At 43.0% G+C, this 117,920-nt stretch overlaps 7 protein-coding genes across 10 annotated transcripts; 4 read left to right on the top strand and 3 right to left on the bottom strand.

Moving 5' to 3' along the window:
• Nucleotides 1-4,823: 4,823 nt before the first annotated feature.
• On the top strand, nucleotides 4,824-10,784 carry C7H6orf62 (chromosome 7 C6orf62 homolog). Its single transcript, XM_033154711.1, has 5 exons — nucleotides 4,824-5,903; nucleotides 6,423-6,599; nucleotides 8,225-8,350; nucleotides 8,785-8,919; nucleotides 9,548-10,784. The coding sequence occupies exons 1-5, from the start codon at nucleotides 5,775-5,777 to the stop codon at nucleotides 9,671-9,673; spliced, it is 693 nt and encodes a 230-aa protein (XP_033010602.1). The 5' UTR covers nucleotides 4,824-5,774; the 3' UTR covers nucleotides 9,674-10,784.
• A 5,475-nt stretch (nucleotides 10,785-16,259) lies between these two features.
• On the bottom strand, nucleotides 16,260-20,012 carry ACOT13 (acyl-CoA thioesterase 13). The gene is made up of 3 exons (XM_033154710.1): nucleotides 19,796-20,012; nucleotides 17,691-17,875; nucleotides 16,260-17,433 (listed from the first exon to the last, which is right to left on the bottom strand). Exons 1-3 carry the CDS (start codon nucleotides 19,877-19,879, stop codon nucleotides 17,280-17,282), a joined length of 423 nt encoding a protein of 140 aa, XP_033010601.1. The 5' UTR covers nucleotides 19,880-20,012; the 3' UTR covers nucleotides 16,260-17,279.
• A 257-nt stretch (nucleotides 20,013-20,269) lies between these two features.
• TDP2 (tyrosyl-DNA phosphodiesterase 2) lies at nucleotides 20,270-28,073 on the top strand. The gene is made up of 7 exons (XM_033154709.1): nucleotides 20,270-20,599; nucleotides 20,719-20,804; nucleotides 22,265-22,438; nucleotides 23,103-23,194; nucleotides 24,606-24,724; nucleotides 26,339-26,509; nucleotides 27,455-28,073. Exons 1-7 carry the CDS (start codon nucleotides 20,393-20,395, stop codon nucleotides 27,734-27,736), a joined length of 1,131 nt encoding a protein of 376 aa, XP_033010600.1. The 5' UTR covers nucleotides 20,270-20,392; the 3' UTR covers nucleotides 27,737-28,073.
• Nucleotides 28,074-34,865: 6,792 nt separating this feature from the next.
• KIAA0319 (KIAA0319 ortholog) lies at nucleotides 34,866-60,016 on the top strand. The gene is made up of 19 exons (XM_033154708.1): nucleotides 34,866-34,967; nucleotides 39,781-40,520; nucleotides 41,411-41,603; nucleotides 43,667-43,764; nucleotides 45,397-45,484; nucleotides 46,656-46,748; nucleotides 46,853-46,985; nucleotides 48,463-48,691; nucleotides 49,973-50,096; nucleotides 50,888-51,020; nucleotides 51,860-52,008; nucleotides 52,622-52,773; nucleotides 53,259-53,397; nucleotides 54,544-54,703; nucleotides 56,657-56,799; nucleotides 56,918-57,040; nucleotides 57,170-57,260; nucleotides 58,417-58,508; nucleotides 59,433-60,016. The coding sequence occupies exons 1-19, from the start codon at nucleotides 34,913-34,915 to the stop codon at nucleotides 59,609-59,611; spliced, it is 3,114 nt and encodes a 1,037-aa protein (XP_033010599.1). The 5' UTR covers nucleotides 34,866-34,912; the 3' UTR covers nucleotides 59,612-60,016.
• Nucleotides 60,017-61,772: 1,756 nt separating this feature from the next.
• Nucleotides 61,773-76,507, bottom strand: ALDH5A1 (aldehyde dehydrogenase 5 family member A1). 2 transcript variants are annotated; one of them, XM_033154706.1, is made up of 10 exons: nucleotides 76,119-76,504; nucleotides 73,972-74,055; nucleotides 73,098-73,268; nucleotides 71,119-71,235; nucleotides 70,611-70,754; nucleotides 68,583-68,726; nucleotides 66,667-66,825; nucleotides 65,984-66,153; nucleotides 64,090-64,148; nucleotides 61,773-63,922 (listed from the first exon to the last, which is right to left on the bottom strand). In XM_033154706.1, the coding sequence occupies exons 1-10, from the start codon at nucleotides 76,449-76,451 to the stop codon at nucleotides 63,717-63,719; spliced, it is 1,587 nt and encodes a 528-aa protein (XP_033010597.1). In that variant the 5' UTR covers nucleotides 76,452-76,504; the 3' UTR covers nucleotides 61,773-63,716. The 2 variants fall into 2 exon arrangements, with proteins under 2 accessions (XP_033010597.1, XP_033010598.1); XM_033154707.1 differs by lacking the exon at nucleotides 71,119-71,235 and having other exon boundaries at nucleotides 63,717-63,922; nucleotides 76,119-76,507.
• Nucleotides 76,508-78,142: 1,635 nt separating this feature from the next.
• Nucleotides 78,143-100,194, top strand: GPLD1 (glycosylphosphatidylinositol specific phospholipase D1). Of its 3 annotated transcripts, none has more exons than XM_033154704.1 (25): nucleotides 78,143-78,520; nucleotides 79,530-79,585; nucleotides 80,010-80,088; nucleotides 81,921-82,018; nucleotides 82,499-82,609; nucleotides 83,167-83,215; nucleotides 83,834-83,888; nucleotides 84,706-84,813; nucleotides 85,657-85,684; nucleotides 85,773-85,912; nucleotides 86,641-86,706; nucleotides 87,190-87,313; nucleotides 89,075-89,214; nucleotides 89,578-89,764; nucleotides 90,075-90,185; nucleotides 90,690-90,764; nucleotides 92,137-92,293; nucleotides 93,271-93,412; nucleotides 94,876-94,978; nucleotides 95,076-95,169; nucleotides 96,663-96,839; nucleotides 98,117-98,277; nucleotides 98,550-98,576; nucleotides 99,493-99,543; nucleotides 99,905-100,194. In XM_033154704.1, exons 1-25 carry the CDS (start codon nucleotides 78,427-78,429, stop codon nucleotides 99,980-99,982), a joined length of 2,511 nt encoding a protein of 836 aa, XP_033010595.1. In that variant the 5' UTR covers nucleotides 78,143-78,426; the 3' UTR covers nucleotides 99,983-100,194. The 3 variants fall into 3 exon arrangements, with proteins under 3 accessions (XP_033010595.1, XP_033010594.1, XP_033010593.1); XM_033154703.1 differs by having other exon boundaries at nucleotides 78,145-78,520; nucleotides 87,193-87,313; nucleotides 94,873-94,978; XM_033154702.1 differs by having other exon boundaries at nucleotides 78,145-78,520; nucleotides 94,873-94,978.
• Nucleotides 100,195-103,842: 3,648 nt separating this feature from the next.
• MRS2 (magnesium transporter MRS2) lies at nucleotides 103,843-115,486 on the bottom strand. Its single transcript, XM_033154701.1, has 11 exons — nucleotides 115,058-115,486; nucleotides 113,842-113,915; nucleotides 112,644-112,680; nucleotides 111,693-111,805; nucleotides 110,020-110,193; nucleotides 108,379-108,509; nucleotides 107,170-107,286; nucleotides 106,476-106,628; nucleotides 106,086-106,203; nucleotides 104,915-105,028; nucleotides 103,843-104,347 (listed from the first exon to the last, which is right to left on the bottom strand). The coding sequence occupies exons 1-11, from the start codon at nucleotides 115,260-115,262 to the stop codon at nucleotides 104,237-104,239; spliced, it is 1,347 nt and encodes a 448-aa protein (XP_033010592.1). The 5' UTR covers nucleotides 115,263-115,486; the 3' UTR covers nucleotides 103,843-104,236.
• Nucleotides 115,487-117,920: the final 2,434 nt, after the last annotated feature.

The following is a 117,920-nucleotide window of genomic DNA, read 5'->3' as shown; positions in this document are numbered from 1 at the left end:
AGATATTCTGGTGCAATTGCCCAAATACTCTGGAAGAGCTCCTTATCGTGAATTCATTGGCTCCCTCTGTGTCTTTGTGTCATGTGGGCATTGTCACCAGCATAGTCCCTGACTGGTGGGTTGTGGCGGTATGTCCAAAGACGCTGAGGGTATATATGTTGTATTCCTGTCATTTTACATTTTCTAACTGCTTTTATCCCCTCCTGGGCTGTGTCTGCATTAGATAATATTAGTTCCCTATATTTGTTTTAAATGTTTTTCTGATTTCATTTATGTTGCAATGATAATTATGTTGGAGTTTTGTTTTGACGCATTGTCTATTATAAAGGTAAAGGTAAAGGGACCCCTGACCATTAGGTCCAGTCGTGTCCGACTCTGGGGTTGCGGCGCTCATCTCGCTCTATAGGCCAAGGGAGCCGGCGTTTGTCCACAGACAGCTTCCGGGTCATGTGGCCAGCATGACAAAGCTGCTTTCTGGCGAACCAGAGCAGCACACAGAAACGCCGTTTACCTTCCCGCCGGAGCGGTCCCTATTTATCTACTTACACTTTGACATGCTTTTGAACTGCTAGGTGGGCAGGAGCTGGGACCGAACAACGGGAGCTCACCCCATTGCAAGAATTCGAACCGCCGACCTTCTGATCAGCAAGCCCTAGACTCTGTGGTTTAACCCACAGCGCCACCTGAGTCCACCTGAGTCTATTATAGATGGGCTTTATTTAGTTTTATTCTCCACACTGTTTAAAGAACATTTAGAATACTGTAGATTGTTAATAGATTTTATGGCATAAGCCTTCATGGATGTCAAGAATGAAGATGCTAAAGCAGGCACCCCCAAACTTGGCCCTCCAGATGTTTTGGGACTACAATTCCCATCATCCCTGACCACTGGCCCTGTTAGCTAGGGGTGATGGGAGTTGTAGTTCCAAAACATCTGGAGGGCAGAGTTTGGGGATGCCTGAATCACATAATTATTTGGGATCAAAGGGATGTGTTGGGGAAAGTGCTGTAACTAGTGGCAGAAGGACCAAAATTCAATCCTTGGCATCTTCACGTAAGGCTGGGAGAGACTCCTGCCTGAAACCCTGGAAAGCAGCTCCCAGTCAGTGCAGACAATACTGAACCCTATGGCCCAACTCAGCAGAAAGCAGTTTCCCATGCTACACTGCCTAAGGCCACTTCAAAACTGTTGTTGCCGGGTTCAGTTGCATATTGGCAAATTAAAATTGTGCCATTTAGGTGCAGCCAACCCGCTTTGGGAGGAAAATCAGAAAGTGAGGGGGAAATGCCTGGGAAAGCATGAGAGAAATCGGAATACTAAAAACAAAAGTGAACTTCATATGCAACCTCCCATGAAATTTCGTGCAAACGTGTTAGTACAGGAAAAGTGCTCAATAAACAGGTCTCCTGGATCACGGGGAGCGTAGCCAGGATTTATTGCGGGGGGGGGGGGGCAGCAGAACTGAGCTATATGTCAGGAGATTGGTCAGTTAGTTAATTATTATTATTTATTTTGATTTGGGGATGGGAGTAGCTGCCCCCCTGCCTACGCCCATGTCCCGGAAGCAACCTAAGGGTGCCTCTGCGTGGGCTTTCGACGCGGGATCGGTGCCACGCATGCAAGCTCTTATTTTGCTGCGTCCATACACTGTCGTCAGCATTAAAACGCCAGGTCCCAGTCCCATCAGGATTTACCCTTTACGTGGAAAATCGGATGAGTTAAAAGCACCCCGTTGGCGACACAATGGCCCCCGTCTGGAAGCCCCTCTAGCGCTGTTACACAACAGAGCGCAAGCCCCGCGTCCTCTGTTGTTGTGATCATCATACACACACGACACGCTTTACCCGCGTGCTTCGCCCCCGGGAGGTGGCGTGGTGACGTCTCTGAGACTGGCGAGGGAGCAGTTCCCTTCACTAGAGGGAGAAGGCGGGGCGAAGGAACTTGGAGCCTGTCTCTGGGCAGAAACTAGTTCTCGCATTAAGTTTTTAAAAAAGGTGCCACGGTAAGGTGCGGATGCGCGCCCCACTTCATTCGAATCAATAGCGGAGCGCGAGCGCCCTTTAAAACAGGTTCTGCAATGGTGGGTTCTTTATGTGTGGACAGACCAAGACCGCGGAGAGGGAGAACGGAAAATAGCCGCGGAGATGGTGACGGCGGAGCATCCCCTGGAGACTAGATGCGCGTTGTGCGTCATGGAAAGCGCAGCAGTTCTCTTGGATGGGGGAGGGGGGAGGCAGGGGGGCGAGTACTCTAGCTTTTGGTGGTCTCTGGAGTCTGGACTGTTAAAAGCTGCTTTTCTAAGTGGCTCAGCTTAACATGCCGCCGCTTGCATGATGGCCGTCGAGGGAGAAAGCGCACTGCCGTCTAAGTCCACTGATCAGGCACCCTTTGTGTATCTAACCAGCTGCGCTGCAGCTGCTGCAGGCATCCAACAGGTGCAGCGGTGTGTCGCCGTGCAGCTTACAGAGGAAGAGCAAGTGAATGGGCTGCGGTCCAATCATAACGGCAGACATAAATTGTTCAGGCTTTAAAGTGCCGCAAGACTCTTTGTTATTGTTGTCAGGAAAAGGGGAGGCGAAAAACAAGGGGTGGCATTCGAGCTACAATACAGGTTGGGGGCAACGAACGGTCGGGAACCTTTTCAGTTGCATAGCATCGTTTAAGATGCAGTCCCAAATCCACTTACAAAATAGAATAGTAAGACCCAGCGAATTCAGTGGGACTTCTTTGGAACGTAGCCTTCCGTAAGGGCAGGTGCCCGTTTTGTAATCTCCGATGGGGCTTTTTATTAATTCGGAAGCCCGGCCACCATGCTAATGGGTGTAGGACCGGAGTCTGACAGGGCTCGGGGTTCGGCTGAAGAGCGGGATCTTGCTCTGCATTTCATCATCACAATTTAAGAGGCATACCATACGATTGGAAGAAGAAACACTCTCCTGGTGAGCAAGCTGTGCGGCATAGACATGCTGCAACACAGAGATGATTTCAAAGCCTCCAAAAGCAAAACTGTAAGGGAGGGCACACTAATACCTCCAACTACATATTAAAACAACAAATAGTCCGCAATCGGAAGCACGTAAAAATTACCCCAACAACCGCCTTTTAATCTTGATCTTGCTTGTGCGGTGACTTTGCTCATAAGAGCCTATTACAGTACTAGTTAATGCACCGTGTGCGCTCTTTGTTACTCGGAAGTAAATCCAGTAAAATGAATCGGACTTCCATTTTCGAGTACCTGCTTGCGGGTGACACTGACACAGGCTAACAGCCCCCACGCGGCCATCATCAGCCCGACCCTCTGCAGAGCCAGGCCGACCTAAGCCCCTTTATTTTTACACCACGCAGTTTGGTGCACGTTTCTTTACTCGGGGACGAGTCCCATTCATAGCTGTCAACTTTTCCCTTTTCTTGCGAGGAATCCTATTCGGAATAAGGGAAATTGCCTTAAAAAAGGGAAAATTTGGCAGCTATGGCCATTGTGCCCACTACCACTTTAACTTATGTCAAGTGGCTGGGACACGTCGGAACTCTGCAGAGGACGGGGCATAGACACACTTCGCCACCACTGGAGACAGCAGGTAGCACTCAACACGCAGGCTGCATTGAGTACCAGCTCCCCACCCCACCCTACTTGCCCCCTCCCACCCCTCTCCCGAGACGGAGATGGTACAGTCCACCCCATGGCGCCTGCGCAGCGGGTCGCGGGGCGGAGCTTTCTCGTGTGTGTGAATCAGGCGAGGAGGAGACGCGGCGGTTGCCATTTTGAGGGCTTCTCCGCTCGGGCTGCTGCTGCTGCTGCTGCTACTTCGCCGCCTTCCGCGCCGCCCGGACCGAGAGACTCGCCCGCGCCATCCTTCGCCTCAGAGGGGACAGGAGCGGGGGCTTCTCTCGCTCTCTTGCCTCTTTCCCGCCGTAGGAGCCTGTAGCGCAGGGACTTTTCCCGGCCCGGTCTCGCTCCTCCTCCGCCGCCTCTTCCTCCTCCTCCTCCTCCTCTCGTCCTTCCTTCCTCCCTCCCGCCGCCGCCGCCTCCGCCGCCACCATTTGCCACCCCCCGGCGGCTCCGGGGCGCCGAGCTTAGGCTATGGGGACCAGGCTGCTGGGACTGAGCAGCGGCAGAGCGGGCGGCCCGGTCACCGTGAACAGCGCAGCGGGGATGGCGGAGCTGGGCGGCTTCTTGGTGGCCTTCTCTTGACATGGCTCCTGCCCGTGCTGCTAGCAGCGCCGCCGCCGCCTCCACTGCTCCTCCCGCGCCCGCCGGCTGCGGGTAGCGAGCGAGCCAGGCCACGCTACAGTCTCCGGTCCGGTTGGGTGTCTCTTGCCGCCTGAGCCTCCCTCCACGGGGGCTTCCAAGGAGAGGGGGAAACCGCTTAATTTTTTGTTTTATTTTTACGAAGAGGGTGTGCTTTTTTGTTTTTAAAAAGCACAACAACTAAACAGCTAATAAAAAAGGGGGAAGGACGGGTTAATAATCCTTTTTTTTCCTTTAAATTTTTTTTTATTCGTTTCCGGGAAAACGCGTTTTTTCCCCCTTCCAAATTTATTCAAGTTCGCTGCGACAAAAGCCTCTTTACGAACTCATTTTTTTCCAATTGAATTTTTTTTTGGCGTGATATTTCCCTTCCTCCCCCTTTTTCCCCGTCCCCCTTTTTCTCCCCCTCCCCCAAAACCCGAGTTGTTGGTTGTTGACCGTGAATGCAAGAGTGAATTCCGGGCTGTAGACTTAAGTGGCCCCCGCTGCGCTGAGCACAGGCCCGCCTCTTCCTCTTGAGCAAGGAAGAGAACAACCCCTGTAAGGAGCCATGCCCAGCCCCAATTAAAGCGGTGGAGGGGAGGAGGATTTTTTTTTTTTGTCCTGCCCGGGGCTTAGACTTAGGGAAGGAAGGCTAGTGGGGTGGGTTGTAGGCCTCTCCCTCCTAGGGGAGTGCTAGATCGAGAGATCGACTTGGGATTCAAAAGGCCAGATAATCTCCCAAATCTTCCCTCCACCTTTTTATCAATGGCCACCATGATCCCTCTTCTCTCCCACAGCCGCAGCCTCAGGGCGACTATGTGCCTGATGATGAGCAGGATGAAGTTAGAAATGACTCTGCTGTTTTCCAAACTCCTTGCTCCTCTGCAAACCAGCACTGTGTTGTCTGTGGTTGATTATTTTGTTGTTGGTAGGGAAACGTCTTACCTCCCAGGACATCCACTCCTGTTCTGCACTCCCTCCTTTGCTTTCTACCAAGTCGAATAATTCTTGAAAAAAGAAAAAGCAAGGCAGCATAGCAATAGCAGAGATCTTGAAAATAATCAGCAGTCATGAATCTGGGCGGGATAGAACACTGTCTTTAATTTCAGTTTTTTTGGGGGGTGGCAGCGTGGGGCAAGAAAACCCGCCCAAATGGATTGGGTCCAGGCCCGTTATTGCTTTTTATTCTACACACAAATTGTGATAAGATTTTTTTCCCATTCTTGCCCACTTATTCCTGTGGTTTAAACTGTGTATATCAGTGTATTTTCTTCAAATTTCTTTGGGCTTTTGATAATACTGCGCAAACTTTTTGTCCAATGATGGTTGGACTAATAGTTACTTTGTTTTATGACCCCTCTAATAAGACAGTCTTGTAAAACATTTGCCTAAGGTGCATTTTTGGGTTACGCCTGTGTTCTATTGATTCAGTGGTATTAGCAGGAATAAAATGACTTGTTTCTGTTGTACTCGAGTCTTATGAAAAAGGGCCCATAGTTTAGGGAAGGTTTCAAAAGGCTTTAGTACCATCTGTATTACAAAATGGGGGACCCAAACTCCCGGAAGAAACAAGCTCTGAACAGACTTCGTGCTCAGCTTAAAAAGAAAAAAGAATCTCTAGCTGACCAGTTTGATTTCAAGATGTATATTGCCTTTGTATTCAAAGACAAGGTACTTTCCTTTTTGGTTGTTTGACTTTTGTATTGAGTGACTCCATACCTTTGTTAGCACTCTCAAAATTACAATCCGAGAATGAATGTGGAGAGCATTGTAAAAATCTGTTGACACTGTTTTCATCATGCCTAGGCTGTAGCTTTGATGTTTCATTTTGAATCATGATGTTCATTCCTTATGCACTGGGTATCTTAACAAAACCTTGCACAACTTTCAAAATGTGCCATGTGAGAGTTCATACTGCATTATGGGATATGGTTGCACACAAATCTGGGGAATACATAAAACTGAATTTTAGAGACTAAGCACTTTGGATTTTAATGGGAGATGCATTTTTGCTTAAGCATGTGCTTCAACATCCATTTATCTCTAAATTTAGGTTTGCAGTAAATTTTGGGTGTTACCTAGTTCTTAGGTTTGCAGTAAGTTTATTTTTCTTAAGTTTTAAAAGCATTGTAATGACAGACTGCTTAGAAATGAATGAAATGCAACATGTTCTTTGTTTTCCCTGATTAGAGGAAAAAGTCAGCGCTCTTTGAAGTGTCTGAAGTGATACCAGTCATGACCAATAATTATGAAGAAAATATCCTGAAAGGCGTGCGGGATTCCAGCTATTCCTTGGAAAGTTCCATAGAGCTTCTACAAAAGGACGTGGTTCAGCTGCATGCACCCCGCTATCAGTCTATGCGCAGGGTAAAATATTTAATGTTCTGTCATTTTGTTTCAGAGGTCAACATTTTAAAAGGCTATTAATGCTGCTAGTTCTATTTCTATATCAAAGATCTAGATATAATCAGCAGGATTAAAAGGACTACTTTAGATGTACCCAATGACTTACATGTCTTAGTGGGACCCCCCCCCCTTTGAACAAACTATGCCCCAAACTGCTGGTGGAACTTTGCAGCATAGAGGGGGTTGAAGTGTGGGTATGTATGTGGTTTGAAGTTCAGTGTTTCACTGCATAAGGGTTTTTTGGATGCTGCCTATCGGGTGGTATATCTGTGTAGTGGACCCTCGAGTTACGTACCGCTTGGGATACGTAACCTTCGGGTTGCGAACGTGGCAAACCTGGAAATGTATACTTCTGGGTTTCGCCGCACGTGCATGCACAGAAGCAGCGCCTCCAGTTACGGACTTTTCGGGTTAAGTATGGACCCCCAGAACGAATTTAATTCATATCCAGTGGGTCCACTGTATTTGAATATTTAGTATGCTTTGTCTAGAAGACACACTGATTTACTTGGGCCTTTGACTGTCATTTAAGTTATTGTTGTAATTTTAATTGTAACCCACCCTCGGACACGTGAGTAATATTAATACAGTACTACTGTTAAATAATAATAGTTTTGTTGCTGTTTTGCTCTATTCCTCTTGTATTGTATATCATCACTTAGAAACTTTGTTATTAAGTGGAATATGAGTTTTCATTATCCTGGCCCTCAATATTTTAACAAATTTTCTCTTGGTAAAAGTAGATGTGAGAAAGAGGCAAGGAGAAAAAATTAGAATTGTGGAACTGGAATACAGTATTGGAAGAGACATCTGAGATGAATGATTGCTTTATATATATCTTGCAGAAATTCAACATAGTAGCTTAAGTTCTATTCTGAGAGAGGAGGGGCTGCTTCTGTTCACAATCCAGCAGAGGCCTTTTCTGGTGGAAGGGGAAGCAACTTCTGCAAAGCCCCTTCCCCCACTGTTCTATAGGGTTTCCTATCCCTCAAACGTTTTTTGCAGGGTGGGGACAAGAATTGCGCAGGGAAGTGAGAATTGTAGAAAGCTTCCTCCCATTCCATTTCTGGCAGGAGTGTCCCATGAGTGGGAAGGGAACTCCGGATTCAGTTCATACCAGTTGAACTGAATCAAAATATGGAATAAACTCTTAAGCTAAAAATACAATTATTATAAGCTGTGTTTTTTATTTTATTCTTGATGAAGACAGCAAGACAACATAAAAATGTAAATGTGATAAAAGTGGGTTTATTTGCTGATGGGCATCTAAAAAACTATCCTGTGGACATCATTTTAGTTTGGGCAGTTTTTCAAATCCAGAAAGTTTGTTCCCATAAGAATTATATTACTAGGACTGGGTTCTGATTTCCACATTACAAATGTTAATGTAAAGTTAGCAGATAGCAGGCTGTGTTGTAGTGCTTAAAAATAATCCTATTGTTACAGATGTATGAAAGGTATACAAACCATTTGAATTATAATTATATTTGCTTCTCAAATGTGTATGTGTGTGTGTGTGTGTGTGTGTGTGTGTTCTCCCACTAGATTGTTGGGACACTTATTAATTTTGTTCATGTCCTTAACAGGATGTGATTGGCTGTACACAAGAGATGGACTTCATACTTTGGCCTCGGAATGATATTGAGAAGATAGTCTGTCTTCTGTTTTCTAGGTGGAAGGGATCGGAAGATGAGCCCTTTAGGCCTGTTCAGGTATGATATAGGTTCCAGGTAGAGTGCTACTAAAACCCAAATAAACCATTAGGATTTTTAATGAATACCACTTTTTCTTTATGGTGGTTATAGTGAATTGTGATAAATTTTTGTAATCATTAAGGTGTTTGTATGATTACAAAGGCAGAATGTAAGCAGATGTTTTAAATCTGGTAAGCATTTAGGGTCAGAGGTTACTTAAGTTTATTTTGTCTCTGGATTGGTAAACTTGCCAGAAGCTTTTACCAATACAGTATGGAGTACTGCATCTGCGATATATATCTCCATTAGCTATAATTTCAAGTTGTTCCTGCGATTTCTCTTATTCTGCATTTGGATGCATTGCATAAGTGAACCTTGACTTTAGATTGGTGTTCCTTGAACATCTTTTATTTTTTAAAAAAATTGTTACATATTTCTCCCCCTCCCCCCAGGCCAGGTTTGAATTTCATCATGGTGACTATGAAAAACAGTTTCTGCATGTACTGAGCCGAAAGGACAAGACTGGAATTGTTATCAACAACCCTAACCAGTCAGTGTTTCTCTTCATTGACCGACAGCACTTGCAGGTAGCCATCTCCCAGTGCATACCTGTTTTTCCTTATGCTCTTGTTTGCCTCTTTTCTATTATTTAACAGCTGTCTGCTTGGCTTCACTACAGTCAAGAGGTACAGATACAACCAGTTGCTATGACAGAATGCTAAACAGTCAGCATTCCTTTTCTATGGCACAATGTGCAATATGTTCCAAACAGTCAGTTTGTGGGATATATTTCATAAGTATTGAGTTGCTCTGCTTTTGAGTGCAGTGAAGCCATCTGATTGGGGGGATTTCTATTAGATTTAGGAACCGAGGTGGTGGGGATTTGCAAGTGTGCATCAGTATCATTTGTCATTCATTGAGACTGTTTCTCCTTGTCCGCTTGTGAAACACAATAAGGATTTGCGTATGTACTTAAGCTAGAAAAGATGGTACAGGTCCCCTGCTGAAGGCAGATTTTAGAAATCTGGTGATCAATTTATATATTCAGCAAGCACCATAAATTCTTTGTTATGCTTTTATGTTGCACCACCATTAGTTTAATTTTCTGTTGCTTCTGAAAGGATGAGTTGAGGCAATATGTGAAGTTTGTTTTTCCACACAGTGCTGTTTATAAAATATACTCTGTCCTGAAATAATTTATGTATCTCTTTCCAGACTCCAAAAAACAAAGCTACAATCTTCAAGTTATGCAGCATCTGCCTATATCTGCCACAAGAGCAGCTCACCCACTGGGCGGTTGGTACCATAGAGGATCACCTCCGTCCTTACATGCCAGAATAGGGTACTGGCCAGCAAAATGGGGAAGATCACAGAATGCAGGAGTGCAGTTTTCACTTTTCTCACCATTTATTCTTTCGGAATAGAAGAAAATGGACACATGTTCAGAACACTATCCATCGTGGAACTTGATCATCCTGGATTATTTTCTTTTATCATTTGTATCTCAGAACTTTTAAATTTTTTTTAGATGTTTTCTGCATGGACCTTGTGAAAGAGAATGCTCTGCATAGTATGAGCATCCTACCAAAATGTGAAACGAAGGGACTGTTATACACTGAAAGAAATGTATCTGAGAGCACAAAGTGATCATATATGGTGGTGTTCCCATTTGTGCTGGTCATGTCCCCTAATATCAGTATCCATAGGGTGAGAAATGAATGTAATGGTGTGAAAGCCATAAGCTTTGCTGTTAACACGATTGTATCAGATTCATGAATAGGTCTATGGCTTGTTACAGTAGCTGGCTAAATGTGGGAAAGAAATCTTTTAAGGGAAAAAAAGCATCTCATTTGGTGTAGGCATTATTAATTGCCTCTTTTATTTTGCTTGGCCTTGTTTGAGTTTCCTGGCATTCTCACTTTTGGATCTCTTTCCCCAGTTTGCTGTGTAACTAAATGTAGAGTGTTCTGTTGAGTTCAATACATTTTTACAGACCTGGAGTCTGAAGTAGCCTAAAGCAGCTAAATTTAAGATAGCAGCTGCAGAAACCACGTTGGCAGAGGATTATTTTTTTTCCTGACAGTTGACTTGTGAACTGCAGGAAATACTGGTTTCCAAAACATTTCTTACGGAAAACCCTCTGAGGTTCTTTTTTGGGGGGAGGGGAGGGGACGAATAAAGCAGTTGTGGATTTAATTGTAAAATATTGTTTGGAGTGTCAAAGTTGGTTTTGACAAAACATATTTTGTTTAAGATTGTGCAATGAACATAAGGAAGACTACTGTATAGCTTTGGCAAAGAAAGCTTTGCTTAAAGGGTTGAGTAATTTGACTGAAGTAAATCTGTATAAGCCTACTCCCTTTGGGTAAAACTAGTGCTTATCTGTTTAAAAAAATCTGTATTTAGCTTTTGTTTGGAATTGGAAAAAATTAAAAATAAACAAATTAGGTGAGCAAAGACTTCTACGTTCATTTATTTTAAAAACGTAGACTCTAGCTTATGACATGTCATAGCTAACTTTAGGTAGACATAGTCTTTGTGTATGACAACAGTTGGCTACATCAAAGCATATTGTATGCAAAATAAGCTGGAGATACTAATTCAAAATCTATTGGCAGTGTTCACATGTAACAATAAATTAAATTTCCTGGTTTATTATGGATGAGTGGCAGTACACAATCATACACCAGGAAGCTGCGGCTTTCTGTTACATTAGAACCAAGGATTACCTGCTCTTTAACAAGTGATTATCAGGAAGAAAACAACAAAAGGTTGGCTAGGGGTACAGTAGTTGCTTGTTAGAGACAAGCAAGCTCTGCACTCTGGTTTGGACAGAACAGGAAGCAAAGCTTCCTGGTTTGTTTCCTCTAGCACAATAGCACAAGTGGAATATTGAGCAAGGTCTACACTATGCTCACAGAAAGCCTGGCCTATAACATGGGCGTTGTATAAATGTAGATTTTCATAAGGTTTCTATAATCAATACATTAAAATTATATATAAAACATGGCAAATCACTTTTGAAACCCAGTTAAAGGGAGAAGTCTTCATAATAAGTTTATAATAATGAATGAAGGACTACAATTTGGAGGGAGAATGTCACATTTCACCAGGCCAGAGGTGTGCACCTAAAATAGCTATTGGGAGCATAGCTGTCAACTTTTCCCTTTTTTTAAGGAAAATTCCCTTATTCCCAATAGGATTCCTCACAATAAAAGGGAAAAGTTGACAACTATGACAACTATGATTGGGAGCCAGGCTGATGTTACGAAGTACCAAAGGGATTCTCCCCCCCCCCCCATTTCCAACCCATTTTAAAGGGGAAAATGTTCTTCTGAGAATTAGCAGAGTATATTTCCTTACCCACCATGTAACTGCACAGCACAAGCTTGAGTTCTAACACTGCACCCTCAGAAATTAACATTATGGGTGGGGAACCTTTGCCTCTCCAAATGTTGTTGAACTACAACTCTCATAAGCCTTGACTATTGATCATGCTGGCTGGGACTGATGGGAAACACAGTTCAGCAATAAGGAGGGCCGATAGTTCCCCAACGCCCCTCTAAACAGTCAATAGCGAAGGACCACATTAAGCAGGATCGGTCCACGAAATCTCCAGGAAGGACTAGGTAGGACTCCAGTTTGGAAAGCTGAAGAGTCACAGCTAGTCATGTGTTAACAACGCTGAGCTAGATGGTCTGACTTGGTATATATCTCCCTAATGAATCCTGCAAGAGGTATTGCAACACCAAGATCAGTATGCAGCAATATAGGTTCTGCCATCAAGAGAGTGATCAAAACAGCTAAATTTTGTGAGCCTAGGCAAAAAAGACAATCACGGGAACAACCAAATAACAAAAAAGAATCCACACCGTGAAAGTTCCCTGTACGAGATGAGCGTATATTTATATGATAATAATCAAACAAACAATATATTTAATGATTTAAGAGCAGAGTTGCTCAAGAAAAATAAACTCCAAAACGTAGTAAACTAATCAAAAGGAAACGAAACAATTCAACAAACTTTCCAAATAATTCCAAATGCCAAAAATAACTTCCAAACAACCTTAACAAGTTGCTGGCTAAAAATCTCGTTTCACTGTTATGATCTATCAGTTTCCTCAGAAGGAGAAAAAGGAAATTGTGTTTGTATAACTCGAGATAGCTTGGTTGCTATTAAGTCTAGGGGGAGGATAAGAAACTTCAGACACAAAGAACACTCCCAAATAGTGAGTGGTAATTATCCCAACTCAAAATTCTAATTTTGCTTCATCCCAAAGGTTAAAAACCTAAACTCAAGTTCGAAAACAAGCTCCATAGCTTGTAAAACACGTAGACAAGGGGCTATGTAAGCTCCCACGATCTTATTATTACGAAGGTATAGCAAAGACTGTTGGAAAGTGTTCCTAGTCACTGACTTATTTATCAACTGGTACTTAACTCTTACATATTATAGGGCGTGTCCAAACTTTTTGTGAGCCAGCAATGAGCTGCTCCTGTCTATTAATACAAATGTCAGCCACGTAACCACACTTCTGAAAGTAGCAGGCATTTTCTATCTGTACTATCACCACCCATTCATTACATCCACAGCCATTCCCCGTTGCTAACTATTTGATTGGCTTCCCTACAGTTTTGCTCTCCCTGCCCCTCCCCACTTTTATTCCCTTGCTCAGTTACAGGTAGGTAGCCGTGTTGGTCTGCCATAGTCAAAACAAAATAAAAAATAAAAAATTCATTCCAGTAGCACCTTAGAGACCAACTAAGTTTGTTCTTGGTAGGAGCTTTTGTGTGCATGCACACTTCTTCAGATAACTTGCTCAGATGAGGGATCTTTGAAAGCAGGGAAGGATGAGATAAGTGCCAAGCTCAAAGCTGCAAGGAATTGAAATACAATTTCATTCAGACAGTCCAAATTCTAGAAAGCTTTTAAGAGGAATGAGAACTCTCCGGTGAGAAGGAGCTATTTCACCCCCTGGCCTGCCACTGCTATCACAGGACATTAGAAGCACTTTACAGAATCTGGGCCAGATTGTTCCAAAGCAAGACTAGCAGGCATGCTGCTAGAATAATTCAAACTCTGCCGCTGTCATCTTCACCACCCCGACCTTCCAGTTTTGCATCAGTTCTCTTAATGTCGTTGCTGGTGTTAGGAAGCAAATAGGACCTGCAAGGGATCAGTGCTCTATAGGTGCACAGTTATGTAATAGACTGCAGCCACTTGGTTGCAAGTCTGTGGTGCAAATCTACCAAACCCACAGCAATGAAGGCAGCCTGGGAATGCAGCTTCTTGAGGGCATGAGGCCTTTCCCAACCTTGGACCCCCCAAATATTGTTGGACTACAAATCCCATCACCCCTAACCAGTAGGATCAGTGGTGAGGGATGATAGTAAAGTTACCTAATGATGGAGAACCTTATGAATCTTTGTGCCACCAGGAAAGGTGACCATTAGACCCTTGGGGGTTTCAAATTACTGTTTTCCCACCAAGCTAACAATCTGCTCCTGACCCAGTTTTAACAACAAAAGCAAAGGTGTTTTGTAGCACCTTAAAGACTACCAGATTAGTTATTACATAAGCTTTTTTTGGACTCCAGCCCACTTCAAGCAGATGCATGTACTACTGTATACACAGTTGGCAGGTATAATATGGGCATAGTCAAGATGGAGGAAGTTAACCTGAATCATTACTTGTGGGGGGCACTTAAATTCACACAAATTTGTGCATGTAGCACTAAATCACAATTTAAAGTTAGCAGGCCAATAAATGTGCAGTGAATGACCATTTACAATAGCGGCATTTGGTGTTAACATGATTGTTCTGGTTCTGCTGTGTTAATTCAATAGAGAACTTCCCAACTTCCTTGCTTGTCATTCAGTGTGAACCAGGAGGGTTTTGTTTATGTTTTTGTTGTTTTTAAACTAGTCAACTGCAAAACAAGGCAATGCCAAACCACCAGTAATAAAGCTAGCTTGTTTAAACCAGAGTTTGTCGTTAAGAATTCATTGTTCACACTTAAATATAAGCAAAATGGAACCATGGGTTATTCCTTATTCCAGACCCACAGAAGGATGGATGGAGGGGGCAAACAGAAGCCCGAGCCTTTGCTCACAGAGGCTCAAGCAAGAATACCAACTCATTGTTTAGTGTTTTTTTCCAAGCTGGCCCGTTGTGAATAAATTTGAACCTTGTATAGAAATGTCACATAGTAGATCCAATATAAGTTTTGGACGGCACGTGAGTGGGTGCATTATACCCTCAAACCAAATTTCTCTCCTATGGTCTATCCTGACTGTAATTATTAGTAAACACTCTCCATTTACATTTTTGTTGTTTAGTCATTTAGTCGTGTCCGACTCTTCATGACCCCATGGACCAGAAGCACGCCAGGCACTCCTGTCTTCCACTGCCTCCCACAGTTTGGTCATCAGACTCATGTTAGTAGCTTCGAGAACACTGTCCAACCATCTCGTCCTCTGTCGTCCCCTTCTCCTTGTGCCCTCCATCTTTCCCAACATCAGGGTCTTTTCCAGGGAGTCTTCTCTTCTCATGAGGTGGCCAAAGTATTGGAGCCTCAGCTTCAGGATCTGTCCTTGCAGTGAGCACTCAGGGCTGATTTCCTTCAGAATGGATAGGTTTGATCTTGCAGTCCATGGGACTCTCAAGAGTCTCTTCCAGCACCATAATTCAAAAGCATCAATTCTCCGGTGATCAGCCTTCTTTGTGGTCCAGCTCTCACTTCCATACATTACTAATGGAAAAACCATAGCTTTAACTATATGGACCTTTGTGGGCAAGGTGATGTCTCTGCTTTTTAAGATGCTGTCTAGGTTTGTCATTGCTTTTCTCCCAAGAAGCAGGCGTCTTCTAATTTCGTGATTGCTGTCACCATCTGCAGTGATCATGGAACCCAAGAAAGTAAAATCTCTCACTGTCTCCATTTCTTCCCCTTCTATTTTCCTGGAGGTGATGGGACCAGTGGCCATGATCTTATTTTTTGATGTTGAACTTCATTTACATAGTTGTCCCAAAAACACAATAAGAAGAACTACTCCATAAAAAAGATTAAACATTAATAAAACACCACAAAATCCAAATTAGCTAAACCTCATTGGACAAGGTGAACATTGGCTCTCATTATAAACATCTGTAATGATACAATCAGTCTGGCTTCCCTTTGTCTAGTTCCATAATGAAGGTACCATGCTTGATCAATGTCTGCATACTTCCACTTCCACCTCAGATGGTCTCCAGAGCAATCCTAATAGACATAAGGGCCCATAAATTACCGCTTCGACATACATAAAAATAAGAATATAAAAGCATTCTGTGATATGCCTCGAAAGTAAGTTTTCAGAGCCAGAAAGCACCCACAACTTTTTTAGTTGTGAGAGCCCCTTTGTAGGCCAATAGTGCAACCCTACATATATCTATTTAAAAGTAAGTTCCACTATGTTCAATGGGGCCAAATCTTAGGTAAATGAGTATAGGACTGTAAAGGAAAGGTAAAAAGGTAAAGGACCCCTGGATGGTTAAGTCCAGTCAAAGGCAACTATGGGGTGGCAGCGCTCATCTCGCTTTCAGGCCAAGGGAGCCGACGTTTGTCCACAGAGTTTTCCGGGTCATGTGACTAGCATGACTAAACTGCTACTGGCGCAACAGAACAATGTGACAGAAACCAGAGTGCACAAAATGCCGTTTACCTTCTTCCCACAGTGGTACCTATTTATCTAGTTGCACTGGCATGCTTTCAAACTGCTAGGTTGGCAGGAGCTGGGACAGAGCAACAGGTGCTCACTCCATTGTGGGGATTTGAACCGCTGACCTTCTGATCAGCAAGCCCAAGAGGCTCAGTGGTTTAGACCACAGCGCCACCCACATCACTGTATCCTAAATCAACTTGGGGGGGGGGAATACACACAAGCAAAGTTTACAAAACCAAGTTTATTGAAAACTGTTGAGTTGTCACCATACTGAACTTCCTTTTAACACAGTGTTCATGCTTTAGATTCATTATTTTGGAAGGAAAAGTACCCTTTTAAGATCAATTCACTTTATACATGGTTCAATAATATCTACAAATTAACAGAGGAGGAAGAAGTAGTTTATGCTTAGTTTGTCAGTCATTCACCACTGGATTCAAAGTACACTGGTCAGTCCAAACACTTGGGCTGACATGGAAGTCATCTGCAAACATTCTTAGCTGGACCTATAGCCACCCATCTGCAAAGAGGAGGACTCCTCCAATTTGCAGAAGGGACTGAGATTTCACAGAGACTTCTTGCTGGAGTAACCATGTGTGTACACATGCACATGAGAGGCAATTTTCACCAATTCCTCCTTCCCTCCTGCAGCCCTTGGCACCACCTCTCATGCTGTTCTGGAGGCTTCCTCAGCCATTGAAAGCAGAATCCCCCCCCACCCCAATCACCGCTCCTTCTTTCAGTGAAAACATCCTGGATGCAGAGGCCCACCCCTGGGGACTCTGAACCCACCCAAACCCAAAAGCACCAGCATCAGAACCTCTTCCACAAATGGTTCCCAGGTTTCAGATGCTGGAACACTTCAGTTCAGACAGTTTTATCCATCTTTTCTTTGTAGCTTTCTCTTCAGGAATCAAACCAGCATTAGTCACAGCAACACATTATTCTGGCAACGACAAATTGTTGCTAATTACATTTGTATCCTGCTTCCTGGCACATGCACACACAGCATCCCTTCCAGCCCCCAAGAGATGGCTTACAATAAAATGCACATGGAATAATAAACATGAACTTGAACCATCACCTTAAGTTTACATGAACATTAAGGAGGATTTGTTACATTAATCCATTCTCATCTATTGTTTTTACTGTATTGCTTTGTTTGACTTACTTCAATAAAAATGCTACCCCGTTCTTTTTCTTCTAGGCCCAAAGCTTATGAAGTGACTACTTCCTTCTGTGATTATCCCAGGTATTTGGTATGCCTCCCCTGGGCTATCAATTTCCCTGTCGCCTTGTTTATTAAGTCCACGTTGGCAAAGGCCAATTTTCTTCCTTGCTTCAGAATCTCCGCAGTGATCTGGATTTCGTCTCCGATCTTAGCTGCAGACATGTAGCTTGAATTTGGAAAAGGGGAGAGAGAGAGAAAAAACAATCCTTACATTTATAGTTAATCTCTCCTTCAAGGAGCTCAAGCCTGCATATAGGGTTTGCTTCCCTCATTTTATCCTCACAACCACCCTGTGAGGTCCAAAACTTTCCCAAAAACCCACACCACTACTTTAAACTAATACAAGTCACATAAGTTGCGGAGTCAAGGCGCAATTAAACGAAAGCCGGCACTGAAATAAATCTCGGATTTTGTCATACATACGTAATATTCATATCCACACTGACTCCAGGTGCTGCTCTTTCAGTGTACAGCAAAGCAAAGGTTGACACATCATCTATCAGAGTTGCTGTCAATCCTCCATGAAGGGTCCCGCCTCGGTTTGTGTGCTCCTCTTCCACTTTCATTTCACAGACAATTTTTCCAGGAGTGGCAGAAATAACTGACATCTGGGAGCAGAGTGGGTGAGAGAAGAAAAGTCCTGTTCCATTAAGCTTCAGTAGGTTTTCTAGAGGCTACTAAACTGAAATTAAATGCTTGCTTTTTAAAATCTAAAACATGCATATGTTGCCTTTTGGTCCCCAAAACAGCTAACAGTAGGAAAAAACAAGTGAAACCAGCAACAAAATAAGGTTGAGTTCTTTCCCTCTGGGTACCAACCATTTAGTGGTGCCCCTTTCAAGCATACTGTACTCCATTCTATTGTCCAGGGGCGTAGCAAGGGGGGCGGGGGGCTGCCCCAGGTTCCATAATGGAGGGGGTGACAAATTATCAAGCAACTATTATTTTTTTTAAATGCCTGCTCCGAAGGTCTTATCTTACTATACTAGGGATTATATAGCTATATATGAAATTTCATGCATATTATATAGCTATATATGAAATTTCATGCATATCGGTTAACATCTTGACCCTCCTCCACCAAAATAACTGTTCACTTGGCTGTTTTCCTATGTCATGAAGGCTGAAATTTCAGTTCAGTGGAGCACTTACTGTTCCCAACCCTAACCCTGTGGAAAGCCATCTAATTAGACTTTAATTTGATTTTGAGATGCTTTTAGGAGGTAATTTAATTATTGTTTGATTTTATACCAATGTTATGTATCTGATGTTAGCCACCCTGAGCCCGACTTTGGCCGAGGAGGGTGGGATATAAATAAAAGTTTTTTTTAAAAAAATTATTACTTGTAATTATTCCTTTGTAAGAAAATATGAAATAACGTAAAACCATATTTGCGTGGGGGGGGAATCAAGGGGGGGTTGACAAGAAATTTTCTGCACCAGGTACCACCTGACCTTCCCATGCCTGGGGGGGGGGGTTACAAATATTTTTTTGCCCCCGGGTACCAATTTACCTTGCTACGCCCCTGCTATTGGCCTCCCCAATGTTTTTCTGCTGTCAGCCAGACTAAAGGTCAGCGAACATTATGGGCCCATTGAACTTGCTCAATCTTCAGCTGTCTACATACCAGAAACCTAAAGCACATAACCTGCCCCAAAGAATCATGGGAACTGCTGTTTACCCCTATGCTTCCCAGCTCCCTTAAACTACAGTGCCTAGGATTCTGTGGGAAGGTCGTGTGCATTAAATGTGCATTCAAACCTCTTCTAATTATTTATTCCCTTTTTCAAAAAGGAAGCTTCGAGTTTCAGTAAGCATATGTTACAAATAGTGTTTATTTTTAATTTCTGCAATAAGTAGTTTGATTGGCTGAAACCAGCTGGGGCAAATAGGCCTTTAAACCAGGGCAATTTCTATGTAAATAATCTGGTTAGGACACACCCAATAGTCCCAAGGCTGTTTTGAACAGAGTGAAGTAAGATCATTGGGAAGCCGCCACCCGCACCCACCCCCGGAGTATTGTTATGTACTGAGTTGAATAGGATCCAAAATGCAGCAGCAAGTATATAAGTGAATGGTAGAGAAAGTAGTTTGCAATCTAAAGCAGTACTGAGGACCTCTCTCAGGAACACTGTAAACCTACAGTTACAGGTGGGTAGCCGTGTTGGTCTGCCATAGTCGAAACAAAATAGAAAATTCTTTTCAGTAGCACCTTAGAGACCAACTGTGTTTGTTCTTGGTATGAGCTTTCGTGTGCATGCACACTTCTTCAGATAGTGTGCATGCACAAGAAGTGTGCATGCACACGAAAGCTCATACCAAGAACAAACACAGTTGGTCTCTAAGGTGCTACTGAAAAGAATTTTCTATTTTGTTTCGACTGTAAACCTACGTTTTTCAAGCGCCAATAGGCCCAGAGTGTTCACTCCCTGCACAACTTTGCTGCCCTATTCAAGGTGACATTGGAAAGTCAATACACAGACAGGGTAGGGAACCTCAGCAAATCCCCCCCCCCCCGTGCTATTACCTTATTCAGCACCCGATCAAATCTGGGAGACTCCAGAATAATTTTCATCATCTCGCGGAGAGACTGGATCGTAAGGTGACTCATGATTCAAGGTTCCGAACTTCCGACCTTCTCTCGAGCAAGGCGCTATAGCCAGGCTTCTCGCTAATGCAGTCAAGTTAGCTGGGAGATCTCCTCGGAGTTGCGGAAAGCACGAGGCAATTGCAAAGCTGCAGGATCCGCGAGCATCAAATTGACGCTTCGGAGCTCAGCGCCGGCTCTGGAGAACTGGAGAAGCGTCTCTTGACAAGAGCCCCGCCTCCCTCGCTCGCTCCCAGCGTTCTAAAACTTGCTACTCCGCGTTCCATTCGCCGAACGTTCGCAGCCTTCGTCGAATCCCCGCCCACGGCGCCTACCCTTTCACCTCCCAGCTAGGCGGGCGAGCGCAGAAGCGTCAAGTGTCTTGCCCGTGCTGCGCCTGCGCGACATTTGAGCTTCGAGGGGCGTGCATTTGCTGAAGCTGAAAAACCGGTGGTGGTCCTGAAAGAAAACAGGGAGCGCGAGCTTTAAAAAAAAAAACAGCAGCAGCAACAACAACAACAACTCACAAACAGGCACATGGATGTGGGCAGCGTTGCTCATGGGGTGGAGCAGGCGACCCCGGAGGAGAGGACGCAGGAGCAGCAGCTGCAGCCTTCCAAGGAGGAGGAAGAAAAGGAAGAAGAGAAGCACAGGAAGCTCCTATGTTTGGAATTTGCCTCCATCAGCGGCAGCGATGTAGCCATTGCTCAGTGCTACCTGGCAGAGAATGACTGGGATATGCAGGTATGCCCTCGCTTCTCGTTTTAGCACGTGCTTTATAGATCCCGTCGCATGATCCTTGCACACAATCACACTCGTGCCTTTTGGGCCTTTGTTGTTTCTTTGTTTGTTTGTTTTTGCAGAGAGCGCTGAATTCTTATTTTGAGCCGCCTCTTGAGGAGCAACCTATGGACGCGATGCCAGAGCCTCTCCCGGTGCAGGGAACCCTGTAAGTCTCCCGCGCCTGTAACTCATCCCTCTCAAGAAGACCTCGGGATTAAAAAATCGATTCCCGCTTGTGTACAGATGCATGGGGGCCATATTGGTGCAATTGGACGGTCGTGCTGTCAGGGCAGTTGAGTCAGAGGGGTTAACATCCCCTCCCAGCCACGAGTTCACTGGGGTGACCATGGGCTAATCCCTGTTCTCTTAGCCTAGCCCACCTCATTCTCTTTGGAAGAGCATAACCTGTCTGCTGCCTTTACTCTACAATAGTACATGCCTCTGTAAGTGGTATAATTGTTAATATCTCTTGCACTTGGCTCCAGCAATTCTCCAGTTTTAAGGCCTCCACAATGCCCATGAAGTAGCATTGTTCCAGGTCATTGTGGAAAACTTACATGTTGGTTCCTTCTGCGATCTGCCATTTAAATTCCCTCCCATGCCCCAGAGTTCTGCCATACCAAGGGTGCCCTGGGGCACATTAGTGCTGTGTTTACATGGCTGCTGAGCACTTGGAAAAAATGAAACTTAGTGGGAGAAAGGGGCAGGCTGCAGGAGTGGCCTCTGCTGCTAAGGACCTAATCCAGATGGCAATAACCTGTATTTTACCTACCTGGTATCGATTTGTACCTTCATAAACCGGCTCCACTATGTTGAGCTGAAAGTAAAGCCATTTTCACAGCTGGCCAGCATCTCAGATACATTTCTTGAAAATATGAATGAGGAAACAATCCCAAGTATGGGAAGCCAGAGTACTTTACATAATTAAGTGAAGCCAGCATAGAGTATGCCAGATCCAAAGTCCGCTCAGGACTTTGAGCAAGCCTAAAACGGGCAGAAGGGAAATAAGTCTTTAATATAGAGTCTGATTTATGCCACTCTGGCATTCCCTTGGGTTGCCAAGTTGCTTGACTGAGCTGAACAAAGTGAGGATCCAGCGTATGTACCCCCTGCCAGGTCCTGCCACCCCCCACCCCCCGCCCTAGAATGCCTATTTTTCAGGGCTGCTGTAAGTTCTGCTGGTTTTGGATTGTCAGCTGAGCTGGGATAAGACAGGTACACCAGCTTATCTCTGACTGAGCTGGGGTTGGTGACATGCCAGTTTAGCCTAACTGAGCTGGGAATCTACTGACTGAACTGGAGACCTGCCATACCCCAACTCTCTCATTCTGGTGGATCTAGGGTTAGGATTACACCCTTTGCCATTCTTCACCTTTGGCCCAATAACTCATTGCTGTTATTTCTATTGCATGCATTCTCTTGCTGCTGTGCGGTGGTTAAGAGTTATGCATGATATCTCAGTTTTGACCTGGGTGTTTGTTTTATTATTACTGGTTTCATTAGGGCTTGGGTAACCCAGTTGTATTATACAGTGTTTTATTATTTTATGATGGAAGCCAGCTTCAGAGTTTTACTTTTAAATGTGGCTTATCAATATAATAAGTAACTTGTGTCTGTGTTTTCTAGCATTGACCTAACTGATGATTCGACCACCGGTAACGTCTCTGCTGCTGTTAAAGAGGCGGGTCTTAGCCCCAAAGAGGATGACAGCACATTTTCTTTAATTACCTGGAATATAGATGGCCTGGATTTAAATAACCTGCAAGAAAGGGCACGAGGAGTTTGCTCCTATCTTGCTTTGTAAGTATCTATCACAGTGGTCCTATGGTACCTTATTAGAGTGTCAGCCTAATTAAAATCATTGGGATTTATTTCAAAGTAAACAAGATTGGGATGCACTTAAAAAAAACAACCCAGGATATTTCTACTATGCCATTTTTTTTCTTTTACACTTTTCTAAAATGTAGAGCTGCCAAGAATATATAAGCCAGCCTTACCCAGTCTTTTGCCTCTAGATATTTTGTACTACATATCCCATCAGATGCAGCCAGCATGATGGGATATGTAGACCAAAGCATCTAGGGGCACCAGGTTGGAGGAGGCTGATTTAAGCATGCCAGCCTAGAAAAACATAATTGATTTTAACCCCAGTAGGATCTGAATCTACACAGCTACTCATTTTGGATACAAACAGTTAAATCTCAAGAGACAAATCTCAGGTTCATTACACTTCCCTGTGTTGCTTGTGCATTTGATTCCATAACTATATTTTTGCACAACCATGTGTGTGTTTGCAATGCATTGCAGCCATAATGTTATGAAGTAAGGCTAGTTGTTGTTGCTTTTTACAGTAATTAAATAAGTTATTAAATAAGTTAAGAAGACCAGTGTAGGATCATTGTATAGTAAACAGCTTACAGTATGTTGCTTTATGTTCCATTACACATTCCGCTTTCTCATTTAGGTACAGTCCAGATGTGGTATTTCTTCAGGAGGTTATTGTTCCAGTTTTATACTATCTACAGAAGAGGGCCATCAGTTACACAATTATTCCAGGTGAAATGAAGTTACAGTAATTGCTATACATATTTAGTGGGGTAGCTGTATTAGTCTGCTGCAGCAAGAACAATTAAAGTCTCATCTATCTATTATGGTATAAGCCTTCATGGACCAAATTTCTTAGTCTTTAAGCCTTCTCTCAACAGAGGACAAGCTATGAGTTGACTGTATCAGCTTCTTCAAAGGAGTAAGTGGCCTCATTTGTATGTAATGCCAAATTATGGTTTGGTATTATGTAAATTAACCTCAGAGAGACTCTGACGCATGCCATCCCCATCGTCCTTCTAGTGCAACTCTAAAGACATTAGCTATGTCCGAACCCAGACAAACTGTGGTTGGTTTTAACTATAACAAGCCAGCTTGGTTTATGAAGCTGACTTGTTTGAATAAATTGTAACATTTTAGCACGATTGAGGGTTTCGTCCAGAGGTTGGCAACCTAAGGCCCATGGCGGAAAGTGGCCCATGAGGGTCACTTAACCGGCCCATGAGCCACCCCCGTAACCAGCCACCCACTTGCTGAGTCCCCGCGCGCTGCCCTAAACGGGCACAGTGCAGCGCGGGGACTCTCTTCCACAGCTCCAGAAACTGCTTCTGCACATGCCCAGACGCCAAAAATCACTTCTGTGCAGGCGCAATTTTGGGTGTCTGGGCATGCGCAGAAGCGATTTCCGGCGTCACGCTGCGCCGGTCCAGCCCACGGAGGATCTCCACAGGAGTGATCCGGCCCATGCCCGGTAAGCCTTGCCGACCCCTGGTTTGGACGCAGTGCTAACCTGTGGTTAATTTAAAAAATGGAAATAAAAGTGTCTGATCTCCACCTTGCAGCCACGTTGGAGGGGAGGAGGGAAGTGCACAGATCTGTGGCTACCCCAGATTCCTTTACTTTTTCATTTCGAAAGAAATTATACACCACTTGATTGCAAAAACAGTAAAAAAAACCTCAGTGGTTTACGTAGAGTTGCCATATTTCAAACAGTGAAAATCTGGACAGACCCAAAGATGTTGAGCTTTTCTGGCCAAAAAGTAGTAGTTTTTGAGCTATTTTTAAGGCCGACATGGGTTGCCATGCGTCCAGATTTTCCCGGACATTTTTTGCTATTACCCCCCACCCCACCCAGACACCGCTTCCGACTGCAGTCCCATCATTGCCAGGATGTCTGCCTGTGCAAGATAACTTCCTCTCTTCCCCCCTCTGAAGGGTTGGGGGAACCCCCAGAATAAATATGGTGGGCAGGGAGAGGGTGTCCAATTGCACAGGTGATAATCCTTGCACTAGGAGGGTGACTTTGTTGGATACAACCCATTCCTTAGTAGTCCGAACAAGGCCACTGTCTTTTATTATATGGAATTTCTGAAGGAGACATCATTGTCGTTGACCTTTTCTTTTTCTGTGTTTCTCTCTTCAGGTAATACAGACGGTTATTTCACAGCCATAATGTTAAAAAAATCAAGAGTCAGAGTTTTAAAAGAAGAAATAACACCTTTCCCTACCACCTCCATGATGAGAAATTTATTGACAGTACATGTAAGTGAGTCCTTGCACACCTAGTTCATGGGCAATCTTTTTGTTGTTGTTTGTTTGTTCTAAAGTTAACAGTGTTGATGTGTCTAATAATTTGAAACAGTGGGTATTTTTTGCACACTACTGTGTGTTAAAAAATAGACCTAAAAGCAAGTGGGAAAAGAACTGAAATTCTTACTACAACCTTTGAAATAGTTTTGTCAATAGATAAAAACAGTCTTAGTTCAGCCACTTTTAAAAACTGGTTAGTCAATTTCCTTTTGATATTATCTGAACACCAATATAGTTGTTTCTGGGGATATTGGATTAAGTGTGGGAATTTATTTTTTTTGGCAAAACCTCCTGTTCATTGTTAGTCTCTCCTAATTTTAACGTTGTCTGGAGTCCCTAAGACGATTGGATGCCATATTGTAAGCCTCCTTCCAGCCATTCCTGCAGCCAAGCTGGTGCCATACATATTGCTCTGCTTTCCTTTGGACCACATCAGTGAAGCTTGGGGTGGGGGGGTGGTCTTGTTGTCTGGGCAGCTCAGGACCTCCATACATACTGCCCAGGTTTGTGCCCAGGAGAGGTCACTTTGGTGCTGCTAATGCAGCAAAAACAACATGGGAAGGCAACAGTTACGAGTTACCAGCCTCTGCAGCCACAGCAGGCTCTGCGATTCTCCAGTGGTTTGACTTCATTCCTGGAAGTGCAGTCCATTGTCTCTCAAGACAGACGGATGCCAACAACAACTGTATAATTGCACCAGAATCAAAGTAAAGGTAAAGGTAAAGGGACCACTGACCATTAGGTCCAGTCGCGGACGACTCTGGGGTTGCAGAGCACATCTCGCTTTATTGGCCAAGGGAGCCGGCGTACAGCTTCCAGGTCATGTGGCCAGCATGACTAAGCCGCTTCTGGCGAAACCAGAGCAGCGCACGGAAACGCCATTTACCTTCCCGCTGGAGCGGTGCCTGTTATCTACTTGTACTTTGATGTGCTATCGAACTACTAGGTTGGCAGGAGCAGGGACCGAGCAATGGGAGCTCACCCCGTAACGGGGATTCAAACCACCAAACTTCAGATCGGCAAGCCCTAGGCTCTGTGGTTTAACCCACAGCGCCACCCACATCCCTAGAATCAAAGTAACCTAAAGTAAATAAAGAAGTGCACTCTTCCCTCAGCCCACCATCTTAAAATGTCTCTTATTGTGGATTAAAATTTGGCCCCAACAAAGCTATTAACTAAAATGTTACCTGATTAAGTTTCTGTTGATTAGATCAGTTATAGCCGCAGCCCTATCTGTTTGTTATCATATTAGTCACAACTGTGACCTAGGCTAGGCACTGTACAGAAGAAACCAGAACTGGCAAGATCTTTACCACAGGTGCTTGTCATCTAGGAAAAGCTCCACCTTTGTGTTGTCCAAATATGGAGAACAACATACGGGAGAATTAACTGCTATTGTAAAGAAAGGCCTATTACTTAGCCCCATGCAGAAAATGTAGTTTTATGCCATGCATCTTGTTCTTTCACGAGAAATTTCTGTAAAGAGTGGTGAAATCCTACTGCTTTAGCAGACCGTCGCATGCAGAAAATGTCGCTTTATGCTTTATCTCTTGCTCTTCTTCATAGGCAACCATATCTGGCAATGACCTCTGCCTTATGACTTCGCATCTGGAGAGCACTAAGGGTCATAGTGAAGAACGCTTGAATCAGTTGAAACGGGTGCTTGCCAAAATGACGGAGGCCCCAGAGTCCACTACTGTGATTTTTGGAGGAGATACAAATCTCAGAGACAAAGAGGTGAACTGGAGAAAAACTCCTTAGTTGTGTTGTTTTTATTTGTAACTCCTTTCCCCCTCTCCTAAAAATAACAGTTGCTTTTCCCACATATCACTTACAAAGGCTTTCCCCACCGCTGGTGATTATTCACAATTCCCTTTTGCCTATATATATATATTTAAACACAGGTTTTATTAAGGATTTTCAAGAACATGCATACAGAAAAGAAGAAAAATAATCATTCAGCAATAATCAGCAGTTGTCTTGCAAAATACTGACAACAAAGTAGACCTGACTAGCATTAAGGAGAAATAAATGAACAAAGCATAAAACTACACAAGATATCACAGTTCCCTTGTAAAGGTAAAGGTACCCCTGACCGTTAGCTCCAGTCGGGACGACTCTGGGGTTGCGGCACTCATCTCGCTCTATAGGCCGAGGGAGCTGGCGTTTGTCCGCAGCTTCCAGGTCATGTGGCCAGCATGACTAAGCTGCTTCTGGTGAACCAGAGCAGTGCACGGAAACGCTGTTTACCTTCCCACCAGATTGATACCTATTTATCTACTTGCAGTTGACGTGCTTTCGAACTGCTAGGTTGGCAGCAGCAGGGACCAAGCAATGGGAGCTCACCCCGTTGTGGGGATTCGAACCGCCGACCCTCTGATCGGCAAGCCCTAGGCTCTGTGGTTTAGACCACAGCGCCACCCATGTCCCATAGTTCCCTTGTACCAAGTGATTAAACAAAGCCAGGGTAGCTATTTATTTCAGATAACAGGTTTCCGAATTAGAACAGTGTTGCTAAGGAGCAGTGATGGTGCTTCACAACAAAATTGGTGGCTCTCCCAACGAACTATATAAGAAGTGACAAAATCAATCCATGGCTCATTTTTGAAAGCTGATTATTGGTAGCACAGTATATTTATAGCACTGTACACGATTAACGCTTTCTACTTTTCTCCCCATCAGGTTGCTAAGTTTGGTGGTTTGCCTGACAACATTCTGGATGTTTGGGAATTCTTGGGCAAGCCAGAACATTGCCGCTACACGTGGGATACAAGCCAAAACACTAACTTGGATGCACGTTACAAGTGCAAATTGCGATTTGATCGTCTCTTCCTCCGAGCGGCTTCTGCTGTCGGACAAATTGTTCCTAAGAGTTTGGATTTAATTGGGCTGGAAAAACTGGACTGTGGCAGATTTCCTAGCGATCACTGGGGTCTGCTTTGCAATTTTGATGTGGTACTATAAGGGGGTCGGAAATGATTTCCACGCTGTGTATGAAAAACACCGTTATAACCTTTCCTGTCCCCCCCCCCATCCTGCTATATTTTAAACCAATTGTGGGATTGGTTCAAATTTATACATTCCAGTGGTAATACACTAATCCATGCGTTACTGGAACCCTTGCCCAGTGAAAGGGCGGGGAGAAGACTTTTAAATGTATACTCTCAAATTCCTTCCAGTTTATAGGTACTCCAGGATATATTTCCCTCCCAAGTTTCAATTCCTGTGCAAAATAGATAAATGAAAATGCTAGCCATATAATACTATTTCAGTCTTAAGTTGAATAAAGAATTCAACACACCTTTCTATAATCTTATATTGAACTCAATAAAGATAGGCTTGAAGGATTTTTTATTTATTTAAACCACTGTTTTCAGGTAGCCGAGTTGGAAAAATAGCCAATTGTTTTAAGGGGGGGTGGGGAGCAACCAACTTAAAACATGGGCTGGTAATCCTAGGACAATTGTTATATTGCTGAAGTGTCATATCATTTCCTGTCTGTGAAGAAGGGGGATGCTTTTCCAGGATGAGCAAGGCTTGAGTTACAAGATCAGTGTTATGGGTACTTGATGATTCCCATGCACCAGTAGCCCAAAGAGAGAGACCACTGCATCAGCAGTGGTGAAAAGGACAAGGTGGAGTCCAATGGAAACACACCGGCAAAAAAGCTAGGACCGGCACTGATGGTAATGACTCTGAAAATTCAGCAATCCTAAAATAGATCCGATCATGTAATCAAACCAGGTAACAAAGGAATTGCCTCCTTACCAATGTATTTTCTCCTGGAGCTCTGCAGCCCACACAACAGAAGGTAGTGATCATTGGTTATTTTGAAGCCCCAACAGCAAGGTACGATTGCCCATGGGTAGGTAATTTGCAGTATTCCCTCTACGTGCTTGCAGTTTCCTAAGTCACTGTGTGCTTGCAGGGAATTCTGAATTCCTCCCACTTTTCCATGTCCAAAATAGTGCTGCTACAGGATCTGTAGGCAGGATGTGATGTCTGCAGAGTTGCTTATCTCAGCATGAAAGAGATGAGTCTCTCCGCAGGGCTGTCATGCAGAAGACTCTTGTCTGTTTGTCCAGGAGGCAGAAGGAGGACCTGGTAAGGAAGCAGATTTCATAGGAACATCGGAAGCTACCTTATACTAAATCAGACCATTGTTCAGTCTAGCTTGATACTATCTACACCAGGTGTGGAGAACCTTTGGGCCTTCAGATATTGCTGAACTACAACTCCCATAATTCCTGGCCATTAGCCTTGCTTGCTGGAGCTGATGGGAGTTGTAAGTTACGACTGCCGCTTAGGATTTGCATGCAAAGCAGATGCTCTGCTATTGAACTAGGAGAAACTTCCTAATTATGAGAGCTGTTTGATAGTGGAGCTGGCCATCTCAGGAGGTTGTGGTGGAGCCTCCTTTGATGGAGGTATTTAAACAGAAGCTGGCCAGCCCTCCATTGAGGATGATGTACTAGTAGTTGCAGATTCCTGCACCGAGCAAACCACTGAACCTCCAAAGTTCAAACACACCTTTCTAGGATTATATTTATCTGACAGCTAAGCCAGTGGTGTGAACTGCCCAGAGGACTTTGGGCATCAGCTAATGTTCTAAATAAATACAGTCTTTATTTTTACTCTTAGCTGTGAGTTCACTGCAGCCAAGGTTGCTTCCACAATATCTCTGTTCTTTACAGACACCATAATTCATTCACTTGGTTATTACATTCAGGCAGTGTTGCTGCCAAGATGTTGCATTTCATGTACACGTTTTCGGCTTGAAACGCAGTGAGGTTGTTCCCACACTCCGCTGTGGCATTTGAGCACTAATGTACCTGCCAGGGATGTCTTTACCTGATGTGCGCTGTTTGGTTCCCCCACGCCTGCAATCCTTCCCAAACTATTCCTGAAGCTGTCATATGTGCAAGCATGAAGGCTGTCTCAAATGATGATAATAATAATAATAATAATAATAATAATAATAATAATAATAATAATAATAATTGCCTGCTGGATCAGGCCAATGGCCCATCTAGTCCAGCATCCTGTTCTCACAGTGGCCACGCAGTGGATTGTGTCAAACCAACAGGCAGGACCCCCAAGCACATGAGCACTTTCTCCTCCTTTGGTATCAAGGGAATTACTGCCTCTGACCATGAAGGCAGAGCACAGCCATGGTGGCAAGTGGCCATTGAATTTGCTCCGTGAATTTCTTCAATCCTCTTTCAAAGCCATCCAAGTTGGTAGCCATTGCTGCCCCCCCCCGCCCCGCCCTGTGGGAGCGACTTCCATAGTTCAGGCGCTGTCTAACACACTTCAGCTTAATCACTGCTTATATCAAATTGAACATAAGCTTGCTTGAGGGAAAATGCACAAAACAGGAACATTTCTCAATAAACTACAGGATAGATAGGACTTGTAGCTAACATCAGGAGTACAGGACTTCAAACACCAGCAGTGGGAGAGCTCTGCTTCAGTGCTCCCTGCTTGACCTTGCATGGTTTGTGGTGATTTTCCTGACTTAAAACGAAATTTCAGAGTTGTGTCAGACTTTTCAGTGTTTTCTCTAAAGTATGCTTTTTAAAAACAACAACACCATGCTCTTCTGCAGACGGCCGGGTGTCAAGGAATTAAACAACTACCTGACTTTTAAAAAACATCTGAAGACAGCCCTGTTTAGGGAAGTTTTGAATGTTTGATGGCGTTTTTAATATTCTATTGGAAGCTGCCCAGAGTGGCTGGAGAAACCCAGCCATATGGGCGGAATATATATTAATATATATTATTAATAATAATTTTATTCCAGCCCCTTCTAAGGATGCATGAGAGGCGAGTTGGGTGGAGCTCAAGCATCGCTCCCTGGTGGCGGGGTTGCGATCCAGCCCCAGACCATGGATGGCGAATGCGCTTTAGTGGCTGGGAAGGAGGAAGGGAGACCGAGCGTTCGCTGTGTCTGTTTTTTTTTTTGTTTTGCTTTGGACAGCAGCATGAAAAAGACTTACAGTCATCGATCGCCTATGCTTTGCTAGCTTGGCCTAATAGTACGCACACCCACTTCCTTTTTTTTGCCCTTGGTTACAAAATAATAATAATAATAATAATAATAATAAATCCCTCAACAGCTCCTGCTCCGTCTTGCAAATCTTCGAGAAGACAACGAGGAGGAGCAGATGGGGCACTGAAGGATGCAGCCGTACCCTGCCGAAGCATCAGCTGCTGTCCCTGGCGCCGCCCGATCTCTCTCTCTCTTTCCTAGCCCCATCCCCTCCTCGCCTCGTCTCTAACCGCCAGATAAGAAAATCTGAGCTCCCCGCCCGCTTCCATCGTAGGTCGGTGCTGGCGGCGACTTCGTGTCGCATGCAAAGGGAAGCCCTCGCAAGCCGTTTCTGCTTTCAGTAAGTGGGGTATGGTGGAAAAGGGGTGCGGGGTAGTAGGTCCAGCAGTCGCAGGAGGATGCATTTGTTTCGATTTCTCGATTTTGCTCTGGCCCTGGGTTTTTTTCTTGCACAGCCAGCACTCTTCGCCCAGCAAGGTGAGATCCGGGTAAGGACCTAGCATTAATCCTGGGATGGCTTCGCAAATGCAAAGGGGAAAGTCAAATATGTTTCATCTCTCTCTCTCTCTCTCTCTCTCTCTCTCTCTCTCTCTCTCCGCTCCTGCCCCCCTTCCCCCGCTGCAACAAAAACAAAAAACCGTGGTCGTCTCCAGGGGAAATGCATTTCTTCCTTTGAGTGCCTAGCAATTTTGCAAAGAGGCTTTAACTGCAGCTTCCTTGCCGTGACAGAGCGCTTGTGCATCCGTCACTTGGGGGCGGGGGGGGGGGGAACTGACGGTAGATATTGTCTGCCTTTTGCATTCATCTTTGCAACAAGGAGTCAGATGTATTTCTGCCGGGCTATGTTTTCACACCGCTGTGTGTGGGAACCTCTCCCCGCCCCCCGCCCCCCCCTGCTGCTGAGCAACTAGACGAAGTTGATGGAAAGAGCAGCAATGGCTGGTTGCATCAAGTGATGGGGGACATCTCATAAAAATACCTTCTGCGAGGCATAAAAGTGGCTTCTATTAAAACAATCACTTGCATGATCCAAGTTACTTACAACCTTTTGGCTAAGAGAAACCAGAGGCAAATAATTTTTGTTTGTTTGTATGGGATGTACTCATCCAATTTTGCACTGGATAAGCCGAATGCTTCAAAATGTTTGTGAGAAGCACAGATCAGGGCGATAAGAATTCAGTACTGGCAATATCCCATTTAAAGATGGAACGGAATAGGATTGGGAGGCAAATATAGTGAACATAATGTGCATGTTTACTTGGGACAGTTGCATGCGCCGGTGACACTTAATAGATTGCTAGGACTGGTTCCCACAAGCAATACTTAGTTTTTTTTTAATTTTGTTTTGCATTGCTCATGTTTGAAATTGGAATGACAAAAATAGACACACCTGGCGAAAATGTGTTTTCAGTTTTAAAATGGGTCTTTTCTGGTGTCCATAACACACCCAACAGCTCTCGCAAGTGTTGCCCCCAGAGACTACAAAGCATTGTTTTGCCTGAAGCAGGAGTTCCTATCCCTGCCGTCTGTACATATAGGTGGCCATGTTTATAAAGCAGGGAACGCCTTCCTGTTAGCCTCCAAGCGCTCCCTAAGCACCGGCTGGAACCATGGAACGCCTTGCAGTTCCTTCCTCACTTAAAAATTAAGAAGGTAAAATTGCATGTTTTTCAGTCTACCAGACATCTGGCAGCAGAGGGGGAATGTGCCACCCTTCCAACATCACTAGGTCCATCTAGGCCCAATAGCTAGCCTACAAATTTGGCAGGAGCATACCAAAAAGGTAGGGGGGGGCAGTTTATTCTTATGTACACATTAATGTTTTTACTTGTATTAATGAAGGCTATATTAATAATTATAATGATCATAATTGCTGGTACCTGTGCAGGCCCTGCAGCAGTGTCAGGCCAGGCTGGAGGTGAACTATTTCTAGGTGTGCCAGAACGCAAAAGGAAGATGTCTTGCTGACCTGACCTTCATTCTTCACCTCATTGTTCTTCGTTGCCTTCCTTGGCAGTCTGTTTTACTGTTGAACAGCAAATGTTCTCCCTGACGTGGTTTCCAGGCACTGACTAGGCCCAAACCTGCATAGCTTCAGCAAAGATTGCTGCATCAATGTGCCTTCAAACCACACCCTTGGTCTAGATTTTGTTGTGGTCCAGCATTGCTTAGGGTGAAATAAGCATAAATCTCCTTTAGATCAATGCAATTAAGGGGTAATTAAGCTTTCCCTGAATACAGAGATCTTTAAACCCCAGGAGTAGCGTTATAAGCGCTGGCTATTTCATATCGACAACTGTTAAGTGCTTTTCTGAAGAAGAGACATGCGTAGCGCGGTCATTAAGAGAGAATTATCTTCGTGGCTTGGCAATTTCAAGTTGCTTTCACACACACACACACCCGTAAGAAAAATACATGGACTTTTATCAGGAAATAAGCAACCAGCTTAGGTTTTCACTAATGTAGCTTTTGTAAATATGGAAAAGACTGGTTCCTGTTGTCCTCAGAAACAATGAGTTAAGATGGGATTTTACTATTTCTCCACACTTGGAACTTCTTGCTAAGTGTGTATCAAATATGGAGTCAACTCCGAAACGGGGCATAACACAAACATTCAAATAAATAAAAGTGCTGCCAATGGATTTTGGCAATTTTTGTGTCTTGGGGTTCCTATTAATGGTGTCTGACCTTTGATCAGCTGTCCGTTACTACACAGATTGAGATACCCTTGGAAAGGCATTTAAAACTGGATGGCTTCAGAAGCGTAGGTTATTTCAAACCAGGTCTATTTCTATTGACCTCGTGTGTCACAATATAGCATAAATTTCCTTTTAATAATGGCATTTTTAATATCTTGCCGGAGCAATTACACTGCTCATTGGCTGCTAGCATGATTGGTTCTTGAAACTGTATAACCTTTCAAAACCTCTCGTCTTTAGAGCTCCCTCACTATTCAAGGCAACTTCAGCAATTGTTAACGCAGACATTTAACTAGGCAGCTGTCAAATTTGCTTAATTAGTCAGTTGCAAAATGACCTTTTAAATGAAGCATCTCCCCCCCCCCCACTCCCAGTTATTTAGCAACTGAGAATTTGGTGCATATCTTATCAGCATTTAGTTGAGTGGCTTGATGGCTGTTATTACCCCCCTCCCCAAAATAAAAGCTATCAGGATTATTTGCTAGCTGTGCCTTCTGTCGTCGTGCTTGCACATCACGATAAGCTGGCTTTATCATGATTTATTCCGAAAGAGCGGCACGCTTCTTCAAAAGAAACAAACCAAGTTGGCTTCCCATGGTTCTGAACCTGAAATCATGGGGTTTCTCTTTAACCAACCAGTATTGTCAGCCAACCTTAAACCATGGTAGGAAGTTGTTGTTGTTGTTGTTGTTGTTGTTGTTAGTCTTACAAATCTTGGCTTGATAGGAACAGTGGTGGCTGGTAGGACGGAAGGAAGGGAGCCCAGCAGTAGGTGGCGCCAGAGCAAACGACAGTTGTAGCCAGCTAATACTCAGATTCTACACAACCTCCTCCCTGCTGCGTTCTGCAAGGGCAACGGTGTCACTAAGGAGGAGGAGGAAGATGGCAGACAGTTCTACTCCTGAATTAATGTTAAGAAGCTAGGGATGTGGGGGGGGGGTTGGGGGTTGGCTGAGGACAGAATGAGGTTGGTGTGGCAGTGCTCCATTTGCCCAAATTGTCCATCTTCCCCTGGATAGGGAGCAACTAAAGTAAGATCCCAGATTTGGATGCTGCATCAAGCTAAGTTAATTATGGCTCCCTGGTTTCTTTCTCTCATTCCCAACAGGGGAGGAAGAGAGTGGGAGTTGTCAGTTCATAGTAAACCATGGTCAGGCAGCAGTTTTTCCTAGCCTTTTCTGTCTTTCGTCACTGCAATGAGGTAATGTTTGCACACTATTATTTGCTTGCTAATTAATGTTCATCACAACCTCCTCCCCTCTTTGCTCCCTTGCAGGCTTCCAGCTGGATATTGGACAGAATTGGCAGAAATGAAGTTGGTTTTTTTTTAATGAAAAGTCTTCAAATTGCTACCTGAAACTGAGGTTGATATTTCCTGTTTAAGGAAGAATGGCTCTTGCATTAGAACTAGGAGCCCTGTGCTTACTCTTGGGAGTTCTACCAGGTAGGGCAAGACTCTTCGTACTCATGCTGTATAAATATAATAAACCATTATTTTGCTTTTGAGGCCAGGAGAGAGAATAAAGGTCTGCACACAACCCAGGTTCTCCACTGTGCACAGAACCTCAAAATAATTTCTGACTTGCAAAAGACTCCCAAATGGCTTATGTAATAAAGATTGTGATAGAAGTGATAGAAGTATCTTAGTGTCTTAGCACCAGCTGGAGAGTCTAAATGGATGTGCACCGAACATTATAGACAGGTCACAGTTGCTTGAGCAGTTCAGTCCATATATCACAGTAAACCATGGTCTGAACCAAGGGTCATTGCTTGTTTTGCTCCCAACAAACATTTGGTAAGCGAAGAAAACCGCTTGGAGATTTCTTTGTACAATGAAGCATTATTTAAATTTTATGAAATGAATAAATTAATAAGAACAAATCTTTGCTTCACATCATGGCTCGTTTGTGGCCAAACAACCCATGACTCCGTGGTTCAGACACAGCATTAAGTCAAGGGTTGTGGTTTTCTACTCACTCACTTGTGAGGAGGATTGAAACGTTCAGAGGAAACCATTAACTTTGGTTTACCACGATGTGTGAATGCTATCATTGTAAACACTAAGCCGCCTGAATTTCTATTTCTTCTAATCCCTTTACAGGCCATTTGTGCAGAATGCCGTTGAGGTTCTCCCTTTTTCGGAGCTTTATTTTTATTTGAGTCGTTATTTTCCTTGCTCTCATCTTGCCTTCCCTCAACTGCTAAATCTCCACCTAGAAACAGTGCTCTACTCTTCCTGAAGCAAATGATTTCCCCCTCCCCTCCCTGCACAGGCTTGCCATGTTTCAGAGGAGGAGGTGGCTGGGCACATCAATAACATGAAAGTAACCCAGAGATAGAATTAAATCCTATCTATTATGTACAGGAGCTTAAAACCACATATAGCTTAACCCTGGGGCCTTGGATGAATTTCTGACTTTTGCTTGGTGAAAGATTTTCAAATGTTGCCAGAGTTAGTTAAGCCTTTTTCAGGATTTAGTTTAAAAATTCTTCTCTCACCGACCCCAGAAGTATAAATCTGTGGGTGATAATTGTGGCTAGTTCAAACTGATCTACAATTGTACGATTCTATGAGTAAGTGGTTTAGGGTTAAATGTTTGTTTGTTTGTTCATACATTGGGAGTATGGGGTGTTAGGGGAGGGATAGCACCTCTTATGGGGTACGCATTTTGTTCCAGTGGCTCCTAGAGGCTGTCAGTATGGGACAGTGGTCACACCCTAGGAATGGCTCCAGCTGGTAGGGTAAACCAGGTGACGGTAGCCAATGGGTCTGAAACCCTCAGTGAGTTAGGGACTTCCCCTGCATTCAAAGACGGGCTCCTGTGGATTGAGTGGACGAGACCAATAGTGGGTCCAACGGCCAGGAAGGCAGCTATTGCATGTGCTGTAGAGGGAAGGTAGCCCATGTAGGAAAGAGAAAACTCTGATCCTAAACCTCCACTGCTTTGCAGGATATCTTTGGGAGAAGAAAACGCTAAGGAGTAAACCCTACACAAATCCAGAGTGGAGTCCTTAAGACTGTTGGATGGTGTCTTGTACCTCCTCCCGACAACTCCTGCAGCCAAGCTAGTGTCAAGCAGGTTGCTTTGCTTTCCCTTTGGCCCACTTCAGCAGGGCTTGTCGTCTGGGCAGCCCAGGGCCTCCATACACATTTCCCAGGCTTGTGCCCCGGGGAATCACTTCGGTGCTGTTAACTTCACCCCTGGAGACACACTGAAATCTTTAGTTTGTTGCTGACATTTTCCTTTGTGATTGTGGGCCTGTGAACCATTCCAACACCTCTCATACTCTGGGAGCTGCTAACTAGACTTGCAATGTTGATGTCGTGAATGCTCAGTTAAAGTGTTCTTTAGTTTTCTGCCTCCATTCAGTAATCCATTTATTTTATTTACAATTTATGTGTCTTATTTCCAATACTCTGTCATCTACGTCAGTGATCATCAGCAATTTTCCACCATCAATTAGTCCTAGACCATTCCCTGGGCTCCATGAAATTTGTTTCTTACACTTGTGTTAGAAAGGCTGTCATTTCGCATTTATATAGTTGCTGCAACTTCACGGACCAAATAATGTAGCTTGACAATGCAATTCTATACGCACCTAGTCAGAAGTAAACCTTGCTGAGTTTATTGGGGCTTGCACCATGAAGTGTGCAAAGAATTTCAGCCTTGGCCACTGAAATAAAGGCACAGGAAGGTATAGATTTAAAATTTCAGCAAAGCTACAGAACGCTGCCATTGCACTGTGAGAATTTTTCTGACGCCTTCGCTTTAGCTGCAATCCTATTACATGCTTACCTCTGGGTAAGCTTTACTGAATTCAGTAGGGTTCACTTTTGAGTAGACATGGTTGGCTTGCCCTGTTGCTTTTGTTTGTCATGTGTCTTCTATACTGGTTTTTTCTTGTTTTCTAAAATTGGTTTTTTTATTTTTTCTAGTGTAGGACACCTTGAGGCCATTTGGTGATAGGGCAAGATATAAATACCTTAGATAAATAATATTGAACAGATTGTCCATGCTTTCCATACCATCTGTAAAGCTGAAGCCAATTTGACTCACATTGTTGTTAAGGGAATAAACTGGTGCATGTGTCCTGTTTCTGGCACCTTGCTTTCATCCAGTTGTCTCCACCCACAAGGCCTAGAAAACTGTCATTTAAAGGTAATTACAGCTGAGACCTAGATAGATGCATTTAAGTTCATAGTAACAGAGCCAAGCCCAATGCGTATTTTTGATAGAGAGGCCACTTGTACATGGCTCAAAAAGATTCGGTGGAAGACACTTTTTAATAGATATCTGTTCACTTGCTGCACACATATTGAAAAGGGCGAAGCCTGTGTCAGATGTTCTGCTGACTCACTGACAGTGAAATTAAAGTGACTGTGTAAAAAATCATGGCTTTTGCCATTATGTTTTTATTTTAAGACCGGGATATTAGAGGTGCCCCGTTTGCTTGACTACCCGCTATTGGAGGCAGGATGATGGGCTAGATGGATCTTTAGTCTGATTTGACAGGTCTCTTGTTACATTCACCATTAAGAAACTAATGTGATGAACATAGCTAGGAGGTGGAGAACTTTTAATAATAATAATAATAATAATAATAATAATAATAATAATAATATTTTAGGATAAGTGAATTTGACAGCATGAGTTTCGGCTTGCAAATGACCAGCAAACATATAAGTTGTACACAGATTACACCACCATTTCTGCAAGCCAGTTTACACCATGTTGTTCATACAGTTAAACTTATGCTGTCCCTCCCAAGAATATAGCGGAGTCAGAGATGATATGCTAAAGTGGCTTGTACAGTGCTCAGCTCCCTGATTCCTTATAGTCCTTATTCATACAGTTTTGTATCTTTATCCTTTGCATTATCCATCCACTCACTTCAGACTACCACTGTTTTCAGTTTGAACTACTGTCCCATCTGCATGCATGCATGAGCAGCATGGGCATAGCCAGGATTTTTGTTGGAGGGGGCAGGACTTTGGGGAGGGGCAGGACTTTCGTTAGGGGGGGGCAGAACCGATGTGATTGGTCAGTTAGTTAAGTATTTCTATTGTTGTACTTGATCTAAGGGGGGCAGTTCCCCCTCACTGTGCCCATGATGAAGAGAGTGAAATCCACCTCTCTGCTGGTGACAGGGGTGGGGTTTTGTGTGTGTGTGTGAATGAAAACAATCACACCTGCAAGGCCAATTGTGAGAGTCTGTCCCCTCATAATCCTCACCTGGCTGGGAATGTTAGCAGTGATTGGCTGGAAAGGACCGTCCAATGGGCCCCATCTGTGTGGTTGTTTCATCGAGTTCCTTCATGCCCATGTGGCATGGGATTGCAACATAACATGCTGTAGGTGCATTTTGGCAGGGCTTGAGACGCCTTATGCGACTTGATTCTGAGGAAGAGCTCAGCAGCAAAAATAATAACTGACAAAGAATAATTGGGGGGGGACTGGGGGGGGGGAATCAAGGTCTTAAAACACCACCCCCACATCATTTACTGTTAATTAGTCATTTGTGTACTGTCTGACTTGGTTCTTCAGCAGGATCCCAGAAATAGTTTGCTTAAAGCAGAGGATGGCTCTTTGCCTTGTAGAATCATAGAGTTGGAAGAGACCACAAGGGCCATCCAGTCCAACCCCCTGCCAAGCAGGAAACACCATCAAAGCATTCCTGACAGATGGCCTAACCCTGATTCCCTGCAAACAAGATGCTCTCTTTTTCAGTGACTCAGCAGGCTGCATTGCCTAGTAAGCTTCTTTGTGTGCTACCCCTATTTCAGTGGCAGCTTAAAAAAGACAAAAAGACCTTTCATTGTACCTCTCTCCAAAATACCGGTAAGTGAGATGGATGCAGTGATATGTCACTTCCAAAAATAGGGGGAGCAGAATTCCCCGTCTTCAGGCTCTAGTTGGAAAACCATCTTTTGCTGTCTGCTTGGCAAGAGCTGTGATTTATTTCCCCCCTTTTCTTAGGCTAGTTTGGAAAGAAGGTGCATTCAAAGAAGGGATCTGATTCTTGTTACTTTTAATTGAGTTTTTAATGATTCAAGTGACGATTCAAGTGATTCCTTGTTGATAAAGTGACTACTCGCTAAGCTACATTAAATCAATATAAATTAATGAATCTTTTTAAATAAATAATAATAATAATAATAATAATAATAATAATAATAATAATATGAGAATGCATTGTAAGGGGAAGGGCTGTTCAGGGCTCCTGCTCTCTTGTCATATGAGTACCTATCATTTCAGGGTGTTTCTGCGAACAGTGCAGAGAAGGCGCCAAGTATTCGGATGCAATAATATCTCCTAATTTAGAAATGATGAAGATTATGCGGGTCCCCCATGCTGTGTCAGTGTCAGACTGCACAGCAGCCTGTTGTGATCTTTCTGACTGCGACTTGTCCTGGATGTTTGAACGGCACTGCTACATAGTCAGCTGCCAACACAAAGGAAACTGTGAGCCCAAGAAGATGGAGAAGGTGAGGTCCTCTTTGACTTTTGTGCTAAGGCCTCCCCAGAGGCCCTCTGCACCGCTGGGGTATGGGCAGGTGCCACCAAAGGTCCTCCGTGCCAAGGGCAACCCATCAGACGAAGTCAGCAGCCTGAAGGAGCTGTCCTTCCTCAGTCGAGAGGAGAGCCCAGACTACCAAGATGAATATGGAGATACGGAGCCGAACCCCTTTCGGTTGAGCCTCAAGCCTGAAGAGAAGGAAGATGTGAACTATGCTGACTGGAGTTTGTTGTTGGCAACTGAGAATGGCTTCAATTCTTCAGGGCTCAGTGATGGAGACAAACATTTTGACCTGGTCAGAAATGAAGAGGAGAGAGGTCGTTTGGAGACTCCTACAGGTGTAAATGAATCCGAGGGAAATCCTGTCACCGAACGTCCCGGAGAGTTGCCAGGGATCATGTTGGACATGATGGAGAAATCTGCAAATGAATTAGGTTTTCAACCACCTGATGAAGCCAACAGCACCTGGCAGGAAGAGGTATGTTACCAGTATTTTATTTTTTGAAATGGCAGTGGAGTAACATAGAAATCTGCAAATAAAAGACAGTTTGGTTTGACACCAAACTACTTCCCCCCCCCCCGGATTCTTTGGTGGGAACCCGTGCCTGTTAAGATGGAATAAAATTGATAAAGACTTGCGCTGCTGGTGGAATTTTGGCCTAATCTTTGTTTGGAGCAGTTAAATTGCTCATGTAACCGGGAGTTGATTTTAAGAATCAGCCCATAGTTAATGCAGAAAATTAGCAGAAGTCCTTGTTGTTTGTGAAAAATGAAAAGCCTAGAGCAGTGCTGATTAATCCTAGATTAATTTAGGAAAGCCTAGATTAATTTAAATACACTTGCTTTCTTCCCACTTGCGTTGCATATTTTTTGGGCTACTCTGACAAATGAGATTTCATTGTGCTAGTTGTACGGAAGGACAGTAAATTTCTGTTGCCTGCATTTAATAAGCATTTTGCTTTGTGTACTATCATATCTCACGTTACTGTTGGTCTCCTATATAGCAATGAGGGTGCCTAGTGGTGTACTGCTTTCACTGCTTGTAGATGGAATTCTTTTGCAGAATTTGCATGGGTGTGCGTTTCTTTATTTCCAGTGGTCCCATCCTGTTTTTTTTTGTTTTGTTCAGTTTTCATAGCAGAGCTGGAAAAATCCCAGTCATCTACTTGCCCAGGTACTTAAATATTTGATTCTGGGACTTGGGAATGTACAATGTTTCTCATCCCATATGTCCCCGGTAAATGTGATTGATTCTAGCTGTAACGTAATTTTGCACTTTTACTTCCAATACAGTGTTTACAATGTGTGTCATAAAGTGAGAGGGGAAATATTCACAATAATTATATATTCCTGCAATTCATCTTGTAGGTTCTAACAACTTCCCATAATCCTTCATCATCAGACACCCTGGGGTTTCTCTCCACCACCGCGTCACAAACTCAGACATCAGACCTGCGAAATCTTATGCAGGATGATGCCACATCCCTCCCCACCGGTGCTGTTTTCACCCAAGCTACTGCCACAGATCAAGTATTGGTTACCACTTCTGCCACCAAAGATGGTAATGTAAATTCTTTTGAGAATAAGGCTGCAATCCTACTTGCATTTATCTGGGAGTAAACCCCACTGAATTCAATAGGAGTTACCATACTTTTCCATGTTTAATACGCCCCCATGTATGTGATGCCCCCTCTTTTTTGGGACCCCAAATTGAGAAAATGGGGGGAAATTGCCCAGGCCTGTTGAACTTTTTTGGGGTGTGTGTGCAGAAAATCCCTCACCCGCGGGACCAACACAGCCGATCACACGCACATCAACGAAGCGACCAATCGTCTGATCACTCATCGACAGCAAATGCCAATCGCCCACCCAATTGCCGCAGCAGCCAATATCCTGCGGAACTTGACACAACAACCAATCACCTGCCAAAACGCCGCTGACAATCTGCAGCTCATGGCAGCTACCAATCACCCGTCCAACCTCACCACTATCCATGTATAAGACGACCCCACTTTTTAAGCTTAATTTTCCAAGAAAAAAGCATAGTCTTATACATGGAAAAATATGGTACTTCTGAGTGGATGTATCTAGGACTGCACTGAAATTAGAAATACTAACTTCTCAAACTGCTGCTTGAATCAGGCTTGTAAATAACTACGTAGCTGCTTGCATGTGGTGAGGAAGAGAAGAATATTTTAAAGCAGGGTGAAATCCTCATGCTGAATAAACTATCTGCTTAATGCTTCATGAAAAATATGCATTATTATTATTATTATTATTATTATTATTAAGTTTCAGCTTCAGAGGGAAGATTCATCAAGTCTTGATGAGAAAATAACTGTCCCAACCCATTATTATTAATATGCTTAGAATCAAAGAATTGTAGAGTTGCAATTGTACGCTTTGCCGTCTGAGCTATCCCAGCTGTTTCAGCAATAGAATTTTTTTGCCACGTTTTCCTCAATACATTGTTTTAAAATAACTTTTTAAAAAATTTATATGCAGTAAAGGAACTCCTAGTGTCGGCTGGAGATGATCTACAAGTAACCTTACCAAAAAACAACGTTGAATTGCATGCATTTGTAGTTACGCCATTCCTTTCAGGTGAGTTCTTGATGCAAGTGGGATGGAGGAGAAAAGTTGCTTGTCTTATGCTAGAAACCATGTAGAGACTATCTGACAAAAATCTGAATAAACTATGGTTTGCCCAAACCAGTTTCCTCCCACATTCATTGGAAAATGAAAACTATAGTTTGTTGCAAAGTGAAACTTCTTCCTCTTGTAAATGAAGGGCTGGTACATGCATGTGAACTCAAGCAATGGTTCGCTTGCTTTGTTTAAGCTGGGCCAATTATTCTCTTGTAAGATTCTAAATTATTCAGATATTAAATGTGCAAAGTCAGTAAATGTATGCAAAACAGGGAAATCTGCATAAGCGTAATTGGCTGGCATAACTAAGGTTGAGTATAAACTTTGTGTTTGGCACCAACTTTTTGTTGTAAAAAAGGTGAATAAAGTCTAATAGCTTTATGTAAGCTCAAGGAGAACAAATGAGGGAAGTAAGGATATAAGATTTTTCAGAGTCAAAGTCATTTCAAACTGATGGGAAAAGTTAGATTATCACACGGTATAAAAGTAAGAAATTCCAGTAATTCACACATAGTTAGCTGGCTTATGCAGTGTGGCCATTCATACTGGTTATGTATAAAAACTTCACTTGTTGATCAATTTGGCTAGTTCAATTTTTAGGAAATAGGGACAGTTGCCAGTGATCATGCATGCACCACAATTCTTCCATAATTGGGCCCCAGTTCAGATACTAATGCATTCTTCACATGATGTAGGATTGCCATTTCTTTTCTTCGTTTCCCTGCACCCCATGCTGATGTTCATTTGTGCAGAGGACTTGCTCATGCAATTTCTACCCTTCCAAGTAGAAGGGAAAATGAATCGTGTGAGCAGACAACCACTGTAAAATGTTCTGCTTATACCTTAAGTGGTGGAAGGCAGAGGGGTCTTACATTTCTCCACCCCATGAAAGCTCAGCGAACACCAGAGCTAGGATCAGGTCTCTCTCCCAAAGAAGAACCATAACCAGTTGCTGTGCTGCTTCCTCCTTTTCAGAATCATCCTATAGCTATGAGTGGAGCTCGATGAGTCACCCTGATGGTTACAATGGTGAAATGGAGGGCAAGCACACGCCAACGCTGAAACTTTCTCAAGTAAGTGAGCTGCCACTTAGGGAGACTTGACTCGTATTTACCAGAGGGTGTGGCAAAATGCACACTCAGCTATTGTGGGTAATAGCTTTAGAGATGCTTTGCTGTAAAGCAGTCATGTCAGTTACAAGTTGCCGTTGTCAATGGGCCTATTTCTCTCCAGATTAGGGTGGTGCTCCTGGTGGCTGGCACCAAGTGAGATTCCTGAAAATATACCTGTTGGCACCTAAGAACTTGGTGTTGTTCTAGCCCTGGTGTCAGGAGCCAGAGTCAGGAGTAGGTCAGGATGCGGCAGCTACACTGGTGACTGGGAGTGGCCGCCGAGACCACATAACCCTGGTCCTGAAAGATCTTCATTGGCTCCCAGTATGTTTCCGAGCACAATTCAAAGTGTTGGCGCTGACCTTTAAAGCCCTAAACAACCTCGGTCCTGTATACCTGAAGGAGCGTTTCCACCCCCATCGTCCAGCCTGGACACTGAGGTCCAGCACCGAGGGCCTTCTGGCAGTTCCCTCGCTGCGAGAAGTGAGGTTACAGAGAACCAGGCAGAGGGCCTTCTCGGTAGTGGCGCCTGCCCTGTGGAATGCCCTCCCAGCAGATGTCAAGGCAATAAGCAACTAGTATTTTACTTTTAAAAGACAACTGAAGGTGGCCCTGTTTAGGGAAGTTTTTTATGCTTGGTGCTGTATTGTTTTTAATATTTGGTTGAAAGCCGCCCAGAGTCACTGGGGAACCCAGCCAGATGGATGGGGTATAAATAAATAAATAAATAAATAAATAAATAAATAAATAAATAATAATAATTATTATTATTATTATTATTCAGTAATAAAATACCTGGTGCCCATGAAGTTAATTCTTTATTCAAAGAAACCAAAACAGTGCAGGCCTAGTGATCCCAGCAACTCTTCCTATTAGGTCTTGCACCAATGTGGCAGTTGCAAGGGCCAAAGGTCCCCATCTTCACACTGCTAAGGCTCCTTCCCTGGTTCCTTCCCCTTGTCTCTCTTTTCTCTGCCCTCTTCATTTCTCTGCATGTTCTGGAAGATTAGGAGGGAGAGGAGCTGGTCACAGCAGAAGGGGGAGATCCCCTGGCTTCTTCATCAGCCTGCCTCGTCCCTGTCTCCCGGCATTCCTTCTCTCCTGCTTCTGATTCTGGACTGCTCTCTGCCCCAGCCTCTTCCTGCTCACTAAACCCTGTTGCCTGAGCAACTCTTATATGTAGGCAGTTCAGGAACATAGTAGACTATCTTACTGGATGCGCTTCCACTCTCTGCAAGACGTTCTTGTTTCTACTCAGCTCATATCCAGTGCTACCTGTATATATGTGTGTGTGCGTGTGTGTGTGTGTGTGTGTGTGTGTGTGTGTGTATATATATATATATATATATATATATATATATATATATATGTTACATTTCCCTTTTTCAGCCTTCTGGAAGGCACAGCTGCAATCTTCTGAGTTGCTCCCCACCACCCCTAAGTCATTCTGGGTGGTAGCAGAGATGCTTCTTCATGATGATAATTAAGCTCTGGGTTTAATGCACACTCAAACGCCTTGCATTTTTTGTTATATTATGCCATGTGAAGTCCTATGTGTAATCGGAGATACATTAAAAAAAACCTCTGTTACAGCTGCCAGTAGGTGCCTATGTCTTCAAAGTGACTGTTTCTGCTGAAAATGCATTTGGAGAAGGATTTGTCAATGTCACTGTCCAACCAGGTAAATCAGTTTTTCAGACAGTTAAAACTAATATCCTCCTCTCGCCATACCTGCATGCCAGTTTGATGAATGGTACTTTTAATCAGTTCTGAATTTCATCAGAGAGTGAACAGCTGCAAAAGTTTTACGTTTTTATATCACATTTGTGTAACATTCCTGCTTTGCCTTTAGAGGGAACCACAGGGTGGTAAATATTCAAGTGCATCCAGCCTTGTAATTTCCTGCTCTTCTGGTTTTATTTTGGGGGGGGGCAGTTACCCCAGATGAGCACATGATTTGCACATTCCATGTTAGTGTCTCCCCTCCCCTCTTCTTGCTGCATGTTCAGGATCTACAGTACAACATTTTGGGGCAAGAAGGTGGAAAGGGGACTTAGGTTGCCCATGCAAATAGTTTTGTGTTGAGCACTGGGTATTACTTGCCTGCTTGCATGGGCCTTTTGGTTTCTGCACCCATCTCCCTCTCTTCATTTTGGACCCATTTATTATAAAATACGATGAGGTACAGATGTATGTAAGCCTCTGTTGTGGTGTACTTCACATATCCAACAAAATGGGATATTGAAATATTTATTTCTTATTCCATGTTTATCCCACATTTCCTCCCAAGGAGTTTGTGGTGCCATACCTGGTTCTCCTTGTCCTCATTTGATCATTAGTCACAACAACCCTGCGAGGTAGAGTTAGGCTAGGGGACTGAGAATGGCCCAAGGCCCACCCAGTCATCTTCCTGGCTGAATTGGGGGAATTGAACTCTGGTCTTTTCCAGCTTAAGAATTTAAGAAGCCTAGGATTTGGGGTTTGTTTTTTTGGTTGTCCCCTGTAACCGCAAGCCAGGCACAATTTATCCAGTTTGGGTTTCTGGGGGTTTTCCTGTTGTTATTCTACCATTAAAATTACAGTATGGACTGGTCATTTCTTTGTCAGAGGGCAAACGGATCAAATACTTCCCCCCCTCACTGTACAAGGATCAATTTTTCTATTGGTTATCACTTAAAACCTTTCTTTCTTTTTTTAACCTACTGCTTACATATTAACTGTTTAATCTTGTTCCGCAACTAGTGAATGCTTTTTGGTTGTGGAATAAGCACAAAACTATCTCAGGCTGATTGAGTCGTGCAGGATGGCCTTATTTAATTAAGCAATGGGTTCTGTTTCCCCTCTTCCCGCAGCTGTCAGAATAAATCAGCCGCCTGTTGCTATCGTATCTCCAAAAGCACAGGAAATTTCTTTCCCTACAACTTCTGCTTTCATTGATGGGAATCGTAAGTACCAGGCAGCAACTGTTGCTTTGCAGTGTAATTAGAATTGCTCGCAGGGATAACAGCTTATTAATTTATGATTCCGCGGCATTTCCCTTCCAACACAGAAAGTACTGATGATACTGAAATAGCCAGTTACCACTGGGAAGAAATTGAAGGTCCCCCTAGAGAAAAGAAGGCATCAGCTGATACACCAGTTTTACATCTGTCTAACCTCGTGCCTGGCAATTACACTTTCAGGTGAGAGGCCTACATTTTTGCCTTTTGCATTTGGCTCCTCAGACAACAACTTGGAGATAGACAAGTCAGAGGAAAAGGCAACCAAAATTATTTGTTTAAGTTAGTTAGTTAGTATAATGCCCTTCATCTGAAGGTCACAGGGTGGTTCACAACATAAAAATGGAAAACAAGAACACAAAATGCATGATAATAAAAAAGAACAAACCAATAATCCCCCTCCCACAAATATATTTAAAAGGCCATAGAATGTTAATCAGCCAAAGGCTGAGAAAAGTTTTGGTCTGACCCATTAATGAAGGTACCAGGCGAGCCTCCCTGGGGAGAGCATTCCACAAACGGGGAGCCACCGCAGAAAAGGCCTGTTCTTGGGTTGCCACCCTCTTGTGGAGGAGGCAAACGAAGAAGGGCCTCAGAGGATGATCACAGGGTCTGAGTTGGTTCCTATGGGGAGAGTCGGTCCTTGAGGTATTCCAGTCCTGAGCCATAATGATCAAGGGGGTGGTGTGACACCCCCCTACGAGGAAAGGTTGCAGCATTCGAGACTTTTTAGTTTAGAGGAAACAAAAGGTAACAAGATAGAAGTCCATCAGGTTATGCATGACACGGAGGAGAAAGTGGAAAGAGAGAAGTTACTTCTCCCCCTTCTCGTGACCCTAAAACTTGTGGACACCCAACAAAGCTGAATATTGGAAGATTTCAGGGCAGATTGAAGGAAAGTACTTCTTCGCACAGTCTGTGTTTAAACTGTGGAACCTGCTTCCACAGCGGGCAGCAAGAGGATTGGACAAATTCATGGAGGACTATTAATGGCTACTAGCCATGATGACTGGTTCTGAATACCAGTTGCTGGAAACCACAGGAAGGGAGAGTCTTGTTCTTGTTGTGCTTGAATCCTGCTTGTTGGTTTCCTACAGGCAACTACTGTTCAGCCACTGTGAGAACAGGAAGCTGTCCTAAATGGGCCATTGTCCTGATCCCATGGACCTTTCCTATGCCTGACATCATATATTACCTCAGACATGGAAAAGGTGGGTGTGGTTCGCCTCCAATACCTGGCAGGCCAATCTCAAAGGCCTGATGGACTTAGGGTTGTCATATTTCAAAAAGTGAAAATCCGAACACAATAGTTGTTGGCCTTTTTTGGCAAAGTTGTTGAGCCCCCCCAAAAGAAGAAGTTCTTGAGCTATTTTTAAGGAAATTCGCCAAAATCTAGACTTTGGAACATGGGTTGCCATACATCTGGATTTCCCTGGATATTTCATCAATTTCCACCCGGACACTGCTATCGAATGATGTATTCCAGCTATGAATGAAATTCCAGATGTATGGCCACCCTAGATGGACCTAATTAGGTCCATGGTCTCTGGATTCTGCACTCCTGAGGTAGAAGAAATCAGTGCAGTTGAATTTTGAGAATGGGAGAAAGCACACATTCAAGATCATTAATTACTCACATATCTTTTCTCTTCTTCTTTAGGTTAACAGTAATGGACTCCAGTGGAGCAACTAACTCTACAGTAGCCTCGCTGAGAGTCCATAAAAAAGCGGATTTCCCTCCTGTTGCCAATGCAGGGCCAAATCAGGAAATCAGTTTGCCCAGAAACTCTGTCACAGTGAATGGAAATCAGAGCAGTGATGATTATGAAATAGTCAGCTATGAGTGGTCCCTGAGCCCGAAAAGTCGAGGCAAAGTGGTAGCAATGCAGGTAAATGGAGATTGTCTTGCCTCATTTAATAATATTCCACTCCCCACCCACCCTGAATCCAATAGCTTTCAGATCAGGAGTTTTGTGGTGCTTGGTGAAAACAGGCGAAAAAGCCTGGTGATTGTGTTGCACTTTGTATTGTGCAGGAAATAGTAGTTGGCTCCCAACAGAATATTAAAAACACAATAAAACATCAAACATTAAAAACCACCCTAAACGTTACCTTGAAATACTTAAGTCTCTTCTTTTTTCGCCCTGGTTAGGAAGACACCCAGACACCATACTTCGAGTGGACCCTGTAAAACAGGCACCCCCAAACTCAGCCCTCCAGCTGTTTTGGGACTACCACTTGTCCTGTTAGCTAGGGATGATGGGAATTGTAGTCCCAAAACAGCTGGAGGGCCGAGTTTGGGGGGGCCTGCCGTAAAATATTGCATGGGACTTAAAAATTAGTCATTCCTGTGGGACTACTGCAACCAAGTCTGGATTAAACCCTCTGTGTTTAAGCAAACCAATTGCAAAGGAGCAATAGTGAGTTTTGGACATGGTGATCACACTTAATGTGATAGATGTTGAATCAGAGCATTCAGAGTTTTCAGAATATTGTAGGCCTATTCAGGTGGTTGTGAAATATTTGTAGAACTGCAGAGAAAAAGTAACTAATCTGATATTGTATAATGCAGAGGTTTTCAACCTTTTTGGGTCCACGGCTCACTTGACCAACTACATTCTTTCTGTGGCACCCCTGTGGGGCTCAGGAGCCCAGTTATGTCACCCCTTGCTTGCAGAGCTGGCAGCCTCTCACTCTTTTTTGGACACCCTCCCTTGTGGAGTGTTCCCTCAACCTCCTCTCTTCTCCCATCTCCTTGGGAGTCCTCTGGGCAGCCACAGCTGCCGCCTCTGGTCTATGAGCTGCCCTCCTACCTCAAAGAGAGTTGCCTCCTCATACTGCCCCACAGGGGCCTGGGAATCACCCCCTGGCTAGCCCCAGAGGCACCATTTGCCTGGGAAGCTTGTAGCCAGGGCCATTGCAACAAACAGCTGCAGAAGCCTTTAGGAAGTAGAGACGCAAGAGAGCATCAGAGGAGGGAGGGAAGGAAAGAGGGATAGAGGCCAGGGTTGCGTGCGGCACCCCAACCATCATTCAAGGCACCCCAGGGTGCCACAGCACACTGGTTGAAAACCACTGGTATAATGAAACGTTACGATAATAGAAAGCTTTGGTACTATTAACATCTGCCTCATTATTTCCTGATTTTCCTCCCGCACCTCATTACCCAGGGGGTGAGGAGTCCCTACCTTCAGTTATCGTCAATGCAAGAAGGCGAATACACATTTCAGCTGACTGTTACTGATTCTGCTGAACAGCAGTCTACAGCCGAAGTCACGGTGATTGTCCGGCCTGGTAGGCAGATTTATAGTATACTGTATTTGACTTCATCTGGCCGACTGTTAAACCTCTATGTACACGAGCTAACAAATCTAAATCTGACCTTTAATAGTAAGTGGAAGTGGAGAAGGCGGAAAGACTGCTTGCCTGCCATTCCATTATTTAGGAATGTGCTGAGCACAGAGGCCAGGCAATAACAGGGGCTGAATGCACAAATGCCCCACCCACTCTATAGGGCTGAAGTGCTTTGTCAGTTAGCATGATTTTTTTTTAGGTTAAACCTAGATTATACTGGCATTCAACATCTGCAATACGTTGCCCAAGTATTGCTGTTGCTGATTCATATCTCATTGAGTAACCCATGGAAAACCCATAACGCTGAAGCTTTGCCGTCAAAGGTTGCTTCCAAGTAGTGGCATGGCAGATGAAAGGATTGAGCCTTGCGACTGCTTTTCTGGGCCACCAAGAAGAGGTTGCTTGTCTCTCCTGGAACACATGGCTGCCAGGCCAATTTCTGTCCTTGGTGTGAAATAGAACTTGAACCCTCTAGTACTGCTCACAGCAGATTACTGTGAGAGATCCTCTGTTTACTAGGAGAGGGCAAGCTTGATACTTATGCATGCTCTTTGCATTGCTTTCTCATCCAGGACACAGGACGAGAGGTGGATTAAGTGATATTCCAAGTCACTCCTGGTACCGTTAATACAATAGCCCTTTAATGCTTGGGGGAGAGGATAACCCTTGTCAGTTACAGACTAGAAAACACAGACTGAATTTTGAGCAATTTTTGCTTTGTTTTGCTACAGAAAAGAATAGCCCCCCAACAGCCGTGGCTGGGCCAGATAAGGAGTTGACATTCCCTGTCCAGAGCACTGTTCTTGATGGAAGCATGAGCACTGATGACTTAGGCATTGTTTACTACCACTGGGAGAATATCAGGTATTTTGTAAGAGTGGAGGAATGTATCTGGTGGGGCCAAACTAGTGTCTCCTACCATGTTACACAGAAGGAACTTGAAAAGCTTGGGGTGGATTGGAGCCATTTAGGCCAATTGCTAGTTTCTGTATGAACCATACAAAGTCCTAAGTTTATATGCATCAATATTGTTCATGCCAAATACTGTTTTTTTTTTTTTGGTAATATGCTAATAATTGTCCACTATTTTTGCTACATTCACATAGCCAGAGGAAAAATGTGGTAGACTAACGAGAACTTTCATAATGCAGTTGAAGATGAATGTACTTTTCTCAGGGATTGCCATTTGATCTCAGAGGCATCCCTGTACATATCACAGATATCTCAAAGCCACTCAGATTTCTGAACTGAGTTTTGAGGCCTCTTAGGTAAAGTTTCTGGCTGAATTTGAAAAACCTGCAAGCCTTGGCCTTTTTAAAACCGCCATCCATTATGTAAGTTTGCAAGGATGCTTGCAAGTGAATTTCAGGCCTTCAAGTGAATATCAGTTTAAAGAAGTAAAATGCCAAATTCTACCTGCTACAGATAGAATGTTGACACTGTTTAAACCCGTTTGACGAGCTAACCCGAAGAAGCCGAATGATTTGCATTTCTCACCAGTTTCAATAGCTAGTGTGGAAAGTTGCTGTTGGCTCTCTTATCCAGCATGAAGAAGTATTCTCTTGAAGCTTCAGAAATGTTTATGCCGCCACCCCTAGAACTTGCTCCATTTACTAAAATAGCACTTTTTGTTTAAACTGTGAGTTGAATCTGGTTCCTGGGTTATGCCTTCCTCTTCCTTCTTCTTTTTTGCTCTGTTGCAGTGGGCCAACCTCTGTGCAAATAGAAGACACTGATAGCGCAGTTGCAACTGTCACAGGCCTGCAAGTTGGCACCTACCATTTCAGACTGACCGTCCAAGACAGCCAAGGACTAAGCAGCACCGCCACAATCTCTGTGACTGTTAAGGAGGGTAAGGCTTACTGCCCCATTCACATTTGATTTGAGGTTTATAGGCTCCTCTCCCAACAAGGAAGTTGGGTGCAAAGCAGCTCACAACAAGAAATAGAGCATTTGAAGACAACATAAAGCAGTTCCATTAATTTAACAATATAGTCCTATGAAAAATATTAAAACATCAGAAAAGCAACCAAGTATTTTGGTGAATGATTACTGTATTTCAGTGTGGATTTTGAACCCTGCCAAGTTCTGAAAGTCTTCTTCATCTGAGCAACGCATTTGGGATACTATACCAGGCAGAGGGCGGCCTTCTGGGTGGTGGCACCTGCCCTTTGGAATGCCCTCCCATCAGATGTCAAGGAAATAAATAACTATCTGACTTTTAGAAGACACCTGAAGGCAGCCCTGTTTAGGGAAGTTTTTAATGTTTTATTCTGTTTTATTCTGTTTTTAATCTGTTGGGAGCCACCCAGAGTGGCTGGGGAAACCCAGCCGGATGAGTGGGGTATAAATAATGAATTATTATTACTATTACTATTACTATTATTATATCCATTCCTATTCTTTTATTTCCTACTCAACTCTTCAAAACAAAGCTCTTCCTCTCTTACAATTTTGTTGTTTAGAAAGCAACCGCCCACCCCAGGCTCGTGCAGGGGGCAAGCACATCCTCGTTCTGCCCAATAACTCCATTGCTTTGGATGGTTCGCAATCTACTGATGACCAAGGGATTGTGTCTTACCTCTGGATTCGGGATGGCCAGAGCCCAGCAGCTGGGGTAAGTATTTTAATAATTTAATGAAGCCGGATTGAATGTATTTTTTTTAAAATCCAAATCCAAACACTGTACTCTTTGTTTGTATTGCTGCCATCTAACAGTATGGTCCATTGGATCCAAATTGGACTTGCATGGAGCAGCCTTGGGCAAGTTGATCCGAGTCTCAGTTTTGCAGTCTTAAAATAGGAGTAGAAGAAACCAAACCCATGGGTTTGAAGATGCACTCTGGCTGTAGGAAGGGTGGGGGGGATGTTGGCGGACTCCACCGCCAATCATCCCTAGCCGTCGCAACCAATGCTCATAGATGGTAGGAGCTGCAGTCTAACAACACATGAAAGGCCACAGGCTCCCAACCCCTGACCTTACTTTATTAACATGGCTGTTCTAGGCCAGTTTGTGGTGGGTAGTTGTAAAATCTTGGGCAAATTTTATCTTGCACTTGAGTAAATATTAATCTGAAGGAGCGTTGACTTTTCCTTTTGCAGGATGTGATACATGGCTCAGATCACGAGGCCATCCTGCAGCTGACCAATCTCGTAGAAGGGAGCTATTCTTTTCACTTGAAAGTCACCGATGACAAAGGAGAGTCAGACATCGACATGGCTACTGTAGAAGTGCGGCCTGGTATGAGGACATTTATAGCACGTTGTCCCTTCCAGATCTGTCCTCTTCTCCTATAAGCAGCGTACAGCAAAGGTCTTGTCAGGCCAGGCGACCCACCCATATGTGAAACCTTGGCTCGGTAGCTCAGTGGCAAATTTCCCATTGATGCTAAAAAGTTGTTGTGGTTTGATTCCATTACAGTTCAAGGCAGGGGCCTAAAGCAGATATGAAGTACAGTCCTTTCAGAAGTCTTGATTCATTTCCTGGAATCTCCAGTCATGGGTGGAGTGACGATACTGCTTGAAACCCACTTTGCAAGAGGTAGCTCTATAGGCAGCATATAGATCAAATCAAGGCCTTCAAACCTGTCCCACTTTGTTTCCTCCTCTCATTGCCATAGCTGGCATACTTTTCAGTGCTTCCTTGGCTCCCTGATCCTTACCACCATGTTTTCTTCACGAGAGCATACATGGCCTGTATGGTAATGCAATAAAGGACCCTGTTGAGGTGGCCATCGTTTTGAGCCAAATTCTACCCTATGTTGTGGCTGGACGAAAGCTTCTATTTGCTGGTTAGATGCTTTTAATTAAGGTGCATCCTGACATGCTAATAGTGTGCAGGTAGAAAAGAGAAGTACAATGTAAATGTAAGCCCGGCCTCATGGAGACCTTCCTTGTTTTGCCTGCTCAGCAAACCTAATAAAAAGTGGCCTCAGATTCCATAAGCAATAACATGGATAACTTTTCATGTTGTGTTCACACATACTTGCAAATACAGATTTGGATAGTCATGGTGCCTTTCATTTTATTATCTTGCTGTTCCCCTGTTTTCTGGGTTTTTTATACTCCATTTCCTTTCTACTCTTCTGCTTAGCTGCTAAATTTTGCTAACCTTTATAAATTAATCCACCTGCATTTTCTGATGGCGTGGATGACAAATTGGAGGGAGATGGGGAATACCATAGTTCCCTCTGAAATTCATGTGTTGCGTTTGAGAATATAACTTTGTATTCAGCACATGATAAATATCTGCTTGGAACCTGCATGTTCCCTGTTTGTCATTGCCGACTGGAATTTGTAGTAAATATTAATTTTGAAACCTGACCTCCACACGTCAAGGCAATATTTGCCATGCTCCAAATGAAAAGCGTTATTTTTGCATTCACAGATCCTAAGAAAAATGGACTTGTGGAACTGATCTTGCAAGTTGGAGTTGGCCAGCTGACTGAACAACAGAAAGACACGCTTGTGCGACAGCTAGCAATGCTTCTGAACGTCTTGGATTCTGATATTAAAGTTCAGAAGATACACGCTTATTCTGATATCAGGTACAGAGATACCAAAAATAGATATAACCCAAAATACTACAGACCAGTAAGCTTCGTTTCAATGGCAAGCAATATGTAGAGCAGGTATAAAAAATTTGGGCTGACTCGCTGACATGAGCAACTAGCAGGGATGTGAGAAGGTATAATTTTCTATTCCACTGTGTATTTTTCACATGGAGCACTGTCCGTTCCACTGCAGTTCATCTTCTGCCAAAAACAATGCTATTCAACTCACTGTAATTACATACTGTAAGTTATGCTATTGTTACGTTGTGAAAGTAACTTCACTGGGAATGCTGCAGCACAATTGCTGACAGGAGTGCTCAGAGATCTGCACTGGCTGCTGGTTTGCTAATGGGCCACGTTCAAGGTGCCACTATTAGCTTATAAAGCCCTTAACAACTAAAGACCAGCTTGCCTACAAGACTGCCTTTCCCCACATGTGCCCACTTGACCGCTTCGATTGGTGGAATATGCACTACTGCAGATGCTACATAATGCTTGCAACAATCAAGTTGCAAGAACTTGATTGTTTTAGCGTGGCAACACCTGCACTTTGGATCCCCCTGCCTACTGAGACCAAGCAGGCTCTTTCACTGCACTGTTTTCGGCGCTTGCTAAAGTCATTCTTGTTTAGACAAGGCTAGTCAGAAAGTTGAGGTAATTTGCATCTGTTTCAGTATTTTAGCTTCTGTTTGCTTTCAAGTATGGTTGTGAGTTGTTCTCGATTTTACTGTTTTATCTTTTTGTAAACTGCTTTGAGGGCTCCCCCCCCCCAGTCAAGTGGTGTACAGTCGAACCTTGTGTTACGAATGCTGTGTGTTGCGTTCGTCACGGGTTACGAATGCGCCAAACCCGGAAGTACCGGAACGGGTTACTTCCGGGTTTGGCGGTTTGCGCATGCGCAGACGTGCAAAATGACGTCATATGCAGAAGCGCCGAATCGCGTCACGTGCATGCGCAGATGCAGCGCTTCAGGATGCGGACCTTTCAGGTTACAAACAGGGCTCCAGAATGGATCCCGTTCGTAACCAGAGGTACCACTGTATAAATTTTACGAAATAAAATTATTCCACCCCATTCATTTCAGCGCACAGGAAACACAACGCAAAGGGTGGAGGGATGTCTCAGTTACGTATTGTTTGCACACTGAAAGCAACAACAGTGAATACTGACTGTATTTGCTGTATTGATTTCTATTCCAGAAATGGGACTAAGCAAACACTGGCAATTCCCATTCTTGTTTTTGTTTTCACTTCAATTCTCTGTCATCCCTCGCGACTCATGACCTTAATCTAACACCGAGCAAACCATATTTGCCCTTAAAGTTTACTAAGTCAAGATAATAGGTCGATAGGTCACTGTGAGAACAGGATGCTGGACTAGATGGTCTTTGGCCTCATCCAGCAGGGATGTTTTTGTGTTATTATTATTATTATTTTTTAAAAAATTAACATGTGTGAATGCTTTGGAATATGTAAACAGCATTGTTCTGTAGCTAAAACTTGAGAAGGTTGCCCACTTTGTAGAAGATGCATGCTGTGTTATGGCCTGTTCAAATCACGTGTAATTTCAAACAGCTAAGGACGGCAGCCGATGTTTGCGTTTCCAATTGATAAATAAAATTAAAATCACCGACCATCTCTCCCTGTAGCACAATCAGGGTCTGACTTGCATGGGGAGCCTGTGTGCAGGAGTCTCTGCTTCAGAAGTTTGCCCTTGAGCACATGGAGGGCTGTAAAAACGGAGAAGGCACTGGGTTGCAGTAGGCAGGGCTTGGCAGCACCATTTGTCCTTGTGACTGCCATTGCATGAGTGAACCGAATCCCGGAATAGGGCTTATGCAAAGGCCAAATCAAACAGCCTGACTGTGAGAATGTTTCTTAAATTGAAAAGCCAGCCCATTTGAATGCTATAGTCTGGTTATTTACAATATATACATCCTCTCTTCAGCACAGCTGTTGTGTTCTATGTTCAGAATGGCCATCCTTTTAAAGTGATGAAGGCAGCAGATGTTGCACAGATGCTACGCTTGCAGCTCTTGAAGGAGAAGCCGGACTTCTTGCTTTTTAAAGTGCTTCGCGTTGACACGGCTGGTATGTAGTATTCGCATTATGCTGCAGAACAATACCAAAGCCCAATGTAATAATAATAATAATAATAATAATAATAATAATAATAATAATAATAATTGATGGGTTTTTGCTGCTATAGGTTGCCTCTTAAAGTGCTCCGGACACGGACATTGTGACCCTATCACGAAGCGCTGCATTTGCTATCAGATGTGGATGGAAAATTTGATACAGAGGTATCTTAACAGCGGAGAGAGTAATTGCGGTGAGTTGAGAGGAAACGGATGAAGTATTTTAGGCAGGGACGCTGAACAGTGTGATGTTGGCATATTGAATGCACAAGTGCATTAATGGTCCCTCTAATAACTTTGATCTTTCTACTTCCGCCTTCTAGAGTGGAGTATACTTTATGTAACGGCATCAGCTTTCATTTTGATTGTGCTGATGGCGGGGTTCGTTTGGCTCTGCATCTGCTGTTGCAAAAGGTAAATGATTTCTAATGAAGCTCGATACGAACATCCCTTAGTTCTACAGTCACCAAAATAGATTAGAAGCCTCGTTTTTACTCAGAAGCATCTACTGATAGGTTTGGGAGAACATTTGCCCTTTAACCACCCTGTGAGTTTGGCAAGTGGCTAATGGGAATTAAGGGGTGTCCAGTTAATCTAAGGTGAGGCAACCACAAGAGATATGTGGCTGTCCGTAGCACAATGGTGTGAACACAGCTCCCATGTAATTAACTATATGTGTGAATAACCACCTGTACAGGTCAAAAACAGTTTTTCAACTATGTCCATGCCTGTATAATGAGAGCCAGTGTGGTGTAGTGGTTAAGAGCGGTAGACTCGTAATCTGGGGAACCGGGTTCGTGTCTCCACTCCTTCACATACAGCTGCTGGGTGACCTTGGGCTAGTCACACTTCTTTGAAGTCTCTCAGCCCCACTCACCTCACAGAGTGTTTGTTATGGGGGAGGAAGGGAAAAGAGAATGTTAGCCACTTTGAGACTCCTTCGGGGAGTGATAAAGCGGGATATCAAATCCAAACTCTTCTTCTTCTTTGGTTTTGCTTGCTTGTAAACTGGCTTCTCCACGTGGAGCTCCACCAAGGGGTCACGCCTGTGGGTGGCTACACTGTTGAAGTATGACAGCATGAATGATGCTGAAATGAGAAGGCACGCACCAGGGGTGGGGAACCCTTTCAGCGTAAGGGTCATGTTCCCTTCCAGTCAACCTTCTGAGGGAAGGTGGGAACATGGCAGAGGTGGGTAGGCAAGAAGCAGAAATGGGCTGAGCAACAAAGGTCCATGTTTTCTGTTTCCACACACTCACACATCCCTCTCTATTCTCTATCCAGGTGAACAAGAAGCAGGATCAGAGTTCAAGGAAATATTCTAGTCAGGCATAAACACTCAAGCAGGGTACCAAAAAATAAAATAAAATGGTGAGGGGTGTGTCCTGGAGTGGGGTATAGCTGGGGAGTGGGTATGGCCTAGGAAGACTTATGAGGCCTAGTATTTCATCCATGGTTTACATAATGTATATCCTTTGTGGTTGGGGTTGTTCCTAAGGAAATATCACCGGGGGGGGGGGGGAATGGGTACTTGGTTTCCCAGCTTTAAGTGGAATATTTCATCTTTTAGCAGAAAGAGGACTAAAATAAGAAAGAAAACAAAATACACAATTTTGGATAATATAGATGATCAGGAGAGAATGGAGCTCAGGCCTAAATACGGTATGTTTCTTCCCCCTTTTTCATGTCTTCCAACCTCTGCTACAATTTGTATGTGACTTTGTGTTTCTTGTGCTATTAATACAGACTTTTCTTTCGCGTGCATCTGGCGCTTTCACATTTTAAGGCAGGATAGCATCTGATGGAGCGGGCTGTCAACAAAAAGGTCCCGGCCATGTTAAATCTCCCAAGTTGCAATAGCACTTGCATTTCCCTGCCAAGGAACCAAAAAAATCATCATGTCTTTATTTTCAATTATTTCTGCCCCACCTTTCTACAACAAAAGCATGCTGTTTCCTTTTGTTTGGATTCTGCTGCAACTGAGGTTGGTCTGTACTGGTTGTGATTCAGGCCAATAAATATTGCCATCAACAAGCTCATCAGAGGTGAATGGCAGCTACTGCTTGTGTCCCAAAGACAGGCAGTTGTGTTCCTTGATGATGGGCTCACTGGGCATATGTGTGGTAGTACTAAGTCACTGATTCAATCAGTGCAAGGATTTATCAGTGCAACAGAACGCTCCCCTCTCTAAAACTGTTCTGAGAGTTTCCTCAACCCTCTGGAGTAGATTTGGGAACAGTACAGGGCACGTGTGGGAGAAAGTCCCTTGTGCTAGTCCAATTATTTAGTTGAGTAGCATCCCCACTCCTGTACTGGATCATAACAGAAGGAGCACCAGACTCTAGAAGTGATGTGAATAGGCTTATTTACATGTCACCTGGAGCATTGCATGGAAAGTATTCCTCTTTAGGAAGAGCTAGTGCTCCATGTTGGATTGCTTGTGGTGGTGTGGCTCTGGGTGATGGTTTATGGTAGTAAGATGTAACATTACTTCCTGAATTTGACGCTGCGGATGAGATAATGGAGATCAGATAGTAAACAGACGTTGCAAAGAATCTTCTGCTTCCCGTCTTCTCCCCATCTCAGGTATAAAGCACAGAAGCACAGAACACAATTCCAGCCTGATGGTTTCAGAGTCAGAGTTTGACAGTGACCAGGACACCATCTTCAGCAGAGAGAAGGTTGAAAGAGAGAACCCAAGGAATGCCATGAACGGTTCCATGAAGAATGGGGTCTGCTTCAGCTACAGCTCAAAGAACAGATAAATGAAGAGCCTGAGTGGAAGGACACGTTAATCTGATGTGCTAAGGCTATGCTGCTCCTCCTCCTCCTCCACCCTCCCAAACTATACTGGTGGGAGACGGGATGATAAACTTCCAGCATAGTAGAAAAGGAAATGGGCATGGTGGACTTTCCCCTTCATTTCTTTAACCAATAACATATTTTAACTCGCCACATGGGTTAGGTGAAAGGGTTTTTAAGTCTAAAAATGGTTGGAGATCGTTTCCATATAAAAGGTTATTGCTCAAGACTGTTACATTACAAGGAGCACATATGAAAGCTACCTTATATTGTTGTTTCCTTTAGAAAACAATGGCTATGCATCTATACAAAGACACACCAGTATGCAAATGTACCTTGAGTCATTAAAAAGAAAAGCAGTGTGCGGCTATAGCCTCCATCTCCTTCCAGTCACTTTTAGTTTAACAAATAAGAGGGTTGATGAAAAGGGTTTTTTGTGACATCTGCTTTGGTAAGGCAGTGGAGTTGAAATCATTTTTTCAAAGGACCCAAGGTGTTGTCTGAAGTAGCCTAACTGCAGTAAATTACGTTAGTATTTGGATGGCAGGCTTCCTGTCTGGCAAGCCCAAGTTGCTGGAAGAAAGGAAAGATCTGAGTGAAATTTAAAGCCTGGTGCTACCTCCTTCCTGTGAGTGGATGCCACACTTGGGAGAAATTGGTGGCACATGCCATGTGCCACTAATTTGGCCCTCTTCTGTCTATTTTGCTGAAGAAAGGCTTGCAAAATCATTCCACGTTCTTCGAAAACTGCAGCTTTTGTGGGTACATTGATTGAATAACCGGTACCGGAAGTTTTAACTCCTTTCCTTCATTTGCCTTGTGAAGTGCTGAGAGTAAATCAAATGTGCTCAACTCCATTGATTGTGGCATTCTGTATAGTGAAAGTGTGAGCCAGAAATCTCCTAGTCTTAATATCTAACAGTGCTCATAAAACATGTTTACTGAACAAGAACCAATTGTCATCGGGTTTCTGTGTGTGCATCAGCACTCTCCCTTCATGATAAACACACAGATAAGCACAAATTTGTAAAAAAAAAAAAAAAAGGTTTAAATTTCATGCTAGGGTCTTAACCAAATGTTGCTGTAAACAAAGAAGAATGAGCTGAACAGACGTTTTAAGGCACTGCGATGATTTTTACCCCTGGAGAGTAATGTGACATGTGCCTCAAGTGTTGAACAATTAGCGATTCAACTGTTCTCTACATGAAGTCACACATAGCAAACATATATTACACCTGTGTAAACATTTTTTCTCAATATATAGTTCGGCTTTAGGAACCTTGGTTTTCGGTCTTCTAGAAGTTGTCTGTGCAACTTGAGGGCTTGCATATCCTTTCACCAGCGGAAGTTGGTCCAATGAAATAAGTGGCTTTCCCATTTTGTCTCCAAGGCAGTACTAGTGCATCTGCCTGGTCCTCCAGGTGATGGTACTACAAACTCACACCATACCTGACACTTGCCTATGTTCACTAGGAGCTGGAGCTTAACAACATCTGGAGGGTCACAACTTCTCCAGCCCTGTGTTGAAGAAAACTGATACCAACATAGGATTTTTATTTTTTTTATTTTTTAATCTGCAAATTGCCACAGATCTGACAGCAGATGTGAATGTCCACCAATGTTAAAGTTAAACATTTATTACACATAGCTGTTTTCTCAACACCCAAAGCAAATCTACACACAAAAGTGAAACGTAAGAATTCAAGTATCACCTTCTGTTAATGAATTACTGTATAAAACAATAAAAATCTTTGTTATTTTTGATGTAAACGTACCATACAAATGCACATTAAAACTTAGCTGATCCAGCCCCAAGAGGAAATTTCTCTGATAAGTCTAGTAGTATCTTGTTACACTTGAACAGTTTGTGCTTCTCAAATGTTTTGCTTCTTTTTCCTCAAAAGAGGAGGGTTGACAAGCTTGGGCTGTATTGAATCCCTAGGGTTTTTTAGTTTTGTATTTGTGTGTGTTTCAGATTTAAGTTACATGTCAAACTATAGCAACTGCCTTAAATAATATAACAGGAAGCATTTCTAGACTTGTCTGTAAGACTGTAGATCAGTCTGTGGTACTAGCCTGTATGCCCAAAAATGTAAAAATTGTTGTTGCTGTTTTTTTATTTAAAAAAAGTATGTAAGATTATATAGATTAATTATTCTTCCTCAGTCCCATTTGACACAGTGATTTCTTCAGGAACTACTCAGTTTGCTGGCATTACAGACCAAGCTTCATCTTGGCTGTATTTTGTGGTTGTTTTTTTAGGAGTAGCAATTAGTGCTACATAATGTGCTTTTTAGAAGTCGCTATAGTGCCACTATTTAACCTACCCCTAATATAATACAGCAGAACCAATGTTTTGTAGTACAAAGTCACCCAAAATAAGCTTAGCTGACCCGTGTCAATTCTAGAAGTTAATGAACCTATATGAAAATAGGGAGAAACGAGCAACTAGTTCTGTGTGTCCAAATGAGATCTGGATTTATGTTTCTCCTGAATGCTAGATGCTTGTGGCTACACTACAAACTACTTCTCCAGCCAAGTGGTGTCTCTTAGAACTGTCTGTGAAATGGCAGAAGCTTCCCACTTAAGGAAGACCTCAAATGTTTGTTCCAAGCCCTTTTGGTTCATCTGAAGCAGCCCTTTGGATCACAAGCAGATTTGATAGGGAAGGGGATTGCATAGCTATGTCCACTTAAAAAAAAACATATTGCAAAATGTCAAATGAAGTTTTGCAATGTAAATAAAATGCATGTTCAATTTAATGCAGCAGTAGCAAAGCAGAACTGTTAAATCTTTTTATCTTTTGAATGTAAAAGCAGCTCATACAGGGAAGGCCTGATGGAGCACATGCAGGTAACATTAACGCCCCACCGGGAAGGGCACAAAAGTGCTTTTATATTGTGCCAGCAAAAGTCTTAACTTGTGGTGGTAAAATAAACAACTTTCGGGATTCTAGCTGTATGCCACTGTTACTCAAATAGGTTCATGGAGGAAGCTCTAAAGTCCTCCCACACAGGCCCCTCTCTTTTCCCAGGTCTTGAGCTTTTTCTCTTGTACCAAGTAATTGCTTTCTGTAATCTCTAGAATGAGCAGGAGGGCCATGGAGGATCAGACAAGTCTTTCAGAGAAGAAATATGACTTGGCAAGAATAGATATAGGAAACAGAGCTCTAGAGCAGTGTAATGGGCTATGGAGGTGTGAGCTTGTGTGCTGTGGCGCTTCAAATATTACTTCCTTGTGGAGCTATTGGTCCAAGTTGGTCTCAGTGCATTACAGCTTTTGCAAGACACAATGTTCTGTTTTTCCACAAAACAGTTTATGTTCGTATCTCATGTGCTGTTGTACTAATGCATGATAATTTGGTCACAAGGCTCAGCTGCTAGGAGCAAATCACAAGTATCTCCTTAGAGATGCTCTAGTTCTATTGTAGGCAATAGGAAGGATTCTGTCAGAACTGTGCATATACCGGTACCTTCAAGGCCATTTTCAGCTCCAGCCAAGAGCTGAAGAACGATACGAAAAAGTGCAATAAATCTTTCCCTAGAAAAGATTTCCTAGAAGCCCTAAGACAGGCAACCAGAAACTAATATAAACATTAGAAAAAGAAACAGTCAACATTTGGCACAATTATTCAGTTATTTCACACCTGGCTCAGCGCATGAGAAAGGGTAAATGAGTATCTTTTTCCCTACTTTGCTACTCTCCAAAAACCATCATTTATTTCTATCCCCCCTAACAGACACTCAAGGTAAATCATACATCTTAATTAGTAAAGTTTTCCAAATTCCTCTGAAACACAATCAGGAATTGAAACATTATTTGTCCCTGCATTATGGTTAAGACAGTAATATAAATAAACCTATATTCTTACAACCTGTGTACACAGAATACCAGAGTTGTTCTATATGTATTGTCATGTTTACAAGTAATGACGTTTCTACAAAAACATTATTACTTCCATTTTAAGAGGGAATGAAAAATCACAAATGATCTTGCTAAAGCTTATGAAAGCCCCCAAAGGTTGTTTTCTAAGCATTCTGAATAGGTTAGACTCCTAACAAATGGCTACTATAAACCTCCAAAACAGATGTACTTTATTTCCAAATATTCATCAATACCATATTTTGAACCTTCTCTTCCCAGCCCAGATTGTTTTATGCCACCGAAAGGGCACTCCACGGCAGACACGATGCCTTCATTAACACCCACCATCCCAACCTCGAGCTTCTCTGCAACTCTCCAGATCTGGGCCGGGTCTCGGGAGTAGAAATAACCTGGAAATTGTAGCATTGAATAGAAAACAGTTTGGAGTTTGTTGTTTTGCGGGGAGAATGGTTATTTCTCTAAACTTGAAATAGTAAAGTCAAGATGGTAGCTTGAACCACACCCCATCTTGTCGTCTTTAAGGATTTTAGATTTGCAGTATTAAGAATGCACATACCTGCTAAGCCCACGTTGGCTGAATTTGCCATGGCAAGAGCTTCTTCCTCTGTATCAAACCTGCAAAAGTATTAATAGAAGATGTAAATAATAATGGAAAAACTGCTTTATTGCAAGTGGTGTGAAATTAGAGGCCTCTTCCATGGGAAATCCGTGATGGCATCCCCACTCTCTCGACTGACACAGATTTCCCTAACTTTCCCATGAATTAAGCTCGTACAAAAGTAACACGATGTTTTCCAACATCAGCAATACATTTGCATGTTTAAAAATGACACCGATTTTGCGAAGAATAGTAAATCCTATGCAGTTTCATCAGGTTAAAATAAAACAGTGGGGAAATGGGGAAGAATTTTCTAAAGGTGACATCCAACAATGGCTATTTGCTTGCACAATACAGCGGTACCTCGAGTTACAAACGCCTCAGGTTACAAACGCTTCAGGTTACAAACTCCGCTAAGCTGGAAGAGTTGCCTTGATTTGAGAACTTTGCCCCAGGAAAAGAACAGAAATCGTGTGCCGGTGGCGCAGCGGCAGCAAGAGGCCCCATTAGCTAAAGCACGTCTCTTGTTAAGAACAGTTTCAGGTTAAGAACGGAACTCCAGAACGAATTAAGTTCATAACTAGAGGTACTACTGTAGAGACTTTCACACCTCTCTGCTCCAGCACCCCCATGCAGTCCAGAATCTGGGGGAGTGAAGTCCATTTGTGACATTAGATTTTGCCCTAAGAGAAAAAGGTTGGGAATGGCTACCAAAACAACCATGTAATTTCTTTGCTGGAATATAGCTAAGCAAATGCGAGACCTAGTGTAAATATATTTTGACATCCAGGTCACTCTATAGTGTTTGAAACATATTAGAAGAGGGTTGGTGGTGTGCCTCACCACACACAATGCAACCAACCCTTCAGGAATATTCCCACACTATGAGACAAGACTTCCCAGTAAGTAAACATTTGCAACATTTTAGCACGTCAAGCACTACCTACCCAAGCTATAGAAGAAATAAAAATAAAATTGAGGCACCAGAGAAGCTAGAATGTGGGTGTCACTGTGAAAGAAGCAAGTGCCTTCATTCTTACACACTTGTTTAAACTTCAGGACACATGAAAAATGATCAGGAAAAGATTGTGAAAAGTGCTAACAGGTCAGAAATTAAAGGCTTAAGCATTTTATTGTATTTTGACATGGTTTTGAAATACCTACATTTCTCAGGCTACCCACATGAATAATTGTAACAAGATTATGCCTGGGGTGCATACTACTGAAGTTTTCAAAAGAAATCCAAGGTAGGTACCTGCTTGTATTTTATATACATAAATCTATATAGAAACACAAAACGACTGACAGTCTGTGGAAATTTTCTACCCGAAGTTGGGAAAGGGGTGCTGTTGTCTTTATATATGGCAATTTAAAATAAGGGACAGTTCCCCACTGCCAGCCAGATACTTTTGCTCCACAGAATCCCTCCTGACTGTCACTGACTTTGAGAAATGTGAATTAGCAGTGAAGCTATCACTATATGAGTAAACTGTATTGCACTTCCATGACTGCGATGGTTCCAAAAACACAGCTGCAATTGTGGATATCATAGAGTATATTTGTGTAGGGACAGTTCCTTGCCAATTCAAACATTATACTTGGGAGCGTGATCCTTAATCCAGGAATGGTCTGGGAGGATTACATGTAATAAGCAGGAGAAATGTCAGCTGTTTCCTGTTGTGAACTACTTCTACGATAGAAATATGAAACATGCTTATATCACAATCCATCTTGCCTCCCAGTGTGTAATATGGCAAGGTTATTATATAGAAGAATATCCCTGGCAGAAATTGCCATTTTTCATGTAATAATGGAAGTTCGTTAATGTGTGATCTGCAGAATAAACTCTTACTTCATAACTGGGGCCAAAGGACCAAAAGTCTCCTCTTGTGTGCACAACATGCGTGTTGTGACATTGCTGAGAAGAGTCGGTTCAAAGAAATTCTTCCCGTAACTGTGCCTTTTTCCTCCTGTAACTATGGACGCTCCTTGGGAAACAGCATCGTTAATGTGTTTTTCAACCTAAGAGAAACAAAGCAAGTGCAGCGTTAGCCTCTCCCACAAAAAGGGCAATCTTCATATCCCAAGTAGAATTTTGTAGTTCATTATTAACTCTGTGGATTAAACCACAGAGCCTAGGTCTTGCTGATCAGAAGGTCGGTGGTTCGAATCCCTGCAATGGGGTGAGCTCCCGTTGCTTGGTCCCAGCTCCTGCCCACCTAGCAGTTTGAAAGCACCTCAAAAGTGCAAGTAGATAAATAGGTACCGCTCCGGCGGGAAGGTAAACAGCGTTTCCATGCGCTGCTCTGGTTCGCCAGAAGCGGCTTAGTCATGCTAGCCACATGACCCAGAAGCTGTACACCGGCTCCCTTGGCCAGTAACGTGAGATGAGCACCGCAACCCCAGAGTCGGACACAACTGGACCTAATGGTCAGGGGTCCCTTTACCTTTTTTATTATTCCATTGGCATAGCCAACTAACGTAACTTGGCAATACTTCTTCATACCACAAAAAAATTAAAAACAAAACACTTACTTTTTCCACAGCTTTTTCATTAATTAGCGGTCCCTGAGTTGTCCCTTCATCAAACCCATTGCCAATACGTAGCTCTGACTTAATGGCTCGTGCAAACTTTTCCACGAATGCATCGTGAATCCCTTTTTGCACCAAGAATCGGTTTGTACACACACAGGTCTAAAGTCAAAAGAAATAGTGTTTGTTTTCAGTTAGGCATACACTAGTGCTTTGTTGTTTAATGTCATGGGCTCCTTTGGGAGGAAGGGTGGGGTATAAATTTAAGAAATAATCCAAAATGTATAAATCATGTAAATGTATGCTGGAAATGTAAAGAGAAAGAGGGAACCTTTTATCATATGTGGTGGATGTGTAAATTTGTAAAAGGATTCTGGGAGATGATATATATAATGAGTTGAACAAAATGTTATAGAAAGCTTTCTCTTAAGAAACCAGAAGCTTTTCTTTTAGGAATTTTAGGTGCAGAGATTCCAAATGACCAGAAGAGATTATTCATGTATGCGACTACAGCTGTCCAGACTCTGCTAGCTCAGAGATGGAAAGAAAATATAGTCCCCACCAAGGAAGATTGGCAGATAAAATTGGACTATGCTGAAATGGCAAAACTGATTGGAAGAATTAGGACTCAGGAAGAATCAAATTTTAATAAGGAATGGTGAAAATATATAATGTATTTTAAAAACTTAATGTAAACTATTAAAATCATTAGTAGGATTGACATAAAACTTGTAGTTAAAAGATCAAACATGGAGTGTTTAAAAAAGATAAAATTGGAGTAACAGAGGAGATGCAGGGGGGAAGTTGGTATCAGGAGGGGAGGGAGGGAAGTAAAAGGGGTTATATTGATTATATTTTAATTATTCTTGTTTGTAAATCTGAAAATGCAACTACACACACACACACACACACACACACACACACAGAAAGAGAGAGAGAGAGAGAGAGAGAGAGAGAGAAAATTAAGAAATAACTAGTGTATCGGGAGTCAATGAATGGCAACTAGATAATATTGCAACTATGTCAAGTACATAATTATTGCTGTCTCTTATTTTCTGCATTTCATTTCCTGCTGGCTTTTTACAGAGCCCACTCCCCTAACCATGTGTATACATACACCTATAACTCAGGACATGTGTCTGACAAAGTGGACTGCAATCCACAAAAGTTTATGCCATAATAATTTCTCTTCCTTCCATCTACAACACCCGTTTATTTACATACTTTGGTAACCCTAGCATGGATGTAAACATCAGTAACTATGAAATGTGCAATAATATTTGTTGACATATCCCACTGAGCTCTGTTTGTGCTACAGCACTTGACTGCTTGGCTGTATATCATGGGAGGCATGGAAGCATTCCATTTTACACGCAAATGAGTTGGTTTCTACACAACTGAGTTTCATGAGCAACAATGTCGGATATCAAACTAGGTTCCAGTGTGAAGAACTCTGAGGGCAGAAGTCTTCAGAGGGCAACACTAGCTAACTACAAGAGAGGTTAAAAGTAAAGGAAAAAGGAAAAGTTTTAAGTATTGCCCTCCAAATTAAGGCCAAGGGTTTTAGTCTGTACAGCTAGTGTAGACTCAAAGTGTCCCAGAATTGGACTTCCACCCAAGCATGAATAAACTCCCCTTGAAATCAATAACACTTCTAAGTAAATCAGAATGTAATGATCCCACTGTAACTGAACTCTGCTTAATTATAGCTGGATTGTATTCTGAACTGTCAGACTTATTATTACTGCTTCTGCTTTTTATAGATCAAGAATGAAACATCTTTGCTTGTGTCCCCCCGCCCCCCCAGTACAAGGCATAACCAAATTTGTAAAAAAGCAGTGCTCAAATTATCTGCAAGTGTGGTGGTGGTGTGTGTGTGTGGGGGAACAGATTCAACAAAGAGCAGAGATTAATCTCACCTGGCCTGAATTTCTGTATTTGGAAGCTAAAGCTCCTGCTACCGCTTTGTCTACATCAGCACTATCAAACACTATGAATGGAGCGTGTCCTCCAAGCTCCATGGAGACCCTCTTCACAGTGCCAGCAGCATGGCGCAGCAATATCTGCAAGTACACAGGAAACAAAGGAAGCTGTACACCTACAAATATGAGTTACACAAACTTAGCCACAAACGTGGGTGGTGCTGTGGTCTAAACCACAGAGCCTAGGGCTTGCCGATCAGAAGGTTGGCGGTTCGAATCCCCGCGATGGGGTGAGCTCCCGTTGCTCGGTCCCTGCTCCTGCCCACCTAGCAGTTTGAAAGCATGTCAAAGTTCAAGTAGAGAAATAGGTACCACTCCGGCAGGAAGGTAAACAGTGTTTCTGTGTGCTGCTCTGGTTCTCCAGAAGCAGCTTAGTCATGCTGGCCACATGACCCGGAAGCTGTCTGCGGACAAAAGCCGGCTCCCTCGGCCTATAGAGCGAGATGTGCGCGCAACCCCCGAGTCGTCCGCGACTGGACCTAACGGTCAGGGGTACCTTTACCTTTACTTTTTTGAATGCCGAGAGAATACTCTGTAGTTGAAATCACCAGTTCCCTATTAAACTACCCACTCATTTTTATAATCTAAGGAGTAAACGTATATCTCAAAGTCTTCAGTGCTTATTTTAGACGATGATGATGATGATAATAATAAATACAGGTGAAACTCGAAAAATTAGAATATCGTGGGAAAGTCCATTTATGTAAGCAATTGTTTTCATTAGCTACCGGAGTTTAATATATGAGATAGACTCATGACATGCAAAGCGAGATATGTCAAGCCTTTGCTTGTTATAATTGTGATGATTATGGCATACAGCTGATGAAAACCCCAAAGTTGAGATTGTTAATTTGGGGTTCTCATCAGCTGTACTCCATAATCATCACAATTATAACAAATAAAGGCTTGACATATCTCGCTTTGCATGTCATGAGTCTATCTCATATATTAGTTTCACCTTTTAAGTTGAATTACTGAAAGAAATGAACCTTTCCACGATATTCTAATTTTTCGAGTTTCACCTGTAGTAGTAGTAGTAGTAGTAGTAGTGGTATTATGCCCCAGCCACTCTGAGCAGCTTCCAACAAATTTTAAAACCACAGTATAATTTACCTAACTATACACAGTGTCCAGCCTTGGACACGGGATGTTCTCTAAAGCAATAGATGTGAATCTTTGAAACAGTCCCATTCTTTTTAATACCACTATGCATGCCTTAAGACACTGGTCTGAGATGAGTAGATCCAATTCTGTAAGTGAATGGAAAAAGACTACTGGTTTTAGACTGAGTTTCAAGGGATGGCAGTAAGGGTCAAACTAGACAAGACAAGATATAGATATCTTTTTATATATGCCACTACAGCGGCATGAATATTGATAGCCCAATGTGGGAAAGAGGAAAAGATCCCAACAAAAAAAGATTAAATAAAGTTAATGGAATATGCGGAAATGGCTAAATTAACAGAGAAACTTAGAAATCAAGACAGTAACCAATTTAAAAATGGGAATGGGAAGTCTTTAATGCATATATATATCAAAGCATTCTATACAAGTTGCATACATTAGCAGGATTTTAAGAAACATTTGCATTATTATGATGAAAGATATAACTGGATACAATTAGATGAATAATATTACATGGACATGCATGAATTAATCATTAAACAATGGAACCACGGGAGGGGGTAGAGGGAAGTCAAGGGATTTGAGAAATCCCACATTTGGATGTTTTATTGAATGTATAAACAGCACTGTGAAGTTTTTAATTTTTATTTCTTTTTATTTTATTTTAAATGTTTATTTTATTTAATGTGATGTTTGTTATAATCAGAATCAATAAAAATATTAGAAAAAAAACAAAACAAACTAGACGAGATAACATCTACCCAATTAGCAACTGCATTTTAGCTATGTATTTTAGGCACAAATTTGCAGCAGTTTACGAGCCAACATTGAGAAGCTTACCTTTCCTGTAGCCGTTGAGCCTGTAAAAGAGATCTTGGCTACCAAAGGATCAGTGCACATCACTTCCCCAACTGCTACTGCCTGTTGTCTAGAACAGGGAACAACATTATAAACTCCTGCAGGTATTCCAGCCTGATTTGCAAGCTGCAGAGGAAAAACAGTGGCATGAAACTGTTCATTTGCACAAAAGGCTAGAATTATATAATAATGATAAATAACAGGCTGAAGATGGTGCTGAGCTTTGTCTTCTTGCAAGTGTGTCACAAGCATTTGAAAACCACACATAATTTCCATAATCTTATATTTAAAAATAAACAAAAAGTTAATCTGCCTTTTATATAGTGTGTATGAATGCTTTTAGATTTTTATTCCATTTTTAGCTTTATACTGGTTTCCAAGTCTTTGAACTATTCTACAAATAACTCAGAGTGACTAAGGGAAAAAAATGACTAGTAACTGCAATAAATAGTAATAAGTAATCCACTGTTCATCAATATAAAAATCTCACCTCAGCAAGTGCTAAAGCCGATAAAGGTGTATCTTCTGCCGGCTTCACCACCACTGTGCAGCCAGCTGCCAAAGCAGCACCGACTTTCCTTGTAATCATAGCACTTGGAAAATTCCACTAAATTGAAGAAACAGGTGCATTTAAATGCCGTGTGCACATTGGTACAATAAAACAACTGGCAAGTTCTGAAATTTGAGGGGGAAATTAGCAAGATTGAAAGCTTTTAAGATCCTTGGCTGTTGTTTGATCCATCTGCTCCTGAGACCCTGGCAACTTCTAGATACCATCAAACCAGTTTTAAAAACCACTCTCCTTTCCACCAACAAAATGGGACCTTAACTTCCATTGAATGGTTTGGAATCCCATTGTCTCTGCGGGAAACTGTGTAGTTACCATGTAGGGACACCAAGGTCCTGCTCTCTGACTTGCCACTAAGAACCATCAGATTAGCAGATACCAGAAAGAAGACTTGGCGGGTCTACCAATAGCCCCACATCTCAAATTCACTTCCCTGGGAACCGCATAGAATCATAGAATTGCAGGTATAGCCCCTTTGCTGGTGACTTTTAAAGTGACCTTAAAAATGCCTTCTATTTTGTTCAGCTAGCTTTTAAATTTTGTTAATTTTATGCTGTTATTAATTTTAGTTGCTCCTGCACAATTGTTTCCAGTTGTGGGCTGTTTTAATAAACGGATATTTATACTTACCCCGAGAGACTTATGCTAAAGGACAGGATAAGCCTGAGAGTGCTACAGTACTTGCTGAAAGCTCAGAAAGCAAAAAGAGGACTGGGTGAGTTTTCCAGTGAGTGATGCTTCTGTAGCTTTTGCCATTTATCCCCATGTCCTAGCATAGGTATGGGACGCGGGTGGCGCTGTGGTCTAAACCACTGAACCTAGGGCTTGCCGATTGGAAGGTTGGCGGTTTGAATCCCCACGACGGGGTGAGCTCGGTCCCAGCTCCTGCCAACCTAGCAGTTTGGAAGCACGTCAAAGTGCAAGTAGATAAATAGGTACAGCTCTGGCGGGAAGGTAAACGGCATTTCCATATGCTGCTCTGGTTTCGCCAGAAGTGGCTTAGTCATGCTGGCCACATGACCTGGAAAAACTGTCTGTGACAAACGTCAGCTCCCTCAGCCAGTAAAGCGAGATGAGCGAACCCCAGAGTTGTTTGCGACTGGACTTAACTGTCAGGTGTCCTTTACCTTTACCTAGCATACCGGTAGGTATAGCCAGAGCCGTCTCATCCATAGAAGCCGGTGGCGCGGTGCGCCAGGGCGCTGGGCGCCCCAGGGGCGCCCCCGCGAGCCCGTCGGCATACCGGGCTCCTCCTCCCCAACCCGCCCCCGACCCCACGGGCAGGCGGGCACTCGCGCGCCGGCGGGCGGGCTGTAAGCCGCCCGCCCTCGCCTCCCAGAGCCCCAGCTGGAGCGCTGGAGCGGCGCGGGGCTTTGCGCGACCTTCCAGCACTCCAGCTGGGGCTCTGGGAGGCGAGGGCGGCCGGCTCGCGCTCCCGCGCGCAGCCGGCCGCCCGCCCGATGCAGCGCGAGCTGCCCAGCAGCGCCGCGCCGTCCAGCTGCGCGCGGAGCGCGAGCTGCGCGGGAGCGCGAGCCGGCCGCCCTCGCCTCCCATCCTGGAAGCGCTGGAAGGGCGCGCAGAGCCCCGCGCCGCTCCAGCGCCACGCCCCTCACCCCCGCTCGCCCACCCCCCTCCCAAGGGGCGGCAAGCGCGGGAGGGAGGCGGCGGAGAGGCGGCATGGCGGGGGCGCCGGAGGGATAGCCGCGCCAGGGCGGCAGATCCCCTTAAGACAGCTCTGGGTATAGCACAAATATTTCAACGCATTTACAACTTGCATCTTGCATGCAAAATTTGAGTTTTCATTGTAAGAATTTTAATTCATTGGCCTCAGGGCATCACTAATCCTACCTCTTTTGAATATTAAGAGTAAAAGTCTGACTTGAACAGTCAGCTGAACTCACAGGAGTAATGATGGCAGCAACTCCCACAGGCTGCTTAAGAACTAGAACTCTTCTATCCTTTGCAGAAGATGGGATGATGTCACCATAAATGCGCCGAGCTTCTTCAGCAAACCATTCCAAGAAAGAAGCAGAATAAAGAATTTCACCCTGTGCTTCCTTCAGGGGTTTTCCCTGTGAATTATTCAGAATGCAGACATTCACATGCAGAGAACTACAAAAACGTCTCTCTCCCAACAAAATGATTACAATGAAGGATTTGTGTGATCACGTTTGTTTGTTTGTTTTCTCATGTTGATCTTTATTATTTTTAAAAATATACTTTTATACAACACTCTCTGTTTTTGCTTGTAACAAAAAAGACAATGATGGCAACTGAAGCAAAAAATACCTTGTATACTTCACAATACACATAACAATACAATTTATGAAAAAAAGAGAAAAAGACAAGAAAAGGAAAGAGAGAATACACACACACTTCTATTTTTTATTGTATTTCTATGTAAATTGTCAATTACCTTTATATACTACAAGGCTCAGTCTAGGTCTGTCAGGAGATTACCCTTTATGCCATGGTTCTTCAAATATTCTTTAAATATTCTCCATTCCTTGTGGACTTTTTGTTTTGTTTGGCCTCTAACTCTTCCTGTCACCTTTGCTAGCTGCAAGTATTACTTGGGGGGGGGGGGAGCTTCAAAAAGTCACACATGAAAGATTCTGCATTTGTCGTGACATATTGCAACATGGAACGACGTCTGAACTGCACCCGTTGACTGCTTCACCTTCTAGGCGAGATTCTTGTAACTAGCGTCCTGAAATTCAGCCCCAAATACCTGAGGAATATGTCCCCCCCCCCCACACTTCTTTTTATACTTACATTCTCTGCTGTTATGATCCTTGCAAGGTCATCTTTATTCTCTATCATCAAATCAAACCATTTACGAAGTAGAGCAGCTCTTTCCTGAAAAAGAAACAGTATTTTAGCAGTATCACTGCCAAGTACAAAAATTATTGTTACTCCAATATTACTATCTTGCATGCTTTACAGTATTTAAATTTGCTTGTCTCCCAATAATCCTGCAAGTAGATTCAGGTTCAGTTCTAACAGGACTACTAACAAAAGTCGATAAAATTAAATTTTATTTAAATAAGTGCCAAGGGCTTGATTTTGCACTCCGTGGCCCAAATATCAGAGGGCGCCTTACTTCTTACTTAGCAACCGAGCAAGAATCTGTTTGCACTTTTCTATAGCCTGCATCTCTCTATATAAATGGTCTAAAGCACAATCCTATGCATCTCCACTCAAAGATGGAACTTAAGTATTATAATTAATACATATATGATTTCCCCATGTTTCTTACGTATTGTACGTAAAGTACCCCAGGGAATGTCGTTAATGGGAAAACAAACTGAACAAATAAAGGATTTGCTTTAATCTGAAGGTGCAAGTTTTTATTATTATTATTTAGTTCATTCATGAGTTGCTTCCCATGAGGCATCCCAAAGGCATAATAATGTATATACAACAGTTAGTTATCTACCCCAGTAGATATTTTTTTCAAATCTGCCCTAAAAACAGGTATTTGGAGCTTAGGAAAGGCAAAATAAAACCTATATATTTAAGGCCACCTGCTAACCACATTTACTAGAGAAGAAGCTCTTCTGAATGCAGTGGAACTTGCTATATGCATAGCCTTATACGACTTCAAGCAATATGTCTCTGGACCACTTATATTGCAAGAAAAACATACATGTGTACTGTGCCGATATGCTTGATACTTTATGGAAAGCTATCCTTAGCTGTCAGTGATGCCCTGGTGGTTAGGGGAAAACACTTTGTACCAGGGGTGCCAACTTGAATAAAATATTGGGATGGGGGCAGGTAAGCCCCACCCCACATAATTGATCACAAGACCTGGCGCATGCACACCATTTGAATGGCAATGCCCATCAACTTTGTGCCTCAAATATTTCATTAGGTTCCTATGCTCTGTACTTACTTGGAGACACTCCTTTAAAAAAAAATTAAACTGATTAGTTGCTTGTCACCAGAAGGTGTCCAAGCAACTTGCAGCAAATACATAATGCCAAAAGGGAAGAAATTGATTGATTGCCTAACATATAACACTTATGGAAAAAAAAAAAAACTCCACCCTTCATATCAGGGCCGGATTTAGGTTTGATGAGGCCCTAAGCTACTGAAGGTAATGCGGCCCTTTATATGTCCAGCTGTCCTTTGTCAACAACAAATTGTTGTTTTTTTGTTTTGAATATATGCTGTATGGTAATTTATGGACCTAATAGGTATCTAAAGCCATTTGCACATGCAGAATGTAGGCACCCTATATATAGAAATGAGAAAACCAGTGATATTTTAGGGAGCAGGCTAGCAGATGGGGCCCATTACTTACATCACAGAAGCCTACACAACACAAAACACTGTTGTTGTATGTAGGTTTTATTTTATTTGTTTTTTATCTTATATTCTGGAAATGTACATCCAGGGATTTTTTTTCATTTTAATTTTTTTGGGGTCCCCAAGAGAGTGGGGCCATAAGCTAATGCTTGTTTAACTTATACTGTAAGTAAATCCGGCACTGCTTCATATAAGTAATAGCAAGCAGCATTGACCCATTCCTTTATCTGCTGCTTCTCCAGAGCAAACTCTGGTTGAGTTTCAAGAAGTCTCTTTGAAGGAGCATTCCCTTTCTCCAGAACTGGCAGTCGCCTTCTGAATAATCCTGTGTAGATGTCCCCACATAGGCGCGTCTCCAAGGGCTTGCGCGTGCGTTCCTCGCCTATGTGGGGCTGCCCATGATCTACCGTACAGCTGATAACGGTGGGTGGCCACATGCCAAAGGAAGGCCGGGCTCCTCTCTTTTCACGGCTGTGCACAAGGCGCCGGCGGGCATCGTTCCCTCTTGCGCACAGGCGCAGGAGGGAGCCTGGAGTGGTTCTTGCATGCTCGGCTCCCCCTGCCTTGGAAACTCTCGCCGCGCCACGCAAACCGTCCCCCTTCCTCACCTTGGCAGACGCCCCGCTCCAAGCAGCGCCGGCCTCGTAGGCGGCCCTCACCGCGGCCTGCGCCTCCGCCGCCCCGCAGTCCGCCACCCGGCTCAGCTCCGCGCCGCTGGCCGGATCCCGCACGGGGAAGGCGGCCGCCGCTTGCACCCAGCGGCCTCCCACGAAGCCTCCGGTGCGCACCAGGGAACTGGCGAGCGCCCCTGCGCCCGGGCTGGCGCTGCTGCTGCCGAGGCGGACGCCGCCGGGCGCCGCTAGCAAGAAGCGAGAGCGGCGGGGAGGAGGAGGGCGAGCGAGCGGGGCTCGGAGGCCCAGCGACGCCCAGCGAGTCGCCATGGCCTCGGCGCCTCGGAAGGGAGCGGAGAGGGTGGAGCTGGGGGCGGGCGAGGACGAAGGTCCCGCCGAGCGTGGAGCTCCTTGGCGGGCGGGTTTCCCGCCCCGGCGCTGAGCGATATCACCCGGGAGCGAGGTCCCTGAAAGCTGCAGCGCGATTATGCGCTTCGGGAGCAAAGCTTCGGTGGGACTTTCTGAATCGAAGCAGAGAACTGCACACCGCTGCAACTCCGTGCAAATGCACTTGGGGCCGTTCTCATCCAAGGTCGCTCACGGATTGAGTGGTCTTTAAGAATAGGGGCCAACTCCTAGCGACCAAGGTGCCTTTGCTTCCCCCCTCCATTAAAATATTTGAGGGGGCTGCCCCCTCCGGCATTGCCATTCAAATAGTGAGCATGTGTCGCATCATGTGATCAGTTATGCGGGGCAGGGCTGACCTGGTTTCCACCACCCCCACCCCCAAAAAATTTATTTGAAGTTGGCACCCCTGTCTTTAAGCTACTCTCCCGTGCTCGCCGTCGGGAGCGGCTGGCTGGAGAGATTCGCCTTTAGCCCAAGCTTGCGTTGCCTGTTTCCTTATCCTGTCTCAGTGCGAGCGCTGCTGCTTTGGAGGATGCTCGGTGGCAGAGCATCCGCTTTGCACGCAGTAAGCCCTAGGATCAACCCCTGGCGTCTCCAGGGAGGGCCGGGAAATAATGCCCTCTCTCTGGAACCTTGCACTGCAGAGCTACTGCCACCAGCCAGTGTAGGCAATAGCTGGATGCATCAGGGGGATGGCCTGGCCGAAACTGGAGAGTCACTGCCAGTCAGTGTAAGCAATGTTGAACCAGAGCTGAGAGTGCTTGAGAGCAGAACTGTGTGTGTCTTGCAGCCCTTAAGCTAGCCTGCTCCCCTTAGGGAGAGTGGAGGATGTTGCCCCTTCACCTGTGTGGAAGCCAGATTCAGCTGCCGTTCCAGCTGGGAAGGCACTGCCTCGTCCTTTGCTTTGGGGCAGCCCTCAGTTTGCGTCTCTTAATCTGGGGCTATCCAACAGCTATATCATTAGAGGTCCCTCTCTTCCCTCAAATTTGTAACCTGACCATTAAGAAACATTTTGCCCCGCCTCCTCACAGATAATAATGTGGTTGCCAGTGTAATCACGGTGGCTTTCCCAGTTGATGGAACGGGTGCAGGCAAACACAGCTGGGGCAGTGCATACAGCAGCCTTTGCCAACCCAGGTTGCCCTCCAGATGTTTCAGACTATATCTCCCATCAGCCCCAGCATCATATGGGACAGGCTAGCTCCATCAGGCCTCCTGTCATCAGGGGCAGCCGTTCCAGCAACAGGAGAATTTCCCCCTAGTATAGGTGATTTTTAAAAAAAAAAGTCTATGAGTACTGTATGGTACTTGTTCCCATAATGTGTGAATCAGCAGCAACACTTGTGAATGCAGTAAAACTCTCCCCCGCCCAGTGGGTTAACTGCTACTAAAAGTTCTTATTCCTTTAGATAGAATTCATAAGTTTTGCAAACCTCTCACGAACTATTAATGCATTGTGGGCATTAACGGAACGAGACACAACCTTCAATATTTTAGGTTGTTTTTAAGTGAAATATGTTATTTTTACTGATATCGCCTGCATTAGCAGAGAACGGTTTAATGAACAATGGTGCGTTGAAAGAGAAGGAAGGAAGGAAGGACGCAGTTGCCAAACATCATACAATAATATCCTTTCTCTGTTCTAGGCATCATTTCACAGATATCAATGGAAAAGAGACTTCATATTAAGTTTCGTTGGGACTGATTCTTGTCTCAGATCCGTTGGCCGATACAGGGGAAACTGGCAAACACATTTCCAAATCATGTGAGGGCTTTAGTTTATGTGCCAGTCACATATTTGATTACGAAATGCACTGTAGCCCATATTTCAAAGGTCACAGTCCTCCTATTAAAAGCATCTTGAAAACCATGGTTTATAGTCCAGAATATCCACAACATGGAAGCTTTCAAGATCTGGTCTGTTCTAGCTGTACTTTGCAGTTTTTGCCGTAAAGGTACACCATGTGGCTTGTCAACACATATTGAAATAGGTAAGATTTGATTATAAAGGCATGAGTGTTGTGAAGCATCATAACAGATAATTTCTGTAATCTGACCATTTTAGTTACCAGGTAAGTGTTACTTAAGGGGGGGATATGCAGCAATTGTTGAATGAAATACCGCGATTACCATGTTGTTTTAAACTGCTAGCAAGGCAAGGGCTGCATGTATCTAGAGAAGGTGAAATGATACCAGCATAATGCAAGCTTGGCATATTTTATTAACAGAAAACAGCATATATGTGTGCTATCTTCAGTCAAACATATTAAAAAATCTGAGTAGCCTTCAGGACTAATTTTTATATGCAGAGATGAGATGCTAAATGTTTTCTGAAGTTTCAAGCCTTTAAAATATATATGTTTGCTTACCTTATAATTTATCTGCCCAATGTTTGAGAAATCAAGGGGAGTGGGTAGCTTAAGAATTAGAAATATATTTCATTGTGGAATTTGTGTCTTAGCTGTGGAGACTTTAGTTGCAATTCATTTTGTAATGAATTTTCAGCTACAAAGTTTATGGCTAGGAGGCAATTCGGGCATTTAACTTCTTTTATTCATGCTTTTGTTTTTGTCTTTTGCATAAGGCAGCATAAAACAATACATTGTTAATTCAACAAGTGAAATTAGGGTTAAGCAATTTGGTCAAATTGAAAGCCTGCTTGAATGGGTAGGATAACCATGATAAAAATAAACACACTACCAGGATTACGTTTATTTACAAATTTGCCATTACCTGTTTCTCCATAAATGTTGTCATGGCAAAATAATAGATTGTGTGTGGGCAAGTAAGTTAAGGATATCTGCCCATATTCTTTGAAAACCAATAGGTGAAGGTTGTTTGACATTTCCTGATATTAAGGGATACTACCATGCAGTGAAATCTGGACACTGTAGGGATTTGCATATTTCCCAGAGGATAGTGAGTGATCTCCAGTTAAGTACTGCAGACCCCCTGTTTTTCAAAAGCCATCAGGAAGCTAATGTGATGTTATTTTTCTAGCTCACAGAGCTCTGGAATTTTTCAGCAGCCCAGAAGGAAATGTTGACTATCGCAAGGTAGGAAGCTTATGAGTCTAACATTAAAAAGCATTTTAATAAATATTTCCTCTTTCTGCTACCTTCTCCACCCACCCCAGCACTGAGCCTCCTTCCATGCCTTTTCTCTTTGTAACTATTACAAAAATTGTCCTGACCATAGGATAGGGGTTAGCCACCCCATTGTAAAAGAATGACATTTGTCCATCCTTACCAAACTATGTAAAACCTTGTTCTATTTACCTTTAATATTTTTATGAGTATTTGAGAGGCAGTATTTGAGTGACTTTAACAATACCTAGATGTGAGTATTAAGTACTATATTGTATTAGTACTTGAAATATTGGTAATATGCAACTAATAATATTCTCTCTCTCCCTCTCTCTTCCCCCTCCCCTTTTCTCCCTTACTTCTATTTCTGTTTCTTCAACATCTTCTTCTCCAGTTGATACTAACCCACCAAGATGCCTATCAAGCTGGAAGCCTGTATCCTGATGCCTTTTATTCTGGTATCTGCAGGAATGGTAATAAATGGTTGGCGAAATTAGGTTTTTTTCCCCTTGCCCCAAAAACCATACCACTGACAAGCAGCCTGACTCTTAATGCATTTTTACTAGCTGGCTGGCTTCTTGTTGTTTAGTCGTTTAGTCGTGTCCGACTCTTCGTGACCCAACTTCATGGCTAGAGGTCCATATATATATAAATTGTAACTATGCCAGTGGAGAGTCTGAAGAGACCAAACCACTGTTCAAACAACGAATGCCAAGGAACACTACAGGAGGAACGAGGAGAATAATTATGGTTGCAGGCCAACAACTTCTGGGGACCCAAGGTTAAAGAAGGCTACTTTAAAAGGTGCAGGCAGAGGAGATCAGTCAAAGCATTTGATCATTTAAACCGGCCATCTCTCTTTACAATTCCACGTTCCTTTGGTATTAGTGCATCTTGGGTTGATATGCTTTATAATTTATACTATGCAACAAAGCAATAAATTGCTAATTAGGAAAGCACTGAGCATTGAAAGCAGTGAAAGGGTGATAAGGCAGCCGCTAAATGATTAAAACTATAAAATTAAAATCCAGAAGGCTAAAAAGAACTACTCAAAATCTTAATTGGGGCAGACAGAGCTGACTATGCTGCTGACTCCGTCACCATCTTGAACAACTCTGGCAACAAATTTGGAATAAACTACCATTTGGATCCATCTCAATTAGAACTCCGAGAAATTTTTTTAAATGTAGCACTTCGCTGGTATATGTACCCAGCCAGATTATATAAAATTAAACATAACACACCCAACCTTTGCTAGCGGAAATGCAATGAAGACGCAGGTGGCGCTGTGGTCTAAAGCGGTTCGAATCCCCGCGATGGGGTGAGCTCCCATTGTTCGGTCCCAGCTCCTGCCCCAGTCCGAAAGCATGTCAAGTGCAAGTAGATAAATAGGTACCGCTCCGGCGGGAAAGCAAACAGTGTTTCCGTGCGCTGTTCTGGTTCACCAGAAGTGGCTTAGTCATGCTGGCCACATGACCTGGAAGCTGTCTGTGGACAAACGCTGGCTCCCTTGGCCAGTAACGCGAGATGAGCGCCGCAACCCCAGAGTCGTCCGTGACTGGACGTAATGGTCAGGGGTCCCCTTACCTTTACCTTTTCTGGCTCTGTAGTCCACATGGGGTGGTTTTACCTAAAAATTATTCATTTTTGGAAAAAAGTTTTTTCAAACAATCAAATGATGGGACAATCAATTGCTAAGAACAGACTTAGTTGGTCTGTTAGGTGCTACTGGAATGAATTTTTAAGTTATTTTTTATTTTATTTTGACTACGGCAGACCAACACGGCTACCTACCTGTAACTGACACAATTGCTGCAACCAGACCCCCAATTAGCCCTACTGTCATGTTTTACTCTTTAGATTAAGATCATAACCAATAAAGACCTCATCCTTCATTTATTAACTGCAGTTAGATTAGTGATTGTGGAGAATCGGAAAACTTTAATTGCAAATCTTTTTGAAGCCTGGATTTTGCAAGTATGGGACATTACGCTTTTGGACAAATTAACCATTTCACAAAAGGAATATCGTTTGAGGGGCCTCACACCTTCTAAATGACATGGTATGCTTTTATTGACTTCATTAAGACAATCAAAATTGGTTTTCACCCTCCACTGACTCATGGAACCTTAGGGAGAGACATGTTCACTTCATTTGATTGCAACCCTCCAATGCTATTTTTCTTTCTTTTCTGTACAACTACCAAGGTCTGTTTTACTTGTATGGGTATGTTTTGTTACTTGAAATAAAAAAATTAATTAAAATACTTATCATGAAATAATGTTGCTCTTGTCTGGTGTTTCAGGGCTGTTCCATCAAGTATCTGAAGACACTCACTGGTCACCTTTTCTCAATACCAGTATCCATTACATCAGAAAGAACTATCCTCAGCCCTGGGGAGAGGTAATAAATCCCCCATAAATTGTTCAGGCCAAAGGCCCTGGTATCATTATTTTCTTATTACTCTTTCCCAGGCTTCCTCAAACCCGGCCCTCCAGATGTTTTGAGACTACAGTTCCCATCATCACTGACCACTGGTCCTGCTAGCTAGGGATCATGGGAGTTGTAGGCCAAAAACATCTGGAGGGCCGAGTTTGAGGAAGCCTGCTCTTTCCCTTTCTCATTTGTACCAAAAGCATTTGAAAGAGAAAATGTCAAATGAATTTCGACGTTTCATAACGGCTAACAGCATGCATGCCCATTGAAGATGCTATACTGTATAAATGAATAACTCATACCACATGGATTTCTTCCTTGTGTTGTTGAAAGCATAGGCCAGGGTTCATCAGGAAACATGTCAACCAAATGTCTCCAAATAGCTTTTGAGAGTTTGGTTTCAATGCACTTAATGCAGAATTGCTTGTTTTTGTTTCTGTTGTTTAGGCCACAGAGAAACTGGTGGCTTTCCTCTTTGGAATCGCTTCTCATATGGTGGCAGACGTGAGCTGGCATAGCTTGGGAATTGAACAAGGATTTTTACATGCCATGGCAGCTGTAAGTGGTGCCTTATTTTATTATTAGGCTCAGGTCATTTTTTCCTTTTGACCAAAGCATGCAACAAGCCTATTTATCATTTGGTTTTGTTGTTCCCCTGAAGTGACAATCACATAATATCTGGGTTGGGGTGGGAGGGAGAAGGAAGGAAGGAAAGATCCTTACTGCTGTTCATCTTTAAAACAATAAATTGGTTGGATGTTCTCTGTAGTACAAGAGATCAGGGAGAGCAGAAACTCTTAAGTTTCTGTTGAGTAAGGATGGTTGTTGACTAGTAGCCATTATAGTTTGGTAGATATGAAAGAGACACCTTGGCAGTTTTGGAGGTAGCCAGAGAAGGAGATAAAGTCTTGAATTTTTGCAACTGATTGGCTAGGAAATCCTGCTGGAGGAATCCTGTATGTAGAACTTTATGCAAAGGCAAGGGTGAAAAAGAAGCTTCAAGGGTCTGGATCATCTCCTATGTTGCCTTGTATCAAAGAGGGGAAATGAGAAGTTTTGATTCTGTTCATGTTACTACTACTTTGATGCAAACAACTTGTTTCTATTTTTCCTAGATTGATTTTTATGGCTCATATTCAGATGCTCATGCTGCTGGTGATTTTGGTAATTTATTTACTTATGGATCCTGGAATGTTGTCCCTAGATTTCCATTAAATTCCTGAAGGTTCTTACTGAAAAAAATGATATCACTAAGGTTTCAATGACTATATCCCTGAAATAAGTGATTTGTTTAACCATGGCACTAGTTTCTTTCTGCATAGCTTGCTCAGTTTCACTAGGGGCATTTCAGCTGGCTGAGATGCTTGACTTGAAGTCCCTTAAGTAGACAGTGAGAAACTTGCTTAGGTTCTGAGCATAGCTGTCAACCTTCCTTTTCATTGCATTGGGAAACGGCCATAGTTGTCAACCTTCCCTTTCTTTGCAGTGGGAAACGGCGCTGGAATAAGGGAATTTCCCGCAAAAAAGGGAAAGTTGACAGCTATGGTTCTGAGCATAAGGGAGAGGACAAATCCAAAAGTATGTGGCAGACAGGAAGAAATGCCCCTAGTGGAACTGAGCAAGCTATGCAGAAAGCAATTACTGGTAGTTGGGCCTGTGGAGGTGTTCCAGATTTTGTTCAAATGCAAACACTCCAATAATATAAAAGACAGGCAAGATTCTTTGTATGGTTTTTGCCTCAGTAAGTTGACGTCTTGCTGTCTTTTCACCCTCTAATTTTAGGAGGAGACGTGCTGAGCCAGTTTGAGCTTGATTTTAGTTATTTGGAACCAAGCTGGTAAGTGTGCTATTTTCAAAACACACACACACACACACACACACACACACACACACAGATAGAGAGAGAGAGAGAGAGAGTGAGTGCAGGGAGCAGAGGGTTCACAAGCAGAGACAGTGGCGAAAGATCCATGGTTTAACCACCACCACCAATGTGGTGTTGAGAAACCAATGTTGCAACATTATAACCGATGTTAAACATTATAACATTATAACCATTACAACCAATGTTATAACATTACCCTTACAACAGGGAACAGGTGGTGCTGTGGTCTAAACTCTAAACAACAGAGCAAGCCTCTTGGGCTTACCGATTGGAAGGTCGGCAATTCGAATCCATGTGATGGGGTGAGCTCCCGTTGCTCTGTCCCAGGTTCTGCCAACCTAGCATTTTGAAAGCACACCAGTGCAAGTAGATAAATAGGTATTGCTGCGGCGGGAAGGTAAACGGCGTTTCTGTGCACTCTGGCATCCGTCACAGTGTCCTGTTGCGCCAGAAGCAGTTTAGTCATGCTGGCCACATGACCTGGAAAGCTGTCTGTGGACAAACGCCGCTCCCTCAACCTGAAAGCGAGATGAGCGCCACACCCCATAGTCAACTTTGACTTAACTTTCCAGAGGTCCTTTACCTTTACTTGCATCAGGGACTCTGGGGTTGAAATTATCTTGTCTAGTTTGTTCACACCTGTTGTTGCCTGTGGCTTCACCCACTGGGGAGGGGGCACTGCAGGTTGGTCCACAATTTTAGCTGAGGACTTGATTTATCCCAATGAACTTTGTTGGTTTAAATAAGAAACTCTGCTGTTCGATATATTTAGGTATGTGCCAGTCAAAGATTTACTGTCAATCTACCAGGAACTTTATGGGCTGAAAGTAATAACTGAAGACACGATTGTTGACTGCACGTACCTGCAGTTTCTTGAACTGTAAGTCAAGCTAAATGTTTCCATTTTTATTCCCACAGCAGTGCACGTTTTATAATTTGATTGTATGTTTGATTTTTTTTAAAAAACGAGCATACTAAAAATCCTCTCAGTATAGTAATTGAAAGAGAAAACAAATAATTTTGTTAATGAATTCTACTGAAATAAATGACTTTAGCTGACAAGATACCCTTGTTATCTTTCTACATGGTTGTAGTGGCCCACAGAGTCTGTGTTTTGGTGTAATCATAAACTATGATTTAACATTATGGGAATGAGTTACAGGGAACCTTTCCTCCCGCAGTCTAGCCATGAAGAGAAAATCAGAAGTTTCCATTTTCCATTTTGATTAACTGAAGTGTTTTGTTATGTCACAACCCAGGCAAACAGGTTAATCTTTAAACATTGTTTACTGAAACAAGCCAGCTTCGAACCTTAGGTAGTTAAGCTTAACCACAGTTTAGGGTTTGGACGTAATGCTAAACTGCAGTTAATCCAAAATGGAAATTGGCTTTTGATCCCCTTGGAGGATGAGAGGGAAGTATGCAAGCCTGCGACTTGCTACTGTAATGATAAACCATACTTTGTTGCAGCTAAATACTTTTATACAGATTGCTTTAATTATCCCCCCCCATAAACAGTGGAACTATTAAACTGTAATTTTAATAATCAGCTAAGAACTGGACATGTTATGTCTCTATTTAAACTGCCAGCTATCTTTATATAGAGGTACTCAAACCAATATAAAAAACAACAGCAAAGAAAGCATGTAGATGTATATAAAAAGTGTTTTGTGCACTGAAAAGTTTTACACAGATGGTAAATAGTGAACACTTTCTCCTGCAGGTTTGGTGAAATGATCACTGTCGCCAAGGTAATGTATTTTTGTTGAAAGAAGCTTTGTTGAACGCTACTCTTGAAATCCCCGTCTATCTAACCAATTTGCATTTCCATTTCCATAGCTTTACCCCATCTATGCCAGGAAGTCCTCGTTTTTGGTGAACAAATTCCACGAATATTTTCTCGGTGGTGTGGATGATATGGCATTCTCATCAAATAACATTTTCCAGCTAACAAGTCAAATGTTAGAGAATGGAACAAGGTGAGGTGCTGGTTTAACGTCTCTAGACCAGGGTGTACTACTCTAAACCAATAATAAAATTATGCAAATATTTTAATGTGTGGTTCAGATAAGTTGTGAATTGAGCTGTGGACGCTATAATAATTCACATGTAATAGCCATCCATTAGGATCTAACATTTTGTTTGAAGTGCAGGTTATGTTTACAATTATAGAAAACGGGTTTAAGGACATCCGGTTAATTCTGAGAGAGGAATAGTTGTGTTATTTAGTCAATACAATACAATACAATACAATACAATACAATACAATACAAGTCTTTATTACAGTCATAGACCAGCATAAAAGGGTAGGATACAGTCATTTAAAATCTGAAAAGTGTTTTGGAAAGCTAAAAGGTGTTAAAACAGAAGGTGAATATAAAAGTCTATATGAATTTAAAAGAAGCTAAAAGAAGGGATAGGAGCATTGGGGTGGTGTGTAAGAGCTTAAAAGGTTGATATATTTAACAATTAATTTACAGAGCACTCTGATATGTTCATTAAATCTAGTTTGTGGCACAGGTCATCTTCTGACAAATTTTGAGCGCTGCTGTGCAGAATCTAGCAACATTGTATGTTGTAGCAGGATTGGTATCTGAGAGCAGCAGGGAGGTATAGAATTCCCCTGTGCGCCCTGGGTACTTACGAAGTAGTAATCATTATATAAAATTATGCATTTAGTATAATTATTTGAAAATTTCTTCTTTAGTGGCTGCTTTGTTCCTGAGAATCCTTTGTATATACGGTGTAAAGATGAACAAACAAATGCTGTCATGTAAGTAAAGTCTTAACGTATGTCTGCCTAGTTTGATTAGTTGTCTGAACAATATTTGTATTTTTCATGTTCATTCCATTAAACAAAATTCAGGCCATCTACATTCTATGTCTCTTTCTGTTGAAATTGGCCCACCATCTAGATCAGAAAACCCCCCCACATTCTTGCATTTCCTATAGGAGATCTCCAGAGAAACCTCCAGAGCAGATTTGGGGGAGGGGTGTAGGAGAAGAAGTGGGAAAGGCAAGATGGAACAGCCCCACTGCATTAGTGGAAGCCATACTGTACAACTTTGGACCTTGCCCACTGATACATTCTCAGCCAGCATCACCAAACTTTCAAATACTTAAAGCTTTTCATTTATGATTTCACTTTGATAAATACTATAGAATCACAAAGTTGGAAGAAACCTCAAAAGGTATCTTATTCCATTTTTTATGTTCCCATAAGCAAAATGTATTAATTGTCATTGCCTTATATTAGCGGAATCAAACAGTCCAAAACTGAGCACTACGGACAAACGACTTCTTCAGTGGCCAAATCAGTTGGAAAAAATATCAGCTACACAGAGCGAGGAGTTTATTTTGACGTGCCACCTTGGACAGCAGTAAGTCTTTCTGGCATTTAGATATTATTGGTAAGGGATAGAAATATATATGGAGATACATTGGACATCCAGTGACTTGTTTGTTGGCAAGTTGCCTTCTACACATTCTTTGCCACCGCACAAAATTAATAATTATTATATATTATGTTCAGGTAATACGAAGTAGTTTTTTGTTCTGTGCATTTCATGGAAAGCGCTCAGTGTGAAGCTGCTATATGTGAGATATTTCTGTTGACTGTAGCTTATGGGAAACTCTGTAGGTGCCTGTCATGTGATTCCAGGTAAACCTTCAAGTCAAAATGTATAGTAGAATATGTAAACTGGCCTCAGCCAAGAGATTGTAACAATGGCTCAATATTTTAGCAGCACTGCGCTGGAGTTTCATTAACCTACTGGACAACAGAAGACTTCCTTTCTTTCAAGAGGTCGTGAGATACAGCTAGAGGAGGGTCTGATAACATAGTACACATATACAGTGCTTTTTTGGGGGGGGACACAGGGGGATGCATACCCCCTAAATATTTTGTGAATCTAAGTTTGGCCTCATTAAGGGGCAGTATTTCAATATGAGTAGGAAAATGAGAGTACCCCTAAACATTTTTTTTAAAAGAAAAAAGGCACTGTGTGTGTGTGGTAAAAGTAAATGTAAAGGTACCCCTGACCGTTGGGTCCAGTCACGGATGATTCTGGAGTTGCGGCGCTTATTTCGCTTTACTGGCCGAGGGAGCCGGCGTACAGCTTCTGGGTCATGTGACCAGCATGACTAAGCTGCTTCTGGCGAACCAGAGCAGTGCACGGAAATGGTGTTTACCTTCCCGCCTGTCGCGGGGATTCGAACCGCCGACCTTCCAATCGGCAAGCCCTAGGCTCTGTGGTTTAGACCACAGCGCCACCCGCGTCCCTTGTGTGTATAGTACATACAATTAAAAAACAGCTTTCTAATGAAATTGACAGTATCTGTGTAGTGCTGTACCAAAATCTAGCCTCCATTTTTAAAAAAAAGTTTTCTTCCTCTGAGAAAGAGGCTTCCATTTATCTGCCTCATTCGCAGGATGATTACAAATGTCCTAGGCCACTTCCAAGGTGAGGTAAGCATGACAACCCCTGCACCCAGCTCATGACAATTTCACAAAAATGTTCTCTTCTTTTTGATAATTTTTGAATGCAATTTCTTTTTTGTTCATTGACAGAGACAATGATAAAACAAAATCAAAACAAAAAAGTAGGATAAATTCTCTGCACAGCACTAACTGTGTGCAAGTTTGTGGCACCCATTCATTGCAGTGAGTCTGGTGTATTGCACTAAATATACAGGTAAAACTCGAAAAATTAGAATATCGTGGAAAGGTTCATTTCTTTCAGTAATTCAACTTAAAAGGTGAAACTAATATATGAGATAGACTCATGACATGCAAAGCGAGATATGTCAAGCCTTTATTTGTTATAATTGTGATGATTATGGAGTACAGCTGATGAGAACCCCAAATTAACAACCTCAACTTTGGGGTTTTCATCAGCTGCACGCCATAATCATCACAATTATAACAAGCAAAGGCTTGACATATCTCGCTTTGCATGTCATGAGTCTATCTCATATATTAAACTCCAGTAGCTAATGAAAACAATTGCTTACATAAATGAACTTTTCCACGATATTCTAATTTTTCGAGTTTCACCTGTAAATTGGGTCCTTGCTGGGTCAACAACCAAAATATAATTATGAATGTGCTTGAATATCCCTTTATGCATTTCCCCCTCCAGAATTATCTTCAGTTGAGCAATAGTGCCACTGCAAAAGGTTTGAGGAGAGTGTTGTCAGTCACGGCACAAGGATCACCTAACCATGTCACCAAACCCAGTGCTTCATATTTTCTGAAAACTCCATATGCTAGACTTGGGTGGTGAGTTCTGATTTCTCCATTCTGTTTTTGTCTGATAGATCAGCTTGTATGGATTCAATACTATTGCCCAGATGCTTATCCTACCTGCATGTAATAACTATGCAGGAAAATTATCTTGTTTGGGGTGGGGTGGGGGAACCCAAGCCATTTTATTTGCAATTTAAAGGCATGTAATCCTGTCAATACAGGATTGGGATAATAAAAAAATAAATAATATTTCATTTTGGATCTCACCTTTCTTCAGGGCCACCACGGCAATTACTCTTTTATATAGACAATTGAAAATCTGCAAATGAAAAATGTGGAAGTTTTAAAAGAATGTAAACCAAAATAGTAATTTGAATTATTTCACTCGATATGCAGGGCGTTGATTTCTGCTGACATAAACCAGGATGGCTACGATGACCTGGTAGCAGGAGCGCCCGGATACAGCCGGCTGGGACACATTCAGATAGGCCGTGTATATATTGTTTATGGTAACGAATCAGGTTTGCCTCATGCAAACTTGGACCTAGACCAGGAAGCAGATTTCATTCTGGAGGGGAATAAGGTAGGAAAACAAGTCACACGTTGGTCATTGAAAACATTTTGCTTGTTTTTCCGGTCATCTGAAAGACTGGCGCCATCTTCTTTTCTACTATCAATGCCATTAACTTCATTTCTAAAATAATCGCTTAAAGATGAAAGCCTGTTGTGAATAAAGAGCATGCTCTATTATAAAAAAATAGTAATACATTATTATTAAAAAATAGTAATCGCTAAATAGCGAACAAAAAAATCCAAAAAATGTTAAGCAATTGTGCTGAACATTATATGAGCAGGTATTCCTTAAAAAGACAGATATGCTCTTTATTTTTAAGCCGTCAGCAAGGTTTGGTTCTGCTGTAGCAGTTCTAGATTTCAACGAGGATGGTGTGATTGATCTAGCAGTGGGAGCCCCGTCTGTAGGATCACAGGAACTCAGTTACAGGGTAAGAATCTCTGTGTGTGGCCGTTTTTACAGTGTAAAAATGTTAGTGCAGGTTAGTAAACACGGGCGATTCATAGGAGGGGGGCGTTAGCATGGCCCAAGTGAAATAAAGCAGACAGAATAGCAGATGCATCATCTGACTGACGATCTTAGGAGCAACCTGTTTTGTGAATGCCAATATCTGTGAATCTCAAATTGAACAATTAGACTAGTCTAGGTTGCAGTTGTACCCCTGGACACACAGGTTAATGTGAAGATGAAAGGATGAGGTGAAATTGAATTTTAAATAAATAAATAAATAAAAATTCTGGATTTTTGCATTGCAGCTGACATTTGGGGTTGGTGGTAGTACAGCAGCACACAGAGTGTGACAAGGACTGAGAGATTGTGGGTGGGGAGGGGGGCTCGTTTAATCTCACTGTGAACATGTGATACAGTGACAATAAAGTATTTCTATTTTTATTTGATTCATACCCTATTAAAATTTTATTTTCTGTTGATCCAGGGCTCTGTATATGTATTTTTTGGCAATGAAGGACAAGGTTTCCGCAGCCTACCAAATGTCACCATAGCTTGTCAAGTAAGTTTGCTGATGAAATGCAATGCAAACATATAAGAAATTAAATCTAGGGTTTCTCTATATCTACCCAGAATAAGCATACATGTGGATTCCATTATCATAATAGATTTATTATTGCTTCATTGGCACACAGTATGTTAAATCAATGTTTTTGTGTGTACCAATGTGTGCCAATAACTGTACTTTTATGAAATACTGTTAAGTACAATGGTGTAAGATTGAAGAAAAAGGATGATATATTTCCTCTGTGTGCACTCGGGCCACATTTGGGCTTAATAAACCATGATACGAATGAACCTTGCATGAATGAAATTTGTTGCAGGTGTATGAGCAAACAAACAAGGAATTCCTCAGTTACTTATAGTTTACTGATCCATCCAAATTGAAATTATGGTTCATGGCTTCAGAACAAGCCACCATATTTTGCCAACTTTGAACTATGCCTTAATGGCTTTAGATGAAACAGTAAACTGTAGTTAACAGAATACTTCCTCATTTGCTTATGTAGAAGGAGAATCAAAGAGGTTGTTGATGCAGCGATAACACTGAAGCCAAGATATTGCCATCTGAACATGGCTTATGTGTAGCTTTTTTCCATTCAACCATCCAAAAGGATGTTGCGAAAACACAGTCCTGTGTGGCCCATCTCATTTCCTTGAGTCATCTTGTGCTACTTATGGACTGGGTGGTGTGAGAGGATTTGTAGTAGGGCTGCTTTACTGAAATTTCATTATTGATTCAGGAGCTAAACAAAATGTCTTCCTTTTGTCTCCAATTTTCACCAAGATTGCTTTGGTGAAACACAACTCAAGTTCGCCCATTTTATACTCCAGGCAATAGGGTCTATAGTGCAGACTTTCAATATTGACACCTGCTAGTTCACACAGGAAGGAAGGAAAGAAAGAAGGAAACCACCCTCTACCCCTGGTTCCTGACAAAAAAAAACCTTCCTGTACAGTGTCAGACCCAGGCCTTGACTTGTGCTTGTCCTAGGCAGAAAGGAACTCCCAAAACCATCTCCATCTTCTACAGATCAGCTCTGCCCTTGAGTTGTCTTCTTGCTCAGCCCTGGTTCTGCTAAAGTGATGTTTTACTGTTAGTTCTCTCTCAGGTTTAGAGAAACCTGCAGGTTCCTTGCCCTCCTGTCTCCAGTCTTCCTCCTCTCAGTTTATAGCCGCTGCAGCAGAAGCTCAGGGAGACTCTGAAAACTGATTTGAGTTGGACAAGCAACTACTAGGCCCGACAGACTGTACTAGGTTGGCTCAGGCATACAAGGCTTCCAGACAGACTGAAGGACAGTGAGGTATAAACTAATGCCCTGCACCTACCCCAATATTGCCAGCCCTACTGAAATCTCAGTTTCCTTTTGCAGGAAATATACTGTAACCTTGGCTGGTCACTGCTGGCAGCTGACCTTGATGGCGATGGAGACAATGATCTCGTAGTTGGTTCTCCTTACGCAGCTGCTGGTGGTAAACAAAGAGGATTTGTGGCTTCGTTTTATTCATTTTTCAATAGAAGCAGCCAAGGTGACATTATTATTATTATTATTGCTGGAATTTATTTCTGCTGTTTCATATGCTACTTTTTCTTGCATCTTCTATTAGCTCCCTTTCAGATTCATCGTAAGACAAAACCACAGTAATAATCTAAATCCTTCTCCAAGTTATAGTTCTGGTAATAAACACCGGACAATGCATTTAATGCTAAAGGGCCCTCAGCCTAAGATCCAGTAAGAAATCATGCAGAAGGCTTTGTATACCATTCCATAATCTTCTGAGTCAAAACAGACTAAAGGGAGTTTTACAGCGCAACCATATGTATTCCAACTCAGAAGTACCGTACTGGACAACAGAAGTACTTTTCCGTCTATAAGACGCCCCCATGTATAAGACGCCACCTATTTTGGGAGACTCAAATTTTAGAATGGGGGGAAATGGCACAGAGTTGTTGAGCTTTTTAAAGGGGGGATTGCCAAAAATCACTCATCCACACACGTCGCAAAATACGCCTCCCACCTGTCCCCCATAGCCAGCAGAAGCTGCCAATCACCTGACCAACTGCCGGAGCATCAGCCAATCAACACCACCCATTGACGCAGCAACCAATAACATGCATCGGCAGCAACCAATCAAACGTCCACCCTATGCACTACCCATGTATAAGACGACCCCCACTTTTTAGCATTATTTTTAAAGAAAAAAACAACATAGTCTTATACACGGAAAAGTATGGTATGTCTTGTTGAATATTTACCCCCTGGTAAGCATGTATAGGACTGCTGCATCACTTGATGAACTGAACTGACCCTGCTCTGTTGGCATCATTGCAGAGGCAATTTGATCTGACTGAAGTTTCAACATTAATTTTCATGTATTTAAAAAATAGCAAGAATTATGATCCAGGTAGTGCAGTATGACTGAGCAAACCAGAAGACCTTCATCCTTTCATAATGTATGTGATATGTACCAGAAACATATCCTCTGTTTCTTGTTTGGTCTATCAGACCAGCTGTTCCTGTCAGATGCGGACTGGATAGTAAAAGGAGAAAAGGATTATGCATGGTTTGGATCATCACTCAGCAGCGTCCAACTTCAAAATACAACCTTGCTGCTTATCGGCAGTCCTTCTTGGAAAAGCTGTAGAAGGTATATTGCACTTAATTTTAAAAGTTTGTATGTGATCATACCCAGTCTAACACTGTGTACTTTTTAATGTAAACTAACCCTATGCAGTAGATTAGTATTATTTCTAAATGTGTACTGTTTTAATACTTGTTCTGCTTATTAGAGGTTGTTTCAAACAAGCCTAATGCTCCCTGACGATGAGTTATAGACCACTTTTCAAACACAGGTTTCACAGAGCAGTTTACAACAATATATCCCAACCATTAAAGATTATGTTATGTATCCAAAGTGAGAATCATACTCAAAATAAATTCATTTCAGTTAATAGAAATGACTAACAATGGTCCATTGATTTCAGTTACTCTACTCTGAGAATAATAATAATAATAATAATAATAATAATAATAATAATACCGGTAATTATTTATTTATTTATTTATTTATTTATACCTACCTACCTACCTACCTACCTACCTGTATGTATGTAAAGCAGTATTAATCAATATAAAGCCTGTATGTTATGTCTGGTCTGCCATAGCTTTCCCCCAGTCTGCATTGGCATGTTACGATTTGTTTGGAAGCTGGATATTTGGGGGGTGGGGGAAGAGAGAGAATTGGAGACTGGATACAGTGTACGGTATTCTGCTGGTTTGGGACAATCTTCCTATAAAGAAACTCTCCAGTATCTCTTTGGAAAAGTGTGTCATTTAATAAAACACAGAAATAAATATTTGTTTATGGTCCACTTAAAGACTAACAAAGTTGGGTCATATGTACTACTACTACTTTGGGGAGAGAGTTCCAAAAATATGGGGCCACTACTGGAGAGGCCCTGATCTTATGCTCACCAGTCTGATAAATCTTGGGAAGAGGACAATCTTAAGGCCTTGTCAAGGTCATATAGGTGCAGGCATTCCTTCCAATTTATGCATTAAAGGGTCAACACCAGCATTCTAAACTGGGTCCAGAAACAAATAGACAGCCAATGCATCTGGTACAAGCTGTCCTATGCTATGAATGCCTGGCCTCCACAAGCCTTCTAGCAGCTGCAATGTCTGCTAGTTGGGTGTTTCCAAAGTGGTTTTTAAAGGCAGCCCTATGCAGAGCAAATGACAGCGATCTTGTCTGGTTAGAACTAAGGCATGTGTAACTCAAGCAACACCCCTTCTTTAGCTACAGTGGCAGACCGTAAACCAGCAACCAACGCCACTTATATCTCTATAGATAATATGGAGTCCAGGAGAATCCCCAAACTATTAATTTGCTATTTCAGGGGAATGCAATCCTGCAGAAACTGTTGCAATTAAAACTTGACTATGGCAGACCAACACGGCTACCTAACTGTAATTGTTATTTAAATTAAGACATCACGTTCCAAATACTTTAGATTCTGAACCAAGAATATTTTGCCATGGTGGTGCTATATCTCGCAATTACTTCTTCTTTTTTAATGTTCCTCATGTTTTGACCATCGTGTGCAGTAGTCTAAGCTGCTATGTCTTACGAGATACCAAGCTGACTGTTGGAAAGGTATATGGCTATATCCCACCAAGCATGCAGAGCTGGTTTACTTTAACCGGAGATAGGGTAGGTCTTTTTGGTACCTCTTGAAATGACAAATATAAAAACATACAGGGAAAACTCCAGCCATGGTGCCAACTTATTATTATTATTTGACACACAGGAAATGGGGAGACTTGGTTCATCCTTGGCCACCGGCTTCCTTTCTGTAGAAGGCATCCCCAGGCAAGTGTTGGTAGTTGGTGCACCATCACAAGGTATGCAGTACTGTCCTTGGGTCAGTTTTTTTCTTTGCAGTGGTTTTACTTCTGCGATACACCAACAAGACTGATCAATTGTTTAGGAGCTTGGAGTTAATCATCATGGGAATTGCAGAGGATGGAAGATTTAACCAGCAGGGAAAAGAGGACTAGGAGAGAAAGAGACCTTTGATTCTACCCACTGCCATTTCTGGGCCAGTCTGCTGCTGAATGATTACTCCAAGAGAATCCTGCTCTTGACAGGGGAAAAATAATAATCCTGGTTGCTCTCCTATTTTCAAGGCTTTAAGGACTGGATGTTGGCAGTTCTGAAACACAGCATGTGTGTACCATCCAACCCCAAACCGGGGAACATCATGGTTTAACAGAGCAGGAGGTCACAGCTGAGTCTGCAATTCTGCTGCTCACACCAGCTGTTTCAGAATGTAGAGGGACAACAGTGTTGACTTCAAGCTGGGGCTGCAGAGGAAGAATCTTCCTTTGCAGCCTTGACTTGGCAGGGCTTCAAAGGCAACATTTGGTTGTCGTGCAGCGTGACAGAAAAAAAGTGCCAAATTCAAAAAGCACCAAGAATTCTACCTGTAAAGGAAAAATCAAGGGTTCTTGCAGCAGCTGCAACTTGAGGTTTCCCACAGCTGTTATTCATATCTGTCTGTCTGTCTCTCTTTTTGGGTCAACAAGATCCTATATGAGGGAAAGTCAATTTTCTATACACATTTGCTTTCAGATAATTACACCATAGCAGGCGATGAATAGGATTCTGTGGTGTTGCATACTTAACATAAAGGGTGATCCAGCCAACTGTCCTCAGAATGTGTACGGCAGGCATAGGCACTCTGGCCCTCCAGATGTTTGGGACTACAATTCCCATCATCCCTGACCACTGGTTCTGTTAACTAGGGATGATGGGAATTGTAGTCCCAAACATCTGGAGGGCTAGAGTGCCTATGCCTGCTGTATGGGAATCCCCTCTTGCTATGGGTGGGCCACATATTCCCCCTCCGGAGGGCCACATATGCCCAATGTCATGTGAAAGTGAAGACTATATTGGGTTGGGTTTAGTATGTAACAAACTGCTCCACAGCGAGTCAGACCATTGATTCACCTTGTCCATGACTTACATTTTAAAACTCTCCTGAGTCTTGTTCAGCCCTGCTTCCTGAACTCCTTTAATGTGGTTGACCTCAGGCATGCAGAACATTCACTTTCTCACTGAGCTATAGTTCCACTGCTGCCTCCAGATGAAGAAGTATCATCTACGTTGGATTGAGAATGTTGCTGACATTATGATTCTGAGACCGGACCCTTTGTTGTTATTGCAAAGTTAAATGTGTAATTTTACAAAATGGAGATGGCAGAGCCAAAGTTTCCTTGCTGTTAATTCTGTTTAGAACCTGCCGTAGACAGTGCCCATCTGTTAATGCCAATTATTGTTGCCATCTCCCAGGAACAGCAATGTGACCCCCGTCATCTTGCTTGGCTTCTTTCAGACAGCAGATCTAGGATTGCATTTATAAGCTCAGTGCTGCACCAAGCAGGGACTGCTTTGATGTATGATTTGACGGACCCTGCCAAGCCATTTCTGCTGAGCACTTTCAGCGGGGACAGGAGATTTTCACGCTTCGGAGGAAATGTGCACCTGTGTGACCTAAACAATGATGGACTTGGTAAAAATTGAATCCTCATAATCAGTATCATATTTCATTTGTGAAGCACCTAAAATTACTAGATGTTGTGAGATGTGATATATATATACATATATATATATATAAAAACAGGAAGGGTGAAATAAGGGGATAAAGAGGAAGTGTGAAACAATAAGTTCTGAACAAAGAATTTTAACAGCATCAAGCATATATAGAAGGAAAGGCTAGATCGAACAAATGAACTTGATTTAGAAAAAAAGTGAAGAAGCAGCGAAAGCAGAGAAATCCAAACAAAGAGGCCAAAATACAATTGTACTTGCAAGCCTGGGCCAGCACAAAGAATTGTAGGGTCAAAAGATGCTCCATGAACTGTAGTGGGGAACATTAAATCAGTGATCTCAGATAAAAATTCTAAAAAAGATTAGAAGTCCAGCAAGGGTAGTGAAGTCACAGCCCTTGAGCCTGACCTGGTCCCCCAAGCTTTTTTAAAAAAATCCCAAAATCCACAAATTTGGTGGTGGCAGCAAAATGGCCGGGGTGGGGTGGGGAGTTGGAATGATGCTGGAGTGGACCGAGAGGTTTGAATTTCTCTGCCTGGACCAGCATCCTGATGGGGATGCAAATTGCCTCCTCTGTATTCATCCTATTGGATGAGTGTGAACGAAGTGGCAATCTCAATCCTCAGTTGATCTGTTTGGATCAGCTGGGACGGGGAGTGGGTGCTGTGTTCTGTGTCTTTGATGTCTATGTGTGTACAAAAATGTATGTGGAGTGCTGAGTGGCCAAAACCAAAGACGACTCATGGGCCAAAAAACATTAGTCACTCCTACAGTAAAAAAAAAGGGGGGGGGGATTAAGAGAGAGGAAAATAAGCCTGTTTGTGGCTTGTTGGCTTTAATATTGTCTGTAGGCTAAGGCCTGCTTCACATGCAATATGGAGCATGTTTCCATTGCCCATTGCATTTGTCTGTGGCAGATACCATACCACTTATATATGCCTGAACATAGAGAAAATCCAAAAACACATTAGCGCTAGGCATGCCTATTTTAAACCAGGCATATTATTTGTGTCACCATAGTGTTTGTCATGGAGAAACATGAGTTTGGATCCAGTGGACCCATAGTGGAAGCAGAAGGCACAAAGCAGGCTTGTATGTCTGGTAATTGTGTTCCCAAGTTTGTGTATGCCTGCATCCAACTAAGTAAGTCTTTAAAGGCCAAAGCTTTTGGATATCCAGTGCAAGTTATTGTCTCATTGTACAATGTGATATGTTTCCCCCTGCTGTGAATGTTTGCAGACGAGATCATTGTGACCTCACCTCTTCGAGCAAAAGACATCATAGCTGGGCTGTTTGGAGGAGAGGCTGCACGTGTTTACATATTTAGTGGAAACCAGACCACCTCTGGACATGTGACAGAAAACTGCAAATCATGGACTTCGCCTTGTCCTGAAGACTGGGTAACACAGCAAATGCTATAGGTCTTTGTGGTGTTGTCTGCTTTGGTAGATAAACTAAAGTAATAAAAACCTGGTCTAAAGGCCTGTTTGTATTTGAAAACTGTTGTTTTGCTCCTGCTCAGCAGTTTATGAATATCTGCACCATAGTAGTTGACTTCTGTGTTTCTATATTGAAATAATTCTCAGTGGAGCAAATGCTAGATACATTTAATTGATTTATCCACCTTTGAAAACCAATGTAAAAGTGAGTCTTTCTCTTTTTTCTGTTCCAGGCACAGTATGTCATCCTTTCTCCTGAGGTGAGCAACCAAACTCTGAAAGGATAAATTGCTGCTTGGGCTAAATAAATTGTGGGTAGAATTAATGGCTAACAATTGGGTCCTTAATGCATTTTAACCAGTTTTAACCATTAAAACTGAAACCATGTGAACAACGGTATCTGAAGAAGTGTGCATGCACACGAAAGCTCATACCAAGAACAAACTCAGTTGGTCTCTAAGGTGCTACTGGAAAGAATTTTCTATTTTGTTTCTACTATGGCAGACCAGCACGGCTACCCGCATGTGAACAACAAACTCCCTTGGTGGCTTCAAAACACAATTGGAATTGACTCATGAAGGATATCTTGCAATTTCTATTTCTGACTCAGTGGGGTCAGGAAGGATCCCCCACCCACCCTTCATCTGAAGAAGATTACAATGTCACAATTAGGGACAGGACAGGATGCTAAATGGTTTGGAAACTGAATCATTACCCCAAATTTCACTTGAGAAAACATAGGGTCCATTCCCAAGCACATTTATATTCCACTGAATTTCAAAGGATCTGCGGCTAAGCAAATGTGGTTAGGATCAGGCGGAGCATGATAAGATTCGCTGTAAAGTTTCCAACTGATTGCAGACCTAAGCTGTTTTCCTCTTGCTGTATATGGCATATGGTTTTCACCATTCACACAAACGACATGGAGCGGTTTGTTCAGTAGGTATCTTTGTGTCCTGAACAAGCATTGCACTTGTTCTCTGGTTGTAGCAAAGACTAGCTGGGATTATTGCACTGGTGATCTGCTGCCAGAGAAGTGGGTGGTGGTGACCCTGCTTATGGGCATTGAGTCGCGTTAAAGATGATCTTTGGTCTGTTAATGAAAATATAACTATAGTGAAGAAAACAAGCATTAACACTGTCAAACAGTGCATAATGGTAGTTTTATTGTTGCAGGAAAAATCAAGATTTGGGAGTGCTGTGATCACAGTGAAATCTGGACAAAAGGTAGGCAAACAAGCACTGCTGGTTTTCACAAGCCCATCTGCGGGGTGAATCATGGGCTACTTGTGATAACTTGAGTGTTTCTCCTATGCCAGCTGGGTAAGAGGCCATGCCTTGCCTGCTTTTTTCCTGCAACACAACCAAAGGGAAGTAGCTTAGAACTAAAATGGTTCTACAGCTTCCCTGAGACCATCCCACTATGGTGAAGGTGGGCGACATAATCACTTGACTTCCTTATGCGTGGTGCCTAGTTATACACAGGGGTAATATGTTTTGCCCTGGCAACATGACCTGCTAAAAAAAAGAAAGAAAAAAGCAAGGAACTGAATTCTGCTGTATTAATGGATATTTTCTGCCTTTGCAGACTGAAGTTGTAGTAGCAGCTGAGAGAAGCTCCCTAGAAGCTCGGCTAAGTGGCAGACTTTTTCTCTACACTTTTTAATTTGCCATACTCATCCCCACCGAGCCTCTTTTCAGCAAATCACTCTTCGCTTTTGTAAAATTCTGCCCTTTTTGAAAACGGAGAAGCATAACTCAACATATATTTAACTGGAAATTGAACAGCATTAACATTTTAAGGAAGCTGAGACCTCTAAAATTACTTATTGCTGTGTTTAAATTTCCTTGCTAAGGGTAATAATGAATGGAAATCCTTCTAAAAACATCATGTCATAGCGTCCAGACCATTAGCTGCTTTCAACTGTTTACATGCGTTGTGCGTACACAGAGGCCTATTTTTAAAGTATTTATTGCAATATAAATTGCAATGGAGTAGATTGAAGAAGGAAGCCCCAATGAATCCTGAAAATGTGGAGTTGTACAGAAAATAGCTTGGCAAGAGCACACTTCCCGAAGCCTCGCTACTGATTCCAACCTCGATTTGAAATGAACCACTTCTTTAACATGCACTTGGAAGTGGGACTGCTTTGTCTCAAATTAAGACTCAGATACATCTATCTGAAAAGAAGTGGAGTTGCATTTTTATCCCTCTTCAGTCACTGAGGTTAATCGCCCATGCTGAGTTACTAACATCTACATGGCAGCAAGAGCAGTCGTTCAACCTTGAATATCACTGATGTCTGATGTTGGGCTAATGAGAGACGATTTAAGGTGCTCTCCTGTTAGGATCTGTCCACCAACCAGTAAGATGCCTCTACCTTCTAGTCAAGTCCAATGGCTCTTAATTCTTAGGGGTGTAGGATTGCAACTGAAACTACAGGCCATTGTACTTCCAAGTCCTAGGTAAACTTCCAGTAACAAGCATGTAACACTTTCTTTTTTATAGTATTAAGAAAACCTTCATGCATGAAATGGCACACAATTGCATGGTAAATTCAGGAGGATTTAGAAGCTGGCCCACAAGAAATATTACTGTAGCTCCTTGAGATTCACTCAGCGTCTACACCTATTTAAATAGCTTCTGTAGCTCAAAAGGTCTCAAGTGTGATTCCTGGTAGCTCCAATTAAAAGGATCGTGTAACAAGATCCTGTTAGAAGAACATAGACAATACTGGGCTAGATGAATGAATAGTGCAAGCTGGTTGCTGCAAAGGCTGCTTCCTATTTAATCAAATGTAATCTAATGACAAACTATTTCCGCAGATTCTCTCTGTGCTATTTAGGCTAATGATTAATGAATGTGCCGTCTTTGATATTTTTATTTTATTACGTTATCCCATGTGCAATGTAATAAAACAGATATTCCCCTTTGAGTGGTCTTTCATATTCATTCTGAACTTTACCATCATTCCAGATGTTATCAGAAAGTTAACTGTGCCACAGATTGAAGTTTCTTCTGCTTTTGCTACTTTGCTATAAATAGGTTTTGTCGGATCAGGGCTTCTGATGGGGTTCAGTGGGTACACGCATAACGCCCTGAGCCAACAAGGCCCCCGTCTCTTACTTTTTTTTAATTAAAAGAAACATAGGGCAATTGGCCATGTCTGAAGAAAGTTAGAAAGCAAAGCGCAGAGGCTTTAGTACTTCGCAGGCTGCACCATTGCTAAGAATGCTTATTCACAGTTGGTAAGCAGTGTGAGGAAGAACTGCTGATCACTCTCACTGGGACTCAGATGTATGTTTGTTCAAGTACCCCCCCCCCCCATCCATGTTATTTCATTCACGTCCTAAGTGGGCTGCCTTTACAGAGGAAAACACAAGCTGCTGGCTTGGGTATATTTTGCTGAAAAGGGAAAAGGGGACGACAGAGGACAAGATGGTTGGACAGAGTTCTCAAAGCTACTAACATGAGTCTGACCAAACTGCGGGAGGCAGTGGAAGACAGGAATGCCTGGCGTGCTCTGGTCCACTGGTTCACGAAGAGTCGGACACGACTAAACAACAACAACAAAAATCCCCTTTAAATAAATGAGGGTTCCTTCCTTTTGAGAAAAAAAAATGATGCTATTGCAATCTCTCCCCACCCTGGTTTTCCATGTTCCCCAATCCATTGATTTGCTTTTCATCACTGGAGTGTTATTTATTAATATACAGCAACTATAAAAACAAAATATAAAGTACCAAAATGAATCGGCAAACACCTTACAGCTTGCGGCAAGTTAAAATTCCTATGGACTGTACTTTTAATAGGAACGTTTTTGTTTATCAAGGTTTCGTGTATGTTTTTCTGAGAGTTGTGAAATTACACACATTTGTTGCCTGTTGTCTTCCCCCTTTTATCTTCACAACAGCCCTGTTGTGAGACAGAGTAGGCTGAGAGTTGGTAGTTCAGACACCAAAGTTGTGAAACTGTGCATAACTTAAGTATTATTATTATTATTATTATTTATCAGGGTTGCCAAACTTTTTATTTTGGTTTTGGTATTTTACTTTAAATAGCAGAACTTTGAAATGCTGGCATTAAAGAAGGCTGCTGTGAACAACGTTATATATTTGGACCTTGCTTCCCCACGCAAGAGTTCAAGTTTGTGGGCGTTATCCTCCCCTCCCCACCTTTAATCTCTGCAATAGGACCCACCCTATTCCTCTGTGACTTGTTTTTTAAACTGTTCTTAAAAATGAATTTTACATAGCTGTAACCTGCCCTGGGACCTTACGGTAAAAGGTAGGTAAGACATAATTTATTATCAAATAATTAGTAACAGCCCTGTGAGGTAGGCTAGGCTACATTAATATATGTACAAAAGCAGCAGTTCTTGCCAATTAGATTGCAGGTTGTGCAGATGCAGGAAGCCCAATGTGCATACAGTATACCGGGCCCAAGAAATCCTCTTTGCTTCCCTGTGTATTTCCCCTCTACAGTCAGCCAACTGAACGAATTAAAATACACCAAGTTGTATCATCTTGAAAGGGACCATTTTGAATTAAAGCACCAACTTAAAAGCCTACAAGTAGCGATAGCTTAACGATACCCAGGGAATAGAATTTCATCTACTTAAGTTACAACTAAGCGGACAAGGAAACCCAGTGTTTTTAAAGTCTCATCGCCCTTGCCAAAATAAGGTATTTCACTGTAGTCAAGAGGATAAGCTTGATTTTTCAAGAGGCGTCTTCTTAACGCTGTCCTCACAATCACTTTTAAGAAGATAAGAAAAGCCTGCTAGATCAGGCTAATGGCCCATCTAGTCATAGAATCCTAGAGTTGGAAGAGACCACAAGGGCCATCCAGTCCAACCCCCTGCCAAGCAGGAAACACCATCAAAGCATTCCTGACAGATGGCTGTCAAGCCTCCGCTTAAAGACCTCCAGCATCCTGTTCTCAAAGTGGCCAACCAGATGCCTGTGGGAAACCAGCAGGCGGAACGTGAGCACAAGAACAACTCTCCCCTCGTGTGGTTTCCAGCAACTGGTATTCGGAAGCATTGCTGCCTCTAACTGCGGAGGCAGAGCATAGCCATCATGGCTACCAGCCACCGGTAGCCTTCTCTCGCTTGAATTCGTCCTATCATCTTATTAGAACATAACTTTCTACATACAGGAAACACACTGTTTGGATGGCCACATTTTCCCTAATCTATAAATCAGGGGTCGGCAAAGTTTTTGTGGCTTGGACCGGTTCACGGTCCCGCAGACGCCGTGGTGGGAGTGTGCGCACGGTCCCGCAAACACTATTTCCGGTGCTCCTTCCGGCACGGAGGAGGCATGCGCAGCTTCCCATTGGCTGCAGGAGCTTCCTGCAGCCAATGGGAAGCCGGCCAGTGTCACGGAGGGCGGACCCCACTGTGCTCCGCGCTGGTTTAGTGCGGCACATGGGAGCCGACTGAGTGGGTGGCGGGGGTCCCCGAGTGGGCAACAGGGGTCCATGGGCCAGTTAAACGACCCACATGGACCCCCTACTATAAACTTTACCCATGAAGTGATAAAAGTGTGAAAACCACCATTTACAGAACATACAGTAAGATTTCTGGATTGGATTTTGCATTCTTTGGAGGGAGGAAATTATTACTATCCATTTTCTTGTGTTTCGTAAAGATTACACCAAACGCAATTTCCCACAGGAGGCATCAGATGAACAGCACCTTCAGTTCATCCAGCTGACATGTGGAATTTTGATTTCCTACCGTGGTGCACAAAAGTCTACTGGACTCTTCTCTCGGCAAAGCTTCAGGTTTTGGTGGTTCCAGCTGCACATCTTTGGCATGTCATTAAGAGTCAAAGGATAAATCCCTGCTAGAGTATTACAAGAGAACACAGTCTAAAGTTCAGTTATTGCAGATCAACCAGCACAGAGGTCTGGTCAATGGTCAGTCAGTGTGCTTTTACTTGACCCAAAGGGTTCTGTTTTAATATCGCTTTTATATTCCACCTTCCCATTTGCTGGCTGTGTTCTTTTCAGAAAAGCAGGGATCTGTGGAAGAAGAAGAAGAAGAGGTAGGATGGGAAAACAATTCAGTGGTCAGCACAAAGGAACTCTGAAATCTACTAAAGGAAGACTTCAGTGGTGTTACCTTGAAAGGTGACTCGGAAACTACAACTAATTCAGAATGCGGCAGCTAGACTGGTGACCGGGAGCGGCTGCCGGGACCATATAACACAGGTCTCAAAATACCACATACATTGACTCCTAGTACGTTTCTGAGCACAGTTCAAAGTGACCTTTAAAGCCCTAAATGGCTTCGGCCCTGAAGGAGCGTCCCCACCCCTGTCACTCAGTCTGGACGCTGAGATCCAACACAGAGGGCCTTCTGGCAGTTCCCTCACTGTGAGAAGTGAAGTGACGGAATTCCCATGGCTCTCCAGGCATCAAGACTTGGAATTTTACCCCTTATTGACTGCAGGCTCTATTCTAGTCACTTCAAGGTGAACACTGGCTGCCTCTTTGCAGACATCCACAGGGAAGACTCCGAGAAACTGGCAAACTGGGGAAGAGACGAAGGTGGTGGCACAGTGTAACTTTCAGGGAGACCATACTCACAGGTGGGGGCATTGAAGGTTGCAGTTGTCGCCCAAGAAATGAAAGCAGGCGCCTCCAAATTAGGCCGCTGCCCAGAAACATAATTCCTGTCACCAGCCAAAACATTCTGCGGTCCTAGGTAAAGTTGAAATGTATAGTTAATGATGCAAATCATTCTTTCACAGAAATCAAAACTCTTCAAGCCCTTATCAAGTTGTCTTATTTTCACCACTTTGAAAAAGCAAGTTATCCCCCAAGATTATACTTGTTCCAACTGAGGGCAGTTGGAAAGAGACCTTAATGCACAGCCCGGCAACTGGAATTATCAGCAAATTTGCATTCAAGGCTTAATGCAGGGTATGGGTAGTGTCCCCTAATTCATAGCGGGGGTCCCCCCACAATGGGGGTTCCTCTCCTCTCCTCTATGCTGAAGCTCCCAAACTAGCCAGAGATTTTGCTGAACAACAAGGGGGAGGGAGGTGGCCGAAAAGGAGATGGGAAGTTAGTTTCTTTAGACAAGCACCCCCAAAATAAGTCACAGTAGATTGTACTGAACTTTTGCGTGTTTTCAGACCCCAGGCAAACCCTTCAGTCTGCTATGCATTGGATCAAGCTCACTTGTAAAGCTGAAACACTTTGTGATGCAAAAATGCATAAGGATAGTATACAACTGCGCCCTCTTAAAACAATGTGATTTTTAAGCCTAATTAAAGAGAAATATCTCCTACTGTTTCCTAAAGATGCGAGTAGTCTATAGATAAAATACTGACTACTTGGCAAACTAGACTACAGTGGTACTTCCGGTTGCGGGCAGGATTCGTTCCGGAGCTCTGATCGGATCCCGTGGTTTCGGCAACCAGAGGTGCCTGTTCTGCGCATGCGCGCAGCGCAATAGAGCACTGCTGCACATGCTCATGGCACGTAGAACGCTTCTGCACATGTGGCAAAACCCGGAAAAATACTTCCGGGTTTGCTGCTTTCGCAACCAAAGTTTACGTTACCCGAGGGTAATGTAAGCCGAGGTTCTATTGTACAAGGCTTCACTTTCCTATTCGATATGGATGTTGATGAGAAGCCACACGTCCATAATGAATGGTATATCTCATGCGATTTATATACAATCAGAACTGGGAACTGTGTGTGGTTTCATAAGAGAAAAACGAAGCCTTTTTTCCCCAAAACGGTGCCTTACCTCTTCAAATGAGGATTCCAAGTTCATGCCGAAAGCTACTCCTATCAATCCGAAGAGTGAGAGGGAAAAAGTACCCATGGTCAGCTGTAAGTTCAGCCTCATCATCACATTGCGGTGGCTAAAGAGGAGCGAAAGGTTAGTTAATATTTCGCAGATCCGAATAAGATTCTACCTCTTTGTCATCTGAAACTCAAGATTAGAACAGAAGGGAGTTACTTCAGATTTACTGAAATAACAAAACACATTTTATAGGCGTAAAATTCAACTCATCTATTCTACTTGATAAGAAAGGAAACTTCATAAACATAAACACCACCGAGCTCAAGTTTCAAATGCCCTCCAGAAGGCGCATATAAAATTTTAGTGAGCAGAATGTTACGTGCAGCTAACCTGTCTAAGTTGATAAAGATGATGCTTTCAGAATCATCAATCAATACCCGAAGCTCACGAGCATCATTGAGAAGATCTTCTGCCTGCCTGTAATAATTCTCCAATAGCAGCTCCATCTCCTCCGCATGGTCAATTCCAGACAGACTCTCCTCACTGTGAATAATAATAATAATAATAATAATAATAGCTATAACTAAAATGCCAGCATACCAAAAATCTTCAAGCTGCATCCTTCCCATGTGGAAGCCTAGACCAGCATTTATCTCCCACCCTAATTCCCATACAAAGCAATTTAAACCAAAGCTCATAATATACAGAGTATCTGTTCAACAATTTGAAGCAGCTGATAGCCTATAACTGGCTGTAAAGTTACTTTTAAGAAATGAAACATTGAGTCCACAATTGCAATAGTTGCCATACCACCTAGGCTGCTGACAAAACATTTTTTTTGCAACTTGGCACCACCATAGCACTTGTTGGAATGTCTGTTCTTACAAAAGCAGCAGCATTCTGTGCGGCTAGCCCTCTCCTGAAACGAAATGCTAGGGGGAAAAACCCATCTAAACGGTTTACAGAGATGCAGGAAATGCCGCTTCCTATACCCAAACTTTCACAATGTTTATTTGGCTAATCCCATATATAGTCCTTGAACACAAAAATCTTGCCCAACGTAAGTACACCAATGTATACTTACAATACTTGGGGGTCTGTCCATTTAGACAGGCACAGTTCTTCCAGCACTTCTTCCTCGTCTAAGATTTCCAAGAGTGTCTCCTTGAAAACTTTAAGATCTGTTTCTAACTCTGACAAGCTAAAAGCAAAGGAGGAAGAATTAAAAACCAACCGCTACCACCAAGATGACACTGGAGTCAAGTGCCGTTTTGCAGGAGATCTGCATGTACATATTAGCTTGCTGTGTCAGTAGCAGAGCTGGGGGTGATGCAGTCATGACAGAAACCTCTCAGCTCAAAGCATAGGCTCCAAGAAGAACTACCTGTGGACCTTCAGCTCTTGCTAGGATACAACTTCCATAATCCCCAAACTTTGGCTATGATGTTTGGGGCTGATAGGTGTTGCAGTCCAACTATGTCCAGAAGGCTAGAGGTTCCTTATATCTGCTTTAAAGCCCTATGTGGCTTGGGAACTGGATATTTTGAAGAACACCTTTCCCCATATGAACCTTGCTAGTTCATTAAAATCTGTGGAAGGCCCTTCGCCAAGAGCCCCTACTTTCAGAGGTGAAGCAGTTGGTGACCAGGAATAGTCTTTTCAGTGGTGGCCCCAGAGGTGCACACCTACATTAGCATCAGTGATGCACCAGGAACAAACTGTTCTCTTCCCCAGGTCTTTTCATAAAGGACCATTTTATAATCTGATGCAACTGTTATTTTTTTAAAAAAATAATAATAATACCAGCTTGCTGCTTTTTTATTTCCTGTTCATTTTAGGATCGTGTTAATTTGGGGGTTGGTTTTTTTGTATTTCTTTTGCATTTTCATGGGGTAACTTTGCAGACTTGCTTAGGGGGAAAGAGGATCTTGTAAGCATTTTCATTTATAAAAAACAAATGGTGTCTCAATTCTACAAAGGATTTACAGGCAGATTAGGTTTCACTTCTACAGCTAGGTATAGCACAGGCTCTCTACTCTATCCATATTATACAATCCTTTCTTCACAATCATCATGTGAAGGAGCAATTTCCAGACAGGTTGTCATGTTAGTCTGTTGCAGCAAGAGTAAGTTTTCCAAGTAAGGTAGCTGCTGAGCATTTCAGATTTGGGACTTAAGAGCACCTCCATCCCAGGCCAATAGTGTGCCTGTGCAAGATTCAACTATTGCATAGTTGAATCTTGCAGAAATGTGCAAGTAGGTCATTCAAAAATGGGAAGGAAGTCTCTCTTACCTCTTTCCATTTTGCAATAGGACATGGACTTTGCTCCTATCGACAGATAAAAGCTTAGGGTCCACTAAAGCATCCAGGGTCTCAAGAATCTGAGGCTGCAGGTTGTTAAGTCTCCCATGCAGGTAGCTGATCTAGATAACAACAGGATCCTTCATAAGAATTAAAACAATCCTTTTAGAATGTCTTGGGTCATTGAAGACTCTTGCTCAGCAAAGCAGGCAACACAGTCAGACACTCCTGAAATCCCTGAAGCTGACGAGCATTTCCCAGCAAAATCAGCAATCCAGAAACACAAATACTGTAGCAAAGTATTTCTAGGGATATTGGGGACAAGTGTCCCAAAGAATACGATTAAACTATTTATGTATGTAACAACAGCTGCCAGAATCCTATATGAGCAGCACTGAAAGGAAGAAAAAGTCCCAAACAAAGAGGAATGGATTGCAAAGCCAATGGACCAGGGGTCAGCAACCTTTTTCAGCCGTGGGCCGGTCCACCGTCCCTCAGACCATGTGGTGGGCCAGACTATATTTTGCAAAAGAAATGAACAAATTCCTGTGCCCCACAAATAACTCAGAGATGCATTTTAAATAAAAGCACACATTCTACTCATGTAAAAACATGCCGATTCCCAGATCGCCCATGGGCCGGATTGAGAGGGCGATTGGGTCGCATCCGGCCCATGGGCCTTAGGTTGCCTACCACTGCAATGGACTATGCAGAACTGGCAAAGCTGGCAGCAAGAGTGCAAGACCAAAATGACGAACCTTTTATTGAAGAACGGAAACCCTTTTTGGAATATTTGAGAAAAAAACTGTAGTCAAATGAAATTGTGCGCAGGATTTGAATTTATAAGCAACCGATTCAGAATGATAGGAAATGTAATAAGAGGAAATATGTAATAGATATAGTCTTGACATACAATGCAGCAGAATATGGGTGGGAACACAAACACCACAGAGGTAAGCGTGGGAAGTCATCTTGTTTATTTTGTAAGAAAATCATATATTGAATTTGAAGATAATGTGTTTAAGCTTCCAAAATCGAGTAATTTTATTTTATTTTATTTTTAAAACCAACCATACTGGCACAAAGTATCAACATATTTAAATGGCGTATGATGGAAGTCAGCTTGAACACATGCATCCGCTTTCATTATTTAATAAAATAAGCCAGTTCCATCCCTTGGCTGCCGATGAGGCATGTGGTCAGGTAATGTGTCAGCCACTCACTGGCTAAGGTGCTGTGTCCACCATTTCGTGCGTGCCCTGGGAGCCCTACTAGCTAACTGGAGGGAAGTGAAAACTCCTCCTCGTAAGGGTAATGGAATAGAGAGGAATATATTTTAAAAAATAAAATAAATTGTCCAGTAGCACCTTAGAGACCAACTAAGTTTGTTCTTGGTATGAGCTTTCGTTTGCATGCACACTTCTTCAGATACTTTTATATATTTCTACTGCGTCAGACCAACATGGAATAGAGAGGAGACTTCTTTCCTCCACCTCTGCCAGAGTTTAAAGCTTGTCAATCAGGGCTGCACCTGGCCAGCTTACAGGCCAGACCATGCTCCTACTCAGCTTCCCTCAGCACAAGATCACAGCAAGCTATTACTCTCAGCACAGTAAACGCATGGGTGCTTACCCAGTACTGTAGTATTGCTTCGATAGCTCTGAATTCAAAGGGCAAAGAATATGTAACAAGTTGACCATCGCCGGCTAGCTGAGGTGCCAGTTCCTGGAAGAGCCATTTTTCCATGTTCAAATTGCGATAGTCTAGGATTAGGAGATACTCCGGTGTAATCACCGCCTTCAAAAACTGAAAGAAGCAGAGGATAAAATCAGTCGGGCTTTTGTACATTTGCAGACTTTCCGGTTACACGGTGCCAACCAGCAGCGGCTCATGCAAGAGGGGGCGGTACGGAGGGCAGTGGCACCCTCCCAACACTGGCAAGTTCATCAGAAGGGGGCAGAGGGAGGACTGAGGTGCTCCAGGTTGAAAGTGACAGCCCCGCAGGTGTTGTTGCTGCCAACCTGGAGCTCTCCGAACCCCGCTGTTGCACTGCCCCATCCCAAGTACAGCACCACCATCGGAAGAAGAAGAAGAGTTTGGATTTGATATCCCGCTTTTTACTACCCGAAGGAGTCTCAAAGCGGCTAACATTCTCCTTTCCCTTCCTCCCCCACAACAAACACTCTGTGAGGTGAGTGGGGCTGAGAGACTTCAGAGAAGTGTGACTAGCCCAAGGTCACCCAGCAGCTGCATGTGGAGGAGTGCAGACGCGAACCCGGTTCCCCAGATTACGAGTCTGCCGCTCTTAACCACTACACCAAACTGGCTCTTTTTTACCCACTGCCCCCAAGAAGACATCACTGGCGCAAACTCTGTGGAACTCCAGGGAGCCAATCTAAACCCATATCCAAGCTCGTTCCATCATTAAGTTAAAACCGGAGGGGCGGGGGGGGGGGGGTTAAAAGCTAGATTTTTGTGCAGGCTTTTCATGGTTTGTTTTTTGCTGATTTCCTGATAGTGGCAGATAAATGCATAGCTAAATATCTGGTTAGTGTTTGGTTTCCTCCTATTGCTGCTGTTCTGTACCTCGGTTTAAGAACAGCCCTGTTTACGAACTATTTGGTTTATGAACTCTGCAAAACCAAAGGAGTGTCCCGGTTTGCGAACTTTACCTCAGTCTAAGGACGGAAGCTGAACGGTGGAAGGGCACCGGCAGCGGGAGACTTCATTAGGGAAAGCGCACCTCGGATTAAGAACGGTTTCGGTTTAAGAATGGACTTCTGGAACGGATTAAGTTCGTAAACCGAGGTACCACTGTATTCTTAAATTTTATAGGTTTTCTATACCTGTTTTTCTTTTTTAATCATTTCTGGTTCTATTTTTAGCTGCTGTTCTTTTTTTCCTTTTTTAAAAGACGAGCATTGAATTTCAGATTGTAGTCCGCTGTACATATAGTACCACTTTTTGCAGCTGGGAAATTAAATTATGAAAATTGTTTTTGAAAGCAGAACTGCTCGCCCCACCCCCGCAAAACCTTCTCTCACTGCCCATGTAAAGCAAGAAATGGCTAGAAAAGGAACCTGCCCAAATGACACTGACGCAGAAACGCCACACATAGAGCAGGTTGGAAAAATGAAAAAATAGTGTGCAAGTTTACCATAATGTCTTACACTGAACACAAGAAAAGACTTTATAATCTGAACAACAACAAAAAGAGACATTGCACGTTCTTTTGCATTCCATGAAAATCTTTAATAAAAATTATTTTAAAAAAATAAAAAAATGGATTGTTCAAGTGCACTTACTTCCATTCTCATGATAATCCTGTTGTTCCTGGGGGATATGCTGACTTGATGCTGAAACCGTAGATCTCGCGCTTGGAGACTTAGTTCCTGGTATAGCTCTGTTTTCTTTCTTTCTGCCAAGGAGGAGTTTATTAAAAAAAAAAAAAAAACCAACAACACAACGATGTGAAATGAGAACAAAGACCACAGCAGCAGCTTCTCAAAGGCATCACTCCAGCTAGCACAAGACCCAGAGAAATCAACGGATCCAGAGTATGGTCTGAGTGCACATGACACAGACACCTTGTTGAAATAAAGGAGGATGGGATCCTGCCTGCGAACCCCAGGTCAGCCATATTGAGTATATTGAAAAAGGTGGTAAACAGATGTGCCAAGGGAACAATCCTATGCACAAGAAGCTGGCGTAAAGCAAGCCAGGGTAAGTTAAGTGACTGCAGTAAGATCCAAACCATGTTCAGCCATGGGGCTGCTGTTGCTCTGCTTAGGCCTGGCAGAGGGAAAACAAGCCTTTAAAATAGTGTTCTATGCCTGGTTGCCAGGTCATTTGAGTAAGCTGAATGGGATCAGGATCCAGACTAGCTCCACACACAAACACAAACAAACAAACAAACACACACACACACACACACACACACACACACACACCGGCCCAGCTCCAACCTCTTTTGGGGAACTTACATTGGCCTCAGCTGGCTGAGCCAGAATGAGCAAGTTACCACAGTGAATCTTTGGCTGAGCCAGGGTTGGGCTGAACCAGAGATCCGTTGCGTCTTAAGCTGCTCAACCTGGCAGATCTTGCCACAGGACTGGCCTCTAAATAGATGAAATGATTTGTGGATTAGCATCCAGCAACCAAACAGAAAACAATCAACGTTGCTGCATCGGCATGTCATCAAAACGTCTAGGCTTTGTTGAGTTCAGAAGTAAAGAGAAGACTAGAATTCCACCTACCATAAAAGCTTATACCACCTTCTTTATCAAATTTCATCTTGAAAGAAAAAAGAGAGAAAAATCAGTATTGCCACATTCTTAGAAAAACACTAGGTAAAATGTACAGAATTCATATGATTTAGATGGCCATGCTATTTCTAGTGGTAGCATTTCTGCTCTAAAGAATTAAATATCCAGCTTAATTCATCCCTTGCTTACATATATCTCAAGATGTATGCTGTCTAGGTATGCAGAACTATGACTTTGCAGCTGCTGCTGAGCTCCAGCTCCCATCAGCTTCAGCAGCCAGCATTGCCAACTATCAGGAAGGATGGGAGTTGGAACCCTTCATCAGCTGCAGGGCCACAGACTCACCATACCTGGGTATGGTGTTTCCGCCCCATGACACAACCTTTTAAATATTTGTGAAGTAGTTCTAAGGTGAGAAATGATGATAATACGTCTTTCACTTTTGCAAGGCACACGTGCTTCTAGAAGGCAGCACACTTTCCTCAACCTTGAACAACGAGGGGGAGACTGGCCACCACTGTGGAGTCTAATGAAGATGGGCGATATTTACAAGTTAAGAATGCTTCACAAATTGATGAACAGGTATGTGTAAGAGTGAATTGGGAACAGCAGCAAAATGCACAAATGAACCAAGCCCAAATCACTCCTGGGCAATGGCATCAATTCACTTTGTTGGTAGAACAGTTATTTCCGTGACAATTTTTCCCCATAAGGCAATCCCACACATGCTTATAATAGAATAACAGAATTGCAGAGTTGGAAAGGACCTGAGGATCATCTACTTCAATCCCTGCAATGCAGGAATCTCAACTGGATCATACATGACAGATGCCTATTCCATACAGGGATCAAACTTGCAACCTTGGCATTATCAGCACCAAGCTCTAACCAACTGAGTTATATTCATTGACGTTGAGTCCCCAGTAAGTGTTTGGGGTGTGTGGGGGTGGCTAGCAGCCCCAGTCCACCCATACACTTTTTTTCTCTCCAATGTCTTTACATTATGCTTCCCCCCCCCTTGTTCCTCTCTCAGGTCTCTCCTTGGGGTCTTCTTCCTTTAGGTTCCCCTTAGTTTCCAGCTGCCATTAACCAACGCTGCACCCCAAAAGCTGGCGCTTTGGGGGCATGTTTCACGTCCTTCTTCAGACTTTCCCTGCATCTCATAGTAACAACTGGAGGAAGCACTTACCACTGAAAACACTGGAGCCACACTCGCTAAAGTGGCTTGAGACACGTCTGTAGTAAAGAGTCGAGACAGATCATCTGAAGGAGGGTGAAAAGAAGTTCCAAGTTGTAAATTATATATATTTGCTGATCTCGTATACGTTCAGCAACAAGCACCACATTGATCATGAGTCACAGTTCATCATTCCTGCCAAGATCAACGATTTGCATATTATTTATAACTTTAGATTGCAAGACCACCACAGATTAACACGTTCTTGATGCCAAACTAGGTCTCCATAAACAAACTAGGTTGGCTATTACTTCAAGTTTCGAGGAAAGTTATTTTATTTTTGTACTGGGTAACTAATTAAAAAAAACAAATGATGTTGGGGCTAAGAGTGTCAACCAGAACAAAGTTCCCAACTTCTAAAAACTTTTTTACTAATGCAACATGGAGGCAAATATACAGGAAGTGTGGTGCATGGACATGTGTTTCACACACATTTCAATGCACTTTCCATGGGTGCTGGTCCATTAACGTATAGCACCACATTTTGCGCACACCTACCTGCGCTGTAAGTTTTATAGGAGGGGCAAAATGTGCTTTTATAGTGCAATCCTCTGTATGCCTTAGAAATGAAGCCTTACCAACTCCAATGGGGCACAAGGCCAGATAAGCATGTACAGGATTGCAGCACACTTGGGACTCAGCTCCACAAACACAATGGGCCTTGCTTCAAGTATGGATACTTGCAACTCCTCTGTCACTTGTACCTGCTCAAGTGTCACGGTGCAAAGATTTAAACGAAGACCTGTTAACACCCATGACCATCCATGCTGACCGTTTTCACTGGGCAAAGGGATTTCTAGGTCAAATCCCTCCAAGCGCGCTTCCTCACGCAGAGTGGTCTCCGTTTTATTCAGAGTAGCTGCACTGAAATGAATAACCATTAACCAAGGTAGGTCCATTTGTTTCAGTGGGCCTACTCTTGAGCAAAACTTAGCTGAATGCCAGCTCCAGTATCTACTACATTCGTGCGTAAAAAGGTTTTAGCTGAGCTTGGTAAGGCTGCGTAAGCGATTCGGACAGGAAGAGCCCTGGTTGGGCTTCTTCGTTTGGTGAGCAAGGCGCACCGGAACTTCCTCCTGCGGGACCACGAACAAGCTGGAGCCGCAAAGCCCCAGCAATGCATCCCCGGGCAGGACGGAGAACCTGCCTGGGGCAGCGCGTGACTTACTTGCGCGCAGCAAGGTCCGCCTGCCCTCCGGCTCGACCCGGCATTTCCCGGGCCTGCAGGCAGCCCACGCCGCGACATCCGGCCGGCAGCTGGCGGCGCGCCCTCTTTGCAACAAGCGGCGGCTGCTACAGCAGCAGATCCGCGAGGCGAACACGCGCAGCGCGACGGGCCGAAGCCGCCGGCTCCACAAACGGGCGCACTCCATAAGCGGCGCCGCTCCGACACGGGCCCCCGGCGGCACTTCCACGCTCCTCGGGCGCGCAGGCGCTGCTTCCCTTCAGCCGGCGGCACACGTGGGAAGGGAGGAGCGGCCTTGGCGTTTGGGCTCCCGAGGCGGAGCTTCTGCACTGACGGGGGAGGGAGGGAGCCAATGCGTCGCAAAGAGGAGGAGGCTTTGGGTGGCGTGTGATGCGGGGATCGTGAGCATCAGAATCGGGGGAGCGGGGAAGCTCCTAGCCTCCGGATCAGGCCCCAGAGATGCTGCATCATCATCATATTTATATTCCAACCATCTGGCTGAGCTTCCCCAGCCACTCTGGGCGGCTTACAGCATATCTTAAAACAACAACAACAACATCCAAGCATTAAAAACCTTCCGAGGCAGGGTTGCCTTCAGATGTCTTATACAAGTTGTGTAATTTTTCTGATACCTTGATGTCTGAAGGGAGGGCGTTCCACAGGGAGGGAAATAGTCTGATATCTCATTTTTCTTTTATTCCAAATGGGTTTACGGTAAGCGCGCTTGAACACTTGGGGGCGTTTTCCATTTAATGTACAATGCAGGTGTAAAAACGTGCATGAAAAGCAGGCCGCATTCAGTGCCGGATTTACATACAAGCTATAGCTTGGGGCCCCACTCTTTTCGGGGGCCCAAAAAATATAAAGGAAAAACAACAACCTGGATGTACATTTCCAATATATAAGATAAAAAACAAATAAAACCTACATACAGCAACAGTGTTTTGTGCTGTGTAGGCTCCCAGGATGTAAGTAATGGGCCCCTTCTAGCCTGCTCACTAAAATATCACTGGTTTGCTGATTTCTATGTATAGGGTGCCTACATTCTGCATGGACTGGTTGCATATATTCAACACAAAAAACAGCAACAATTTGTTGTTGACAAAGGACAGCTGGATATATAAAGGGCTCCATTACCTTCAGTAGCTTAGGGCAGGCATCCTCAACCTTGGCCCTCCAGATGTTTTGAGACTACAATTCCCATCATCCCTGACCACTGGTCCTGCTAGCTAGGGATCATGGGAGTTGTAGGCCCCCAAAAAACAAACATCTAGAGGGCTGAGGTTGAGGAAGCCTGGCTTAGGGCCTCATCAAACCTAAATCTGGCCCTGCCTGCTCTACATTTCACAGAGTCAGATCATTGCCGCTCCGGCCTCAAATTTTGTCCTTGCACTGACTGCGGGAGTCTTTCACTGCCATACCTAGAGATGCCGTGGACTGACCTTGGGACCTTTTGCTTTCCTGCAGAGCTGAAGTCCCTTCTCTGAGCACCCACTAGCTGCTTTTTAAAAAGGCCTTCTGTCTTCAAGGAGAAAGAGGGCGTTTAACAGAGGAGCTGGGCTGTACTTTGCCTGAACACATAAATAAAGGAGAAAACAATCATTTGTAGGATTTGTACATGAAGCCGAGACATGGGTTAATGTATTTATTTCAGGGTCGTTCGTAGGCTGTGGCTGCTATTCAAACAGGAAAGGATTTCCACGCGAAAGGTCTTTAGATGGAGAATTCTAAAAGATTTACAACATGAAAGCGTAAAGAGAAGATTAAACTGTTTGCGAGATTTTCTTTTCTGCATTTCCATCCACAAGACAGCAGTATGAAGACAAGAAAAATATCATTGAACAGGCTAATCAACTTTGGTCCATGTTCTCATGATCCTAGTTCAAGCCAGGGCTTGTTTAAATTTAAATTTTAACTTGTTTTAAATCCAGGGGGGCAAGCAGTTTTGTACATCTTAATTAACGTGGCAAAATTTTTGTCTTGTGATGCCCAGCTTTCTGGATTGACTTGGAATGCTCATGTTATTTCTCCCCCTTTCATTTCCCTCTTGACCATTTGCAATCAAAATCATCCTGTCACAGCAGCCTTTCTAGCCACCAGGGAGAAGGGGGCTGGAAGACTCTGGTGGGTGGGGACAGCATTTCTAGCCTTTGAAAACAGTTTGATTTGATGGACTGGGTTTATTTACATATCACCTTTCCACAGTGAGCTGTGTCCAAAGAGGCTTAGGACACTTATCCATTGGAAGATACGGCTGGTACAGAACACAGTTGCCCAAATCTTACTGGCGTTAGGACCGGAAGATCATAGCACATTATACTTGGTCATTCACACAGGCTAGCTGTGAACTTCTCGTCTAAATTCAAATGGCTGGCTGTTGCACTGTCTTTGCTCACTAACAGGAGTGTCCCTGTTCAGGATGCCAGCCAGCTGTACATTACAGGATAATGTAGGTTGCAAGATGCTCAAGCAAGTCAATTTACAACCCAACCCCCCCTTTTTTCAAATGACACAACATTCTGTGACACCTCAAGTCATTAGGCTACTTTGGGCTGGGAAGGTTCCCCCCACCTTAATTTCTTTTTTTTTTTTACTCTTGCATAGCTTGAAATTCATCTGAGCATACTAATATCTTCCTCTCATTTCCTCAGTGCTCCCTTTGGTTCCAATCTTGCCAGCTCTTAAGCACCCAAATTTGCTGTTAGAAGGAATGATGATGGTAATGAAACCAGTAAACCCTGCTGAAATTTCAGATTTACTCCTATTTACTCAGAAGAAAGTCCTTCTATGTTTAACTGTGCTTACTCCCTAGTAAGTGTGTTTAGGGTTTCAGCTTTAATGACAG

The sequence above is a fragment of the Lacerta agilis genome, chromosome 7 (genome assembly GCF_009819535.1).
Source record: "Lacerta agilis isolate rLacAgi1 chromosome 7, rLacAgi1.pri, whole genome shotgun sequence".
NCBI lineage: Eukaryota > Metazoa > Chordata > Lepidosauria > Squamata > Lacertidae > Lacerta > Lacerta agilis.
Note: the sequence above shows the minus strand (reverse complement) of the source record. Positions and strands in the feature narration are given on the sequence as shown.

Excerpts from the sequence above, each read along its gene's own strand:
- MRS2 (XM_033154701.1), bottom strand. The coding sequence starts at position 115,262 with ATGGAGTGCGCCCGTTTGTGGAGCCGGCGGCTTCGGCCCGTCGCGCTG. Across the intron at positions 108,510-110,019 it reads AAGCAATACTACAGTACTGG|ATCAGCTACCTGCATGGGAG; the intron begins GTAAGCACCCAT and ends GTTGTTATCTAG. Across the intron at positions 107,287-108,378 it reads CTATTGCAAAATGGAAAGAG|CTTGTCAGAGTTAGAAACAG; the intron begins GTAAGAGAGACT and ends CTTTGCTTTTAG.
- TDP2 (XM_033154709.1), top strand. The coding sequence starts at position 20,393 with ATGGATGTGGGCAGCGTTGCTCATGGGGTGGAGCAGGCGACCCCGGAG. Across the intron at positions 22,439-23,102 it reads GTTTGCTCCTATCTTGCTTT|GTACAGTCCAGATGTGGTAT; the intron begins GTAAGTATCTAT and ends TTTCTCATTTAG. Across the intron at positions 26,510-27,454 it reads CAAATCTCAGAGACAAAGAG|GTTGCTAAGTTTGGTGGTTT; the intron begins GTGAACTGGAGA and ends TCTCCCCATCAG.
- ACOT13 (XM_033154710.1), bottom strand. The coding sequence starts at position 19,879 with ATGAGTCACCTTACGATCCAGTCTCTCCGCGAGATGATGAAAATTATT. Across the intron at positions 17,876-19,795 it reads TTGATCGGGTGCTGAATAAG|ATGTCAGTTATTTCTGCCAC; the intron begins GTAATAGCACGG and ends CTCTGCTCCCAG. Across the intron at positions 17,434-17,690 it reads AGTGTGGATATGAATATTAC|CTACATGTCTGCAGCTAAGA; the intron begins GTATGTATGACA and ends TCCAAATTCAAG.
- GPLD1 (XM_033154702.1), top strand. The coding sequence starts at position 78,427 with ATGGAAGCTTTCAAGATCTGGTCTGTTCTAGCTGTACTTTGCAGTTTT. Across the intron at positions 80,089-81,920 it reads TTCTGGTATCTGCAGGAATG|GGCTGTTCCATCAAGTATCT; the intron begins GTAATAAATGGT and ends CTGGTGTTTCAG. Across the intron at positions 93,413-94,872 it reads TCTTGGAAAAGCTGTAGAAG|TAGTCTAAGCTGCTATGTCT; the intron begins GTATATTGCACT and ends CATCGTGTGCAG.
- ALDH5A1 (XM_033154706.1), bottom strand. The coding sequence starts at position 76,451 with ATGGCGACTCGCTGGGCGTCGCTGGGCCTCCGAGCCCCGCTCGCTCGC. Across the intron at positions 66,826-68,582 it reads AATACAGAAATTCAGGCCAG|ACCTGTGTGTGTACAAACCG; the intron begins GTGAGATTAATC and ends TTTTGACTTTAG. Across the intron at positions 64,149-65,983 it reads CCTTTGGCCCCAGTTATGAA|GTTTGATACAGAGGAAGAAG; the intron begins GTAAGAGTTTAT and ends ATACTTTTGCAG.
- C7H6orf62 (XM_033154711.1), top strand. The coding sequence starts at position 5,775 with ATGGGGGACCCAAACTCCCGGAAGAAACAAGCTCTGAACAGACTTCGT. Across the intron at positions 6,600-8,224 it reads GCTATCAGTCTATGCGCAGG|GATGTGATTGGCTGTACACA; the intron begins GTAAAATATTTA and ends TGTCCTTAACAG. Across the intron at positions 8,351-8,784 it reads AGCCCTTTAGGCCTGTTCAG|GCCAGGTTTGAATTTCATCA; the intron begins GTATGATATAGG and ends CCCTCCCCCCAG.
- KIAA0319 (XM_033154708.1), top strand. The coding sequence starts at position 34,913 with ATGGCTCTTGCATTAGAACTAGGAGCCCTGTGCTTACTCTTGGGAGTT. Across the intron at positions 53,398-54,543 it reads TACTGTAGAAGTGCGGCCTG|ATCCTAAGAAAAATGGACTT; the intron begins GTATGAGGACAT and ends TTGCATTCACAG. Across the intron at positions 58,509-59,432 it reads GGAGCTCAGGCCTAAATACG|GTATAAAGCACAGAAGCACA; the intron begins GTATGTTTCTTC and ends TCCCCATCTCAG.